Source organism: Sturnira hondurensis, unplaced genomic scaffold (assembly GCF_014824575.4).
Source record: "Sturnira hondurensis isolate 20B ecotype Veracruz unplaced genomic scaffold, ASM1482457v3 Scaffold0017436, whole genome shotgun sequence".
NCBI lineage: Eukaryota > Metazoa > Chordata > Mammalia > Chiroptera > Phyllostomidae > Sturnira > Sturnira hondurensis.
In genome coordinates, this window is record NW_028090067.1 from 5,520,398 (window position 1) to 5,664,576 (window position 144,179).

The 144,179-nt window shown below is 38.9% G+C and overlaps 1 long non-coding RNA gene across 1 annotated transcript; it reads left to right on the top strand.

Annotated features, from left to right (window-relative positions):
- The first annotated feature begins 12,501 nt into the window (after positions 1-12,501).
- Positions 12,502-114,395, top strand: LOC119002399 (uncharacterized). Its single transcript, XR_005069733.1, has 16 exons — positions 12,502-12,584; positions 14,827-15,343; positions 16,084-16,210; positions 20,350-20,558; positions 20,930-21,077; positions 23,437-23,497; positions 49,197-49,340; positions 49,871-50,012; positions 50,529-50,723; positions 51,261-51,441; positions 52,485-52,612; positions 81,278-81,485; positions 101,796-101,995; positions 110,335-110,498; positions 110,598-110,840; positions 114,162-114,395. It is a non-coding gene; the product is annotated as an uncharacterized LOC119002399 (long non-coding RNA).
- The last annotated feature ends 29,784 nt before the right edge of the window (positions 114,396-144,179 follow it).

Consider the following 144,179-nt stretch of genomic DNA (forward strand, 5'->3'; position numbering starts at 1 on the left):
GTTTATTTTCTCATAGATTCCTCATGAAGTTCTTATCTAGAAAATTCTCTGATTTCTTTACCATTTTAAACTGTTGATTTTATTTATACTTGAATAGTGTTTTGGCTAGCTATAGAATGGTGTCCAACCTTTTGACATCTCTGGACCACACTGGGAGAAGAAGAGTTGTCTCAAGCCACATATTAAATACATGGTGATGTGTAGTCATAAAAATAATCTCATAATGTTTTAAGTAAATTTACGATTTTGTTTTGGGCCGAATTCATAGCCATCCTGAGCTGCATGTGGCCTGTGGGCTGCAGGTTGGACACCCCTGCAAGGTAACACCATCTTTTCATTAAGATTTTGTAGTTTGTGTATTGCTTTGGAGAAGTTTAGGACAAACTGATTTTTAAATTTTAATAACTACAAATTACTTTACCATTTTGCCTTGAGATCCAAAGCATTCTTTGTATTCTAATAACTCCTTAGTACCATGTCATTTTTTTTTCTGGGAAAGTTGTAACTTTGTAGTAGGAAGATTAAATTCTTTTATTTTAGAGAATTTTCTTTATATATTTTAACTTTGTTCTATTTGATTACTTTGGTTTCCTTTTCCTGAGACTCCAATTATCTATATGTTGGATTTTTTTTTTTGCCTCTCTCTAACTACTCTTGACTTTTTTCTTTTCTATCCTTCCCCTTCCATGTTCTCCCTCCCCTGCCTTCCTTCCTCCCTAACTCTCTTCCGTTCTTCCTTCACACCCTTCTATTTGATTCTGCTCACTTGTTTCTGTTCTTCATATCTCTCACTGTGTTTCAGCAGTCTGCACTCTTTTATGCTCTTTCTAATCTCCCTTCATTTTTTGTTTTTTTTTTTCATTCGCATTTTCCGCAGCCCTCTTGGATCTCATGTTTCAGCTCCTGTTTCCTAACCATCTCTTCCCTGGGATCCTATATTCTAGGTTTTCTAGCTTTAGAGAGATGATCACCATAGTATTCTTGGTAGTAGTATTTAATTCACAATAAAATATTTATCAGCGTTTTCATTTGCTTCATTGAAACATATAAAAGATTTTTCCTGGTGAGTGTTCTTCCTCTATCATTATATTTGTGATTCCTTTTCTTTCTTTATTGTGATATCTCTATAAAATTTCTTTACTTGTTCTTTTTTGATACTTCATCTTGAAGTAGAATTTTTTTCCCTAAGCCCACCATTTGCAGGTGGTTTCTGTGTGTGGGTAGGGTAGACTGAAGGCCATGCTACTTTTGTTGGAATTTTCTTTTTGACCCTGGTCAATGTTATAGGTCTTTGTTTAGCCTTTAAGTCTCCCCAGCTACCAAGAACAGCCAACTGTCAGGTAGTTTAGGATGCAAGTTATCTTTCCTCCCAAGTGCCACAGGCTGCTTCTTGCAAAATTTATCTTTTCTCTGGTATTTTTCTTTGTCTGGGATTTTTTTTGCTTTGCAGGACCAAGTCAGATCTGGAGAAATGTCTGTCTTCAACTGATGCAGATCGCTCGGACAAGTACTCGGACAAGTACTCGGACAAGTAGAGCAAGTATTTAGTTCTTTATCTTGAGCTTGGGAAAAAATTGACAGCTCTTTCTGATTTCTGCAGCTGAAGGACTTCTCTTCTTCATCCTCCTGCACACGGTGCCGTATGATCTGTATCACCGCTCGGAACCACTCCATCCCTTTTCTGATTGAAGGTTTCAGTCGTAATTGAATTTCATCAGCCAATAGAGCTTAAATTTCTTATTCACCTAATTTTTTTGAGGGAGGGGCATTTCCATCTGGGAAAATACTCATTATATCACCATATTAAAACCAGAAATACTGCTACTTTGGTAATTTTGACTCAAACACTTGTTTAAAGTATTTCAACCATGTCTTTTCATTTTGGTCAGAAATAACCACATCTCGCAAAACCCAAATTGACAATGTTTTCATTGACTAAACAGTTATTCTGACCCCCTTTTCAACCACTTTTAATGATCAATACGTTCCTTGGGATTCTTTTCAGTAATGCTTGAATAAGTAAAACAAGCTTTTGCCTTATAAAGCACATATTTCAACCTATATTTCAAAAGCAAAATAGGAACTAATGGTTCCCAAGATTGGGAGGATTAAACACTAATTTTCAATTGTGTTTTTCTTCTGTTAGTAAAAGGAGAACAAATATAGTATGTTAGAATTACAATATTTGATAACCTACCTGGTTTCTGAGTCTGTTAGTCATAAAGTGTTTATGACTATATAATATGAGCATATGGTTAGATCGGCATCATCAATGCATGAAATTAACAAGTCTATCATAATGATTAATTTTATTTAGAGAGTCATGTCTAATTGAAGAGACTCTAATAAAAAATTTCTTCTAAATTACATCAATTGAAAATAAGGGGGAAAACCTGAAAGGAATTCTCAGAAAAAAATCAAATTATAATAACAAATTCATAACAGACAGTTTATCACATTCCCTCTCCCACCCACCCTGGTTCTTAAAACTATTGAATGTTTTTTTATTCCTCTTAAAATGAAAATCAAAACACTTCATAGCAAACAAACCTCCCTGTGGCTTGACTCTTACCTACCTCTCCAGCTTCCTCTTACATCATAATTCTACACTACTTTTTCTAGGGAGAAAATATTTACATCCCTCCCTCATACTTGGTATGTGCTTTCTCATCTCAGGGCCTTTGCACTTGCTCTTCCCTATCCTGGCAGAAACTTACAACTCATTTTTGCCTATTTAACCAATACTCATCCTTTAGTTCTTAGCCTAAGTGTCTTCTCTTCCAGGAAGCTTTCCCTAGCATTCCTCATTAGATGCCCTATTATATCTTCTAAAGAATCTATTCCTATACCTTTCCTTTGCAATCTTCTTTTCTTCTCCACAAGCTGGTCCATGAGCATGGCTGTTTTTGCACAGTATTTTATTCCCAGTGCTTCTCACAGTCCCTAAGACATTTCAGACACTTTATAAATACTTTTTGAAAGAATTAGTAATTATATTTAGCATTTATTGAGTGCTAACTTTATTTCAGGCATCTGTGTAATCTCATCACAAGAATAGATCTGTCTTTTAGAAAATATGAAGTGAAACAAAGGAAAAAGAAAGAGAGAGAGAGAAAGAAAGGAAGGAAGGAAAGAAGTCTAAGTGTCCTTGAGGAAGAATTTTAATCTTATAAAGCTTTGCATATTTACTGCTTACATTGGTTGAATATGAAAGGTACCCAGGAGTCTAGAATTTGCATTAAAATGATTTAAACTCTTAAGCTTATAAAAATGAGCAAGGATTCTAATGATAGGTTTTTAGAAGATATATTTTGCATTTTCTGCTTGTAATTGGATTAAAATTACAAGCAGATCAAATTTTTCCACACATTTCTTACTTCTACCCTTGATCATATAATAAATAAGAAAGCTCAAGGTAGCAAGGGAGAGGTACATTTTTAAAATGCATTGTAATTTAGGCTTGTGTCTTTGGAACCTAATGAACAGTTCCCTTGGATTTTGATTTTTAATTTCTCATATTTATTCTACTTTGTGGTGCCTACTGGTTGTGCCCCCACACAGAGCTACTTGGAGTTTCAAGAGAAGTGAAGAAATGAAGAATTACAGAATTAGAGATAGAAAAGGCTGTAGAAATGATTTCTCAATGCCTCCCATTTTACAGATGAGGAAATGGCTACCCAGAGAACACATGTGCTAGAAAAGTGGTCAGAACTCTGGTTTCCATGCTCCCCAAAGTCCATCCCCACACCTGGCCGTGGAGAAAGACTTGAACCTGACTTGTACACCGGATCTGGTTTTCTCATTGATTTGGCTTGAAAATGAAATTTTGAAAAAAATCACAACTTGAAAATACATGGGTTTTATATATAGACACCATATAATAACAAAAGTATTTCCCTTTTTGTCTCGCTATGTCATATAGGAGGTACCACTTTTCATCCATATGGTCCCTATACAGCAGAAAGAGCTCATGGAGCTTGGGCATAAACATATGTATACTCAAATCTTGGCTCCTCTACTTCGTAGCTGAAACCTTGGGCACATTACTTACCCTTGGAACTTTGGTGTCTTTATTTGTAAAATTAAAATATTACTACATGTTTCATAGGCTACTGGAAAAAATTTTGGTAACCCTGTATGCAGATACATATTCATTAAATAAATAAAATACTTCACAAATTGCTTTGAGGCATAGATAATACAACAGTGCCTGACATATAAAGGCTCTGTGATAAATCTTAATTTCCCTTTCTTCTAAAATTACTGGAGCCGCTCAGGTCAGCTTGAGTGAAATCTTGCTTTGCATCCTACAGGGGCAGGCAATTTGAGATCTCTCAGGAAGGCACCATATTTCATGTCAGTGTTACCTGACATGGAACGTGTATTGAGAATTTTTTTGCACTGAGTACTTATAAAATGACCCCTATCGTGATTGCTGCTGTAAATGACAAGAAAACATGCATGCTCTTGTGATTGAAAATTGCTGCTTGCTGGCACACCAAACTTTTGTTAATGTATTGATGGAGAGCATTTGCATATTAGGTTGAAAGTTTTGTCAGTTTAATAGATTTGACTATCAACCAGAAAATCACAGATTTTTAGTACAAACCAGCAAGTCAAATTCAGTCTGCCTTATGAAGCAGATTAAATTCCTCAAAAGACGGCAATTGCTACATGACACTTGAAGACTATGCCACTTCAAGCTGAAATATTGTTTCAAACCTGTAGATTCTGGCATTTTCTATGTAGAACCCTGCAGCCTTGGGGAAAGGCAGTAGAATTTAGTGGGATAATTAACAGTGTCTTCATCCAGTAGCCAGAACCATAAAGTAGAAACCGAACTAAACTCCAGGTACCAGAGTTTTGTTGAAAAATCACTGAACTAAAGACTCAGAATCATAGGTTTTCTCCTAGCACTATATGACATTGGACAAAACCATCTATCACCACCCATTCTCGGTTTTCTCATTAATAAAATTGTGGACCTGAAGGTGGACTCTCACTATAGGAATAAAATTCTGAGTCTGCCTTGCTTACTAGAAAGATATTTTCCCCAGCCATAGTGGTCCAGCATCTGGATCTCATTGTCCTGTAAGGTAATCTACAATACATTTATTTACACATTACACTCTTCTTTCACTTAACTCATCTTAAAGCTTTTATTTTTTATTAAATTATTTTATTTACTGATTTTAGAGAGAGAGAGAGGAAGGAGGGGAGAGACTGAAACATCAATTTGTTGTTCTACTTATTTATGCATTCACTGGTTGATTTTTATATGTGCCCTGACTGGGGATCGAACCCACAACCACCTTAAAGCTTTTAAAGACACCATTTGGTCCCCCACCCACACTCTTGTCTAGTCTAGGCCAAATATCCTTATTACTCTATATACTAATACGATTTCAAGTTATTTTCCCCAGAACGGTTGTGTCCTCTGATTAAACTGCCACTGTTCATGGTCCCCTCATCAGTGAGATTCATTGATTTGAGCATAATGCTCTTTTTAAAAAGATTTATTTATTTATTTTTAGAGCCATGGGAAAAGAATGAGAAAGAGAGGGAGAAAGGCATCAATGTGCAAGAGAAATGTCCATCCATTGCTTCTCGCATGCCTCCAGATGGGGATCTGGTTCAATCCAGGCATGTTCCCTGGCTGAGAATTAAGCCAGCAACCCTTTGGTCTGTAGGCTGGCACTCAATCCACTGAGCCATGCTAGCCAGGATAACATAATACTCTTTACAGAACTTGCCCGGGGCAGAGGATGGAGGGCAAGGTTTTCTTAGTTATAGATTTATCTCAGCTTCTCTATGTTGCCCACAAGAGGGCTTAAGACAATGATCTGTTATACTGGAAAGCTCTTACCAAATGAGAAAATGTATTTTTGTTCAGGATAACTCATTTTTTAAGAAGAATTGAGGGTGCTTCCAATTATTTTCATTGCATTTGCTAATTACTCGTAACTTATGTAGTCCATCATCTCTACCAAAATGTTCCCTAGAAATTGACATCAGACTCATTGATTTGAAAGCTCAGAAATCCAACTTCCTTCCATTTTCTTGGGTATGAGTACACTGTTTACCCATGGTCTATATTCTGGATTTTTCTCCACTCATCTATTTATAGGAAGAGGACCGATAATGGTCCTGTTCATCATTTTCCTAATTTCAATCTTTCTCAAAGTCCCTAAATGCCCTGTTAAAGGTTCTCTCTAAGTCTCTTTAAGTCAAAGGAGATTGGCTAGTCCTTCAGGGAGCCTGAATTTGAATGCCTTTGGATGGAGCATCCACTCTCCAGTGCACCCAGCCCTCACTAAGCTTTCTACATTTTTAACTTAGCATTTTCATGCAGTTATGCTGCTGGGCTGGTCCATGAAGTGTTTTGAGTTTGCAACCCCTGTTATTTCTACCCCTTTCTACTTGAAGATTATTTTCCTTAGTAGTGAAGAAGGAATCACAAAGGGAGGTGCTGCCAAAGATGTCCTACCTTTGCTCAACTGCGCTCTTGGTCTAGAATCCTTTCCTCTACTTCTCTTGACTGTTGAGAATCTTTCCAACATTATTTCATATAATAGCAGCAATAACAAGTGCTGTTTATTGTTCACCTACTATGACCTAGGCACTGTGCAGAGGACAGAGAAATGAAAAAACCTGGTCCCAATCTCAGACCCTCGAGGCAGTGTGAGGAAATGATATGTAAAGCTGCACTTGGTGTGTACAGTGGTTTTGCATATGGGCTCAGGAGCCGGAGACTGCCTAAGTTCAAACCCTCGACCCAACACCCAGGGACCATTTAACACACAAAACATTTTTAAATTGCTCTGTGCCTCAGATTACTCACCTGTGGACTGGGGACAATAGTAGTATTCCTCCTTACAGAGTTTATGTGAAGGTTAAAGTGTTAATGCGTATATTTAGAATACTATGTGCATGTATAAGATCTCAGTGTTTGCTATTATTTTTATTAAAGTATGTGCAAAGACAAAATATTATCTGTCCCCTTCCTGCCCTCTATAACCACTCCCATGTACTAGATGTTCCTTCTCTTTGCTACAGCACTCTATGCATATATTTATAACAGCCAATGCTAAATGATATAATGAAATATTCTATCTCCAAGGTACTAAGTTGAAATCTTTCTTATGATTTGTTTAAAAGAACTGTTGTCTCAAGGTCACCTTTCCACCTAGTGTTTCCACTTATTGTCTCCTTGACAACCCTAATACCATCTCTAGTATTTGGACTTTTCTTAAAATGTAACAACTAAAATGTTAATTCTTGATTTGGCAGGGAGACTCTAGGATTCCACCCCAATGCCAGTTTCCAGTCTTTCTATTTTGACTGGTGTGTGCCCCAGCTACACTGTTTAGTATAGTCACTTCACCTGTTTCATCCCCCTGTGGTTTGTGTAGAATAGGGATCCACAGTGCTTTATCCATGATTCCAAAACTAGAAAACCAACTAACTTACTTTCTTTCTTTCTTTCTTTCTTTCTTTCTTTCTTTCTTTCTTTCTTTCTTTCTTTCTTTCTTTCTTTCTTTCTTTCTTTCTTTCCTTCCTTCCTTCCTTCCTTCCTTCCTTCCTTTCTTTCCTTCCTTCCTTCCTTCCTTCCTTCCTTCCTTCCTTTCTTTCTCTCTCTCTCTCTCTCTCTCTCCCTCCCTCCCTCCCTCCCTCCCTCCCTCCCTCCCTTCCTTCCTTCCTTCCTTTTCTTTCTTTCTTTCTTTTCTCTCTCTCTCTCTCTCTCTCTCTCTCTCTCGCTTTCTTTCTTTCTTTCTCTAAACTTATACTAAAAATTTATTGGGGCATAAATCTTAAACTGAACTGATTTATGGAGTTTATCATCTTTATTTATTATTCACTTAGTATTAAACTATTATATTTTACTAGAAAACTAGTGATTAATTCACCATAATCTCTGCCTCAGATTATACTGGGGATGTTATGAAATAAAAGTGCATACACTGTCTTATATTTCTAAGTCCCAAAATTTCCGCATTGTAAAACCTATCTGGCTCTGAGAACTCTTCTGATAAGAGATTTGTGAATTTTGTAAGCTGGCATCTTGGATGAAAACCCTGCCCCTTCTATGTAAATGATGTGATATTGAACAGCTTAGTTAAGGATAAATGCTTTTTTTTTTCTTTTATATACAAGGATCGGAAAAAGTAGGTTTATAGTTAGTTGTAATACAAATGAATAATACAATTTTTGATAAATACTAACATAAGAATAAATTCTGTGTTTGACACACTCACAACTGTAAATTTACTTTTGCCCATCCTTGTATGCCTTTATCCAGTTAAGCACTTTTAAATTGTACACTGTCAAACAATATTGCTTTCTTCAACTTTTTACTGATGTTTCTTCTTCATTTTTTTTTTTGCCAGAATTGAGGTTCTAAGAATTGCTCATCATCCTTGAGACATCTTCACTTTTCCATTCTGTGTACAGCATGCAGACTCCTGTCTATATTTCCCTGAAGCACTCTGAAATCTGCATGCCTGGGTACACACTTTCTTTCTGTGGCTGCTGCAAACCACAGGAAATAGGGATGTTCTTCCAGGCTACCACCATTTTAACCCTCCCCAAAACAGTACTCTTGGCTCTTAAGGTCCACTTTTGGTTTCCAGAAAAACACATAATAACATCTCAAAACCGTTCATTTTTAAAGAGTTCTATCCTTCCTTATAGATCAGTATGAAGTTCAGGGAGTCAGGTTCAGTCATTGCTTATCCCATCCTCTGAAGGGGAAAATGTTGTAAGGATTGACTATAAATTCTTGGGTTGTTGTGTTGTGAATAGAAGGCAATTTTCTGAACAAGTTTGGGTCGTTGGAGTTAGTTGTCATCATATGCCTTCCCTCTGTCATTATTTATTTTATACATCATGTTTTCCAGAGAGAAAATCTGCAGGACACCCCAGTGGCATGGTTCTTTTCTTCCCCTCCTCTTGTGTCTTCACTTGAGTCATTTCCACCTGCAGGTGGATGCAGTTCTCTACTGGCATCCCCTTTCTTGACAATCCTGTGTTTTACTTTCACTTTCCTTAAATATATCGATTTTGAACAAAGTACACCTTTTCATTATCATAGTCTGTCATGATTGCTAACACATCAAACACCAGGAATACTTCAGAATAACACTTTCTTCCTTGGTTGAATGCTCCATTTCAATTCATTTTCCAAATATTGCTCATTGACATCTAGTTATTGGAAAGTACATTTATTTGTGATACATTTCCTGTTACTTGAGAACTTAGGTACTTCTTTCCTATTGTTCACTATTAAGCATAAATAGATTTTCTTTACAATTTTGGGGTTTTTTCCTCTTTCTGTTTAAAAAAAAATATTTATTTATTTATTTGTAGAAAGAGGAGAAGGGGTGAGAAAGAGAGAGAGAGAAACATCAATACATGGTTGCCTCTCACACTCTGCCAATTGGGGACCTGACCTGCAACCCAGGCATGTACCCTGACTGGAGATTGAACTACTCACCCTTTGAATCACAGGCCAGCACTCAATCCCACTGAGGCATACCAGCCAGGGCTTTTTTCCCTCTCTTTCTAATGTGACTTGGTCAGAAAGTGTCTGCTAATAACATTGTTTATAGAACACATTATTCTTTACCAAGAGTCCTTTATTCAGGAAATGTTTATCATGTTCCAGGAAGCCAACCTTGTTCCTTGATCTCATATACCTGTAAAGTCCTTAACTTTCTGTTGCTCACAGCCTATTCGTGCTCTCAGCTTCAGTTATGCACTCTCATGGTCATCACACTTAACCTTGATGGAGAACATCCTACCTCTGATATCTCAATTCCAAATGTCTCATTTTCAGACCTCCATCTCCCACCCTTTTATTGCAATTCTGCATTCAATCTTCAACCCTGTCAAGACACACAGTTCATGGACCCTAAGCACTCTCATTCCTGAGGAGAGAGGGAAGGCTTCTCCTCCCTCCTTCCCAAGACAGGATTCCATAATACATTAATATAACCATGGTCTAACAATTGGTCCAAATTCGTTTTATGAAATTCTCTTTGTTGTTTTTCCTGGTAAAGTCCTAGGCTGGAACCTCCACAAATCCAGAGTTAAAGTTCATCAGGAAAAAATTCAAAAGTGCATCCAGAATTTTGTTTCATTTTAAATCCAAGAACATAAACTTCCAATCTGCCTGACAGCCCTTATAATACTTACCCAGTAAGCTCACACTTCTACTCCACCGATGACAAAGACACTCTTCATGACGAAACTCAGGACAGGCTTCTCTGAGCCTTTTCGGGACTAAGTTCTGACCTTGTACTCTCTTCTTGTCTCAGTCCAGTTTGGGGAAGAACCTTGCTGAGTCAGTTTAGCAAAAATTCACCATCCTTGGTACATAATCACATTCAATATCTGATCAAATCTCTCATCCCTCCTTGCTTCATATCTTACCACCCTGGCTTGCCTTCAGCAAGGATCCTGTCAAGTTGATTTAGCCAGAATCCCCCTTACTCTTGATGTTTCTTCTTAGTAATTTTCCATCTGCTGATCACCACCCCAATAACTGGCTATAAATCCCCACTTGTCCTGCTGGATTCTGAGGTGAGCAGATATCTCTTCCCTACTGAAAACCCCTGTGTCAGCAGTCCCTCTCAAATAAAGCCTTTCTTCCTGGTTTTAAGAAGTCATAACTATTTTTGACACAAGGTGACATATTTCACACTTCCTTTTCAAACCTCCTTTTTTAAAAAATATTTTTTATTTATTTTTAGAGAGAGAGGAAGGGAAGGAGAAAGAGTGGGAGAGAAACATCAGTGTGTGGTTGCCCCTCATGTGTCCCCTACTGGGGACCTGGCCTGCAACCCAGGCCTGTGCCCTCACTGGGAACTGAACCAGTGACCCTTTGCTTCGCAGGCCTATGTCAATCCACTGAGCTACACCAGCCAGGGCCCTTTTCAAACTTCTACATCCTCTCTCCTCCCCCTGTTCTTAGCTGATCACCTTGACTCATGCTTCATTTAGAATATGTAAGCGCTCGGTCACTCAAAACTCATTCCCCTCTCACCACCCAATGGACATACGCCCCGCTTTGTCACCTATCCTTTCTTCTTCCCTGTCACAGTGGTAAAAATGTCTCTTTGCTAGAAGTCAGTCCTCCCACTGATGCTCCCAATCCCATCCCTTGTTCCGTTGTCGAAAAGTTCACTTCTTCCTCCTTCTCTCTCTCCTGAACCAATAAACCCTTCTTTCTGAGTAAATTAATCTCATCACTGTTAACACATGCTCCAGAATTTTCCATATAATAAATAAATAAATATCTCCCTTGGCTCCATGTCATCCCCCAAACTGTGGCGCCATATACTTTCTTTCATGGTCGGACTTCTTAAAGATTCGTCTAAACACGAGTTCTCCACATTCTTACCTCCCAATGGTCTCTCAGCCCATTCTAGTGTATCTTCTAATCCTAACATTCCATTAGGTCACCAGTGAACACTCAATTGTTCATACTTAATTGAATGTACTCTTTTCCATTTGTATTTCATTCTAAACAACAGTCTGCACAGTCTGCCCTTTTCTCCTTTATGAAATAACCTCTTTCCTCAGCTTCCGAGGCACCATGATCTTTTTATTTTTTGGAACTTCTTTAGTTATATTTTTCAATTTCTCTTTTTGTCATACCTTTAAATGTTGACATTGCTCAGCTCTCTAGCTTAGGACTCATTTTCTTTCTTTCCAGATTTTTCCTAGGTGACTTTCTTCTAGAAAAGAAGGAAATGTCTTTAAATACTGTCTATACACTGACAACTCACTAATTTCTGTTCCCAGTCTAAACCTTATCTCTAAGACATCCATTCGTGTTTAAAACCTGCCATGTATAGAATTTAACTCTCGCTTTTCCCATCCTGACAAGTATTTCCCTTCCTCTGTATTCCCTGTCCGTATTCCCCATTCCAACCAGAGAAATACAGGCTCCTCCTTCTGACTCACCACCCACGTGCTGATACTACTACTTCCGCTCTGTATTCACATCTTCCTCTTCTCATCCCGGCAGTGCCCCTTTCCCTCCCATTCCACACCATTGGTATCTCTTCACGAGGTCTCTACAGTAATCTCCTAACTCATTTCCTTGTTTCTTCATTTCTCTACATTCAACCTATTTTACTCATGGCATCCAGAATGATCTTAAAAAATAAAATTTAATCACATCACTTCTTGGCTCAAAACCCTACAATGACACTCCCTTATGCTTAGAAATAAATTGACCTCCAGCCACAATCTATGCCCTTTCACTCACCCCTAAGCTTTCAGCATTCTTGCTTCCCCTGCCGCACTCACTCTGGCCTTCGGTTACTCTTCAAACGGAGAATGGTCTCGCTGTGTCTGGAACGCCCCTCCCACACAGCCCGTGTCTGGCAGCTTTGTTCTTCAGGTCTGAGATCACGGATGTTTTTCTCAGAGACTTAATTATCTTCTCTAACACAATTGTATATTTTATTTGCTTACTACTTAGTTTTCCCCATCTTCTCCCCAGACTAGAAGCTCCGTGAAGACAAGGATAATGCCTTTCATGCATAATGGAGATACACCTCATACCAAAGTGGCTGGTATGGGACATGTTCAATAAGAATTTGTTCAATGACTGAATTCATAAATTTTAGCTGCTGACAAGGTCTCTCGTGCTTCGCAGAATCCCATTTTTCTCTCTGTGAAGTTTAGAAGTATGATTCTGTAAATGGGTGTGAGATTTCCAGGTTAATTATCAATTCGTGTCCTCTTATACTTAACTATGCCGTTAGCCAAGGTAAATCAAAAGAATCCTTCTTCCTTGACCTCCAAAGAACTTAGCTGAAATGATGTATTTTTATGTTTCTCCTACCTCACCATCTCTTGAATTTCTCACCGTATTAAGTCAATTTATGTTTTTCTCGTTCAAAAGCCACTTTATAGCTTGTTTTCTCTGACAGAAGTATAATGAAAAGGGGAAGAAGAAACCTTATTCTGGTACATAATTTTCTTCTCACTGAATAAAAAAAAAGAAATAGCTAACTTAGTTAGGTTATATATTCTTTGCAAATTAAGAAAAAATATAAGGCAAAATAAAATAAATACATGTGGAATAAGGTAGAACCCATTGATCTCTGTATCTCACAGAACTTTAAAGATTTTAATGTGAGATACATAATGGTATTTCTTAAGTACTTTCATGGAAATGCTTTTTCTAAAATGACAATTATTTTGATATGAACTGCCATTCGATTAATTTACAGTATATAAATAGAACATGAACTTTAGTGCTAATTGGCAGTGGTGTTATTTTCCTCAGTCTTAAAAAAAACCATTCAGAGCTAAAAGTTTACTTGTAAAAAAACAGCTACATCGAGACAAAAATTCAAAATACAGGGGCAGGGACGTAACTAGCTTTACAGTTATTTGTATGGAAAATGATACAGTAATTAATAAATCACAACACGAGAATAAACTCCGTGTTTCACATACTCACAACTCTCAACCTACGCTTGCCCCACCCTATATTTCAGAAGTAATCGGAGAGCAGACATTTCTTTCAGGATCACAGCAACCTATGACGAGGATTATTCAGGTGCTAACATTGTTAAAGGATACAAGAGTTGAAAGAAAAATCAGTATGACATTTAAAGTTCACTCAAATGCTCAATTTTAATTAGGGGAAGTACGTAAAATGGTATGGAAGGAAAGCAAGGACTGAGCCCCAACTTTGTTAAGTACTAGATAGAAATGCCTGGAGGTCTTCTATGAGCTTTTGCTATTTTGCAGTGGGCAGTCTAGATTAATTTGAAAATGCGGTACCGTTTTTCCTAACAGAAAAAAAATAATAAAAGTGAATCAAATGAGACATAAGAACAGAAGAGTAAACATTGAAATAAACATTGCAGCCGAAACTAAAGTAACTGAAGTGAAAATGATTTCATAATGAACTTTTATGTTTAACAAGCCCAGACACTTGGAACAGTGTAAGCTATATTAAACCCTTTTATGAAAGGATTATGTTTTGTATGATGAGTGTTTTAATATAAGTATGCTACACAGCGTAAAACACAACTACATTTAACTCGAAGTAATTACAAGAATTCAGGCAAAATTATTTTCTCCTGCACTATCACAGCGATACAGAAGAAAAATCCTCCTGGAACCCTTCACCAACACGCCTCTGTTTGAGTTCTTTTTGGAAGTGTGTATTGCGTCTCTGCCTCAGCCACCTTTTACATCGACAGTTGGTAGCAGAAGCCTTTTAACGTGCAAAGGGTAGCAGCTCTTCAGCCAATCTGCGATAAAAGGGAAAAAATGAAATCACTATGGAAACTGCAGGAAGGATCTAAAAGCTCTCTTTATAAAGTAAACGTCTGATGTTTGTGTCTGCAGGGGTAAAAAATTCATAAATCTGTATGATGCTATCATTTCTGATTTGTTATCACTGCAAATGCCAACTGGAAGCCGCCTGACCTTAGCTTCATTAAGTGTGATCTATTCAGAAAGAGTTAGTATTCAACAGGAGGAAGACGTGGTCTGCTGAGAGGTCGGGGGTTTCAGGGGATAGTGCGGAAGCGAGCGAAGAAACTAATTTGCTTAGAATGTTTCCTTTCTTTTCTCACTTGATTGTCTTTTTCTTTTATATTACCGTGACTTGATGGAACTGGGCACACGGCATTGTTCTGCTTTGTGTTTTATTTTGGTTTGTTTTTCATTGAGAAATGAAGCATATCTCAGACCTAAATTCAACTTAGAAAATTATGTCTGCCTTTGATTTTGAATGGAGGGGGGGAAAAGAACAAAAACTAAAATGTTAACCCTCTTTCTTCAAACAAAAAGCAAATAAATACCAGGGAGAAGTCATTCTGACTTCAGTACCCCGGACCCCCAGGAGGAGCACAGTGAAGGTGACCGGGACCCCACGAGCTCTGATGAATCTGATCAGATGGCAGATGGCCACAGACACCTGTGTCACCAAAGAAGTTTCGGGATAAATCATCTATCCTCAGAAGTTAAGTGACTTTAAAAAACAGTGCATAGTTGTTGAAATAGGGAGCTTTCTATTTGTTAATCGTTCACCTGTGGAGGAGGGGCTGTGGGATCAAGAGGACACTGCAAAATTCTCAAATGTGAAATTCTGCAAATTGGAGAACAGCCTTAATTCAGAGGAACGTGAATATTTGAGTAAGTAGACCAGTTTCCTGCTACTGCGCCTATTTCTGCAGTGTTTACGATTGAATGCAACTTCATTAGGTAGATTTTCAGGCAATGAAAACTGTGACTTTCTATTTTTTTTAAGTTTATGGCAACTTCACCACAGTTGGGTGCATCGAATTGTCAAAGATGGATGTGCATGGTAATTGATTTATATCGTCATGCTGTATTCAGACAATTATAAACATTGCTAATCTAATGTTTCAGGGTACTTATGAACAATTAGCGATTCTGCTGTAGCATCTCAAACACACTTTTGATGATAATAATATACTGAGATAGGTTTTATAAATCCTAAAAGGGCTGTTGTGTAAATGATGATTGGAAAAAGATGAGGTTTGGTTTTTTTTTCCCCAGTGAAATGATTAAGGCTTTGAAACTGAAAACACAGGTATTCTGGAAGTGAGCTTGCAAAAATTCAGCACATTTAACAGGGGCGAAGTTTTGCTTTAAAAGAAAAGCACATGACAACCTCTATACTAACTTTATTGAACTTCTACTGCTACTAAACACTAACTTGGCTATTTGTGCAGCCTTTACAGTTTCCGGCACGTTCTCTCACGTTAGAAGAGTGTTAATGGTCAGTGATGCAGAGTCATATGGAAGTGTATGTTTGGGGACATAAACATAAATACAAGCATACTTCCCTTTGGAAATATTTAAATGCCTCATACGTACTGACTTCACTGATGCTTTTGTGCATATAATAAAAACCAATTATCTGTGGAGAAAACTTGACTGGGTGGAAGGAAATTAAATTGGTTTTTAAAGACTTTCTTAAACAGCAGTAGCTAGGGAAAGCTCCAATAACAGTTTTAGCTCAGGATTGTAACGAGTCTGCTATATTAATAAATCATGCTTTATCCTGACTTGTATCAAAAGATTGGGATGGAGAAGACTGCCCATGACAGAAGGCAGAGAGAAGAGCACTTTCGGCTGCAGGTGTGTGTGGATCAGGCCACTCTCCCCGTCCCCGGGAAGCTCTGGAGACCGCTGTTGGAGAAGACAGGTAGGTCCCAGTTCACTCAAAGAATGGGGTACAGGATTATACATGTCTACTCACAAAAGTTCCTTTCAAACTGTAGTTTGTGAAGGGAATATTCATGTTCTGGAATATTCTGTGATGTTTAAAATGCTGTACAAAATAAATGTAAGGAAATCTTTACCAACTTTTCTGCCTAATTCCCTTCAGGGAGATTCCCAAAGTCCATGAAATGCTTTGAATATCAACTTTCATAAATCAGCTCCATGTTAATTTTTTTTCATTGTGCTGTAAGTCTGAGACCACTTAAGAAGACATTTATGGAAACATGGAAAACATATTGTTTCATTTATGCATGCAGCAATGCAAAAACTTTCTCTTTGTTACTGTTCAAAATATTGGCATTCTATTTGCTGTATGCATATTCTCAGAATTGACTTTCAGAGCTATTCTAGAATAAGAAAGACAGCATATCATTAACTAAAAAAAATCTGATTGCATACTAATTGGTAAGTAAAATATTTCATTGAGTTTTTCTGAAACCAAATATATATATATACACACTATATATATGTGTGTGTGCATACATATACACTATATATGCATATCTATGTGTACATATACATATATGTATGTATACATGCATACACATATACATGTGTATATGTGTATAATATATACATGTGTATATGTATATATATATAAATAGTACTACAATGAGGGGATTATTGGGGAAGATACATATTTTTTCTTTTATTAATTATAAAATGACCAAACTATGAGAAATTGCAGGGGTTTGGATGGGTAAAATAAAATAGCCCCTAATATTTTCCATCGAATTTTCACTGACTTTTCTGAACAGTGCTGTCAGAAGCAATGTTTTCACTTACTTAGTAGATTAAATAAAAACCCAAGCGGCACACCTCATTTTGGATCTTAAGTATGGAAAAACTTTTGTTTATATATTTCATGACATGTTTTCTAACTAGTGAAGTTGCATGATCAGATTTCTAAGATTTCAGGTTTGAATGCAATCATGGTAATACTCCCCTCTTACACTCAGCAGAAACCTCATCTCTCATGTCTCTCTCTTTCCAACTCTCAAGAAAGTAAAGTTCTATGGCATAAGTCACTCTTCCATAGAAAGGGAATCTCTTTGTTGGTATAAAATACACATGGTCTGACGAGGGTCTTGAAAGTAGTTCACGGTTTTGCATGATTTTCTTTCTATTAGAATTACATTGTAATACTGCCTTGAGTTTCTAATTCGCAGCCCTCAGAAATCTCCCTTCCACATGGGAAGGGAGACTTCACTCTGAACCAGAATTTACTCTCCAATCTCAAATGGCCCAACTGAGATGACACAAAAACTTTTAATTAGAATTTTAATATGTAATCCAAGCCATTTCTAGATTATGCACAGAGGTGATCTTCTCTGTGTTTAATAACTGTGTGGAGAACTTAGATAATGTTTAATTTGGTGGAGAGACTATTTTTAACTTTCCTGGAGTCGGGTTACCTGCAATGTTCCCTGAGAGTCTCTTAGAAGTTCTATCTGCGTGAAGTTTATTGTGTGAATGAGTAACTGGCTGTGTCTGCAGCAGGTCCTGGGGGGAGATTATAAACATCAGACTATTCTGCAATATTCTGTAATTTGCATTGCTTCTGGGAAACCTAATTTTGCATCTCTTAGTTTAAACTATGTGGGTGAAAAGAGATAAATACCCAGTGGAGTGCCTGGGGAACTAGTCTGCCCCTCGATACTGTTCATGAGTGGTCTCCCTAACCTCATGTGTTTATTCCTTAAAAACCCAGCCCATGAAACTGTGGGTTTTTTTTATTCAAGAAATAGTTGGTGCTTTAGGTTGGACTTATGCTTGACATGAATTATTTGGCAAATTGGGGACTGAAGTGTAACTGATAAACTTCAGGCTGTATAATAGCCTTTGGGGGGGGGGGTTCTTGGACAAAAACAACCTAGTAGGGATTCCACCAAAACACCTTATTGAGAAAAACCAATCGTTTCCCCTGCTCATGAAAAAACAAACAAAAAATGTGTACCTTGCACCAATCCCAGCACTCATTTATACGCACACACACTCACACACACACTTTGCAGGACTGTATCCTGTTTTTTATTTACATGGGCACGTGACCCTCATTAATGTTGATAACCCTGTGCACATGCCTCCAAAATTAATGGACCCCAACTGTGAGAACTGTCTGTATTCAAATGTGTTAAGAGCTGAATATTTAAAGTCTGTTTGGCACACCAAACTTGGTGGTTTTTTTTGAAGACAACAGAAGTTGGAAAGCAAGATCAAAGAACAAAAAAAGAAAGGAAAGCAAAAGCACCATAAAAAATAATGACATCTGGATGGGGCCTCGATAATGTTCTAATTAAGTGTACTTACACCTCAGTCTGGTCACGTGCTCAGGAGTGGGAGAGAAGCCCCTTTCCAACTGCGGCATTAGAGGCAGTCAGGGGAGCCCTGCCTGGAGACAGTGATGTCTGCTGTGATCCAGCTCTGTCCTCTACTTTCTTTCATTGAATGGGCTTCTGCTCTTTTGCTATTAAAGGTCATGATAAATTATGTTAACCCTATGACTTACAAAGATATGCATGTTCCTTAAAATGCGTTTGAAAAAAATCAGTTTATCCACTTAGATTAAATAGGCTACGAGATCCCTTTGTTTTGTTGCTGGCTCACAGGTTAAGATGAGTTTAGTGAGAAATCTTGTGTACATTTTTCCTGTCCAGGTAAAGTCTTTTGACATCCTTTCCCTTCAGGGTGTAATAGAAGCTGTCCCTGAGTACAAAACACTAGGTAGACTTTCGAAAGTCACCAATTCAAGCACTTTTAATTTCAAAAAGAGTTTTCAGAGCCTACCTTAAATGGACAGAGTTCTAGTTAAATTAGCATGGCCTGAATTGCCTTCAAAATGCTGGGGTTTAGGACAAGAGACAGTGTGAAAGGAGGAAGCTATATTGTCTAGGTCTTTTTTCTCATGGAGTTTTGAAAAGTCATGATGAAATCTCTTATTAGGTGTTCAAAAAAATTAAACGTACCCTAGATTTTTAGAAGATGTTGGTTAGGGAGTAGATATATACTGCCTTTCTCATTACCATTAACAGCCAGGCATGGTGAAACCTCCCACAACTGGGTCGAGCATCTTCCCTCTGGCTTTGTAAAGTGATGTCTGAGTGTCGGTTTTATAAAGAAATTTTATAACCATTTCATAGACTCTGCAACACACCTACTATTGCAGAATGCAGCATTTCTTGGGAAAATGGTAACAATTAATAAAACTGATGTTCGATCTAGAAAAAAAGGTCAACATGTTTGTGTATCAAGTCTTTCGGGGGAGTACAAGTCCATCTTGTTTTAATTCAATGAGAAGCTACTTTTTCTTTTTCCCTTTTTTATTGTTTTTCTATTCCCCGTCATCTAATAGTGCTAAACAATCAAGTGCAAGGCATTTTGCCTTCTTTCACTCCTTACAAGAAAATTATTCAATTAATACACAAAGATGAAAGTTGGAAACTCACCGTAATCTAGAAAGGTCCAGGAATTTAAAGAACAAAATGTACCTTCTGGGTCTCAGGATTCATCAGGAGAATGTAGCACAAGTTAGTTTTCTCTGAGCTTCCTTAATTTTGTTGTTTCTGCCCTGGGCATAACTTAAACACTAGTGAGGCTTGGTGGAAGTGAAATGTTTTGGGGGTGCTTGAGAAAGCAGTGGAGCTAGAGAGAGACCAAAATGACACCAGCTCCTAGAAAAATGGGGAGGGGGTAGCTTTTTGTGTGGAAAGTATTCAATGTGCCACACCCCTATGCAAAAGACTGGGACTCGTTTGGTTCAAGGAACCCCATTCATGTTTTGAAGTATATATATTTTTATCCAAGATATTTTGGAAAAAAACACAATTTCTGTCATCCTTTTATAATTGGCTAGGCTGTTCATCCTGGGTGTCAAGGCTTTCTTTTACTTGCTCAATCTTCCCCATGTAAGCTAATGCTTTATTTCTTCCCAGAAAAAAAAAATAAGATACTTGCATTAAATTTAGCATTTCAATAATAGTAGTGAAAAGTCCCTCTTTGTGAAAGATACAGGATTAGTTTCTACCATGAGCTCATCTGCATCATCTCCATTTATTTCTCCAGGGTGATGATGAGACCTTTGCATTTGACCAAAAAGCCCTAGTAAATAAGGAGTTAAATTGAAGGCAGGCTCACTGGTTTGCTGAGATCTGTCAGAGTCTGACTGGCTGGCTACATATCTGTCTCTGGAACAATAGGTACCTGTATTCTGCACGGACTGCTGGGCAGCGCTGACACTCTGGAGAAGGTCTGCCTCTGTCTGTGCTTTCCTGGTGAGAATCCCCAATGACAGCTCCACTTCTCAGTGGAGAAGAAAAAAATATCTGTCTATTCCCTTGATGAAGGACAGGGCTTTGATCATTTTTATTCAGGCTTGTCTTGGCCGGAGGTTTTAGGTTCTTAGTCTCAAGTCAGCAGTCTCTCCCTTTTACTCTCTCTCTCTCCTCTCTCTCTCTCTCTTCCCTCTCTTTCTCTCTCCTTTATCTTCTCTCTCTCATTCTCTCTGTCTCTCTTTGACACACACATCCACACATACACACATCCCCTCTCTCCCTGTCTCTCTGACACACAGAGATACACACATACACACATTCTCTCTCTCTCTCTCTCTCTCTCTCTCTCTCTCTCTCATTTGCCCTCCTAGGTTCTATGCAGGCAGATGAGTGCCACAGCTGTAACTGAGGCACAGAGCAGTAAACACAGTGGAGCCAATTTCCACGATGGCGAGAGGGGACACCGGAGGTGACAACAATGACAAGGACTCAAAGGACCGCCCTTCTGACAAGTTTTAGGTAAGAAAATCTGTCTGCCGCGATTCTTGTATTTTTGCCTCCCAGTGGCTGAGAGCGAGTCTCGGAAGGGAAATATTTTCATGAGGGTACGTCTCTGCTGCCCCTTGCCTGCAAACCTGTGTTCTCGGGGCTTTGTGTTACTAGGATCCTTGGAGGTGAGGTGTGAGCGGGGCTCGGTGAAAGGGTGAGCTGCTTTTTATGTCTGTCTGGTGACATTTATCCTGCTGTTTCAAGTCATATCTGGAAAAAATTCTGTTTGATGATAGTTAGCAATGTTTTGTGCAGTGTAGAGCATATGGCCGTGCAGAATCCAAGCGATGCTCTTTCATTCTTAATTTGTAATTATTTTTACCCTCAACTGTACTGAGGTCAGAGAGTTTTAAAAATTAATGAGCTTCCCTGTGGAGTTCAAATACTAATAATGTCTATGTGAGCTGCCACAAAAAGATAAGATTGTGCTGGTATACTTTAAAGTTAGACTTAGCTGTATTATTTTGAACATCTCCATCTGAAATATATGAGTTGTATATTAGTTTATGAAAGCCTGGGTATTTGAGAATATTAGTCCTTAAATTTTTTTAATGACCTGGAGAAATTTTGTGAACATTAGACTGTAGAAAGTGATTGTTTTGTATAGAGACATTGTTAAAACTTAACAGGCATTATTATTATAATGGAGAATACCTCATACTTTCGAGGAAATCACAAATAATGAATGAGCTCCGTGCTCAAAGATATCTGCAAATGTGCCTTCATCATAAGTAAGATAATAAAAACTCAGGAGATATTTAGGGTGAAAAATTGCTGGCACAAACAAAGAAACAAGATGCCCATAGATGAGAATTCTTTGTCACAAAAAGGAATCCAGGACACGGATTTAGGAGGTTAAGTGATTTCTACATTCTTAGTGCCCTTCAAAAGGGGTGAGTCCAGACATTTAAAAATGTGCCCCAAACTTTCATTTCCCACAATTTAAAGACATTGTTTATGTTCCTGATACAACACATTGTTTCAATGAGGGGGATTGAAAAGCAGTCTGAGTATACAGTCATCGGGGCTAAAGATGCTTTTTATCCCTGGTTCCCCATTTACAAGACCCATTCGGAGCTTCCTGTGATATATTGTCATGTAAATACTGTGCAGCCAGGGAAAGCAGTCCTATGGAGATTCAATTTACTTTGAAAGTTGTTCATTATAGAAGGGATGAATGTTATTTATTTGATGTGATTCAAAGGCTGGAAATGACTTTTTCATTGTGGCACCTTTTGTGATGGGTGCAGGGTGATCTAATCTTTTTAATTTTGGCTTTCACACCAGTGGAGATGAAAAGAGATCTGAACTCATTTGTCGGTTGCTAGGTCCTTCTGGAGACCCAAGTCCTGTTCTTGGTTGCTATGGCCAGTCTGACCTCAATCTCTATAGTTTTGGGGACTTAAGCAGTTTCTTGTTCTTCGTCGTCTTCTTCTTCTTCTTCTTTTTATTTTTATGAGGAGCATGTACCTTGATTTGTGTCCAAAATTGTGACTGAACGTCTTTGTCTGCGAGTGATAAATGGTGCCGAACAATTCAACAGTTCTTACAAGTAAACACCGCTGTCCCACTAAAAATATGTTTTGTTCTGAGTTAATGGTACGGAACAAGGCAGCCTCCACAAACAGCTATCTTTTATTGTGGAGGGGCCTCTGAAACTTGGAGCAAAGTGGAGGAAATTGGCTTTCATTTTCCCGTGCATTAGCATTTTATTTGTGATTCAGCCGACGCGGCTTTAGGTGGATCGGTGGGTCAAGGATAAGAGGGTAACCTCCCTTTGCTTTCTTTCTAGCTGGGGCTGCGTGTGCCCGGATTCTGCCGGGACTCTGAGAAGTCAGGAGGAGTTTGTGCGTTGGGGTTGGTCTTTGGTTCCCGAGTACCAAGTGCTAAGGCACAGACGGGCAGGTGCTCTGTGGCTCTGTTGCCTTCGGTCTCACGCTGATGGTTTGAGGGAAAGTTCTATCCAACTGTGGTGGCTCCCAGGAACGGTCTGCTGGTGTGCTGCTTACGCTTACGCTTACGCGTAGCAGGACGACCTTGGATTCTAGAACCTCGGTAGAAAGGAATCGTGGTGATTAAGAGGCCGTGGAGGCTACCGCCGGATTCAGCAGACGAGCCGTCATACCTTCCTCCATTCCCCTAAAAACTGCTAATTTGATGCTGCAGGGAGCACACACTCTGCTGATAAGATGATGGTGCCAGAGAAGGTGTCAGGCAAGGCATTTATTGCTTAGGAGCACCATCAGCTTCCTTCAGAGATTGTGGCTTTGTAGTGTAGTTTTTTCTTTTAATAGGACTGTGCTAATGGTTTTTATTCTAAATTGGCCAGCCCTGATCATCTTCAGGAGAAATGGGTTCCATGAGAAGTGGCATCCTCCTCGAATTGAAAGGTAAAAATTAAATGTTTTTTTTTAAGTGTTGTTTTACAAACCATTTCATGTACTTCTTGCCCGTAGCATTAAAAAACTGCTCTCTAAAGAAAACTGTTTAAAATTTAAACCATTCTATTTCACGGTAAGGTTTAAGGAAGAGACTGTCATTGGGAATTTTATTGTTAGTTATTTGCTAAAATTGCCTAGCTTTTATTGACAAATTATAATCAGGTATCTTGTTTACTTTTAGTCTTGAAAAATAAGCAGATTTTTATATTTTAGAGAAAATGATAGTTTGGGGGATCAATAAAATAATCTTTATTTGTCGTGCGTAGATTTTATTCCTAGAACTGGTAAACAAAAACCAAGATTAGATTATGTGGAAGGTCTCTTCCACCCTGAAAATTCTTGATAGAATACCAGTTTTCGGAAAGAACGCATAACGATGCTTTTATTCATAGAACCGCATGTATTCAACTTCTGTTTGGCCCTTGACTTGAGCAGCAGTAAGAAGTGCCATGCTCTATGGTACAGGTAATAATTGTGAATAGAAGTAATTTCCAAACAATTGATTTTTGAATGTTTTTTTTAATACTGCTTCTTTAACGCTTTATTAAAACCGGGGTTTGGCAAAGCTCAATTGTGTCTCCTTAACTTGGGTGTCTTCGGTTCTTCTTGAAGATAATATTTTATTGAAGTGGTTCATGTCCAAAGAAATATTTAATTCTAGGTATCCGAAGAAGACAAATATTCCCCAGTCTGTGGTATGTATCTCTATATGTATATGAATATATTTTCATATGAAATGTACACATTTAACACTGTGTTTTGCTTCGCTGTTATTTCAGAAGATTTAAGTGCATGTCGGACAGTGCTCAATTTCCTGAAATGATTAAATTCAGTCTCTGAAGAATCTGGGGGAAAGGCCTGTAATGACATTTTGATGACTTTCATTTTAAGGTGTAATAGAAATTGAGTAAAATATTTTAATAGCTGTTCTCTAATATCTCATTTCAAATACAATGTTTTTATTGCTCATTGTAGCTTACAATTTTCTGGTAATGATAATGTTGGCTGGTAATTGTTTCTTGCATAGAAGTCATTTTACCCTTATGTACAAGTTATTTCATAAAAGTCTTCATGCATTTATCTCCACTGAAGCAGTTGCATTAAACTTGAGATAAAACAGTATTTCCAGAGTCCTCCTATTTTAATTTGGTACTTCCTTACAAGAATTAGGTGTATCTTAAAAAGATGAATCTTAGATATGCTAGTTTGTGGTTTCACAAGGAAAACTAAAGTCAAGGGAAGGCTGAGAAAACAGAAGGAATAAATACTATGAGCTATTACATTGACAGTGCTTTCAGATGCCATTTACTTTTTAAAATTTAAAAATGGCCTGGGAAGTAATACATATGTATGTAAATAGCTAGCTATTATATCCATCTTTATGAAATAGGTAAGTGCAGATATATGAAGGTAACGTGATTGCAGCCAATGATACCAGGAAGATTTTTGCACCTCAGTCCTTTCAGAAGCTGTAGACACAGGAATTAATCACATAGCTTTTAAAGAATCAAATCTTTGGGGAACTGGAGTTGTGACATTAGATCAATTTATGTAAGTCAAAATGAAATCCTTAAATCAGTCTTTCTGTGCAAATTGTACAAAGCCATTAACTCACTAGCTGCGATGTTCTAAACTCGCTAATTAGAAAATATTTTATGCAATTTAACTTGATTGTAGTGAATGTTTGAAGTCAGGATATAATATTATGGCTGAATTAACCCACTATCAGGGTGTTAATCACTGATAGTGGGTTAATTCAGCAAATTTTTATTAAAGTAAAATTTCTAGTATCTGATTCTTTTCCTCTCCTAATATGTTTACTAAGTTTCCCCAAGTTCACTTTCTTTTTATAATTAATATTCCTTTCCAAATACTAGTGTGGCAGGACAATTGGTTACTCTCAATTTCTTTCTGGCTACTGTAATTTTTGGTTTTTGTCTTTTTGGTGTGCCAACATTCTCTTTCACCTAGGAAGTTGTATTGACTTTGAAGCTGTGTGTCTGACCTCTTTATCCGAGTCTGAGGGAAACCCCCAAACTTGTGTCATTAGGAATTGTGTATTAAATGCTGAAAAGTTTGAGTTGGCCTTGGGTTAATATTAGGATATAGAATTTTCTCAGTAATAGCAAGTTACTTGGCTAATTCAATCAAGTCTTGTAAGGGCCTTTGTTTATTTCACACAGAATAGTTTGCCAAGTGGCAAACTCTGGATTTATACTTCGCATCATCTAGAAAATGTAACACAGAGAAATAACTGTCAGGGGAGGGGATCCCTCTTAGATAGCTAGTGAAGACTTAGGTGTATCTTAAAAGGATGAGTAAAATATTTTAATAGCTATTCTCTAATAACTCACTTCAAATACAATGTTTGTATTGCTCATTCTAGCTTACAATTTTCTGGTGACGATACTCTAGCATGTGGTCAGGAGGCATGGCAAAGTTTTATCTACTGCTGTTTTGTGTTTTTAATCACCTCTGAGATCTGATAGCAGATTTTAATTCGCATGGCCATCAGTCTGATATTTTCATTTAAACAATGTCAGAATAACTTAAGAAAATAGAAGTTATGCTAAAGAGCTTAATTATATGCTCTAGCATTCACTAATAATTAATCGAAATAGTTAAAATATTGTTCATAATTTTAAATGTGAAAATTGTAGTTTGCTTAATGGGACTTATGATTTATTATTCTTTTAATCCAGAGATGGCATGTGTAGACTGGTGATGACCCTGAGTCCTTCTAAAGTTGCTAGACTTTATGATCTTATACCGTATAGTGAACAGAAACTTTTTACATCCTTAATAACATTAAGCCACCATTTATATTCTTAATGTTGCTTGGCATTATTTAAGCACATGTACTTGTGATTCATAAATCGTTGAATTTCCTATATTTTTCTGACAGTTGAATTCACAGTCCAACTGCAAAGACCAAAATATACCAGGAGGCTGGGAGTTTCCTTAGAGAAAGGAAGGCAAGGTAGCATACCGAGCTCAGGAGCATATGGTGTTTCAGTAGTTACCACCGTCTCAAAGGTTTTAATGCAGTTTACTTCAGGCATTATTGAAGTTTCTGGATTTTCTGGAAATATTTGAAGAATTCAATTTGCTAGCTAAATTTGAAACATAGAAATCAAATAAGTTATTATACAGATGTGCTTCCATATAGATTTAGAAAAATTCATTCATTCATTCAACAAACATGTACATTAAGTGCCTACTCTATGCTAGACGTTATTCTTGTGACTCTTAATTTAATAGTCACCATTAATTCAATATTCATTATTGTCTGATTTTGCAGATTTTAGGAATCTCATACATCATCAACGAATCACATCACAATCCATATATTTTTGGAACTTGTATTTCTCTTATTTATTGTTTCAATGGCTGTAAATATATTCTAGGAATAAACGCCTATTTAAAAAATACACTGGTAAAACAGTCAGAATGTGTTTTATGATGTTACCTTATTGATGTGTCTTTAGAAATGTCTAAATTTATCACACACTTTCCCTCACTATTCAGGCCCACAATGCAGTAGACACTAAGTTGGTCTTACTATTTTCATGCTTCCTTCCAATGCTGCTTATACTTCTTATATTTAAGGGACCTCTAATTCTAATGATTAAAGTCTAACAATTATTTCCTATATGCCAGGCAATGGGCTAAGCGCTTTACCTTCGTTTTCTAATTCAGTCTTTTCAATTACATTATGAGAGAGAGAGTACCACTATCCTTACTTGTAGAGAGAGAAACTGAGGCTTTGAGAAGTTGAGTAACTCCTTTGAGGGGAGTTACTTAAGCATCTGAACTACTAAGCATCTGAGATGACTTAATTCCCAGGCCTTTCAGGTCCTATTCATCCCTCTAGTCATTCGACAAATAGTATTGAGCCCCTATACTGTCCTAGGCCCATTCAAGGTGTTCAGAATAAAGCAGCGCTGTAACAGGAAGTCTTTACCCGTAGACTGTGAGCTCACAGCCAAACCTTGGTACTTTCTTCCTCTTTTTGCATCTATGTATTCCCCATAGCCACTAGTATAAACATTTTATGTTTGAGAACTTCATTGAACTCCTCACCATTTGGCTTTCATCTTTTCAACTGCATTATTGCTGATTTCTAAGCAGGAATTTTCTGTGCTGGAAGGCTGATCTGTTCATTGCCCTCATGAAGATTGTTCTATGTTTTCTCCTGCTTTCCCTAAAAATGCTGGAGGATGAGCTTCTCTGATCACTGCTGCCCCTGAAAACCTTTGCTGCTGCTTTCTCAAGGCCTCCCATCCTTCAGTGTCTGGGTCAATGCCCATAGCTCCTACGAAGCCCAGTTCAGAAATGAAATCCTAAAATTCTTTCATCTGCATTGATCAATTGCCCCATGACATTTGCAGCAACGGATGTGATGTCAGCATAGGTAATGTTCCACCCAGTTCCGGTGTCCCCACTGCTTCAGTGTTTGTAGACGTGCCTGACTCACATGTTGGCAAAGAGTTCAGGGAACTAACAGTAAAATAGAAGAAGAAAGTAACAAAAGTAAGACTGGAGGGTTTGGGAGCCCCACTGCCTATCACAGGGTCTGGCATAGAGTATTCAGTTAATGTACATTTGAGGCTAACAACAGGAGGAAGCTTAGCAGGGAAAAGAAAACTAATGTTCCTGAATGAATAGCCCAGGACTTTCACAGATCTTTAAATATTTATTTAGAATTGGAGATTCTATTAAGGAATAGTTAAACACAATAATCTTTACTTTCAAACATAGTTCTGTTTCTTCTGGGAATAAATTGTCATTCATCAATATTAATATATTATATGTAGAATAAACCTTCTGGTTTTCCTAAGTGCAGTTATGTTATATTTGTATATGTTCTCCGTCGCTCTTCTTGTCCATAAGGTAGCTGACTCTAATTAGTTTTATTATTTTTGCCACACACAATTATTTCTCTACCCCTTTGGACATTGTTCAGTATCATAGAAGCTACTGACCACTTTTTTTCCCAAAAAGAGCCATCTTCTAAACCATCACAAAGTTTTATTAGTTAATACTTAGTAATGGATTTCTTTCCATAAAAAGGCAATTTAACATTTAAAATCCTAGTGCAAATCTCTTCTGTTAACAAGCAGCTCCACTGGTTAATTTTACTTATGTTTTTGCTCAATGGTATGCAAAAATGTAGTCTTGAAATCTCAAGGGAAAATAGGTTTATATGGGTTCTTAAACCCAGTGCTTAAGGTAAAATTAAGGTGGTAATTTTACTTCATAGGAAAATCTAGGTGAATATTTCTTAAAGCAGCTACTACATCTGACCTCTGCTATGGAGCTATTTTATTGACTGTGAGGACCATGACTTGTATACATAGGTATAAACAGGACTTACATGAAGAAGCTACTATCAATACTTTATATATATGCAACATGCACTAGTTTTTCTGGGTGAAGTGAGCTAGAAAGTTCACACCCTAAAGCAGTGAATGTAGCCTGTGTGCACTCATTTACATGGGAGTATTCTGCGGAAGGAGCCCCATCCTGTGGGAATTTCTACTTGGTAGTTGTGATAAGTGGGGGTGAAGCTTTGGCTCAGAGGCTTGGAGCTATCTTCTGCTTTAAAGAAACAAGCCATATTTCTGCAGTCTGTATTTTAATAGTAGCAGTTGTACTGTCCATGAGAGTTCCAAAACAGAAACTGTGCCCCAAATGTGTATTGCACGCTGTGTTGATGTCAGTAAAACACGGAGGATGAGCTTGTTTCCCCTTTAACCCTAACGTTCTATGGACCTTTCGCTTTGACACTAATTTCAGGCATGAACCTCGGCACTTCGCCACAGTGTGTAATCGTTGGTGTCTCGCTGCCACCTGGGTGCACAATGGAGAACAATATTTAGCCCCGGTGATTTGCCGTAAGAACACACCACACGCAGTTGGAAAGGGAAATGTTTAATCAGCCAGTGTCTCCACACAGTTCCAATCAGTTGGGTCGGTTGAAGATTTCATTTTCTCTAGATTAACTGGTTGTTTTGTCACTGTGAAGATAAAACCTTTGGCTCTCTCTCGAATTCATATCAGCAAATTTGGGAATATTGTGTATCAATTTGAATGCAGAAACAAAAACGGTGTTTGAAAATATGCAAAGGGAATGACCCATTTTGGTCAAAAGGTTTTTTTTTTTCTTTTTTAAGTTCCTTAAGTCCTCTGCTTTGCTGGTTGGCTGTGGACTTAGTATGTAAATGGCTATAAGTGATAACATGAATAACATGTTAACATTCCATTTTTGGTATGTTGTATGATGATGCTGTTGATCTTTAGAAGAAATTCCATGTGGTGACATTTACAAAAATAGTTTCACGTGAGCAGCTTTTAATTAAAAAAAATAATGAGAATAGTATATCTTTCAAGTGACATGCAAGTCACCTAGGGGGTGTGTACTCATTGTACATAATGGGAATGTGAAATGTACCTTGCCTCCCACCAGATAGGCTTATATTCAGTTCAGAGAAATAGTTTTAAAAAGTATGAACATGGTATAAGAAGAGGATAATCTGTATAAGCAAGCAACGTATCATCTTGAAGACCAGGATCTATTTTCTTAAAGCCTGCAGCTTTCAAAGTGCTAGGAGGATTTGAATTCAGGGTTTTGTCTTCATGTTATTTTAATCCTGGTAACTCAGTGCAGTACAGTCCACTTCAATTCACCCAGTTACTCATTAGATTTCTAAGATTTATGACCATTTTATCCTCTCCCAGTCAATTATCTCTTTGATGGTATTATTTTATTTTTGATTAGGTAAACATAATAGGAAATTTGGGAACATATGGCAAAGAATGTCTAGCTTCCAAAAATTTGGAGAGTTCAGAATTTCTATGTGGTTTGGGGCATTCCAACTTGGGTAAAAATTTATATAGAATGTGATCTTTTTAACTAACGTGGTATCTATTTTAGTCAAAAATCATGATTATTATCATAACTTTGAGAATATTTTAAATCATTTATTTACTCAATTATTCAGTTGGCTTTTCTCCCTTCATCATCCTGTCTGATCGGTGTTGCCGGAGTCATTGTGGCAGATTTTATAAAAGGAGAAAATAGGATCTTTCCCTTATTGACTATGGGGTAATTGGAGAGAAAAACAACTCTAAAGAACATATTGGATACTATAATAAAATTACTCTTAGCAATCATACTTCAGTCCTGTGAAGGGAGAAGCTATTTCCTCACAGGTAGAAAGCAGTATTAACCATCAAATAGAGCTTTTTGGCTCAGAATATTGTTTCAGATTATTTGTTATGAGAACAATGATGAGAACATTCAGAAAAAAGACCAGTTCTTGAAAATGGATTTTACAATGTTCAATTGATTTCATCAGCAAAACAAAGACTTTCATTTCATGAGGACTTAAAAATAGCTGGTGCCATATGATGAGTGATTAATTCAGTGAAATTTATAAATACTTTATTGATGGTTTATAATCAAATATATGCTTGTGGGGGCTGGAGTTTACCATTGCCTTAATTGTACTTTATGATTTTTCTCCCAGCATTTTGAGACAAATGTAAATTTAAATGCTTTTTGAAATCCTTCAACTTCCTTGCTATCTTGAGGTGCTCAGCAAACACATTCTACGCAGTGGAAAACTTTTCAAAGCTGTTTTTAACAACATCCCGAGATGTGTAAAGCCCTGCCCATGGCTTCACTCTGGGCTAGAAATATCCCACCAGTCACCCATGCTGACAAAAACACTGTTCCAAATAAAACCTAACATTAAGCAAAGAGCTTTGGGATTAGTTCAAGTTTTAGTCTCTATCTCCAATGTAAAGTTTTAGGATTCTAAGGAAAAACGACTACTTGGAATGCACATTACCATTTTTAAAGCCAAAGATTTGCCAGGCAAAAAAAAAAATTTAAACTTGACTTAAAGTTTTTGTCTTTAGTTACACTGAGATTTGTGTGCTGAAAAGCCCAGTAGTCATTTCATTATTCTCTTGTTTTATCTTGTGGAGTTTATATTTTGTAGATATAGAAAGAAGAATGTTGGCCCTGTCTTGGCCATTTTCTGCCTTCTTTCCTTAGGGAAGGGAAGAATTCGATAGAAAAACCCACACTCCATTCTTACCTGTGGACTTCTCCTGTGGGCAGTATATGTCATCCACTAAGCAAGGAAGGACAGATATTCTGTTATTAAGGGGGCCAGGGAGAGGGAGTAGCAAATAACTAATTCTCCCGTGTATCCTATTAGGTGAATGGACTTATACTAGATACATCATGGGGAGAATCAGATGGAAAAATACATAATGAGTCCCACTTCAAATAGATAGCAGCATTTTCTCTAGAATATGGCAGCTCCTAATTCCTGCTATCTTTGGGGAGCAGGGCTCACTACATACCTTCTACCTGTGACTGGTGGAGGCTGTTGGTTGCCCCCAGGAAGGAACTCCTCTCACTGCTGCCTGCTTTGAGCTGCATTTCATTTCGATAGCCATTTGCTGTAGGCGCTTTGGAACTCCATGCAGTGTGAAAAAGTATGGTTGAGAAATTCTTCAATGGGATTTCTCCCTACCCCACCTTCCCACAGTGGGTGATTTAGGAGAAGACTAGAGACTTAGAGACGCGTGTCTAGCCCATTTCTAAAACTACACATGTAGGCTCACATCATTTGAAGCAAAATAGAACAAAGTAACTGCAGAAGGCCAAGGTATTCTGCATCAGAGAATATGGCAATTGGTCAAATTTACGACTCAGACAAGATAAAAGAAAATATTTAGAAGAAAAGGAATCAAGTGTTTGTTGAATGACAGCTTCACCTATTCTCAGTCTCACTTTCACTTGCTTGATCATGATGCCCATCGTCTTCTTCAGATTTAGTTTCAGTCCAGTCCTCTGACGGTAAATATGTTTTGAGTGTGGACACCCATACCTCGTGCCTTCTTTCAGGGCTTGACACACTTCTTTGGTACATCTCTAGCATGTTCATCCATAATTTAACTTTGGTATAATTTGCTCATTGTCATCCAGATCTTTCCCCCTAAGAAGTAGCCAAAATAATTTGATTAATGGTTCTTCTAATGGCAAACACAATTTCTTAATGTTTTGTCTTGAAATATTTAAACACGAAATAGAAGTTATAGGCTACATCAGTGTCCAGGAGCAGAGATCTGGGTTTTATGCCTCTATGGTAAATTCATATCTTGTCAGTAATCAATGAGTGTCAGCTTTTCAGGCTTCTGTTCATATTTTTAGATTAGATTAACTGGCCATGGTTTCAGTTAATTTTACATTTGAGTTTAATGCCCTGGTATTGGAAGGTCTTGGATGATTTTTGAAAGCCTAATATTTCAGCATACACTTTGCAGAAAGTTTATAAAATACAGACATCCTTAAGTAAGCACTGGGAAGGTGTTTGGAGAACCTTCTCAGCTGATGTCTCCTTTTCTTAGCCACTTTGGCTAAGAGTTAAGCAGCAGCCTTTGAGGCCAGAAGGGTACAGTCTATGGAATCAAACTAAATTAGATTCAAATCTCAGACCTTCTATTTACCTTGGACCAATTGTTTAGAATCTTTGAAATACAGTTTCTTCTTCTGTAAAATAAAGATTATAATACTCACATTATTCAGATTTTTGGCTATTTCCCACATTAGGCACCATACCCACATGCGCTATAAGGAAGTACTACTATTTTCCACAACTTACAAATTATCACACTGAGACTTGGAGAGGTTAAAAAAAAACACCCAGAGCACAAGTAGTTCTTAAGTAGTGAGGTTCTTGTTGGGTCTTTTCTTTCCATAGAATTTATTTTTAGAAAAAAATTATAGGATCAAGAGGTATGTATATAATACATTTAGTTAGTTTCGAAAAGGTCATTCAGTTTTAAGCCCTTGACTATGAGCAGTAGTAAAGCTATAATTTATAGTTCACCATGTTACTGTATCACAAACTGATGTTGTCTGAGACTTTGTAAGTGGGCTTGGAGAGCCATATGCTATGAGAGCTGCTTTGTGCTTTTCTTCTTGAAGATGGTGATGGTACTTTCATCTTGATGAGCACAACTCCTTTTCAGTAAAGATTCTGGATAAATGGCTGTTGCATGAAGTTCAATGCTAGTCTCCAAGGCAGTTGTTATGCTTTAGATGAAAAGTGGACACCATTTCCAGAAGAGCTTGACAGTCTCAGGGAGGAGTTTCATAGCCTTAAAGAATTTTATATTTGTGATTAGTGTGACTTTCAATAGAGGGAAAAAAACTACTTGAAAATTTTTATTCTAGTTTAGCTGCACCTTTTGCCTGTTTCCATTTGCTAATTTCAGTGTCTTCTCCTCCTTCATCCTCAGGCTCTTGAAGTCTGTCAGATGCCCAAAGCAGGTATAGAAACACTAAAATAGCACAGTCCCTTTGGTTAAGAATAACATGTCAGTTTTCTTTTCTTGCTTTTGTGTGCTCTCTGGAGCTCACCCATGCATGATGTTCCAGTTGACTTCAAAGGCAAGTCTATGGTTGGATTAGCTCCACAGGACAGGGAGCAAGGTAAGAGACAGGCTTAGTTCATTCAAGGCCCACTGGAGAGCAGATAGAGCCAAGCTCTGTGGTTACCAAGACGACTTGTTCATTTATGTCCTCATGGGAGAACGGGTAAATTTGCATAATTCCTTTTACTATATTGTCACTCTTAAAATCATTTTAAAATATGACCTTATGGCTGCAACTTGGGGAGTTTAAAGTCTAATAGAGACAATACAGATATAATGGATTTGGAGGGAGAAAATACCACTAAAGTCAGGAAGGCATAAAACATGCAAGTCATAAGATAATTTTAGGTGTTAAAACAAGGGATGGCTTAAAGAAAGTGTGTGCTTGAGAAGTTGCAGTTAGATGATCTTGCTTTCCCAATCCTTCCAGCAAAGGTAGACTTCTCACAGAAGCAAGAGTCAGGCATTGCAGAAGGAAAAAAAGGAGAAGACTGGCTGAATTAAAGACATCAGCACAGACTCAGGTTGAACTTTGGGAGAAGGCTTAGTAATGAAAGCAGAGTGGTTGGATGATGTGGGCATTGAGATGACTCAGCAGAAAGGAATATGGCAGACCGGAGAAGGTTAAGAGACAAAGCAGGCAGGGCAGAGTGAGGTGTTCCCCATGGACTGTGAAGCTAGGAGAGTCCACAATATAAAACATCACCATGGAGACCTAAGGGAGAAGTAAAAGTAATAAGTTCCATGGAAAAGCAAGGAAACACCCTTGGTAGTTCTGCTGGGTATTGACAATAGGCTTATTTATGAAGTCTGGAAGCCATATGAAGGCAGATAATGACTCTCAAGTTTTCAGCCATCAGAGGACCAAGATAAAAGAGGCCACAATAATCCAGGTGAGCAATTGTGAGATCCTGGACTGAGACAGTAGATGTGATGTTAAAGAAAGAGGGGGTGCATTTAGTAGTTGCAAGGGAAATAATCAAACAAGATAACATCAATGAAACCCAACTCCATAGAACGAGGGTTCAGAAACAGAAAAGGATAGAGAGGAATTACAAATCATTTTAAGGTTTTGCTCCTTTGAGAGAGAAATCACAGATGAAACAAGACTGAGTGAGGATATAGAGCAAATCCTAGAAAGAGAAACAAACATTTATGGCATATTTATTTTTTCTTCTGCCTCTGGACTGAAGAAGAATGAGAATAAGACTATTTATTTGCACTTTGACTTATTTCATTTCTCTCTGGGATCACAAAATGTATGCTAAAGTTATATGGTATGTAGAGCACTTTTTGGTGTCCTTGCTCCCACACACCCGAATTCTTTGAGGTCATCCCATTTGGCGCAGTCCGGAGACGTGACGGAGAGACCAGCTGTCTGTGTGGTAACCAAAGTCACAGACTTCATATTATTGAACCTCAGACTGCATCTCAACTGTGGTTATGTTGGAGTGAATAGAACAGAAACAGGAAAGAATCACTGGGCTTCAGAGATTGTCAGGCTGACTTTGCTTTTGGAGACACGGGCATATGCACTGAGGCTATAACAGTCTTGCTTTGATTTATGTCATCACAGACTTGGTACTGGACTTGGAAAAGGAAGAAAAATGTTGTGTGATTCAAATGAGCTTTTCATTTGAAAAGACAAAAGACTGTGTACAGCTATCTTTTCTTATTATTACCAGTGGGCATTTTTCTCTCAAGATAAATGCCATAATTTAATGACCTTGGAACTGCTCAACATCTATAAAACATAGTTTAAAATCATTTCCTAAATCTTAGAAATTACAACAGGACTTTCAGTCTTATTTTTCTTTTAGCTGTAAGTTGTGAAAGAGGCAACTGTCCAGAAGAAGCACCTCATTTTTTAGTTAAAATGAAGCCTGAACTTGGAGAAGGGACTTAGTTTAAGGTCACAGGTCTAGGTAGTAACAGAGCCAGGAAAATCTTAAATTTATTCGCTTATAGACCAAGCCTCTTTTAACTGTGCTGTGCTGTTTCTTCCTAGTGTAGGAGATTATAAACTATGGAAAATTAACTGCACATCTAATGGCTATCCACCAATAAATCAGATCTCATGTTTGATGTCTTATAATGTGCCTGTGCATCTATTGTAAAAGCATTATTGTAAAATAAAGTATAAGCACTCTGGTAATGACAGACAGGGCTTAAATAGGAGTTCAGAGGATTTTCAAAAGACTATTTAAGGAAAAAGTCATCTTTTTTTTCTGATTTCCACAGGAGATAGATACAACAAGAAAATTATGAATCCAAGTCTATTTTGTCCCATGTGTGCTGGCTAAAGACCCCACTATCCTGGGACAAGGACAAGTGCTCAGAAAGTTTTATATGTGTGGTAGCAGACCAGAAAGGATGAACAGGAGAGGGAAGGGGAGTGGAGCAGATGCTGAGGGAGCCATAGATGAGTTTGCTGTGGCCTGGGTTGGCACTCAGGCACAGATGGTCATCTGTCCCGGTGCATCCCCACAATTTGATCTATTGTGCATTTTGCACATTTCCTTGCCCCTGCTTTACAGTTCCATGCACCTGATACTTGTTTGCACTCCACAGCTGAATGATGGTTCTTGGATCGCTAAATCCAATGGAGTTTGGGGGCCTTCCCTGCATCTGTTTGCGCATTTGGCCCAGTGATCACTCCTCCTTTGTTCAAGTTCCGTGCTCCTGATTTCCATGGCCCCGTGTTCACCAGATCATCCTCTAATCCTTCTTCTTTGGTCCCTTTCATTGCCTTCTCTTCTTCCTCCTCCCCAGGTTCATCCTCAGCCCATTGCTCTCCTCACCCTTAGACTCTCCTTCTGCACGTTCCTCTATTGTCATGATTACAATTACTCATACATTTTATAGGTAGAACAAACCCCCTTCCTACAATTCAGACTCAACTATCCAGCTTCTTGCCATGTCCGTTGAGCACCTGTCAACCCAACATGTGTCACCGGCCTCCTCATGGCTCCCCTTCACCTGGCTTCTCCATCTGTGCCCTCCATGAGTATATTGATTTGTGAAACTGCTGTCCACTCATTCACCCAAACAAGAAACCCAAAGGTCGTCTTTGGCTCCTCTTTTCCCATTTTTGTTGTTTTCCCTATCAAACCCAATACCATACCTGCTAAATTTCCATCCCAAATACTTCTTGAAACCATCTGTAACAACCGTCATTACTACCACAGTTACAGTTCAGAGCTGCTGCCGCTGCTGTAATTTATCTCTTACTTGGGTGTCTGCACCATCAAAATGCTTTCTTTTACCAGCTGTGTCATTGTCAAATGTCAGTGTACATCCAACGCAAGGTAAACCTGCCCTGCAAGCTTAAAACCTTCTCGTGTTTCCCCATCCTGCTGGATGAAGTCTAAAATAGGCCCAACTTAAATTTTAGCCTTAAATATGCTACTTCTTGCATCTCTCTGATCTTATCTCTAACAATTCCCTGTTTTAAACTGTGCTTTCTAGCAACACATGACAGCTGGGAAATCTGCATGTAAACTACCGCTTATTTGCTTTTACATCTCCTTTTCCTCTAAGTCACTTCTCACTTCTCTTCCTTGGCCCAGTGCCAGTCTTCCTTTTGTCAGTCAACATAAGTGTGTCACCTCCAAAATCCTTTCCATTAGATGTCATGTCACTCTCCATTCTAGCTACATGGGTATCTTTATCAAGCCCTTTGCGTATTCCAGTCTTTGCATGAACCATATCATTTTCTAATTTGTATTTTTATGAGCTATACAGTCCATTGACAACTTGTTAACAACTTATTTCCTTCAATTAAATTTAGATGTCTTTGGATGAGACTTTGGTACAGAACAGAAAAAAATCTTTGTCAGTTCCACTGCTGACAATTGAGTTAGGAAATTGCTCATTTAAGGATACAGATAAATGAACAAATAAATGGATGGATGAATGGATAGATAGATTCTGATGTGTGTATATATTTTGTCTTTGACTTTAATATAATTTACCTCTAATTTCTTTCAATAGTAGCTGAATCACAAATATACAAGTATTTTATTTTACTTTCTCCCCCAACATTCATACTTTATATTTACCCCTAAAGAAGCTCAAATTCAAGAAAGACTCAGTTATTGCACAGAACATCACAATTAGTTTAGAAGTTTCATAAGAATCTCTTTGTTTTCAATCTTCTTACTATTTTATGACATTTCCTGTCTGTCTGTGATTTTATAAACACTTAAAGGTGTATTTTTATGACATATATTCAAACACATGCTAAAGCATGGATTTTCCAGGGTGGCCAGTTACCATGCTAGAGAAAAGATTTTAAATTTTATTTATCTACATTTCATATACGGGGGTGACAAAAGTAGATTTAGAGTCATGAGTATGCAAAACAGTTTATTGTTATATTATTTATTAATTATTGTCTTATCTTCCATATGAGCAACTGTAAACCTCCTTTGCCCCACCCTGTATATAGCTTTCATGCAAAAAAGTAGCAAAAGTACTATGGGTCCTATGCTTTCAGGAAGAAGAGTGAGCTTTATTTTTTGTTAATGAAAAGCCAAACAAGCCCAGCCAATTTGCCAGGCACATCTACAGTGGAGCATCTTTGCCTTGACTGGTGTGGCTCAATTGGCTGGGCATCATCCTACACAGTGAAAGGTCATTGATTCGATTCTTGGCCAGGACACAGGCCTGAGTTGCCTGTTTCGTCCCTGGATGGGGCACGTGCAAGAGGCAGTTGATCAATGTTTCTTTCTCACATAGATGCTCCTCTCCCTCTCTTTTTCCTTCCCTTCCCTTCCCTTCTCTCAAACAATAACTAAATAAAATCTTTAAATTTGAGCATCTTTGGCAGTAAGCTATGTAGTATCTCCAAATGTGCAAATATTTTCCAAAAGTTTAGCTTAAGCAATTTTTTTGGCCAGATTCTTTTCAGAATAAAGTTGGGATTTGAGAAATTGGGGCAGTTCTCACAACAGTACAAACACTTCCAAAGACTGGTTCAATAAGCTTCACTATTATTCTAATCAATCATCTCAAGTCTTTCTACTCCCACCATATCCACTAAAATTTTAACACTTGGCCCATATATGTGTGCATGCAGTGGCAAACTTCAGAGTTAAAAACACCGCTTGTAGAGTTACTCCATTTCTAATTTATATTCCCGCTACCTATGTTTTATTTGTTCACTACCACTCTTTTGTTCTTCTTTGAATCAGAGGTGAAACAAACACACATTCCCCAAGAAATCACTGTTAGACAAATAGGTTCATTCCATTTCTTAAATATAATGCCCAATTTAAATTAATATATTTTCTAGTGTGTCTAGTAACTTCTATTGTAGCTCAAAAGCATGACTATATGCAAGTGAAACTTTACACAAATAGGTGGCAGGTTGAATTTGGTCCACTCATCAGAGTTTTGTCTTCTTCATTTAACTCCTCTGTTTCAATTTTTTAAGTTGTGAACATAAAGGTCAGTGCTTCTATAAGGAGTAAAATTTTAGGTTATATCAAAGACAATGAAATCTTCAGGGTTAGGAAAGACTAATGATTTTTAAGATCTTTTCCATTTTTGAAGTTAATGCTTGTACAATTGTAAGTTTCTTGAGGGGAGTGAGCAGATCATAATTTATCTTATGCTCTCACCGCAACCAAAGTGCCTGCTTCATGGTGGAGGCATAGTTGTGAACTAATGAATGTGTGATTAGGAAATACCAACAGATAAAGTTAAGTGGATTACATTGCAGACAAAATATCAGACCCAGTTTTTAAGATTTTTTAAGTTCTCTGTGCTCTGTTATTTCAAAAGATTCCAGATTAGCCACACTGATGTTGGAATAAAGATGGGCACTGTCAATAGATACCAGGGATCTGTGTGTGCCCCCACCTGAGCCCATGTTCTGAAATGGATGCTCGTGGGGGTTTTGTATTATAAGCACATGCAGGTAGGTTTTTAATATGTAGAGTATGATTTTTTTCTCCAGTGGTTTAGATCTGTTCTGTTACAACCGAGAAGAATAGCCCTTTTAGCTGTGAATGTGAGCTGAGGAGCGGAATGGATTTACTAATGTTTTTGACTCCTCAGATTTGAGGGTATCACGGGCCTCCTGTCCTGTGTGAAGCTTTGGAAGTTCTCGTGACAGGTGGGTGGCCACATGCCAGAAAAGGTGCCGCAGCCTGTGTGACCAACATAGGTAATCACAGACTCGATGATGAAAGCCCTGTGATTACGTTCAACCGTCCTCAAGTATAGGTGCCATAACTTGTACGTCTTGTTTCTTTAAATATTAATTATGAGAGTGGTAGTAATCATGCTGAAATTTAAAAACTTCAGATTTAAAATGTTATCAGTTAACATTGAAGCAACTCCCTTCCCTCTTTCTGTGCCTCCCTCCCCACGTCTACTTTCCTTCCCATATACAACATCTGGGAACAGATTAATCTTTGTCCTTGTACACTTTTTCTATACATACATTTATCTATGTGTGTGAAACCTAACTGGGAAAATATCTGTAGATGGAAGGATAGGTGAAGATATAGACATCAGTGATATTGATAGAGATGTAGATACAGAGATCGTCCATTGCTGGAGATGTCAATCTCCCCCATTCATTTAAGGTACCACCTGTTATACAACCACTTGATGCTTTTCTTCCCTCCTCCTTTAGGCATTGTGCTGTGCTCATAGCAATACGCACTCAAGAAGTGTCTGTAGTAGTTAATGAAGGAGACAAAGACAGCTCTTCTCCTGGTGGAGAAAGTAACATTTTCTTTTATTAATCTAGTTTTACTGTTAGTTGGTTCACGAATGATTGTTGATAGCCTTGTGGAGTTTTGCCGGTGCGCAGCCAATGTATCCTTGGTTCTTACTCTGCATATTTTTGGTATTACTGTGCATTTATAATGATAAAACCATGAGGGCCCATGCCTAGAAATACACATATATGGATTTATTTCAAGGAGACCATTCAGATGCCCAAGCTCAGAGTGGAGAGCATTATGACACATACCTGCCTTTTGTGGCAATGGCATCCTAACAGATCTAGTTTTCAGATGCTGAGCTTTCAGAATATCCTTCCATTCTATAATAATTGCCACACACTCTTAGCCATATTATGAAAAAAGCATCTTTAACCTTCTATGTGCAGAAACTTTTACACCTTACTATTCAGAGATAGCTATTTTAAAAATTTCCGAATTCACTTGCAGCTCCATTCTCTGCAAGATCTACCCATCTATTCCAACTATGTCAAACTGACAAAACAGAAGAAAACAAGAATAGACTCTATATGTCACTCAGGTTGGCAGAGAGAGAAGCTGAGAAAGCAAGAACTGGAAGATGGAGGAAAAAAATGTACCATCATTTGAAAAAGAATTCTTCTCTTTCAATCTATATATAACATCCATTGCAAATTGAATAAGACTATTAATAGTAATAATTATAATAACACCTTACATTTGTCTAGTGTCTAGTGTTCCTCAAATTTGAATTCATTTCATCTTTATGACAGTTCCGTCAATTAGTCAGGACAGAGCCTATTACTTGCTCCCTACTTCCTATCTCCGCAGGTACTTCCTGCTGCTCTGTCCAAACCTGGTGATCAGATTTGGAGAAGTAAAACTCCCAGCCTTGAATATCTCTCACAAATCATTGTGTTTGGACATCATACCTGGTGATATGTTAGAACGAGAGATTTCTGCTGTGGCGAACATTCCCTCTGGGAGAATGTGAATCACTGGAAAGAGCAGGTCAGGTAACTTAGAATTACTGAGGCGATGCTACTTTCTTGGAATAGAGACATGTGACAGCATTAAAATCAGGGAGCATGGATTAATTCCTGAAATTTATTCTTAGTTATATCACAGAGTCATTTGGATTCCATTCATTTCCCTGGTAAATTAGCCACTGATAATCATAATTATGACCCTTAGGTGCAATAAGACAATGAAATGCCTCCTGAATTATTATGAAGTATTCATTTATGTCTACTCTGTATGTTAATTATATATGCAGGTGACCAATTTTCAAGAAAGGTTCATTTATGTCTACTTGTATGTTAATCATATAGAATAAGATTAAATTTTAGTAGGGGTAATATTTCTTTAGAAGAAAGCTCCTGTTCCAAGTGCCGAATAAATATGATTATATTTTACACAGATTGCCCCCCCCCCACACACATTTCTGTTTGGTGTCCATGGTCTTGACTTATTTGTTCATTACTCACAGGTCATCATTTGAAAACAGAATAATGCTGAGCATTCGTATCATGCTTTATTGTGAATCAACACTTTCATTGTCATACACATTACCCAAATTACTATATAAGCCTCCAACGGTATTGTTACCAGCATTTTATAAAATAGACCTCAGGGAGCATAAGTGGTAGGCTGGAAGCCACATGGCTGATAAGTACTGGGGAAGAAACCCAGTTCCATCTGTCCAAGTCGAGAACTTTTTCTGTCAAACCACAGCCATCTCAGAAACTCGTCCCCCAGACCTTGCATCAGGAGGTGTCAGCTGCCGTGGGCCTCTCCGCTTGGAAACCCGTCTGGCTGAGTTTCTTCCTAGTGCTGGTCAGTGGAGCGAGCATCAACCTACGTTTTGGAGATTCAGAAAATGTGTTGTAAGCCCGATTACTGGTGAGAAGGGATAATGTCCCCAGGATTAGATTGTGTTCCATCCACCTGAAGAGGTACATCGAATAATCACTTTATAGAGAGACAACTTTATTTTTTCTACAATATGACCAAGGTCGTGATAAAGCAGGACCATTTGTGACAGCTCTTTAGTGTATATGAGAAGGGTATGCTTTGGAAAGAAGTACAGGTGTGTGCATTCTCCATTCACACGGCTACAAAACAGATTTTCTGCCTTTGATGAAAAGGACAGGCGGTGCCTATTCTAAGGAGAGGATGTGAAGTAAGAGAGAGCTCTGGATGCAAGGTTTTATCATCACCCCTCATTTCTCTTTATTCCATTCTAATCAGACCCCTGTTATTAAACAAGTGGCCCTGCTATTAATAAGTAATGCAGAAAAGTCACTGCTGTGAATATGCTCATTCGAAAAAGGGCACAAGAAGGTGAGGGACATCTCTAAGGAAGAAGGGCCTTTGCCAGTAATAATTATCCATAAGGACCAAACAGTGCTCAGGAAGTCGGGCTGGACTCACAAAAGTAGAAACCCAAAACATTAGGGCAGGCCTCTGCTCTTTAATGAAATATTGCCGATTCTGAATACTAATTTCCAGCTAGAACAATGCTCTAATAAAGCCATCCTACCCTCATCCATTCTGGAATACTAAAGAGAAATGTTTTCTGTATTTATTAAGCCCCTTATAATTATTTCTGACATGTCAAATATACTGGGGATAGAGAGAATAGTAGAAAATTGGGGGAAACATTGTTTAATGTGATGTCAAGTCTTCAAAGAACTGAATGAGCGGCCCCAGAAATAACCAGGCTTTAAGCATGACATTGCCATTTAATAAACCGACAGAGAAAATATTGAAAGGGATTCTGTCAACATTCTGGGACTAGCGTAATTTTGAACAATCAGGCATAATGGCAAGATCAAGCTTGGGGTCATGCTGTAGGACTTCTGTGAAATTATAAAACTTGCGAACAACGGAGAATGAGAAATATATAATGAAGGAAAGGAGGTAGGGATGTAGGAAGCTAGACCTTCTAGTTCTGACCTCTCTGACATTACTGATGTGCAAATGGTTTCATTATGTCAAAATAGCAGAGGTGAAACCATCAAGATTTGCTAAGAATTTTTTATTCTACCCCAGAAAAAGATAAGTTTGGCATTTGGAACAGCTGAGAGTGTGTCTGAAGTGTTGTCTCATTAAAATTTATGATCAGAGTTAATTCCCATTTATTTCATCAAGGACCAAGTCACTTGAGTTGAACTGTGTGGGAGAATGGTGAAAAAAATAATGATGAGAAATGACAGCAGGTCCACAGAGTGGTCAGTGAGGACCATTCACAGATCTGATCTTTTTCTTTTCCCTTTTTTAACTTTCCATTCGGTGTTTGGGGATTCAAGGACATTGGTTGGCACATGGATATGGTATGAAATAAGTAGAAACCTTTTTAAAAACACTCAGGTTAAAGAATTAATACATGTGGCCCTGGCTGGTGTAGCTCAATGCATTGAGCCTGGGCTGTGAACCAAAGGGTTGCAGGTTCGATTCCCAGTCAGGGTACATGTCTGGGTTGTGGTCCAGATCCCCAGTGAAGGGCATGGGAGAGGCAGCCACACATTGATATTTCTCTCCTGTCTTTCTCCTTCCATTTCCCTCTCTCTAAAAATAAATAAAAATTTTAAAAAAGAATTAATACATGGAGCAATATGAAAGTATAAGACTCCCACAAGAAAATAAGGATGGTACTTGTTGAGCATAATGTTGTGCCTAGTGCGATGCTCAATTAACTTAATGATGCTCTCAGATAGAAAGCCTGCATAGAGGGTAACTTTCCCACCAAGTTGCTGAAACGGTCCATTTCTTGCGCTCTGATGGATCATCATCTTCAATACGAAATGAGATACTCTGTCTGGCTCTTGATCACCCCTGTTCTCCATGTCTTCTTGGCTGCAAAGCGCCTAGGGCAGCATCTCCTCCTGCCCCTGTCCTCTGTGTAGGTAATTCCCAGCTGAGGATGCTACCATCAGTTGCTAGTAGAAGTCTTGTGTCTTTCCTGGCCCTTCTATGTTCCTGCTAACGACTGAATTGCTAGGAGGAAGTTTGTTTCTTCTGTAGCTCTTCAACCACCTTGTTTGCTCCTGTGAGTTCTAATCCTAGAACTGCCCCTCACTGCATGACGCTTTGGGTAGGTCAGTTGGAGGCTGATTATCCCTAACACCTCATTTCAGAATAAAAGTCTGCTGGTCTGTGAGTTTATAAGTTTGTGCTGTCTGAACGTTGACAGTGGTGAGCTTTCACGGGTAAAGATGTAGGATTAAAATTAACATCTTATGTGCTTACTGTTCTTTATTCTGTCCTCTTTATATCAGATGAGGTTGCACACTGACTTTTGTGTTCAAACTACTACTAATTCTTTATTAGGGTGCTACTTTATACAGCAATACTTCCTTCCCCTTGGGATTGCCAGAGAATATGCCATCTCCAAGGTACTGGGAAGTGAGGCAAATGTTCCCCTCCTCACTGCCACCTGTTGGGGACCAGCAAGTGGTCCTTAAGTCCTGTGGCAGCTAGACCACAAGAAGGCAGGTCAGTGCATCCTGGGAATATCCAGGCAAAAAAGTGAGCTCTACCTCGAATGTCTTCTCTGTGGTTCTACTGGGCCTGCAGCCTACTCGTTCTCTTAGCTGATGGTACGTCCATTTTAGAGCTGGAAGGAAAAAAGGTTTCAGTCTTTGTTAACGCCAAGTAGCTCAGTGCAAGTGGGCATTCAGTGATCATTTCCTTCTATTACGTGCATTAATTTCTCTTTGTGATAATAATTTCTATTTCAGGTTCTAGGCAGCCATTTCTAAGTGGCCCATGTGACCTCAAAAAGGTAGAACTTAAGCATAAGCCTAAATTTTTAGAAAATAGAGAGAGGAAAGGTAAAAAGGGAAAGAAGGAAGGAAGACAAGCTGAATGCATGGACAGTTTCACTGGAGTAGAATTGCACAATTGTTAAAATTGCATCTTTGCTGTCCAGGTCAGTTTCATTTAAGTCACTCTGCAAAATATGGATTATGATATTTGAGAAATTAAGCAAATAATCCTTTTATGTTATTTAAAACCTAACCTTGTAGAGCCCTGGCTGGTGTAGCTCAGTGGATTGAGGGCGGGCCTGCAAACCACATGATTGCGGTTCAATTCCCAGTCAGGGCACATGCCTGGGTTGTGGGCCAGTTCCCAGCAGGGGACTCACAGGAGGCAACCATACATTGATACTTCTCTCCTTCCCTTCCCCTCTAAAGATAAATAAACAAAATGTTTTTAAAAATAAAAATAAAGTAAAACCTAACCTTATAGAAAAATCTACTGGCCCTTGAAGTGTCTGACAACACTGTAAGCTCCGATGAGTTTTTAAGTAGTTCTGACATATTCTGCAATTTGCCTTTATACTCACAAAATAAAGGGGAATGGACTTTTATGTGACTATATGTCATAGTGAATTTTCAAAGTTAAATTATTCCTGGGCTGAAAGGATTTCTTATGATCACAACTGATTTTCCTAAAATCTGTATTAATATTTTCATACCAAAATGGCACAACTTTTAATTGTTCGTGCTTAGTCGTAGCTGGAGGCCAGTCCTATACAAACCAAACATGATAGTGACAGTGCATATTTTTGGAGTGCCCGCTGTGTGCCATGCACCGGGGAATGTGTTTGACACGTATTGGTGTATTCATCCTCACAACCGTCAGCAGTAGTGCTATTTTGTTCCCATTGTGTAGAGGAGGAACCCAAGTCATAGAGAGAGAAAATAACTGGTCCAGGCTGTGAAAGGCGGAGTCAGGATTTGACCTCAGGAGGCCTGATTCCTTGAGGCAATAGTCAGGTACATGCTCTACTCAGAAGCCCTATTTAATCCTTTTCATTCTTGCAGTTTCTTTCTTAGTTGATATTTTCCACATTCAGTGAGCATCTTTCAGAATTTAAGCTCTAGAGGAGTAAATGTATTTTGTTTTGTGTTTTAAGAGAGAGGGGAAAGACAGGAGAAAGAGAGCAATAGAAAGACTGATGTGAAAGAGGAACACCAACCGGTTGCCTCTCACACACCCGCATGCTCCAACCAGGAATGGGATCTGCAACCCAGCCACGTGCCCTGGCTGGGAATCCAACCGGTGACCTTTTACTTTGAGATGATGCTTAACCAACTGAGTCACACTAGCCAGGGCTAGAGGAGTCAGTGGTATCTTGAAATGATGATCAGTGAGCATGAATTTCACCTCTGAGGGCATCTAACTTATTCTAAACGAAGGAGATGCTGGCTCATTGTGGAAGAAAATGCCAGTAGGTAGTAGACAAACGAGCCACGTGGCAAGAACAGTTTTGACAGTAAAATTGAGTGTCTCGCCTACTCGTTTCACTCCTATATGACAGAAGAGGCTGTGTAAAGATGCTACTTTCTAATGTGGATCTCCCTTCATCACAACGTCAGTGTAGTGGCCTTGGCGGGGCAAGGGGCAAAGAAGCAACATGAGAGGACCGACTCTGGAGCTCAACTGTCTGGATTCCAGTCCTGGCTCCACCACTCCCTAACCATGTAATCTGGGACAAGTTCCTTGCTGCCTCTGTGACTCTGTTTTTTGTTCTGTAAAAGAGAAATAATAGGACTTAGAATTCATGCAAATAAAACATTTAGAACAGCTCCTGGCACATAATAAAGACCCTAAGGGTGTCTGCGGTATCATCATCTTCATCGTGAGGTCCTTGAACACTGGGTGGCAAGGAGAGCAACAGTGGTTTTATCTTTAGACGTTGTTAAGGCTTTTATATAGAAAAAGAAAATAATAGATTAGATTTATCTTAGCCTTTGCTAAATAAATCGATCTTCAGATCACCTAGATTTATTTTGGTTTTAGAATTTGAGTGGTTATTTGTAAGTTATTCAACTAATGTGTTGCCATGACTCAGTCTGAAGGAGGAATTTTGCTCCCAGCAAAAGAAGATTTAGCATCTTAATTGAGTGATTATAAAACAGAAACAGACTGACCAGTATCCTGAAAATCTGAAGATGGGAGTGGCGAAAATGGGAGCTAATCCTGCCTGCAATGTCCAAGTGATTAGGGACACTGGGATTTGGAGTTTGACGTAGCAAATTTATTCGGGGTGATATAGCGAAGTGGGGCTCATAAAACACAGTTCTGATCGATTCCCGCACATGTAAGTCTTCACCCCTGCTTTCTTCAAATCATTGGAATGGGTGCTGTCTGACCCCCTCTGATGGCATCCGTGGGGGTGAGAGAGGCTTTCATCCTTCAAGGCAGTTTGGAGCATCTCTGCCTGCTCAGGGAGGGGGAAGCCTGGCGAAATTCCAGAGGCGATTAGTGTTGTCTCTATTATTTCACAGGGTTGAATGTGTTTGGGTGGAAGAAGGGGGAACCCTATAATTTCATAGCTGTTAGAACATTTCTGCTAACCCTCTTTTTATTCTAGAATTCTGAAAGGATCTCCGCGTTCAAGATGATTTGAGGGCATCGTACAGACTAGAATGCACCCGCAGTTACTAAATCTTAATGGTGCAAGTGGGGAGAGTGTAAATATTTCCTCCAAAATATCAATTATCAGTTAGACCCATTTTTTGTAAGATTGAAGTCCTCTTTTCAGTTATTTGAACTCTGAGAATTCTTCTCCTGTAGATATAACATCAGAGTCAGAAGCCTAACTTAGACCGATTAGAAAAAAGTACTGCACTTAAAAATTGTGCCAACACTGCTTTGTTTAGGAAAAAAATATATGGCTTGGGTTAAACCAGATTTTGAGTTATCAACTATTTCAATACTCACATTCATCCTGGCTATAAAGTTTAAGCATTATTCTTAAATTTATAGGTTCTTTGAAGTACATTCTAAATGACTGCCATGCCAAAACATTAGAGCAACAATCATGCCATGCTTTTTTGTCATCGTGGGTCATTTTCCTCCAATGCTTAGTAATTTCATTGCACTTGTACACTTAGGTGAAGACGCTCCACCCAGCATCCATGGGTCAGCTATGTGGACTCTAGCTGCCAAAGGCGCTTCTCCATCTGAACAGAGCGCTTTGCTCAGCCAGTGTAGACATGGCCTGATAAACAATGGAACTTCTCCTTTGAGAGCTGAAGGTTGGATTGATCTAAATGTGTTAATGCAAAGAAAATGTGCACAGGTTTGATGAGCAGTTAAAATGCCTTCCTTTTAGTAAAATGGGACCTTGAATTGACAGTAATGTGAAGAATAGCATAATTTATAATGAACTTGAAAGGCGGTAACACTCAGAGTTGCACAAGCTAATCAAGGGAGTATCAAATCAAAGTTTTAACCTGAGCTTAAGTATCTGTGACAGGGAGGTTGTTCCTGCAGGTTTATATCTGTCAGGTCTTAACACTACACCTGTCAGGGTGCAACATGGCCTTGTCACTTTAAACCAAGATGTCACATATATTGTGGGAAACAACCTGCTTTGTGTTTTCTTCTCTAGGATTTTACTAGGGAAGCCAGTGTCAAAGGTTTATTTTTTTTTTTAACACTACAATTTTGCTTTTCAGAGTCTCAGGCTGACGCAGTGCGTGGTGGAGTGGTTTGGCAACCGTGGTTCCTCTGCTTGTGCAGAATGGCTGCCGGCAACACAATCAGACCTGCCCAGCGGAGTCTGCCCAGGGTGAAACAGGGGCCTTTGAGGTTTAAATCAGGTGTGTGAAGAACGCTGGCGACAGAAGTTTGGGTTTTTTTTTGTTGGTGGCTTTTGTTTTCCTTTTTTTTTTTTGTTTGCATTTATACTTGTCAAGGAAAGTGGGCAGATTTGTGGCTTTGCCTGTTTACCCAACTCTTTTAATGCTATAAAATACCCACAAAAGGTTAACCTCCTCTCTCTCGTAGGATTTGATACCCATTACTTCACCAGCTTGAAAGGCATGGTTGTGGTTTTTCATAGACAAATACAGTTTTGGAGATAGCTTAACATTGAAAATTGAAGTTTGATGGCTTTCTTTACAGTTTCTCTATTTTATTAGAAAAGTAAATGCTATCGGTAATCTACGAGTTAGCTGCAAAGGAATGAACAGAACTACTTTCAAGTTGTCTTTAAAATATATGCTCACTTTATCTTTAAAAATTTTGTTAAATGGCTCAGAAAAATCAAGCTAAGGTGTCTTTTTTCAGAAAATGTAACTCACTTTACAGGATAAAATTGTACTTAATAGCCTCTTTTTAATTCATTCAGAAACTACACGATTTGTGTTGCTATATTTTGTTAGAAAGGAAGGAGAGGCTGTTTCTACAGGTGTCATAAAAAATCAATACTGAGCCACGGATTATTGGATCCCATAGAAGCATGGAGACTTGGCGCTGAAATTCTTCCAAAGGTGAGTAGGGCCATTGATTTTCCTTCTCATGCCGGAAGAAATATGACACGTGGAATAGGAGCTAAATTTAGACTTGAAATCAAATCTCATTTGAAACTATGGCTTCAAAAAATTAGTGACAATTATTTCAAAAAATTGAATGAGGAAATTGAGTGAAAATTTGAGCAATAAATTTTTGTGATAATTTCTCTTCAATGTACTTCTTTTCTTTATTATCTTGAGGATTTGGGGGGGGGCGGAATGAACTATTTGATCAACATTTTATCTGTAATTCAGATCCAGTGATTTTCTTGTGGAATACTTGTGTCATGTAATGCAAAATAGTCTCTCTCTTAAACCCACAACCAAGAGTGCAGCCGTCCTTCAGCTTCTAAGAAAAAGTGTATTACATACACGATCATGCTTGAAAATAAGAGCTCATCTCTAAGTTTCCTTGTTTAAACTGTATGTTTTGCCAGCTAATTTGTGCCAGAATATTTAGACACATACTTGCTTAATTGTTTACTTATTTTACAGTTTCTTCTAGATTTGGCAAAGTTGAAAAGCTATACCTAACGCATTGGTTATTTTACTGCATTGCTTAGTATTCCGTCCGTGCAGGCAGACGGTGTTCCTAGGTTTGGGAGGATAAATCCCAGGGGAAGTAAGCTGAAGAACATTTTATGCATCACTCATTCTATTACGAGCCCTCTGCTGTTCCATCTCTACAAGGTAAGAGATTTATTGTGTGCCGGCTTCTGGCAGTGGAAAATGATGTGTGCTAATGGCTCTTGCTTCAAAGGGTATGTTTTTGGAACTCCTAATGGGGAGTATAGACATCGTTTTATAAATAAAAGAATAATTGGGACAATTGAAGTTCCTCACACATGCTCGAGCACGTTCATCTGTCCCCAGGTAGCATTGGTCGTTCTACCCTGGGACCCACATTCTGTAGCATTGTCTTCCTCATGTTAAGTGAGGTGGTAAATTGGTCATTTTTATAATGAATTTGAACAGAGTATGTGATCAAGAAAGATAATTCAGGTCTCAATGTAGAAAATTACCAAATTACCAGTTTGCTACATCTGGAGGTAGGTATATTTGAGTTTTAGAGTTTTGTGAGATCAAAAATTGATTCTGAGAAAATTAAAATATAAAATGCTAGCAAGTTCATGGTAATATATACCATTGCCTTAATATCATTTTTTTTTCTAATTGCTAGCCAGTGGAAAGTTCTTACTTTTCTTCCCCATTATTTTAAATTTTCAGACTGGCTGAACCAACAACAACCTTACAATTTATACTCTAATTTTGGATCATCTAGTTAATACTTTAATGCTGATTATCTTGAAAGACAATGTCCTATAAAAAAGGCTGTTTGAATGCTGCTACTGTATCAGTAATAAAATAGCTGGGAGAAGGCAACATTCGGGATGTACCATCCGATGAGGTAAGATTTTATCATGTCCCACAGAGTGAGATTACATTTGATTTTATTTGTCATTATCTCAACCCCAAGAAAGTTTTCATTTATCAATTCGACATGAAAACCTGTAATACAGAGCTTCATATACATTGTCTAAACTGGGACCAGTTTGAAGCATTGAAAGCCAAGCTATTTAATGTATTTTCTTTATGTATTAATTATACTGATTTACTATTTTTCATCCTTCCCAGCTTAGAAAATCATGACTCATTAAGCATGTAACCTATTTAAATGAAAAATAAATTACATACATTATCATTGTTGTGGGAGAGAAAGGCATACTATTCTCTCACTTGGGATAAGGTTTAACTGTCGATGTATGAATTCTTAAATGCGAACAAACCCAAGACAGTGGCATACTTTAAAGTGCTCTAAAGTTAAAATGGGAAATAAAGATTTTGCAGTAAGGGGCAGCCTTGTTTTTGCTGTTGTGGTAATATAACATCTGCATGAGAGAAAAATGTACAAAAGGCAATGAAGAGACAACGAAGGAGCTGGACTTGTGGGTAGTTCCCAGTCTCTGTAGATACAGCTCAAGGATGTTAAATATCTAGCTCTCTTTACCTGGTACGCATATTCTATTCCATCAAAGTGGTCAGGTGCTCTCTTTTTACTCCAGAAAAACTAGTGTTTTCAACATCATTTATGTTTATTCCAAAATGTCCAACAATATATAAAATATATTTTATCATTGTCTGAGTAGCAGGATAGCAGCTATTTTCTCTTGGGGTTAAAACCATCACACGACTTTTCCTAAGATGTTGGAAAGATGAATGTCTACTAGATAATCTGTGGTCTGTAAACTACTGTGAATTTCTGTGGGAAAAAAATGGCAGCTCACTGAAGCGTAATTACCTTCGACGTGAAAACAGACTGGGATGCCGCCTTCGGCCAGTACGCTGTCTTGCATCCATTACCGTGTTCTTGGCTTGCTTTGTCGTCGTCCTCCAGGTTCTCTCCGGGTCCACCTCTCTTCTGTTTCCCTTTGACTCTCTGTTGTATTCCAGTTGGCGGTGGAAGAACAGAAACAGAGCAGTCAGGCTGCGTGGCTCCATCTTCCAGTGCCACCAACTGTGAGTTAAGCTGACTAACATTGTGAAAGCCCGGTCCATTTCGGTCACAGCAGGCGTGGCAGGTAAGAGCATTTCTGTATTAAAGTACGCACTTTGTTTCTTCAGGTCCTCGGTCTAATTTCTCTTGTTTGCCGGTTGGGGGGAGAAATGAAAATAGGTTGAGGACCAAATGCCTGGGGTATTTAATCAAATGCTCAGTAACTCTTGATGAGAGGATGCAGAAATTTCACTTTCAAGGATTAACTGTGGTGGATTTGGTCCACCCAAATGCGTGTCTCCTTCCACTCAGCGTGTGATCTGGCTCCTTTTTGCCACTGCCTAAGTATGATGTAGTGGAAGAATTCCAAATAGGTTTTTTTTTCCTTTTTTTTATTGTTCAAGTACAGTAGCTCTTGGGTTAGCAGAAGCTAAGCATGTGGGGTGAAAATGCCCACTAAACATAGATATTTCTGGAGTTTCTCAAACAGTGCCTTTACATGCTATTGTTTACTTCTATTAAAGCACGACATACTTTAGTTTGATGTAGTCCCATTTATTTACTTATTTTTCTTTTGTTTCCCTTGCTAAGAAGCTATATCAGATAAAATAGTGCTACAAGCAATGTCTGAGGTTTTGCCGCCTATGTTTTCTTCTAGAATTTTGATGGTTTTGAGTCTAACATTTAAGTCTTTAATCCATTTTGAAGTTATTCTCGCGTGTGGTGTAGGAAGGTTTGATTTTTCTGCACAAATCTATCCAATTTGTGATTTCACTGTGCTTTGTTAATTTGATCACTGTTTCGTAAGTGGTAAGTACAAACCTCCTTAAATAGTTTCTGAAGCTCATTTAATCAAGCAAATATCCTAAAATACATCACTATATAGACCCTTGACCTTTTGACCTGTCACCTTGCCCTGTCCTATGACTTCTTCTCATGTCCTTGTGATGAGCACTTAGGGAGCAGAAGGGGAAAGGAAAGGTGTCATGTCAGCCCTTCTCTGTGAGCAGCGCTGGGCTGTGGCCTCGTCTCCTGAGGGGGATTTCCTTGCAAGTGGTGAAGTTGGGATGAGTAATATCAGTCTGCATTCACACTATTTTTAGGAAGCTTCAGAGGACTATACAGGAGTTGCTTAGGAGGGATAAACATATTATATATTTAAGGTGGGAGAACTAAATGGCTGAAATGTGTCAGACGATAGTGATACTATCAAGCTCATTGTACAGATAAATCCGAATGTTCCTCACCTAGTTCCTCTGTGCCGTATATTAAAATAAATTTTACGGAGTCTCTTCTTCACTGGAGTTAGGGGCATTGACATTCATCTTCTTGCTCTGGAGTGTACCCTCGTTTGTTCTGTTTTACATTCTATGACCATTCTATAGATACATCTTACCAGGTTAGATCAAAAGTTAACAAGAGGGTGCCATGGGAAAAGAAAATAACTTTTTAAAAAAGTTCTAACAAGAAAGAAAAAAATAGAAATGATCAAGGGCACCATGGCTGTGCCTAGAATCTTTTCAAAAGTGTGGGGTCCCTTCTGTGTGGTAGCAGTCAGATAAATTCTTTAACCACGTTGGCCTCAAGTTGACAGAGGCTTTTTATTTATAAATGTCCCTTGGGGTCTGGGATGAATCTGTGATACTCATTTATTTTCTAAAGGAAGGTTCGGGATCAATAAGTTCAGAATATTTCAAAGTTACCGTGTACTTCTCTGCTTGACTAACTCAGCACTGCGTGGTCATACCCAGATGCTTTGGGGCACTCGGCACGGCTACCTCCACTGCACTTCGGGGCACTAATTGGCCTCCTGGCTGTCCGACGGCCTGGATCTAACCGTGGTTGAGTGGGTGCTGCCTGGTTTTCCAAACCATTTCTGCAGACTCGTGGTTTGGGACAAGAGGTGAGAGGGTGGGAGACAAGGATTATATTTTGGCATTTCTTTTTCTAAATTGTTAAATTAAACAAAAACACTGGAGAGGAAAATGTCATTCTTTTTGTTGTTGGTTTAAATAATGGCATGAAATGTGAATCACAGCATAATTGTCATGGAGAGGAGAAAGGGAGGGAGTGGATTATTCCTTAGCTACTCTGGTTCTCAGGGACCTGCTATGCTGTTAATACACTGAAAGGAAGAGTGTACAATTTCTCTCTACTATGACATTTAAAAAACCCAGTTCTTCAGAGAGAGTCAAGTTAAAATAGAAACATCAGAGGTCCATAATCCAGGATAAATATATGCATCCATGTCTTCATATGCATATGTTTATCCAAATATTTCCATTACATACTAAAAATGGAGGAGAGGAGAGAACAGGATTTCCTAAGGGTTTAGAAGTCTTTCTCTCTCTCTCTCTCTCTCTCTCCCCATCCCCCTCCCTCCTTCCTTCCCTCTCTCTCTTTCTTTCTTTCGCAGGTACCAAAGCAAGTCCAGTTTTAATGTAGAGCTTTGGATTTTAGCTTAGAATTTCACTGAGATTTTATATTCTGTTCCATTATGTGTTGTGATGACTTTATTATATAAAAGTTTTAACTTCCCTGCCTTGGAGTAAATCCGGTATTTGAAATGAGCGGGCCAGGTTTGCCCTTTAATGACCTGTTCAGAGAACGTTTATTGAGCTTGTACTATGTGCTAGGCACTAGTTCACCTTTCTCCGAGTGCCTCTCAGAGCCCAGACACTTTTCTTTCAGTCTGAAAAAGCACAGGACACAGACACACACAGTTGTGAGGTTGATGAGTTGGCAGTTGATAGGTGGATTGTAAAATGCCATAGTAACTGAAAACTGTGTACGTTTTTCTGCCCAGGAATTTTATATGACCGTTGTCAGAATTTAGCAGGAAGCCTCATCAAAGTTGTGTATTTTTGTTGAGCTGAAAGCAATTCCTTCAAGCTTTAGAAGGTTACATTTTCACTGTTTTTTACAGGTACAGAAAGGTTTTTTTTTCCATTTCTGCTTTTGACAAACGCTTTACGCTTACTGTTTGTATCCTTCTGTTTTCACTTTTCCCTTCCTTGCTTTCCAACTTTTCTGACAATTAACTGCTGTATTTTTTCTCCGCAGTCAATTTTGTGTACTTGTGTGTGGTAAACCAGGAGGTTAAAAACCAAGTGGAGAGGGGGCTCTGGCTTCTTTACTGCAGGGTCTAAATTGTGTGTGTGTGTGTGTGTGTGTGTGTGTGTGTGTGTGTTATGACAGAAACATTGCAGTTTACGTTGAGCACACAAATACAGCAGTTTAATTGGAATTGGAATGACTCGTTTCAGTTTTTACCACTTCCTGGCTGAATAAAAGATTAGTTTCTAAACCTGCTTCTTCAGTTATTAAATGGGAAAAGTAACATACCCACCCATTTGAAATACTGTAAAGATTAAATGCAGTAGTGAATGGGAAGCGCAGTGCTTGGCATGTGGTAAGAGATCCAAAAATGTTAGCAATGATGTATAGGGTGACTATGTAGTGTGTCTGCAGATACACACCTACCCCATATACACACAAGTTTTCTATATGATGCATTAGTCAAAGAACGATGGCAACTGTCGGGCAACATTGTGCAAAGGACAGATCTGCCTTCGACATTACCATCTTTCGTTGAGGAGGTGATTCTCTCCTTACTCCCTCCAAATGCTCAGCACCCTGCCTCTCATCTTCCCTCTCCTGATGAAAGCTCTTTTCAAGTAAAGACCTAAAATTTATCCACACACAGAGGTCTAGGTGAACTGAGAACATCTGAGGTGTTGCCTTTGAAAAGATCCCTGACCTCTTATCAGAGATCAAACACTGGGCTGGTGAGATGGCAGGCAGCTGGCAGCAGCTGGAGGGATGTGTTCGCCAGTGTGACCTCTCCTTGCCTTCTGGAGATGTCCCCCGCGTGGGAATGGTTAACTAGGCCAAGGGTGAGGTGAGTTCGCCTGCTGAAGGCACCTGCTGGGGCTCTCCTGGGGGTTGTCTGACATCCTCAAAGGCTGCCTCTCTCTCTAAGCCTGGGGCCATTAAGGAATGACTGTCAGCTTTTCCATTTTTCTTTTTTTTTAAATTTGTGTCTGTGGGTTTTTGAATCTAGTTATGCCCGAGACCACAAGCTGTATTTCTTTGAACAATTTTTTCTAATACTCTTCTTTATTTCTGGATATGCATCCATTTTTCTTCTACCCACTTCTCATCCATATATTCATTCTCGGTTGCCCATTGTATTTCTGTTACAAAGGCCTATATTCATGGTTTAAAATTTTTCACACATCAAACTGTTCTGCTGAGACATTCTCCTGAAATAATCTTTTTTATGTAACTCTACTTCACCTCTATTTTCTATGCACAGATTTGAGGGTTTGAAGGACCAGGTTCAAGTTGAAGGTGGCTTCGCCAGCAATACATTTTTGGAAAATTAATTTCTAAGGCTGGGTTTGTCAATGAAGTGGGAATAAAAGGGTTAGCCTTAGTGTCGTAAGAGTCAAGTCAGTGTTTTGTAAACTCAAAAGTAAGGAGATGCATTTTGGTCTTCTTTTTACTTGTCGTAATTATCCCTCAAGCAATACTTTTTAATGGGGGGCATGAAGACATGCATTGTGTTTAGTAGTTTGTGAAAGATGAGACAGGATTGTGACTCTGACACTGTCCCCCATTACCTGAAATGCCTATTGTTTGCCCTTTGATAACATTACTGTCAGCTTCTCTGCCAGCATGAGAATATCATTTAATTCGGAGACAGCCCAGAGGAGAGCATCTTCAGAAATGTCCACTGGTCAACAAGGGGTCCGCGGTGATGGGCTACATCCACAAACAGCTTCTCAAAGGATCCAGATCCTTCTGTAGAGCAGCTGTATGCCCTATGGTTAGGCTGAGATGCCCCCAGGTCACTCAGAAGTTTGGACTAGGAACATGAGGCACAATGTTTTCAGGATCCTCTACCCAAGTGGGAAACCATAAAAGCTAGTATTTTTGTAATACCTACTATATGCAAGATAGTTTCAACACTGTTGACTGTAACTTTGGGTTCCTGCCAATTACCAAATATGCACTGAGCTGCAGACTTTACCCAATTGTCTAATCCTTACAATTTTGTGACACCTGTATTACATCCATTTTCTACTTGAGGAAAATGAGACCAAAACCAGTGTTTTCTGATTTTTCTCAAAGATCCTGAAATATAGGTAACATTCTGTGTGTTTTGCAGATGAGACAACGGGGTCCTGGTGGTTTCTTTTTTTTTTTTTTAAGTTTTAGATTTTATTTATTTATTTATTTTGAGAGAGAGGGGAAGGGAAGGAGAGAGAAGAAACGAAATACTGCTATGTTATTTTCTCTCGCACTCTCCCCACCTGGGACCTGGCCTGCAACCCAGGCATGTGCCCTGACTGGGAATCAAACCAGCGACCCCTTGGTTCACAGGCCAGTGCTCAGTACACTGAGCCACACCAGCCAGGGCAAGGGACCCAGAGGGTTTAGGTAACTTGTGCCCATAGCTCCATGCAGAGGAGCTGGAATCCCACCCAAGTTGGCCTGACCCTGCGCTTGAGGCCACACTGCCATTCTGAGTGCTGTGAACCTCACAAAAGGACCTTTTCCCCCTCTTAATTTATATGTATTGTAGGTTGATATTTTCATAAAATAAAATAAAATTGATTTACTGAAAAATAGAATTAAAAGACATACAAAAACAAAAATTTAATCCTTTATTATCAGACTTAACATACAACTCCTCTGACACATTGCTGTAGACACTTTTAAACACTTTTCCCCATTTCTGCCTTATCTTAGGAGGGACCGATAATAAAACTGCTTGCACCAGCGCCGGTGCACAGGGCCTGTCTCGAGGAGCAGTGCTCTAGACCTTCGGGGTGCGAAGATAAGGCCGTTTCTCCACTCACCCACAGACGTCTTGTGGCCATAGATTTCATTTCAACATTTACCAGTAAGGCCTTGAATAATACCCTGGTTGGAGATATACTGAAACACAATTAAATATTGAAAGTCATAGCCTCTATTTTTACATTTCATTTTTAATCTCGCCCAAGTTAAAAAGAATGTCTGAACAATATACAACAGGAATTAAATTAATCCTGGATGAAATATGTCTATTATTTGAAGGCCTCTCCTCTCATAACCCACATAACCAAGAAAGGTGGACCATTGTAAATGAGCTTATTTGATAGAATAGAGATACCAATATATTGCAAGTCTACCCCTCTCTCTCCTGAGGGGCAGGCTCATTGTTGTGTTGATTAATTAATAGTCTCTCCTACTGTATCCGAGTAGGTTAAAGGAATGAAAAGGAACGTGATAACAAAGCCAGCAAAGCAGACACTTCCGGTTAGTGTCCAGTGGGTAGAGAGGGCCTGTCACTTGCTTCCTCTTGCTGGGCAGAGTGAGTTAGCTTCCTGACGGTTCCATTTTCGATATTTCTGAAAGCAGGTCTTAAAATAGAATGGCCATGAAAAATATCAAACACGTGTTTCCCAGAGGAAAACATAGTCTGTACCAGGCTGCGTCGTCCCATCCATCTGTGGAAGTGTCTGCAGGAGATAATTGAGAGGAGAGGCTTAATAAACAGAAAATGTAGAGTTGCTATTTTTGAAATTTATTGAGCAACATCATACCCAGATTTCAAGACCACACTTCGTGTCTGCCTGATTCCTGGCCCCGCCCTGCACGGGCATCCTTGCTGTTAGGAATGCTGCATTTGTATGGCTTTCGTGCCTGTTCTGGTTCATCTGAGTGGGGCTTTAACTTCAAGGGGGATGTGCTAGGTTAGAGGATCTGTTTGGACCCCTCCTTTTGTTGCGAGTGTGACGGTTGTATCAACATGGGACTTCCTTTGCACTCAGCAGAGGAAAGAACAGTGGCAGAAATGCACGAGATCCCTGTTTGTCTTTATACTGGAGCCCTGGGCTGACCGTTGCACTGGCGACCTTCACACCCGAAACTCAAATGAAGCTCCATTGTGTGCTTATGCAAAGCCCTCCCTGCCTTGGTGTCTAATCTCTTACACAAATTTCACAAGAGCATTTGTTTATGGAGGACCCACTGTGTGACGGGTCCTGTGGGAGATTGTTCGAACTTGGAGAAACAGTTGTGGCAACTTGGTCCCACCTTCAGAGAGTGTCCAGACTGGCTGGGGAGGTACAGGGGCAGAGACGCAGAGTGAGAGCGTGTTAGCACTTGCCATTATAAACAAAGGGACTCGCTGGCCTTTAAATGTGGAGCAAGCGACACACGCGGGCTGTGGAGTCAAGGAAGTGCTTCCCCAAATCGGTGACGTGCAGCCTGGACCTGGGAAAATAAATAGGCATTTTAAGTTTAGTAATGGTAAATACTTGTATGAATATTTTTGTATTCAATTTTTGTACAGTGTGACTTTCCTTGGGCTCTTTTCATTCACAACCTCTTTTTTTTTGGGGGGGGGGATGCTTTCATTCAGTCTCCCAGGGAACTGTGGTTTGTATGGAATATTCCACACTGTTTCTCTGCTTCTGCACGTCACGTTCCTCCAATAGCTAAAAGTCAGAGTGGCTAATAGCAAAATTTTGTTTGTGCTTTCCATAGCTCCATATGACTGTTTTTGCCATATTGATTGTCAGCAGCTTCCTTCTGGTTTCAAAAACTCAGCATCTGCTAATGAATTTTATTTTCTTCTTTTTCTCTGACAAAAACCCATTAGCAGTTAATAAGCTCATAACTACTAATTAGGACTTTACCTCACCCTCAAGGATGTATAGAGCACAAGGCACACTGAAGGCAGCATTTACCTTAATATAATAAGCTTATACTCACTCAATTTTTGCTCTAGCAAGCTTGACAAAATAGAGGCTTTTGTTTTAAAAAAAAGGAAATGAATAAAGAATCCATAGGGAGATTAGAGGATGTTTTTAAACATTCCCTTTTTCAGAATTCCAGGGGAGAAGCTTGGTGCTTATTAAATAAATGAGCACCTTAGAGATGAAGGCTGTCACCATGCCGTGGTAACTTACCTTTTTTTTCCTTTTTGGCCTTGCCCAGCTTGCTAAGACAATCCAGACAAGGCCAACAAGGAAAAAACACACGGCTAAAACACAGACAAGTAAAGCCCAAAAGATCCAAATAGGCCGCCTCACAACTGCTGGCTGCGAACTCGCCGCTGGGTGGAGCCACCCAGTATTTAAGGGCGACTGATGAGGCCTGCCAAAACTGCAGTAAATGTCAGCTGACGTGGGAAGGTGGCCCCTCCCTCTACGTGTCAAGAAAGTATCAAGGGCACGTCCCAGTGCCCTGTTTTGGTCCAGATACACACTCAATACCCTTCCACAACCTTGTAGTTTTATGAATAAAGCCGTCTGAACACCTGAAGAAGCTGATAGTAAGTGCGCAAAAAATGTCAGTCACGGTTTATTTGTTAAGCTAGACTGGTACACTGAAAGCGCTGTTTTAAAAAACAAAACCAAGAACTTGACATCCTGCCTTTACATGTGCCAGCACAGGTTTTCTGGGGACTGGAGACACTAGAGTGAATGGGAAACGTTCCCTTTTCTGTCCCAGACAGGGAGACACATGTCCATCGAGTGTTAAGTATGTGGCAACAGAGTTAGTAGAGGAAACGACGGGTGTAGCTAACAAGGAGATCTAGCCACGTCTCGGGGCGTCTGAGCAAATTTCCTCAGGAGTGAGATTTGGGTTGGGAACTGAAGCACCCACTGAAGCCAGCCAGGAGTGAATAGAGGCTGAGACTTGGCAGAGGTGGGCGTGCAGAGATAGGTCGGAGTGGGAGAAAGTGGGGAAGAAATGTGAGAGAGGGTCCACTGTCGCGATGGAGCGGACCTGCCGGCTAAACCCCGGAATATAAGAACTGGGGTGTATCCCCTGGGATCTCAGAGCAGCGGAAAACCCGTAGCCAACCGGGAGATAGAAGACCTAAGAGCTGCTGCCAACTCAGACGCGCTCGCCGTCACCACTTCTTTCCTCGGGTCTGCAACGTTGCGGGAGTGACCGGCGGGGGCGGGGGGGGGGGGGTGGGGGGGCGGCAAAAGTAGGTTTACCGTCATCTGTATGGAAAACCTTACAGCAATTAATAAAGAAGAATAGAAGAATAAACTGTTTGGCGTACTCACAGTTGTAAGGGGTGTGATATCCTAAAACCTCAGCTTTTATATTTGACTTTTTTTACTACCAATGATGGAAGGACCTGAGTATTGTATATTTATATTTTTAGAGACATGAAAAAAGTTATTAGAAAAACTTTCTTTTGTTAAGAGGGGTCACATTTATTTTTATGTTTATTTTCCTGTATCTTGTATATCCTAATACATATGGCTTCAGACTTCAATTTATTTTATATCCAGGATAACAGGGTTGGGGAAATGAGGGAATTTCTCTTCGCTTATTGCTGTACTGAGTTCTACTCTGAAAACATGGAAAAATGTCGCTTGGACCTCCTCTCTGTGATTACAGAAAGAAATGGTAAAGAGAGTGATATAAGAAGGATTACCTTCCTGGGGACCTTGGTCACCCCTGTTTGAGAACCTCTCATTTTGATCTTCTTGTTATGTTCACTTTTATTTCATTGTGCCGTTGAGGGCCTATCAAAGATTTTACTTGGAAAATACCAGGGTCTCATTTTCTCTCTGGGATTTATATTTTGGAATAGATGCAATGTGGTTGTCAGATGGGTGCAAATTATTTAGAGGTATCTAAGGCAAAGTCAGTGTGAACCCTGAAGGTATTTTGAAAGCAACCCCCAAATATGAATACTTAACTCCTATTATTCTGCTTACAGAATCGCAAGTGAGCATTGAACACTTCCCAGTTAAGAATATAACTTACTAATCAGGTAATAAGTGGTGAATGCAAGTCTTCTCAAGTGAATGACTGCTTGCAAAGAATGGGCTTTCCCACCGCTGACAGAGAACTTGACAGCTGCATGGGGCTGTGTTTAGATATCGTCGCTGTCGTGGGGCGGATGCTCAGGCGTGACAACAAAGCCTGAGGTTTGCAGTGAGAACTGAGAGCAACGCTTGTTGTTCTGCTGCAGCGAATACTTCAGGCTTCTCCCCGCGCATCGCAAGTGGTTTCTTTCATGAAAACCATAAATTTATAGGATGCCAATGACATGTACTACTAACTCTGTCACCCTCATCTGGGAACTGACCAGATGTGTGTAGCAACTGGTGCGTATTGATGATGCGATGGGCAATGCACGGGGGGCTCCTGTTTTATTCAGACCACTTTTACTTTTATTCTTCTGGAGTTTTGGTGTAATTAAAACATTTCAGAGCTGGGTTTAAGTTTTTGATATCACCTTGTCATGACAGGGTGTTCAAAGTGAATTTATGAGAATTTCTACTTTATAGTTCTTCTTGCAAAAATAAACCAAAATTTGGTTTGTAAATTTTCAGATAGAATGGAAAGGAAACATGGTCAGATTTAGATACCTAGAAAGCTGTTTATTTTCTTATACATTTCCAACTTTACAAATACACAACACATTTAATACATAAAGGTGTGAACCATTTAAAATATTATTGACTTCTGCATATATGAAGTCATTTAATAATGGAAAAAGCATTTATTTTAATAAAAGTAGCCACTATAGCTATTGTAAGTGCATTTAATGGTACATTTTATTCTTAATGTATACATCAGATATGTAGGCTAAAGATATAAACATACAGACAACAAAGCTTTTATATATAGTATAACAAACAGGAATATATTACTTACCAAGCTACCTTGTTAATTATCCAAATATAACTTTGTAAAATGACTTTAAGGCCCATTCCCTTTATTACTTATTTAGCTAATTTATGAAAGTGCTTTTTGTGTTGAAATGATAATCATGGTGAGTTTCTTTTCTTGGAAAGAAAAATCTGGATTGTTCCCATCATTAATCTTCAGTGATTAATATAAAATATGTATATATTAAAAATATTTATCAAATCAGTATTTACTGACTACTTTCTATATTCCAGGCACTGTGCTAGGCTCTGGAGATAGCTACAAGTGAAATAAATTCTCTGTCCTAAAGGACTTCAAGTCAAGGTGATAGAAAAAATGGATAAATTGCCACACAAAGGATTAGAGATTTGGTTAGTTTTAGTGACTCTGTGGGGTAACTGGGGGAGGTTTCTCCTGAAAAAATGACATTCGAGCTGTTTACTAAAGAATGCAGAATGAAGCCATAGGAGAATCACTCTAGGCAGAGAAAATGATGCCTGCAAAGGTACCCCACAGTCGTGGTGGGAATTTCAATGTGGTGAAGCTTTGAGTATATGTACATGTGAAGGAAAAGAGGTTGAAAAAAGAAATGGAAAGATGTGATGAAGCCAGATGACAATGAGCTTTGAAAAATGCAAAAAAAGGGGGGGAGGTAATCTGAAGTTTTGATCTTGTAGAAAATAACCAAGCAAGCTGTATGATAGCATTTTTAGACAGGTTTGTGATTTGAAATGCTTTGTTCTTCATACTGTTTTGTGATGGTTAACTCTGCCAGCCATGGGAATATATGCATACTGGCTGTAAGAAGAAACGAGGGGGAAGATAAGAAAGGGTTTATCGTCCCCTAGCTCTTCCCCCAAATGAGTTGATGACCATGACAAGAGAAGCTAAATTCAATGAACACTTCTGAGTTATAATTGATAAATGTTGGTGACTAAGTGAATGTGATGGGACAGAGAGATGGATGAGTTAAAGGTGGCACTAAATGCCCTAGTGTAGAAGACTAGTGGATGTTGACACCATTACAGAAAGTAGGATTAATACTGGAAGTAGTCCCTGGCTGGTGTGGCTCAATCGATTGAGTGCCAACCTGTGAACCAATGGGTCATGGGTTCGATCCCCAGTCAGGGCACATGCCTGGGTTGCAGGCCAGGTCCCCAGTAGGGGGAACATGAGAAACAACCACACATTGATGTTTCTCTCCCTCTCTTTCTCTCTCACTTCCCCTCTCTCTAAAAATAAATAAATAAAATCTTTAAAAACATACTGGAAGTAAGATCATTTACTGGGGATGAAGGAGATAGATAATAATTTTGAAATATTTAAAAGAAATCCTAGTAGAGATCTCCAGAGATTAGTCATGTCAGCGTGAAACTCAAAAGGGTTGTGACTGTTTCATTTCTTTGTGTACCTGTTGAGACAGATTAGTGAATATTGAATAGAAGAGGTTGTATTTATAGAAGAGTAGAACATCTTTCCTCTCAACCCCTAATCAAAGAGAATGAATGAAAGCATAGAAGAATATCAGAGATGGAGACTTGACAGATTAGCTCACATTTATAGAGTGAGCAGAACGGAAGAGTCTGTCCAAGTTGGTAGAATGAAGCAAAAGAGACTTAGGAAAGAATGGTGCCATAAAAACTAAGTCAAAGAAGGATTTGAGCATAAGGGAGTCCCATTAGTGCCAAGTTTCACTGAGTTGCCAAGTAGTGTTAAGGTCTGTCCTTCAAACATCAGCCTTTGGTTGGAAATAGGGTCGTTTATGGTCCTCTCAGAAAGACTGAATTATTGAGAACGTGAGCCATATTGCAATGAATAGAATAACAAATATAACATATGAGTCAGTAATAGTAGGCAGGTTGTATTTTCTACACATTTGGTGTTGTAGGGAAGGAGGTGAATAGAATGGCAGATACGAGCAGTGGTAGGATCAAAGGATGGCTTTTAAGAAAGTAAGAGAGTTGAGCACATTTGTAGAAAGAACGATGTTTCTTTCTAAGGAAAGAAACAGATCAATGAAGCAAGTCCTGGTGGAGGTGGAACAGGACACAGTCCTGGAAGAGAGAACTGAGAAAGAAATTTGCATATGTTTCTTCTTCAGGAGATGAAAGAAGAAACTAAGGACAATTGCCAGCTGATAAAATGAATAGATTTCGACTTCTTGGGTTCTTTTATTTGGGGGAAGAAAGGAGCAAGGTAGTCAGTGGAGAGCTGACAGGAGAGGAAGAGCAGCAAAGATCTGTAACAGCTGATCGAGGGCTAGGACAGGGCGATGAGCAGGTGCAAGTGAAGGGTTTCCTGAAGTCCCCTTTTTATGATGCCATCAACCTGGCCAGTGGCGGGAGATTGTTTAGCATCATTGAATAGCTTTGGAGCAAGGATAGGGAAAATCTACTCATTAAATTACCCAGAGTTAGGAACTGATCCAGGGGCAGGTCAGAAGGACAGCGGGGCAGCTCTAAACGTGTGAAGCAGTAAAATGTCGTTGACGTGGGGTGGCAGAAACGAAGTGATCAAGGTTTAAAACATCGCTTTCATCTTTAGTACAATCTTGGAGGTTTCAGCAGGAAGACTTAATTTATTCTAAGTCAGCTTTAAAAGAAGACAAATATTTAGACAAGAATCAGCTACTTACTAAATTCATCATTATGCAAGGTGGCATAAAAAGGGGGAAGCTAGAGTCATTGACTTAATTTCTTGAGTTTTTGTAGTAACACGAATTCTCAGAAAGTTCATCCTTTGAATAGGATTTTACCGGGAGCCCATCATTACTTTGTCTCAACAGCTATTTTTGTAATTGCTTGAGTTCTCACTTACATTCTAGCTAGTAAGATTAAAGATAGACCTTTGGGAAAGGATAGTTATAACTTTATTTATAAAGATTCCATTATAAGCGTACAGCTGATACTAGAGTTCTTCTATTCTGTTTGTGTATTAAGTCAAACCTTTAATTTAGTGTCACAGAAATTTTTTGAAGTTTGCCTTTAAGTATAAAAAGCGCTTCTATTAATATGTTCTCTCGAGTGTGACATAGTGGACTACATGCTAAACTTGCTGGTCTGGTTCTGCTCTCAACCACTTACATGCAGATATGTCACTTTACGTCTTAGGGCTTCAATGTGATTAGCATAAAAAATCTCTGTACTTCCCTCCAAAGTTCGTGCTGAGAGCCTGCCATGTAGCAGAAATAGCAGTTAAAACGAAATCCTCTTGGATGGATAATTCAGATGGTTCACCTCCTCTGTTTCCTTTCCCTTTCTTCACCACCATTTCCTGCCCCTTCTCCCCAACCCCCAATACTGAATTGAGGTCAAATATTCTGGAGAAAATATATTCACATTTCTGAGTACTGGTGACATCTATGAAATTAAACAAATCTTTGTAATGCTATTTTTCACTCCATTGTGTTGAAATTTTATACTCATGTTTGTGTCTTACCCACTAGACTATATCTACCCAGAAAAAAAGGCATGTGCCTCATTTCTTCAGATTCCCATGATGCCACATAGTGTTTGACACATAGTAGATGATCAATAAAGGTGTTTCGAGTGATTTAATTAGTGAATAGATCAGTTAACATAAGCATGTTGACATTCTAAGATTTACAATGGAGGAAACTTATTTACAGAAGTTTCAGTATAATTATCTTTCGAGATGTAGTGAGATGCCATGTTAAATACAAAGAAATGTGTGGTCTGTCCAGAAAGTACCCAGCCATGTAATACAAAAAATAGAGACATTTACTGAAGAAGATAAAAGAAGCATTGTACATAGGAAAATGACACCTCAGTCCCCTTCAAAGTGGGCACCTTGGGACCTCACACAGTTCTCTCAACTGTCATCAGCTGTCCCATTGTATTTTCCTGAACATCACTGATGGTCTGAAATCTCTTTCCTTTCAAAGGTGATTTTAGTTTTGAGGAAAGCCAGAGGTCATAGGATGCCAAATCTGGGCTGTAGGGGGCTAAGTCACTTGAGTGATTTGATGTTTTGCCAAAAACCCCTGCACAAGACACGATGCATGAGTGGGTGTGTTGTGGTGATGAAGCTGCCAATCACCAGCTGACTTCTGAATCATCCAAATAATTTCTGCAGAGGAATGGTCAAGCTTAATGCAAAATTTTAGCAGATTTGTTGCTCTACTCAAGTCATTTTGAATGCAATGGCTACACAGTACACATGCTCACTCAACAGCACCTACCACCCCCATTGACTAGTATAGCTAAGTCATCACTGTTCATGCATGCACATTCCGGTCCACTCTCCTTGGCTACCAGGTTACATTGATGCCAAGCAAACTGTTTTTGTTAAATTAACAATGGCTGGACTTTTTCCAGATAAACCTCATACATTTAATTAACTTGATTTGTTTGATGACCTCAGAAATTAAACAACTTTATAATTTTAGTGAATAACAGTTAAACTACTATCAAAAATCTTTTTAGCCAGTGCTAAAAATAGATGGAGGCATTAAGAAATCCTATTCATGAATGTCAGAAAAAGGCTGGTGAAGCCCACAGAGAAAATAAGGTCTTTGATTTTCATTGTTGTCAACTAATAACCAATTTCTATGAGTCACTTATTTACTTTGTAATTGAGCAAGTCATAACATGAATTGAACATCTACAGATTTGTTGCAAATAAAGATGAACCATCGTGTGCTTTTATTAAACAAGAAATTGAATTTTCAAGATAGTTAAAAAGATCAGTACATCGTATGGTCATAATGCCATTATTCAAACAAGTGATTATCCACTTTGTCTCAGGAGAATGTTAGTTAGCCTATTTGAGGGGAATATTTTCACTCAATTGGCAGTTGCTTTCATTCATTGGTCAAAATGAATTGTCTTGATCTTTTATCACATAAGGAGTTACTTCCAGAAACCCAGTTGCTGTTACAAACATTTGTCATGCATGTTCACTCTATGTGACACCCAGGAAATGTTCAAATAAAAAAAATTTAATTTATTTCAAGTTGATCTTGGCTCATTCCCACCAAAGGAGTAGATGTGTTGATTTATTTTTTCTCACGCAGTTTTATTTTTAGTTGAATTTAGTGGTTGGTTATCATCGTGCTAAACATGGTTTATTCACCTGGAGCTCCTGATGGGGGTCTTGTTTCTCCTCCCCTAAACTTTTAAAATTATTTTCTTCCTCAACCAGCTTCTTCTGTTACAGAAGTGAACATTCAACATTTGACATAAATGTCAAAGTTGAAATCTTTTTCAGGATTTTGATCTCTGATTGTCTGAGACTATAGAGCAGCGAAGGGAACATATTTTAAAGAGAATGGATTTCTAATGGGAATTTATGATTAAACTCTGGGCAATTGTACTTCTCTTTACCGGAGAGATACAAATTATTTCAAAATATCTCTCTTAGGTATTCCTCAACATTATTTTGCATGTTACATTGTTTTTTGCTTTTCTAAAACGAAGAGGATATATAGTGAAAAATATAACATTTAGTCCTGAAGGTACCTGAATTTATATGCTGACCTGGTATTTACCTATGGGTGTGACCCAGAGCAAGTCATTAATCTGCTGTGTCTCAGTTGTCTCATGTAGGAAATAAATGCCGTATTTGAAGAGTAAAGGAAATAGCTAATTACAGCAGGATTACCTATAGTGGAATGAATTAACCTATAGGGAGATGTTTACTTTGTAGTTGAAAACTATGGGGTGTGACAAAGTCAAAATGACTCTGAATCCATCAAGCCTCATAGGTTAACCATTGCATTACACTTGTTTCATGTATACGCATTCAGATATAGTTTGAGTTATTGCAAGCACTTGGTCTTAACCAAGGCAATAGTTAGCAGCTATGAAGCCTTATATTTAGATTTTAGAAAATCAGTACAGAAAGGGAGGGAACCGACTTGTCAACAGTGCACATATGTAAAGATCTAACCCTTTAAAACAACTGCTCTATTCTTGTAATTCATTCACTGTTTATTGAGTGCCTTCTGTGCTCTCAGCTCTGCAAATGGAGCAGTAAACGAAACACACAGGAATTCCTGCCTTCATAGAGCGTCTGTTCTAATTAATCATAAACTCAATCCAAAACAAACCCACTGAAGCTGCTGTGAGAAGTAAAGGGGATGCATGTTCATTTTGCAATTTCCAACTCTGGCACATTAAATCGGGACTCTAATGGATTTTCTGCTTATTGAACTCATTTTCTTACGTTCATTTTTGGTGATACAAATTAGAGGGGACATTGCAGTGTCTTGGGAAGATAAGACCGTGAGTTTTTGAAACCAAGTGGTGTGCCAGGAGAAATGGGCCAAAGAGCTAGATAGGTTGTATTCAGAAGAGAAAAGGGTTGGGAGACATGATAGTTGACCTCATACGTGGAAGGGGCTGATTCAGTGGAAACACAACAGACTGACTTTACTCCAAATATAGGACTAGAACCACAGAGGGGCAGGTTTTTTCAGTAGATTTCAGCTCAAGACAGGATTTTCTGTCTAGAAGAGTCACGCTGCAGACAAGAGGTTGTCAGGGGACCAGCTTCCTTTTTGCTGAAAGTAACTTGGCAGAAGATGGCAAAACAGGATCAGGGGTCCTCTCTGAGGACCGTGCCTTGGGTTATCTACCCTGTGCCACGACTTTTACTAGAGCTAACCACTGCAGTAACTTCCGACCCCCCAAAACTCAGAGCCAACGTATTTTCAGTGACAATACCCCTATACGTTTCTGACCTTTAAAGTTTTTTTTCATAATTTCATAACCCTAAATGTATCTCTCTGTCTGGTGAATTTATATGAGAAGAGAATGAAGCCTTCCTTATTTATCACCCATATTTAGGAAATTATGTTTGGTGTATGGATTTCACTTTTGTTTCTCGTAATGGTGACTCCCTTAGAAATTTGCCTTTCTAAATCCATTTTCTTGTCAGGATTGAAGATGGCAGTTTATTCCAATACCCAAATATTAATCTCTGTGGAATATCTATATACTTCATTGGCCAACCTACTGTGAATTTTCTGGATTTCGATTAGTTTGTCCTAAACCCCTGGCAAGCTAAATTTCTCTAACAGTTTTCAATTCATCGCATTAAATGCCTGTTCAGCCTTGGAAGATATATTGATTTTTTTTTCTCAGCAAAGTGCCAAATACCATTTTCATGACTATAATAGAGATTGATTATGTTTTATGGAATAGACGGAGAGAGCCAAGTTTAGTGAGACAACCTTGGGGCTTCCACAAATGAAAAAGTCATTTGAATTAATAATGAAATTAATAAATTCATCTGTTGCCGATGAAGTAGAAGTATTTTGAGGAAAAAAAAGGTCTGGTCTGCAGCTCCACGAACACTGCGAGGAGTCAAGACCAGGTTCTGTATTTTGGGGGTGCTGGCATTGGGATACCTTTTAAAAAGTTAATAGTAATTGTGTTCACCCCATAAAACTGTGGCATTGACCTCGGCACACCTGGGAATGTTGCATGATAGTATTTATATTGAATGGCATTTTTCAATCAAGTCAGGACAAAAGTAAATCATGATGAATGTCAACTAAATGTGATGTATCAGGTAGTCCCCGGGGAGCCGTCGATGTTTCTAATGTGACTTATGTAGCCTCAGTGTAAAATTGGGCTGGTTTCCTTTTCGTTCTAAGCTTTTTACAGGTAGGCCTTAACTGGAGCAAACTTTAATGTGCTTTTGTCACAGTGGCTCTGCCATATACTCTATAAGGCATTTGAAAAACAAACAAACAAAAAAGCACGCACATTTGTCATAAGCTTAATCTATGTAAAGGGTATATGCCAGGTTTTTTTTTTTTTTGAGAGCAAAAAAGAAATAAAAAACTGCCCTGGCTGGTGTAGCTCAGTGGATTGAGCACGGGCCTGTGAAGCAAAGGATCGCTGTTTGATTCCCAGTCAGGGCACATGCGTGGGTTGCAGGCCAGGTCCCCAGTAGGGGACACCACACATTGATGAGAGGCAACCACACATTGATGTTTCTCTCCCACTCTTTCTCCTTTCTGTCTCCTCTCTCTAAAAATAAATAAATAAAATATATGTAAAGAACGAAAGAGTAAGTATTTTAAGGCATTGAAATAGCTATGGTGGACCCAGAAAATGTTGCAAGGGAACATTACAGCGTTACTTTCCCTGGAAAAAAAAATCTTTAAAACAAAGAAATCCACTCATGTCTGTTTAAGGCCTGTTTCCATTTGCTCATCTTCTATCCCCATCACCTGAAATTGTACCAAATGTAGTACCTAGTGCTGGGAGGAATTCAGTAGTATTTGTTAAATGAATTAACAAGTTTTCCTGGTAGCAGAAAGAAATTAAAATGATCATAGCAAGCAATGTGGTTAAAATACTAATATGTACCATTGAATTTGACCACTTTTACCTCTAATTTTTGCAGTTCTTTTTTCTTTTTATAATTTTTGCAGTTTTTACATGGCTACAGAGTATAAATCTCAGGGTCGGGTTGGGGGAGAAAAAACAAGTTCACACTGAGGAAGCTGAAGATATTCATAGCTGGTCTGAAATGTGTGCTTACATATTTGTTATAGTTATGGAGGAAAAATGACCTTAGGCAAGGATTTGAGAAATACTAGAGAAATTACTATGGGTGTTTTGATGGCCCACTTTTCTTCTTATTATTATTCTATGATGATCCTACATATAGAAACACTATTATTTTAAAATATTTTTAATTGTTTTATAGATATATGCTTTGTTTCTAAGTATAACCAAATTAATGTTTTTTTTTTTTATCTGAAGGGTTAGAATTGAATGAGACCTTCTGAAAATAGGTACTTAAGGTAGAGTTATCAGAAGTAGAATAGTGGACTTTAAAAGGGTTTTCTTTTTTAAAGTAATAGTAGTGTCTTACCAAAGTAAGTTGAACTTCAAAGTCATTCTTAAAAACGTCATTAGAATATTGACATATGAGGAATTCCTGTGAAATTTTGATGATATTTTTGAGAAATGAAAATATTGATGTTTGCTTGGAACAAAGATAATTATTATCAGCACACACCCAGATTAAAATAAGAAATTCCGATTTGGGCGTCTTGTCCACTGTTTCTTCGGGCCTCCCATTTCTCCCTTCCAAAGTGCTTCTAACATGCTCTTTCATTCACCTCTCCCTAAATACTTCGGTTTTTCCTTGTGGCCACTAAGAGATTAAAATAGTGTCATAATTTGTGAGTTTCTTCAAAAATTCAGTTTCTTGGTTCTCACCTCTGAAAATTCTTGACTGGGCTTGGATCATCCAAGTTCTCAGTAGGAATACCAGGGAGCTTCTCCAGACTACATCTTGAGAAACTAGGGGAAAATAGTTCATGCACTTGTAAAGACTCCTCATTATTATCTTTCTTACCTTTTTAACATCGCACACGTTTCTCTGTCCTCTAGCTCTAAGGGGTGATGTGCTCTCTCTCATTTCGGACTCTTGGTTTTTCTCTCTCTGAAATAGCTTCTTCTATTCCTGTTTTCCTGGAAACCCAGTTACCTCCTCTTCCCCTCTATCAATACCTTATTCCTTATGTCTTAAATCAAACCACACCTCTTAAATGGAGACTTCTTACAATAGTCCACTTCTATAGCATTTATGTACTTCATCCATTTCAGGCTTAGGGTTTACTGTTGTTCCTTATGGTTCATGTGTAACTCTTCTCCGTGTCCCGTGTGGTGTCTTATACATAATCAATGCTGTAAAGACATGCGTGGGCTGAAGGAGTGAGAATGGAATTAGACTGCTAGGCAGCAGGTCCAAGACTACACTTCAACCCTGTGAAACCACTTCATAACGTGTCGCAACTTATTCTACCCTTCAGAGACTCCATAATTGCCTGTTTGGGTAAATAAAACCAAAGCTGATACTTACTGTATATCTGGGTCTATTAATCACATTTTTAAACCTCTGTACATGCAATGCTTGAGAAAGTCTATACAGAAGGTAAGGTTTTAAAATTTTATTTGAAATCTAATGTCACAACTCCATACGTTTTCCCCCACTCAGTTGGTCTGTGTTGCTAAAGGCTAAGCTTGCTTAGCTTTCTTAAAAGAAAATGGTTTTTATGTTTAGAATAATTTCTTATCAGTAGCTACAACATAACATTGTGGCGAGATCATTAGAATAAATGTAGCATTTGTCACAGGCACAGAACCTTAAGTGCATTTGATGCCTGTGCCGTGTTCTTGCTATATAGAACCAAATGGTATAATTTAGCATAGCAATGAGTATAACCTGGCATGGTGCTCATAATAATTGGGATATACTTCATGCCACTAAAAATGATAATTTCCCGAGAATGGAAAATGGAACCCACATGTATTTACCAGAATTATTCAAGCTTATCTCAAGAAAAACACTGTTCATTGGAAACATATTTTGATCACAAGGTGTAGGCATCTCCCTAATACTATTTCACAACACAGGAAAATTAGCACTACCTATTTTTTTCTCAATTTTGAAAAACAAGCACTTATCAGTCACCTTGGAAAGATAGAGGCGATTTATTCATTCGTCCTTTTTCCAGGCTGAAAACATCATGGCAAATAAAAAGACATCCACGGGACATAGATTCCTTTCTCTTAAAACTAGCGGTCTGGTACTCTGGCTGGCTGGTCTTCTGTAGGTTGGACTGTGGAGGAGCAGGTGCGCTCTTCCAGAGTGTCTTTACAAGAGTCTCAGTGGGGCTTTCCTCCCACGCCTCCGCGGGAGACAGCTCATCTGTTTAATCCTTATGTTTTAGTCAACCTTTCTTATTATGCAGACAGAGTTCTGAGGCTCAGCTGGATTTTGACTCTCCAAATGAATTGATAGGGCACTTTGATCTTAACTGTGTTCTGCATCTGTTTCATCCTGCCTCTTAACGCATAGTCTTCCAAACTCCCATTCTGGCCAGAACTCTTAAAATAAATGGACACTCATACATGCAAATAAAAATAGCTGCTTGAAACTCAGCTACAAACTACACTTTTCATTGTGGACTTCTCTCTCTCTCTTTTTTGCAATAGTAAACTTTCTTGAAAAAAAAAAATCCCCAAAACAATTTAATTATGTTCCTCTGTAAAGGACCACCAGATTTGAAAGTATTTAACTATATGTGTATGAATGCGTATGTGCTTTGTAGGGTCAGATTTGCATTGGAAATAAGAGTGACTGACCTTTGCAGATCAGTAAATTGTATGGTCATTTACTAACTTATTAATAGACCACATGAGAGCAAAGGCTATACAATCTACTTAAAAAAATTTACTGTAGAACTATTGGGATCCTGCTGGATATTCATCTTCTTTTTGATGGGAGTGATGGTAACTGAGTTGCAGAGAAAATCAGTTCAAATCAGAACTAATCCATATGGAGAATTCATTCTAGGTCATCAAATGCTAAAATAACATCATTTATTTTCAAGAAATCTTTAAAATTAAATGTGTAGGTTCTTGTGTGAGGTGGGATGTTCAAGGAACAGCATGTATTGTTCGCTTACCCACATTAAGCAAAGTTATGCTTAGTTCAACCGGAAAATATCAAGTTTTTATCTGAGTAACCTTTGATAGTCTAATCTGGTATTTTGGAAACTTGTATTAATTCTTTTTTATTTTTAATTCCCCATGAATCTTTGTTTATCTTGAAGTGTACCATGATCTTGTGATGATAATGTAATGTCAAAGCTGTCAGAATAATTTCAGCTGAGCAAAACACTGATGTTTCATAAGAGCCAGAAGACCTTGAGAGAGTTATGAAAAGGTCTTTATTCAAGAGGAAGAATATTGTGATATGACCTTCTAGTCTATTAAATGTGTCTCTATCTCAACATGCATGCACTAAAAATACTAATAATTATTGAAAAATCTCAGAATAAACATTTTCCTTAGAAACATTTATAGACAAAATGTATAAGGAATTTGATCCCTAAACATAACTCTAAAATATTCCTATTTTAAAAATATTTAGCTAACTTTCTTTCACTCAAAAGTATCTCTCAAGCCTACACATGGTACCCTCCTCTGAACCGGGGAGATTTGCTTCACTATTTTTGTGCTTCCCATATGGAATCTGAGAATAACTGTGCAGGAAGGTTACCCAATCCTTCCTTCCTTAGGCAGAACTACTCTGAGACCCGCCAAAGACGCTGTTACTCTCCCCCATCCAATTTGTCCTATCTGGCTACCAACTGTTTTTGGGGGGTGGGGGTGGGAGAGGCATTGTCCCTTCTATAAAATTGAAACAAAAACACCCACACTCAGTCAACAATGATTCTGTGCTGCTTGGACTTCTGAAAAGTACAGTTTTTGCCTTGCCTTCATGGAAGGGATCAACACAAACCCAAATCTCTTTTTTTCTTGTCTGTGTGTGTGTGTGTGTGTGTGAGAGAGAGAGAGAGAGAGAGAGAGAGAGAGAGAGAGAGATTTACAAGTCTTTAAAAGTCTAGTTTATGCTACAATAATGGCTGTCTGATTCACTGATGTAACAATCCCCAGGTCAATGCAGCTTACCATATTAGAATTTATTTAAAAGATACTAACTATTACCTGCACATTTTCTTGTGTTCATCAATTCTGACCCATATTCATTCTTAACTTACTTGCTTATTTCCTCCTAATGGTAATTAGATAATTCACTTGAACTCCATTATTCTATCTCAATGTGAAAGGTGAAAGGTGAAAAGTTCTTACATTATGTTCAAGAGAAGGAAAGGAAGAAAACATTTATATCGCATATCTTGGTGGAGACAGCATTCCTAACTTTAACCCTTTATGGGTTATGTCTTCTCTGGTCATGCCTTCTGGTCTATGACTGCCAAACGTGGCCTTGATTCTTGAACATCTCTTGCGCCTCTAAACTTCTGTAGAACCAGCCTCAGCTCCCAAGGCTGCCTTGATTTTAAATGACCTGTTAGCAGATCAGAAAATCAACATTAGATCATAATCTTCTGAAAGCACATGGTGGTGTATAGCCTTGGACCTTCGCTACCAGCAGCAGCAAGCCTGACATCAGAGCCTGTCAGGCATGGGGGAAGTCAGGCTGCACCCCAGACTCCCTCAATCAAAATCCGCATTTAACACGATCCCCAGATGATTTACATGATCAAGAATGCTTGAGAAGTGCTGATCTACAGGATAAGTATTCCCAGTTGCCTTATGGACTTGCTCTGGAAAAGAAAAACTAGAACGTTAAAAAAAAGGAGATTTTTCGAATCCTAGAAGTGCGATTGACCATCTAATGGACTTTAAAATGAACAGTTATGACAATGACAATGCCGCTGATGAGAGCATCCATTACCAAGTGCTCCCAAGTGTTGACCGTTGGGTCTAGTGCATTAACTAACCCCTTTAATCATCGTCTTTCCCCTTTGAGTCCAATGCTTGTTTTACAGATGAGACAATAGAAGCCACAGGTTGCCTAAGGTCGCCCCATTAAAGCCAAGCACTCTGATGCATAATATCTGTGATTGGTAGCTGCACCTTTTAAAAGACGAAAAGACTATTTGTTTCAAACATGGAGACAACGTGTCACTGGGACGATTCCTACGAAGGTATTAATCAGCATTTGTTTAGATAATGTTTATGATTAGCAATGAATTCTCAAATTTAAAAATACAAGAAGTTTAAGTTTAAGGCCCACATTAAACTTTAAGGTGATCAGTTCACAATGTTTTATACACGAGGTATACGTGCTTTGTGGTATCTTGTGCCCATTAGAAGCCATTGGCTTTGCATGTTCTGCTGGCATGTGGAGACTCAGCTTGAGAGCAGATTGGCAGAGGACAAACATTCATACATCGGGAACATGAAGAGAGGGCTCCTTACTTGAAATGACTCTAGAATTTTACAGCAGGTAGGAATGCAGTTCGCCTCCCGTGCCAAGTTAAGTCCTTTCTAAGGAAAACATCCTCTGAGAAAGGAGGTGTGGCAGGAATATCAATAGTCTGGCATTGATTGGGTGAGGAAAATTAACTCATGCAACAAGTGCTGTTGCAAATAGCACTGAAATGAGAGTTGGAAGCAGAAGGTGGTGAGGCCACGTTACGGTTCAGAACCACAGCACCGCATCCTGTGTGTCAGCTGGGCAGGCAGGAGCTGGCGAGTCGTGTCCACTAACGTGGGAAAGCAGAAGGTGTCCAGGCTTTTTTATAAAGAAACTGGAATATACTGGTTGCACGTTTAAGTAGGGGTGATGAAAATTTTAAGTGAAATTTGTTAATGTTTTTAAAGGACACGTGTATATAACAAATTCGTATCATAGCAAAGAATATAGTGTAAAGAGTAGTTTTCTCTCCACTTCTACCCCCAAGCCCATTTCCTTGCTGAAGCAACCACTGTTAGAAGTTTTGTGTGTATTTTTCAGAGATATTCTCTAAGCATAATAACGTTATGTACAAAATCTGTATTAAGCAGAATGATAGTGTATAATACACGTGGTTCTCCACCATTCTTCTTTCCCTTAAAATGTATTGTAGAAATAATTTCATACCAGTACTTCTGCATTCATTTATGGCTATGTGCCCTTCCACAGTATGGCCATACCTTGTTTAACCTTTGGTGACTTTTTCTATCATTCTCAGTCTTTCGTTATTGCAAATCGTACTGCAGTGAAGATCTTCATCCACCTGTTGTCAAACACATGACTATATGTATTCTCTGGTCTTCGCAAAGTCCTGATTTAATTGTCTTGTACAATAGTTAAGCAATGAGGAAGAAATAACCAATTAGCATAGGAAGGAGAGTAATACTCAGAGTTGCAAATGTTACTTACTATGCAGTAAATACTTGATAGTAGTCATTTAATTCTTATTACTCTGTGGGGAAGTTATTACTGTTGTTGTTGTTGTTGTTGTTAATTATTTAAGTGAAGAAGCCAGGATCTGAATCGACCCAAAAAGCTTTATTCTGGATCCCTGGCTCCTGTTGCTGGCCTGGACAGTTTCCCAGCCCTTCCATAGCTACTTTAGCAATGACAGAACATGTATTGGATACCTACGATGTGCTAAGCAATTGACATGTATTATTTAATGTTTCCAATAGCATTACAAGGCGGGGTTGTTGTTTTAAACAGAGTCTTAATGAGGTTTAATCGTTTGCCTAAAGCACCAGAGCTAGTAAGTGAGGAGCCAGGAACGGCATGGGAGCCGGATGCCTGGCTCCTGAGACTGCAACCTAAAAGAGAGGGGAGTTTAGACATTGGAGTTTCCATCCAGCAGGCTGGAAGGCAGACATGGAATGGATCTACATGCGAGACTTAATTCAACATATTCAAGTGACCATGGGGATTAAGAAGAGCTGTCGCAGGGGCCCAGGGAAGAGGGTTGGTGGCACCCCTGTGAAAGCCTTCTTAGCACAGTGGGACACGGTGGTCCGTATGGAGTCACGAGGTTCCCCACAGACCGTGTTTTCAAGTCTAGATTGCTTTGTTCTCCCTGACTGCTTCCATCTTTACAACATTCCACACCTACACGTTGTAGTCACACAATACACTTTGTGAGATGTGGCACAGGTGTGCCCTTGAGAAAGGTGGTTCTGCTCTGAGTGGGAATTCGTGCCCACGTTTTACAGATGGGGTTCTTTATTCCGACATTTATTTTGTAGATTAACGGTTATAATGGTGTTAAGTCGAGCTTTGTAAAAGAAGAAAATCCTTTCTAATCCCACACAACATATTTCCTATTGTGGCATTTTTCCTTCTAGTCTTTGTCTGAATGTACTCGGTAATCAATATATGTACAATCCTGTATTCTGCTTTTTTCATTCAGTATACTCATCAGAAGTTGGTTTTCTCAGTCATCCTCATTATCACATAATGACTGCATGCAAGTAATTGCTATAATTTCTTTAATAATTTCTCTCACTGGGGACATTAGGCTGTTTCCATTTTTTCTGATGGGTGTTACTGCAACAAAAAATGCTGTGCACGTAATGTATTTCATTCTCTTTGCATTTCCTGAGAGAAAGTCCCCTGTTAAGTCAAAGACTAAAGACCTTTTTGGCTCATCTTTAACTTTCTGAGTTTGAATTATTTTCATGGGAGGAAATAGTGAGCCTTATTGGAACAACTATTTTGTTACCTTAAAGGAAATGTTTATTTTCAACTCTTCTGTGTATGAACTGCTTTGTCAGTATTTTAAGTGGTATACTTTGAATGAACATATGGCAAGTAACATAGAGTAATCAACATAGGCTTAATGAGTGATTTTTTTGGCATTATTTAATTTTAGAAGTAGGTGAATCCACTTTTGGAAAGTAACGTTTGCTTTGAGGAGGATGGTACGTCTGACAAAAGTAGTCATTCTTCATCAAACAGGGATTTCTTGAGAAACTACTGTGTGCTGGAGCCATGATAGTCACCAAGCTTATGATGGTGAACGTGAGGGGCACAGCCCATTTCCCGACACGGCATCACAGCTGTTTTTGCCCTTGACACTGTACCACCACACAGCCTTGTCCTCTAACCTTTCTGACTCCTTTTTTCTTTTGCTTTTATGACATCTGACTCATTTCTTAATATCACTGTAAGACACAAAGGATGAAGAATAACTTATTTTCAGAGCGAGACGTACATGTGCATGATTTCTAAGAATTCCTAAAAGCATGTTTTCTCCTCCCATCTCTGTGCCAGTGAGATTTAAGAAAACAGTTTATTGTCCCGGGATGAAAGTGTTTTGCTCTGTAGTTTGGGAATATTGCATCTAAACACATTTATCTTTTTAGCACTTAAGGCTAAATAAACCAAGTACAGGGAGTTGGGACCCTCCATGAGAGAAATGTCCTAAAGTGAAAGTAAAATGCAAATTTAGGGTACATACCATGGTTTGTTAATACACTGTATTGCAATTTCCTCACATCACAATAACCAGTTTGTTCCTTTTAGGGAACCAGATATATAGAATTCCTGTATAAAATGCACTTCAGAATTGCATTTTAACCTTCTACCAAACTCTTCCATCCCAGAAAGATTTACTAATTTACTTATATTATATTTACTTATATTTACTTATATTACTCCTCCTTCAGTTCTGCAGCACACAACTGGTACTTCACTGGTGCTTAAAATTTCAATGGGGAAAATGTCGTTTAGTAAATATTACATTGCTTTCATGGCTGACTAAGCAGATAAAGCTTTTTACTGATCAATTGATGTTTTACTACCAGAAATATTGTTATATTGTTTTGTAGGAATGCTATTCATGGTACCAAATATGCATTTAAATTTCAGAAAATTGGTTATGTGTACTTGTGTGTATATTTACCTATCGATTGATGAGTAGATTTATACTTCCGTATGATTTTAGTGGACTGATGGTTTTCAAGAGAAAATTTGTATTAAGACAAGTAGAGATAGATGTCTATCTTTCAACCCAAAGTTGTTTATAAACAGTTGTTAACTGAGATGCCCAAATTACTGTCTCATATTATTCTGTATAAATGTGATTTGAACTTTTATGTGAGGATATATTCCAGAAATTAAAACTTTTAGAGTACTGTTCTTGATGAAAAAGGGGTGCGGGGAGAAAATAATATTGGAATAACACTTCCATGGGTTGACGTAAGGCTACTTAGCCACGGATGGCTCCTTTGGGTAACAATCTGCCCATCAATATTACTAGGCAGCACAAAGGTAGTTAAGGGAGTACCAAGGCATCTGAAAAATGAACTCTGATAGATTTTTTTAAATTGTCCTTACGTTTCTAATATCCCATATCCTTACCATTGGAATTGAAGTCCTCCAGTATTGCAACTTTGCACATACCCTGCTGTTTGAACTCAAACCCGAGGGACTACATGTCTGAGAGCTGAATGTATTTTTGGTCCCAAATCAATCTTGTCACTGCTCGGAAAGCAACGCAAGATAATAAGTAGTATTCACCTGATTGCTTTCCTGCTCTGAGACAGCTGGTGACGCATGTCTTCCTGATAACCAGGAGTTTCAGATCTAAGGCAAGGATAAAGGGAAGCTAGGAGCTCGCAGAATCTCAGTTTGACAGTCACCGGCTGAGGAGAGGGTCAGAAGGGACAGACTCTGTGACACGTATGAGAAAGGAACAAAATTTATCTGCTCTGGTTGCAATGATTAGATGTCTCTTTGTCTGCCTTTCTTACAGCGGTTGACTGATTGTACCCGCCAGATGGCTAATATCATAATTAACAAAGTTGCTACTGCATTTGCAAAGTTTAATCGAAAAATTTGCCTGTGATACGACAGCATCGTCACAAAGATCAGAAGGGATACGGAGCTGATGTTTGCTCAAGGTGGAGTGGCAAAGCTGTGAAGGCAAGGCGAGGAGAAATCTCGAACTTGTTCAGCCAAAGGTATGTTTCTTTTATAATTATACATCTTGGGATTCCATAGTAAGATGTTTGTTTGATTGTTGATGAGTTCTTTTTGGTTTCATGGCCAAAGTGATTCATAAAAAGATCCATATGCTTGTTGAGCATGTAGAGTATATTCTCTAAAAGCTTTGGGTTTTTTCTAAATCTGGAAATTCAGAAATATAATGAAATAGCTTTCCATATTGAGAGTTTTGCCTCTCAGTATTGTGTCTAGCTAATCTTTATCAGGTTTCAGAATTACTGTTTGGCTGCAACTATCTATTGAACATTTATATTATGTAGCATTGGAGTTATTTTGCTCAACCTCGTAAATGCCATCTCTCTGCCTCGTTCTATTGTGTCCATCTACTTGCAGGAGTGGAAAAAGAGGCCAGCATAGTTAGAGAAGACGTAGAGGTTCTATCTGAGTTTCAAGAACTGCTTAGAGCGGGGGACATAAGAGCTGAAATCTTGATTTTAACTGAACAAAGTAATTGGACTTTTGACAGCATTTAGAAAGCTCTGTATTTCTTGAATTTATGTGCTATTCCATAATGTCGGCCTGGCCATTGACTGTTACACCTGTATTTTCTTTTCACTGCGATTTGCTTTGCTTGATCGGCTGTTCAAGTTCTGGGGAGTTTCCCAGATTCTAGCCATCACGTATTGCTAACGAATGAACGTGAATATCAGTGAGAAGGGACGTGTGCCTCCGTGTACATGCCTGTGTGCTTCCTCTGAGTACAGACATGAGGGCATCTCAGCAGATACGAAGAAGGGGAAGTCTGGCTTCTTAATGCTGTGTCACGCCACTGCTGTAACACCAAGGGAATCCATTTACTAGATAACTGAAGGCATACGTTAAAGTTCTTTTATTTTCCCTGTGCGGTCACCTGGTTCACTATATCATGGCAAAAAAAAACCCCTAATAATTCATTTTTGTCCATTGCTATTTATCTTTTGTGTTACTAGCTGTGTTTAAACACCATGAAATAATTTGGGAAACAATTTATAGCAAGTATTTGTTTAACAAGTCCATTTTCAACTGTCTCATGGTTTTATTCCTAACCACGGGAGGTTAGAAAGTTTGAGTATACTCATTTTAAAATTTGACGATCAACTTTCATACTCTCATTTTTTTAAATGAATTATTCTATGGGATTATTAATTGTAAAGCCTTTAAGTGTCCAGATGATTTTTTAAAAACTGCTTAGTGAAATTTTGCTTAAAATTTGATTTACATTTTAGCGTTTTCTAAAATTGACTGGCATTAATAACACAGGCTGAAAGTGGAGGTTTAAAGCATTATTTTATTATATTCCAGACATCATTTTCAGAAGAGTATGTTATTCTCATGAAAAAAACTCTCTTTATTTTTCTTTGACTTTGCATCTCTCCCCTCCTAGTATCCAGCAATAATAGGCACACAATATATATTTATTGAGTGAATGGATTAATGAATTTAAGTCTTTCAATTGCTATTCAACTATGGTTAACATTTGCTTCTGCCAAATCAATAATAACTTTTGCACATGGTAAACATTATGGACAGAAACAAGTAGATGAATGGGATAATCACAGACAATAGGGAGGATTAAGTTCCTAAAATAATATAATGTTGTTTTAACCTGAACCTCCATAATGTTTTGTGTAATTGAGATCTGCTATTGTATAAACGCAGTTGGAGTGAGGGAGGTCTATGGGGATTAGACAGGGCTAGGAAAGTGGTTCACAGCTAATACACTCGCTCTTTTAAACAGGATTATCTCCTGAGATGTGTAGAAATGAACTCTTGTCAGAGTTTCAAAGGAATTAATATTTTTTGGTAAAATGTGCTAATGTAAAGAGTTAGAAGATTAGTGATGCGTAATGAAAGCAATGCATTCTTTTGCATGGAAAACGGAATGTAATAAATGTCCTGCAGGTGATTGGGGCTGTAGCAATTTTATTGAAGATTAAAGTTTGATTGACCTTTGTTAGGGTGATTAACCCTTCTGAAATTAAAAGCTAGAGCTGAATTATTCTGGCCAATTTAAATGCAAACATTGAACAGGTCGTATGTCATTCAAATAATAATAAGTTAACCCCCTCCTCCTATTTGCATTTTCATTTTTGCACATCTGAATGGGTGCTGTTTGGAAGGATCATAGCTCTGGCTGGAGATTCTCAGTGGCAAAGAACGTACAATAATGTATAGATAATTGGGAGCACGTGGGAAGAGTCCCGGCACCACTTCCTTCATTCAAAACATCCAAACCACCGTCCCAACAAAGGCAGAGGGCCTGAAGGCAGTCTGCACACACTGAAAATGCGTGATCTCATTAGAATATCCTGAAAAGGTTAGGCAGAAATAACATTGTAATCCAACACCAACCTCCTAAACTGCATATTATGTCCATGTTTAATCTATAGGCTGTCTCCTGAAAATGGGGGCTGTTGGTATGGCTACTTAGGAAACTATTCATAAAAATTGATGGTTTCTGATGGCTGGAATTTCATTGCCCATGATCTCTGATAGTCTATGTATATATTCAGTATTTCCATTAAGTTAAAAAATGTCAAAGGGGAAACAAGCTCTAGTTATTTACAAAGCCATTTAAATGGTTTTGGTTTTATGTTTCTTCATTAAATTTTCTTGAAGCCCTTGAAATCTTGTATATTCACATCACTTTTTAAAAAACGGTTTCCATTTTCTGTATCACATTAAATTTTTTTATTACTAAGTCAGTGGATATTTTTAGATTTTAGGTCCCACCGCACAGTGAAAGCATCTTCCTTTTATGTGTCGGTGGACTATTAAAATGATAATAAAGGCTCTCTTCATTCCGCATGTAATTTATTTCTCCCTCTTTTCATCAAAGAATTCACTCTGAATATGTCAAGGTAGAAGAGTCCAAGGTATTATAGTGTAAAAATTAAGAAGCCCGAGGCGCTACAGTTTATTTTTGCACAGGCTTTTCATGTACTTTTTAAACATCCTTTTGAAAGATAAGTTTCTACTCTAGGCCTGTCAAGAAAGTCAAAGACGAAAAACTTGTGATAGAATGACTGGGATTATTCATTTAGCAAAGTGACTCTGGCATCCTCCAGAGAGCCGGACAATACCTTGCAGCGTGGATTAATGATACGTTTAACTAAGATCTATTTGCTATACAGATAGTTTCCTAATTCTTAATCTTGGCCAGAACTTAACCGCAAATTGTAAACAGACATGTGTTTCTGTAATTTGCCTGATAAAGTATAGATTATTGCATTTAGCTTTGGTACACTGAATTGTCAAACCTTAAAAAAATCAAGCTACTTCATAGTAATAATTGTCTTCTTCTTAAAAGTAATTTTCACTAAATAGTAAACACTACCACTAAATTAAATCCCTAAAGTAAGCGCTATTCATTCTTCAGCTACAATTCAATAATCTTCTCTGATTCGGTTATTCTTGCCTTGCCTCTTTCCAGAACTAAATGAAAATAATTTTTAGCATTAAAACTTATTGTAAATACATTTTCTAAGCACAAAAAGCTAATGTTCTGGCCTACTGACAACAAAGATCCCTTTTCTAAGTTACCATTAATTATCAGCCATCTTTTCCATAAAAGAAAATCATGGTTTGAAAAGGAGAAATGCATATTGTCATAGTATAGAAAGAACTGCTGAAAGAGCAAAGACAAATAAGATTATATTTTGTTAAGTCCCAAATCCAATCATTTGTTTTGCTTTAGGGTGCTTAGAAGACATTTTTATTTCTTTATTGTCTTTGTTTCTGGCACTCTGTCCCCTCTAATCCATCCATTCCAGATGCGATGTTTTCCCTTATAGTCGTGAAATAACATTCTTTACATTAACAAGCCAAAATTTAATGTTTGATATTTTTACAACCTCCTATTTTGGAGTTCTTCTGTCTAAAAAGCAGGCTGCTTAGAAAGTGACCAGTGGTGTCATTTTTATTCACTCCATATTGTTTGTTAGTCAACAATTAATTTAATTCCACTACTAATTTAAAGTAGGCTGACAATGAGCAATTTTATCAGATGGGGCTAAAGAAAGCTAACAACTGAGAAATTCAAGAATTTTCAGTATTTTTATAATCATTAATAGTCAAAAAGGTCACCTATGAATTTTTCAAGATAGCATTCTCTTTAGCAGACAGTAATTCTAGAAAAAACTTGGGTAATTTTGGTCAAATGAATTATTTCTTGTGATTTGTTTGACAGACTACTAAAAGTACTCTGGAAACAATAAATGCTCCAATGTTACCTTTCCCAGTAATTGTGAAGGTTAGTTCCCTCCCATTAGTTTTTCAAGTGAATTGGAAACCTACCAAATGTAGTGTAGTGATGTGTGGTCTATTGATGCATTCATGCTATTTGTGTGAAGATTATCACATCACCTGTATACATTATTTTGGAATCTAGAGAACTACTTAAGAAGATAACTTTGACTAAAGTGACTTTAGCGTTAGTGTTTCTGGAACCATCACTGACTGACCTTTATTCAGCTTCAACAGGTATCATCTGTTGAGTACCTCCTATGTTCCAGGTATAAACCTCCAATCTGGTGAAGTGTCTGGGAGCCACGTTTTATGAACCGGAAACTGAGACTCAAGGTGGAGAGTGATTGACAGAAGTCAGACAGCGAGTCAGTGGAACAATCTAGGTTGGGGAAAACTGGTTCTGCGTTTTGAGATGTCCTTTGAGCTATCGGTGTGATATTTATAGAGTTCCACTTTGCTAAAACTTGGTGACTGTGAGCACAGGATTTTTAGGTGAATTACAAGCCTTTCTCTAGACAAAGGAATTTACTGAAATGAATTACTTCTCTCCTGAGTGATTTCTAAGGAAGGCAGAGAGGAGTGATTTAGAGTGCCGAAGATTATTTACTGGCACCTTCATCCAGGGAACTTGACTTAGTTGGTTCATTTCGTGGAGACCAGAAACTGTACTCTCCAAATATGTATCATTAGAGTTTCTTAAAAATTGTCTTTAAAATTTATAAAGAATTGTGTTTGTGTTTACCTACCTTTCATTAAAATTTATAAAGAATTCTGTTAAACGGGGTCAAAGTCAGAGGTACCATTGTCCCACCTCATAGACTTTCATTGGCTGAGTGAGTAGTTTGACAAGCCATTGATAGATGTGCCTTCATGTTTTATAATTTCCGCTTTTGAAACTGGGTATGAGCACAGAGTCTGTTAGGTCTCTGTTCCATAGGGAATTTTTTACATTAAATGTGTTTAAAGGAATATGTGGGGGAAATGTTTTCAATAAATATAAAAAATAAACACACAAGTTGTACAGAATTACTGCAATATGTAAAAAAGACATTCTGCTACCTGATAAAATAATTTGGTTCTCATTTCTTGATTTTTATAAGAACAAAACAATCAACCAATAGCCAATTGGTAAACTGCAAAATTAGTAACTGCAAATTGGTAAACCAATTGGTAAATTGGTTAAACTGCAAATTGGTAAACCAATTTTAGTAAACTGCAAAATTAGCTTAAGGGGTTCCAAAAGTTTGGGATTGACAAATTTTCACTTGGATACCAAGTTCATCTTCTGAAAGTTGATTCTTTTGGCCTGAAAACTCTCTGAGCTTGGTCCAGAGAAGTGTTATAGGCCCAAATCCATCTCTGTATTTACTCACAGGGCCTAGAAGAGTGCCTCATATATGATGAGTACTAAGAAAGTGTTTGCTAAACTATATTTAAAGGGATTATTATCATTAAAATTAACCTATGGACACTAGATTCTTTTTTTTGTTTTTTTTATTTAACTTTTGTTCAAGTACAGTTTTCTTTCTTGTATTCCCAGTGGACACTAGATTCTATTCTTCATTATAGAGGCCTGGTATTGACCCTAAGAAATAATAAATCTAAGTTTCAAAGTCCAAAAAGCTAAAAAAAATGAGTTCTATACACATATTGATAAGTAGGTAGGTACAGATATAGATACGGGTATAGCTAGAGGTATAAATGTATTTCCATATATACTTCAGAGTGCTTTTTAAAATGGTTCAATTTTTTCTTTTACTTAGCTTTAACTCTGGGCCTATCAGTCTCATCTCATCCATAATTATTAGTCACTAGTTAATCACTTATAATTTACCAACACTTAAACTAGTTTTCATGACTTGATTAGAATTGATTAGAATATTTATTTATTTTTAGTTAGATAGAAGGGAAGGGAGGTAGAAAGAGACGGGGAGAAACATCTACATGAGAGAGAAACAATTATTGGTTGACTTTGGTACTTTCCCTGACCAAGGACTGAACCTGCAGCCCAAGCATGTGCCCTGACCAGGAATTAAACAAGCAAGCTTTGACTTTGCAGGACGACACTCCAACCAGCAGAGCCACACTGGCCAGGGCTTGACTAAATATTTAATGAAAATAATCACACTGGTGTATGTTTGGAAAAAAAACAGGAAAAATAATTCACAGTGTTCATTCTGAAATAAATTTAAAAAATAATAAAAGGGCATGGTGTAGAATCAGAGAAGTTTAAGAGTATTGCAGGAAAATAAGAAATTACTATTTTGAGTCTGCAGATGAGCACTTTGCAGCAAAGAAAGTAAAGTGTGCAACACAACAAGACATGCTGCGAGCATCTTCCGTAAGAGACGCTAGGCCAGATGGAAGAGCAAGTTTGACCAACATCTCTTCTGATGATATAGATACTTGAGAATTCATTAACCATTTGAGTCCTGCTTGATGATGCTGATTAAACCATTAGGCAGATGTGAATCAACTTTACTATGTGGAAACATTGAGGAAAACATTTATGAAAAATACGATCCAATTTCTGAAAATACAGGCCAATTAAAGTTTGAGATTTAATTTAGGAATTTTCACTCTGTCTGCATGATGTATATATTAATGGTAATTTCTCTCCCCTCATTCTTCGTCTTCATAAGCAAAAGGAGATTTTTACTTATTGACATATTACTGAAAAATCTAGCTTTTCTCCAAAATTACACATTTTTTTGCATAAATGTGCCTAATTACCTGAATTCAGTTTTGATTAGCAGTGTTAATTGATGCAGCTGTGGATGGTATCTGTTTACCTAAATTACCATGTGCAAACAGCAATATGTCTGGAAGTGAATATGCTGAACTGAAAATACTAATTAGCTAAGACGGATTGTTATTCAAGTCACATTGTGGAGCTTTCTAATGAAAGCCTGGATGTGTCAGGGTTTTATGATATTCAGACAGAAATGTCTATATTACATATAATTTCTAAATTTAATTCATAAGAACAGATGGGATGTCAGCCAGGGGTTCTTCTGCCTTATTCCAGTATTAATGTGACTATTTTACTCATCTGGAGATAGAGTCATATGTTTTTTGTAAGAAACTCATCACGCTCTTTCATAATGCACCAACCCTGCACATTCAGACTGGTCTACTTCTTGACCAATATATATCCCAGATTATATCTAGCTATTGTTCGAAGAGAAAGATAAACTGCCTTGCAAGTTTAATTACACCAACTGAGCTAACTTAATGAAGTCTAATGGCAGGAAGGTTAAACAGACAGTTTACACTCAGTAGTATTTTATGGATGTTTTCTTCTTGTATCCCAAATTAATAATAATAATAAAGTTTGGTCATAGGATTCTTGGGAATCAATGAGCAACTCACAGGGCTGAAAGGTGAGTTCTCATTACCTTCGGTTTGTTTGATCTTTAATCATTTAAAAGTACATAGCAAAGTAATGCTTATTTTAAAGTACCAGTTTTAAAAGCTTTACAGGTCTCCCCTGTGTCTGTGGTTCCCATTAGCTTTGTCCTAAAGTGTGACCTGCTTTGCTTAAGGTTTCTCTCCAAAGAAAGCATTAATCTTTTACCATCTGCTCTGGCACTCAGCACTCATTAATGGCAGTGTGACTTAGAGGTATCCAAAGATTATAGTACGAATCTTTCCCAAGATACAGTGAGGAAATAATGGACCCATTTTTCCTTTCCCGAGAGGAAGGGAAAACTATGCTTAATGCGTAAGGAGTCTCTTCCTCCCAAAGGCTGTGAAAATAAGGCCTCTTGACTCAAACTTAAGAGTTTAAGATCCCTTATTAGATATTTTAAGATGCCACGAGCAAAATGGGGATAATTTTCATGATGTAAATTTGAACATAATTATAGTTTAGCATATTTAATTTAGGTTTAAGTGAGGATTATAATTACCGAAAATCGAATTATATCAATCATGCTAATTTCTGTCCCCAAAGTTTTGTGTAATTTGGGTTCCCTAAGATAGGTTTAAATCCAGCAAAACTACAATAGAATGTAATACTAAAAATTAAAAAAAAATTGTGAAAATGACTTTTGACATCTTAGCTGCAAAAATGTTCAAGTACTCTTAACTGGCCCAGGAAAACATGAAGTGCTTGAAATAGCTTAAATCCGAGTGGATAAATGAGACATTAAGTCCTCCTTGGGCCATTTATGTTCTATTTTCTGTATCAGTACCAATTATAGCACATCGTTGCTATTTGCTGTCTAATCAATGAAGTTCATCCCAGTATTTTTAAGATAAAATTAGTGTGTGTTATAGTGATGATTACTTAATAATATGCTCTGAAAAGTCACCTGAATTGTCTTGTCTCCATTATCTTTTTAGCCTTAGTTCTTTCAAAGATGCTTAATGTAAAATTCCTTTGTTCTTGTAATTTCTTTATTCTTGAAAATTTGGAAGGGATTATTTTCCAGTGGCTATAGGTAGCTTGCTGACTGTTCTGTGGACAGTCTATGTGAATTCACTATTATAGACACAAAATGTGTGTGTGTCAACACGAGCATTCATAAAATCACCTGAGCAAAGAGTTGAATGTAAACACTAGAGTTGGCCAACCAGTCTGATTACTAGGTGTGTTTACTTTCTGTGCTGCTGTGTTCACTGAAACAACTGCTGAGTAAGTAAATGTAAGTCTGTGTTCAGACCATGGATACAAGAAGGAAAAATCTCCGCCGTAAAGTTCAGCCATCTATCTGTTCTATTCAGAGTCATGCTTGGGACACTTCTCTTACCATGAAATTCTCTAAATATTTTAGTGAATTTTCTTTGCCCTCATGTGTGGATGTTAACTTGTTTTCTGTCAGAGTTTTAAAAATCATCTTTCTTGACACATGAGCATTTTCTGCACAGCAAACTTTAAAATGGGAAAAGAGGCCAGTGATGCAAAATGAGAAATGGAGTTAAGGATTTTTATCAGAACTTCCAATGAAGTGTCTTTAGGCAAATCACTTAACTTCAGTGTGCAAATTAGTTAATTTTAAGAATAAATATAGCTATCTTTCTGCTTTATAAAGGATTTATCGCTGTGCCCAAGGTTCAACAGATCTGTAAATGAAGTGTATGAATCTTTTCTTTGAACTCTAATTGGCATGTGGGAGAAGCAGGTCAGACTAAGTTAAAGGCTGAGGGACTTAATCCTTCGGAAAAAATTTTGATTTAGTTTTATTACTTCTAAGTACTGCTAATGTATTCTAAGATTAATTTGACTCTTTGCTTCCTGTATGCTGATTTCTTTCGAAAGGATAGATCATAGGCTCCCCAAAGGGTATCTTTCATTTTTTTAGTAGTTTATTTTTTATTGTATTTTTTCATGTCAAACCTTCCCCTCTGCCTTCACAGAGTTCCTCCATGAGAAGCAGCATGCACACAGTAGGAGCTCCTAAGACAATCCCTGGTTAATGATCATGGCCATGAATCCCATCTGTAACTCTCAGTAGCCTAGATTATGGGATACTGTGCTGTCACTGATGCAGGGGCTGTAAATCCTCTGAAGACATTTTTTTTAAAATGCAAACCTCCTGGTTATTTTGAAAAAGTTGCACATTTTAATCAGTTTATGTTCTGGTCAAAAGAACCCTAATATTTCACAAGGGATAGGACTTACTTGAACTTGCTGGCAAAACCATGTAACATATGCTACTGTTGAATTAGTGCAGATTTCAAATGAATATGATTTGAATTGGTGAGCAAAGCTTTGTAGACAGGCAGACTTAAATGCATATTTCGCCTCTGATAATTTGCCAGCAGTGGGACCTTGGGACATTTTCTTAACTCTTTTGGGCCTTAGTTTACCCATTTGCAAAAGGGAATTAAGAATATCTATGTAGAGTATGTTGGAATGAGCAAACTACATAATGCAGATGAACACCTTAACCCAGCGCTTACCATCAAGTTGACACAATATCGAATAGATAACATATAATTACTGTGTAAAACACAGTGGCTCTGCATCAAAAGCCAACATGGGCAGTTAGATAATTCATTTTAATGTGGCATTTATTAACTCAAAGTTTTATATAATAAAGTCCCTGGAATTTACTACCAGTATATATACAAGCTCATTTTGTCCCAGTTAAATATGTGTGCATGCATGTAAACATATCATTTACATAAGAACAAAGTTAAACACCTGGTTTTTCGAGGTATGTGGTACATAAACTCCTGGCCTTTTTCTTTTCTAATAATTTCTTACAGCTATATAACACTTCATAGCCCAAAAGTGATGCTTCACACAGTATCATATGTGATCTTCACAGTAACAAGATAGGACAAGTGACATTGCATTTTCTTTGCAAATGGGGTTTGCAGAGATGTTAAGTGGCTTACCTAATGGACAGGGAAGAAATCAAGGCAGGAGAGTACACTTGGAATCTTTTTCTAGATTGTTTAGAAAAAAGAAGCTGATAATGCTGTTTTTCCATGCAGTGCTGGTCCACAGTAATGTGCCGAGTGAATATGATATTTACCTATAGGGCCCAGTAATGAATGTATTATGAAATCCAGGACGTTCTCCAGGTTTTCACAGCGAGAGCAGAATTTGTTTGTCCTCAACAAACATTAAGATACTCTGACTCATTGCATTCTTCTCAATAGTTTCGTTTTTACTGGAATTACTAAGGCTTGTGTGGAAATGGGGTGGGCCACATTCAGAAAAGCTGGAACTAGGAACTTGGGTCCCTTTCAGGTCTGGACAAAGGCCCTGAGGTCTAAACAGGGGCAGAAATCTGGGGATTTCTTAAGAAATTAGCACCTGAAGCCAGATTCCAGAAAAGTCTATTCTTTCATACAAGGAGCTAGTCACAGGAGAGGGAAAATGACCCTTTTTGCATCTATTTATGATTTATTATATTGGGGAAATAGTTCAGTGATTCAACAGATCTCTTACAGTTACCTTGTGTTTGCAAGATACTACAAAAAGTGCTGTAGGAATATAGAAAGTGCAAGACCCAGCACCTGAAAGTATTTTAAATAGCTATCCTTAATAAAAAACATTTCATTATATACCTTTTCTGGCAGCAACACTGTAGTGTAAGTGGCAAATTCTTCCTTGTTTAATTTTAAAGATATTAAGTAATATGTTTATTCATTCCACAAACATTCCTTCCTCCCTGCCCTGGGTAGTGGAATTCAAATGGGGCCTTTGCAAGCAGATGATCTGGGTGTAGCTCACTGGTGGTCCACTAATTAAAGGTGGGGCAAATTATTCGGATCTTCAGCATGCTTATCTGAAAAGTAGGGTTGATCATAGTAAGATTGGCTTGGGGATTTACAATATTTATAAGGCATTCCCCCGCTGTGTGGGGCACACACAAGTGCTAATTATTTCATGAAAATCAGTGGTCCTCCACGGCAGGGACGTAAACATGGTTGGAATGGAGACACACATACCTAGAGTGGCTACTGTGGGATGTGAGTAAGTACAGTCTAACATGGTCCAGACCCCATGGGTGCTGACAGAAGTTTGAAATGGGAAAAGCCTCTTAGAGAAAGGGAAAACAGTAGCAAAAATACTTTCCAAGCAGTGTGGTGTCTACATTCCAGCCATGTGTTCAGGATATAGGGCCAGATGAGCATCTCCCTGGAGACCACTGCTAATTTGGGAACCTACAACATCTATACAATTTAAATAGGACCAGGGCCCAAACTCAGCAAACACGTTGAACATGATTTCCTGTTCAGCATGGTTGAATAGGACACCATCCATCCCTGGACGGTGGACCTAATAAACACCGGGTTGTTGCCTTTTCGGATAGCACGCCTGGTAGAGTTTGGGTGTATTTGGACTTGTTCGGGGTTCTTATGTCCAGAAATTCCAAACTAGATTTTCGTCGTTAGCTTGTCAAGCTGGTAGTAAGCCCACTTAATGAGGTCTGCCGGTGGAATGTCTTTGATGTTCTGTGGCCTTTTTGCTTAGTCTCAGCTACTCTCAGCTGTGGCTGAGAGCTTAATGAAGTTACCACAGTGCTCGCTTGTCTGCGGCTTTGGAAAACACACCTCGTGTGTGTTTGGGTATTTAAATTCTGTTTTCTAGCTTTTAGGGTTTATATCCTCGTGGTGCACTCAAGTGCTATGGAAATAAGACCAGATGGATGTGACAACCAGCCATTCGGGAAATTACATACACATTACATTTCAGAAAACCAGTGTACATATGTCTAACTGGATGCGCTCATATGCTGGATTATTTTTGTTGCATCCAAATGGTTGGGATTTCAGTGAAGCCATTACCTCGAATGTCAGCTGGAGAATTCCTTTTAGAGGAAAAGCACAGGCCTGCAGTGAGCCATTCTGCTGAGCGCAGCTGACCGTGGGGGCCGAGGAAAGGTCACTGCCATTTTCAACCTTCCTTTAGTTTGCTCCACCATACTCATCACTGCAGCCAATTATTAATTGGTTCAGTGTCCATCATCCCCCTAGAATATAAACTCTATAAGGACAGATGATTTTTCTGCCTTGTTTAATACTGTGTAGTGGTTGGCACGTAGTAAGCATGCTATATGTCATAGTGAATAAATTGGCTATGATGAGGCCCTGGCCAGGTAGCTCAGTTGGTTAGAGCATTGTCTAGATAGGCCAAGGTTGGGGGTTCAATCTCTCTCTCCTTTCCTCTCTCTCTTTCTAAAATCAATTTTAAATTTTCTTGTAAAAATTAGCTCTGAATGGATAACACAATGGCGTTTAACTCCCCTTGGTGCTACAGCCAGCATAGCACGGTCTTGTTTTGTCTTTCAAATAATGGACATGTGAATAATAATGATGATGAGCATCATGCCTAGTCTTTCCAGAGCATAATGTTGTCTATGTTCCAGGCACTGTCCTAAGGACTCTCAAAAACCTCCGGTGTGGGGGTGTTATTCTCCCTGTTTTGTGGATGGGGGAGGGGAAGCACAGACACTGGGACATGACAGAACCAAAATTCAGAGTCATCTGCTTGCTCTTCTATATCTCACGGGTTGTTTTAAAATGTGGCTTCCGAGATTGGAAAATCAGTTATTTCAGGAAGTTGTCCGCCCTTTCAATGAACAAAAATCATCTATGAGTTTGGAGGTATATTCTTTTTTATTGAATTTGTTGGGGTGAGTTTATTAACAAAATTATGTGGGTCTCAGGTGTATGATTCTATAATACATCATCTGTATATTGTACTTTGCATTCACTGCCCTAAGTCAAGTCTCCTTCTGTCCCCCAATAGCCCTCATTTACCCTCTCCTACCTCCCCCTACTCCCCACCATGTTCACCACACTCTCGTCTGTGTTTATGAGGTGGTTTTTTTCTTGCTTAATCTCTTCACCTTCTTCACCCAGCCTTGCATCGCACATCCGCTCTGAGACAGCTGTCAGTTCTGTTCGCTACGAATCCATTCTCTATCTATGAATCCGTTTCTATTTTGTTAGTTTATTTTGTTCACCAGATTCCACATATGAGTGAAATTATATGACACTTGTCTTTCTCTGACTGGCTCATTAAATATGCTATTCAGTTCAACCCGGTAGTGCAATGGCGATTGCTCCTATTTAACTCTGAGAAGTAGGAATCTAAAGAGGCAATCACTTTTACTATTTTCTGTTACTCTCTTCATTGAATTGCCTGCCTACTTGATCTTCTGTGCAAAATGGAAAAGAAGACAGACTAGATGATAAATGCTAGCTAAAAATGTGTTAATAAGCCCACAGAATACTGTCAAGCTGGATGGAAACATTGGTACTGGGGACTCCACCTTGCCTTACCCATGGTTCCTCCAGTTTCACTCTTACTGACACACAGAAGTGGCCACAGAAGGTTCAAATTTAGATTTGAAGTCAAAACATATTATACAACTTTTTAGCAACAAATATGCCTGCCTGATTGGGTTTGGTTAAGCTGATACTAAAGATTGGTTTCTGTACCTGAGCACAGACCTCCCATTGCGGTGCAGGCTTTGTCCCAGGTGTGTCCCAGAAGAAATAGAGAAGCCAAAACAGAATCGTAAATCACCTGCAAATTGTTGAAAATCACCTCCAGATAGAGAGGTAGTCAGGGAGCAGAGTGTGTGGAGAGTGTTACCACTGGCACATAAATCTTCAGGAGAATGGCGCGGTTTCCAGGGGTTCGTTTGTGTGCTGAGGAACAGTGTGCCGTAGCCAGAAGAACTGTGTCTTCACTAGGACGAAGAATTATGTTCATTACCCATCTTCCTGGAACCTTTCCTATTGTCCAACCGGACAACAGTATCATTTTACCAGTTCATTCCGGTGACGCCTCCTTCAGTCAGTTCAGGAGCCCACATCTATCTTCCTACATCTTTTCTTCTCCTTAATTTATCAGTTCCATGGAATTCCATTCAAAAATGAAATAGCTGGAGAGTGAGGGAGAGTGAGAGGGTGGAAAAAATGAAATTGCTTTATTGGGAGTTCACATAATTTTATTGATTCCTTTTATATAATATGTATTTATATGCTATACAATCTTGATAGTACCTAATATGCTAGTATGGCACTTCCTGCCCCTACTAACTGAATGAGATAATTCATGCAAAATGCTTAGCAATACTAGCACATGGTAAAAAAAATGCTCAATAAAGAGCATCTATTATTAGGCATCAATTGCCTATAAATATATTTTTATACATTGGGAGAAAGTTAGAGAAATCAAATTTTTACAAGACCTTTTGGATAAGACCATGATTATTCCCATTTAGGGTCAGTTAAACAAAATGATATGTTTATATTATTTTCTTGGACTTTGTAATCATATCGTCTCTAGTCTGCTTCCTCATAACTTCCTTTTTGTATACTATGAAATCAACTGGTCTTCATCGAACAGTTATTACCATCATCGTTGTCATCACCATGATAAGAGTATCTCCAAAAAACATTCTATATTTACAGACTATGTTGTAGCTTTTAAGGCACTTCCCTTATGTTTTCTCCTTCCCACAGCACTTCAGAGTTGACATTGGAAGTAGAGAGGACACGAATCATGTTGCCTGTGTGGGAGAGATCTGGGATTAAGAGTCCTATTCTCAGATGGTACATCACAATGATAAATGGGAGATTTGTGCAATTACTCAGCAGAGAATTTTTAATAACACCCGCAGGCATGCCCCACCTTCAGAGCCCAAATTTTGGAGAAGCTTTTTTGAAATAATGAGTTATTGAACTTGACCTTAACGAAAGTAGTAGACATTCTCCCCTATGTCTCTTCCCCTCTACCCTCTAGTTACTGACTTTGGAAAGGGTTCACAGACACTGACATCCAACTCTTCAAGCAGACAGAAAGGCAAGGAGGTAAACCAGGGTGCGAGGCTGGGAGTAATTGCTTTTGCATCAGGATTTTAATATTCCAAGGCCAGAAGTAGGGTGGGTTATGACCTTTTTTACAGCAGCTTTAGATTTCTAACAAAATTGAGAGGAAGGTAGAGATTTTCCCATACACCCCCCTGCCCTCACACGTACATAGCCATCCCCATTATCAGCATCACTCACCATAATGGCACATTTGTTACAAAGGATGCACCTAGACGGCCACATCATGATCACCCATAGTCAATGATTCACTGGAGGTTTCACTCTTGCTGTTGTACATCCTGTGGGTTTGGACACATGTACGACATATATCCACCATTCGAATGGCACACAGAACCGTTTACTGCCCTAAAAATTCTTGTGCTCTGCCTATTCATCCCTCCCTGCCAGCCACCGCCAGCAAGCACTGCGTCTTTTTTCCTGTGTCCATAGTTTTGCCTTTTCCAGAATGTCATATAGTTGGAATTGAACAGTGTGGAGCCTTTTCAGATTAGCTTCTTTCACTTAGGAGGGTCTCTTTGAGATTCCCCTGTGTCTTTCATGGCTTGATAGCTCATTTCTTTTTAACACTGAATAATATTCCACCATCTAGATGTACCATAGTTTATTCCTTCATTTACCTAATGAAGGACATCTTGGTTACTCAGATCATAGAATGAGATGAGGAAAAAAAATTGTCAGGATGAGCCGCCTTCTGCTCATTAATGGTTCTAGTACTGCAACGTTACTATGATTTCACAGAAGTGCTCACATGTCTTGACAGTTTTAGAGCTGAAGAAGAGATGGGTGGGTTTTACAAATTATTTGTGTCATTGGATAGGATGAGAAATGGGAATATGCCAGTTTCTTATTTAAACAACGTCACCAGGTGACAAAACATTCCAGATAACAGGAAAGATTGATCTGTGGGTGAGATGCTGAGTGCTTACTCATTGCAGGCACAAGGGGAAGTGGGAGGTGGAAGAGGATGATATATGTAAAACTAAAGAGATGTGCCTCCGTCATTATTATCAATTAGCTGTTGTTACTTTTCCATTTTTGGAGGGTCAAAAAATAACTTTCTTGCCACCTTGCTAAGTGTTTCTGGCTGAGCTAATAATCTTATCAGCAGGAGAAAGATAACAGGAGAAAACACACAAAATTTACTACGAATGTACACGCTGGGTGCCATAAGAGGTGAGACCAGAAGACACATTGGGCAGTTGAGATTTATATGCCATTCTGGGTAAAGGAGAGGGAGGTAAGGGTGGGATTTCAAAAGGAAAACAGGCGATTCACAGGTAGATGAGAAAGTGCAAACAGGTGGTGAAGGAATTCTTGCTGGGCCCCCCAGAAACAATGGGACACAGAGGGGAGTGCAATAGCCTTGCCTGGATTTCTTCCTGTCTGCCACATTCAGTTTATATGTTGAGGCAAAGGTGATGCTCCCTTCCTTTAAGGAGGTTTTTCTAACTGAAGTCTTCAGGCAGGTAAGGAGGGAAGGTTTTAAGATTCTTTTTGCTTCTTTTGTTTCTTAATAACCAGTTTAAAGTCGATATCTCAAAAGGCAGATTTTGGGATGGTAAAACTTCAGTCTACATCACATTATAGATCCCAGATTGGAATCTCATCTTCATCTTCATCCTTGAAGAGCTTATATCTTAGGTAGGTGAACATGACTGTTTTTGCTAGCTTGTTTTCTTAATCGTTGAGAATACATGAAAAATGTATGTGTGTGTGTGTTAAGAAGATTTACTGTCTCATGTCTGTTTTTAATCAAGGTAATGTTAGTGTAAAAGTAAATTTTTGTGACTTTGACTATTTTGTGGCAGTAGAAGTAAAGAAAAGTGTATTTTGACCATATATAAAACAAATGAACAAAAATTCTATCACCTGCCCTGGCTGGTGAGGCTCAGTGGATTGAGTGGCAGCCTGCAAACCAAGGGGTCACTGGTTTGATTCCCAGTCAGGGCATGTGCCTGGGTTGTGGGCAAGGTCCCCAGTGGAGGGTGTGCAAGAGGCAACCACACATTGGTGTTTCTCTCCTTCTCTTACTCCATCCCTTCCCCTCTCTCTAAAAATAAATAACATGTTTTTTCTTTTTAAAAAAAGCCTCAATGAAGTAGTACTGTTATTAGCCTTATTTAAAAAAAAATTCTACTCAAATTTTAAAAATAAGCAATGGAGGTTGACCTAAATTGTTTATTTTTATCAAGCTCTAACAGACTTCAAGATCTGAAAGCAGAAACTTTGGGAAGAATGATTGCAAACATCAATAAAACAGAAAAAATATTTTAGAGATCGCAGGAAGACAGGCTGCCTGGGATGCCTGGCTATTCATCTGAAATAATTTTAAACTCTGAAAACATCTGACCATCATTAGCATTAGAAGGAGAACCTGTAAGAAGTCAGGCTATCCTTATGGGAACGAATTATTAGAGCCTTGAATCCTTTTTGGATTGCAGAAGAGAACATGTGTCACCTTATCTATCATGTCACCAGTAGAGCTTTGTATACGCGTAGCTTTTCTGCACATGTGTACAGGGCCCGGGAAAAGTAGCGCCTGCTCGAGTGTGGTTGGTAGGATAATAACATGGGTGTGGTTCATTTATAGTTTTAATTTGAACATGTCACCTGAAATGTCATAAGGTGTGCTTGGGTGTGATATTGTTATGCTACAGAATTACATGATTATGATTTTGTAATAAAAAGGAGGCTTTTTTTGGTGCCAGACCCTGCATTTATTTGATTTGTGAGACTAGCCCTTTCCTGGCATAACCAGAAGGAACCGCTCTCAGAAGGCATGCAGGCAATCAAAATACTTTCAAATCCCACAAGCCAAAGAAACCCAGCTTTGATTCTTATTTACTGGTGTGTATCTTTCTAAACTTAAAAAAAAAAACAAAACAGAACAAAACTGGCCTCTAGTTCAAATGTGTAATGAACTAGAGCCCTATTAGTCCTAGCAGAGAAAACAGATAAGGATCAAAGGACATTGAGCAGGAAGGATGTGCGAATGATGTCTGTCTCAAGACCTACAGTTACTGATTTAAGTTTTAACAGAAAAGGGGAAACATTAGATGAATATTTTGTATTAATGCAAAGCAGCCAAAACTTTCTCAGTAACATGCTCATTGCAAACTCAGTTAAGTAGCATATTTGTTCAGAGAACGTACGTTTCAGGGTTTTTCTTTCTTAGTCCCCACTCTAATCCAATCTCATAACTCTGTCAGCAGTATGCTAGGTACTGATGAGGCAATATAAACATTCCAGAAATTGATGGGTATTATTTGCCAGCCATGTAATTGTTGACATAAAAGTAGGTATTATATGCTAAAGGACAGGTTTGAGGCCTGTGCTCCACAGAAAGAGTATGAGGTCATAAACCAAAACACACAATGTTTGCTAAGGAACTAATTAGCACCCAACAAAAGTTCGAAGTTGAAAACAACTTGAGAAAACCAGGTGGTATCATTGCCAAAGAACTCAATCTTAGTGTTTTAAATGCTGTATTGACAGCCAGTAAAAATAACTAAATATTAAAAGATCTAAAATAATCTAGATGGTGTCTAGGTATCGAGACACTGACTGTGTTTTGGCATTTTAACATTGGGCTCGTTCAGGGAATTCACTGTGTCAGCTAATTTAAGGTGTGTTTGGCAAATCCTTACTTCCTTAGAACCGCATAAAATATTCATGGGTTTCTGTCTGTGGCCCCAGATTTAAAATTAAACCCCTGCCCTTGGTGTCATGAGACAAAATATTTCCATAAGGAACTTTATATATTTTTTACTTTATTATTTCCAGTACAATTTATATTACCACCTTCATAATCTCATACCACCATGGAGCCAGACGAAAACATCGTATTTCGTGGTATCTGTTGTTAATAAATGTCTCTGGGCATGCATTCACCACATAAGTAGGGTACAAAGTAGGCTTACCAAATCCCAGAATCACCTTTACTGAGCACCCACCATATTGCAGGTGGTTTATATCTATAACCTCTAATTGTCATGACAACCCGGAAAAGTAGACCACACTGTCACTGTTTTGTAGAAGAGAAAAATGGAACTGTGTGTCGTGAACTTTGCCAGGGTGACCCAGAGCAGATTTTTAAATGAGGCTCGACTCCAAAGACCTTATTCTTCCGATCACACCACCACGTGCCAGCTCGCTCCCATGAGAGGCGGCACCAATGTGAAATATGAAAAGAATCAGTGCTGTTCAGGGTCCATTGTTACCAAACACTAAGCCCACTTTTCAACTGAGATTCCTCCATCCTCTTGGTAACTGAATGACCAAGCCCAGCACTTCTCTTGCTACCCAGGGAAAGACAGAAAGTTAGCTAAAGGAAGGAAAAGAAAAAGAAAAAGAGGATATTAGATCCATTTATTTGGTGTTGGCTTTTAGAGAAGTTAAAAGGAAAACACTTGCTTGTCTTTGGACTTTTTCTGTTTAAAAGAGAACAGGATGGCGGGGGGTAAAGGGCGAACAGAGAATGTTGATCTTGAGGTACGGAGCAACAGAGAGTTGGTTTGGGGGTCATCTTTCCATCCCCCGGGTCATTCCACCCCTCACTAAAGGAGAATATTCTGCTTGGCTTTCAGGCCAGGGAGAAGTGAACGTTAATTTTATATTTTCTCATAACTTTCTTTTGGGGATAAAAGCATTTTGGTTTTCTGCTGTTTATTATTTCAAAGGCATCTATATGCTAATATGGTTATGCTAATTATTTTCATGTTTCCCCTTAGGTTATGCATCATATCACCCACCAGGGAGGATCATCTCTCATGAAAACTTTTAAATTTGATTTTGAAAATTATACAGAAAAATTTAAGCCACACTCTCTTCCCATGTAAGAAAGAATATGCTCTGGAGATTCCTATAATTCAAGGAAAATGGATGAGGGTAGCGTTTGGGTTCTTGTGCTACCCCAAATCCTCTTAAGCAGGTACACAAAGCATTTAACATTGTGACCCTGAAATGTTGGAAGAATAATTAAAATAATAATCTAATAATAGGTTTTTAGAAATTGCTCAATTTCAATGTTGGATCCAGAGAGGAGAAAGGGAAGGCTATGTTCATTCCCCGCAGCTTCTGAGGTGTGTTAATTGCTTCTATTGCTATAAATACTGTTTTAATTGTATGTCATTGTTTCTTAGCATCATTTCTAGAAACTTAATTCTAATAATATTAATGCCTAAAGCTGAGTCTCTGCTTACCGAAAAAAATCAGGTAAAGAAAAAAAGAAAAAGAACTTCATTAATGAGTTTGCTTGATGTCTTCTTCCAGCTTTTTTATTACAGAGAAAAATTTTTATGAGGTGGTAATTTGTTTTGAGAGCAGATTGCAATTTAAAAAAGAAAAAAATGTAGAACTTAGGCAATGAACCTGCCTTAAAAATACTTTTTTCAGCCATCTTCTTTTGAAGATAACCAAGACTGGAGATAACGGAAAATGGATTCCTTGACACAAGATAGCAGAACTTAGACCACTTGGAAAGTTTTTTTACATTTCCCACTTGGTTAAACATTGGACTCCTTTTGTTCCCACACATTTCAGGGGTGCAGAGAAAAGGCCCCTATTTCTCACTCCCCCGTATTGTTCTTTGTCCTGCTTAAGAAAATCAAGGAATCAGAAGCCGTGGGGGGTTCACATTCCAGACTTAAGTGCATTGTGGGTTCTGCCCTCCTCCTTACCGATTCCTCTCTCCACCTTTTAGTGGCTGCACCTAATTCCGTTCCTATTTTTGAAGTGCTCCCACTTTTAGACCTCAACAGTGCTTCACTCCGCAAGGAGTACAGCCCAGCTGCTGCTATTTCCCCTCTTATTGCATTTTAATGCCTCTTGAGCTCCAAGGGAGCTTCGACATTAGGAGAGTTCGCATTCGGGGCTGGAAGAACGGTCTTCTGAAAGGGGGCCTGGCAAGTAAACTACCCCCCGTGCAGACAGGTTCCTGGACAACGTGTGCTGGAGCTGGTGACCAGCAGCGTTTCAACACTGTCCGGCATCGCCTCTCTTCAGAGAGGGAGCATCTTCGCCAGGGGTACATTGGGTAAATTAGTTAGAACACAGGATTGTCACCTAAGCGGAAAATAACATTTTGCTGAAACCTGGCTATGTTTGGTATATGCTCTGGAAATAAAAGATCTGTAACAGTGTATGGGTTGTGACCCAACATTGTTTTCTTTCCATTCGACTTACTTGCCTGTGACAATAACAAAATAGCTACATATTTTCCCTTTTAAAGTTGTGTTTGGAGGATTCACTGAATGTTGAGCAGCCAATCTTAAGGCAGTCCCAGCTAAGAAGAAACTTTCTCTTCTTGCTCTTCTCTGAACATAATTTAAAGATAATTCAAATAGAAAAGCAATTTGCGTACAATTAGATCCAAATTTATTAGGTGTAGGTGAACCATGCAATCTGATTAACGAGGCTGCTATGAATATATTATTGTCTTCATGAACTAAATTCCACGAGGACAGGAAATACTATCTAGAAAGCGCTGTTAGCCCACAGCTCCAGAGGTGGCTGGGTTTTGTGGATGACCAGCAAACACTGGGTGCGCAGGACTCGGGCTGTGTGAGTAGTGAAATTTCCTTCAACACGACTCCAGAAATGCTGCGTACTTTGAGAGGAGTAGCACTCCCGGGCCTTGCACTGACCATGAACTTTGTTAAAGGCACATGGCTTTAAAATAATAGGGACTAGATTCAGAGAAGCTGGGATTTGTGTCTCACGTAACTACCTAACAGTTTTCTGACCTAGATGAGTTTCTTGGCCTCCTTGTCATTATGGGAACCACAAAATTCCATTTGCTTCATTTAACTTGGCTGTGAGGATTAAATGATGTGCTACATCTGCATGGTGCCCACACCTAGTAAATGCTCAACTAATGGCCACTGGTTCCGTTATCATTATTTTTACTCATAATAGTACTTCTAGGGTTATCATCGTTATTAACAACATTAATGGTTCAAATTGAAAGGCTCAAATTGTTTTTTCCTGCAGAGAACTTAGAAATCAAAAAGTAACACATCGGGTACTCTTTCTGCTAGTAACACAGGGCCATGAAATAAAAATGCCAAAAAGCATGGGTTTTCAGTGTGGTTCACTGAAGCTTCTGTACCATCACAAAGATATTAAACACCTTTTTCTGTTCTTTTAAATATAAGCTGCTATACACAATGAAAAATGTTAAAACCCACCAGGTTTTACTTGTATCTAATCAATACCAAATATTTAAGACAGACAAAAGTCACCTACAAGCTAGCTATTTTTACCCTCACTTTCAAGAATTCAGATGTCTATCTAATGAGCTGGCTTTTTCACTTGTCTTTTGGATACCCAATATTATCAAAGCTATTTTGTAATTAGCTATTATGTTGCCTCGTGGTGGCCTTGTTAATTACAGGGTGCAATTTGAAAGTCCTGTATTTCATGAAGTGTGGGATTGCTTAGAAATTAGGTTTGCTATAGAAAAAAGCCATCTTGCTGGTTGAAAAGCCCTAGTAAACGGCCAGGCCATCTTGATGAAGTCAGAACATCTCATAAGAGCCTACAGTTGGATCTCAAGGCCATTAAAAAGTTTCAGCCTTGCTGTTAAACAAGAGAAGAATAAATAGGCTTGTGTTTGCCTCCAAAACTCCTGGCTCCTCAAAGACAGAAAAGCCAGGTGTTAATTAAACCTTTGCAGGGTTAGAATGGGTCATGCCATTCTGTATAGAAAAGTCGGCTTTGACTCTTAATTGCATGCCAAAAAAAAAGATCCACAAATGTAACAAAGGTTCTTACTATGTACAAGTCACAGTGAAAAGAAAAAAAAAATGTTGTATTTGGAATGGTTCTAATCATAATAGAGCTTTCACTAAGACACTATCTTGAGTATATCATTATGTTTTATTTAATTTTTATCCTTTCCTGTGGGTTTTCTCTCTGTTATGAAGCCATCCCTTGGAGGAAATGCTGACGATACCTATAAATGAATACCTATACCCAGATGTATTTGACGGTGTTTCACTTTAAATAGTCACACTCAGGTTAAGGTGTAGCATCATTTACCTTTCACAAGGTCTAGCATATAGTTAAGGCTAAATTAATAGCAATTAAGAGGAAACAGCAGTGTTAGCATTAGAGCTTCCCTGTGTTTTGTTTCTGTTCTGTCATTCTTCAGTGAAGTTGCTGTAGCTTCCCCTCCAATGGGCCAGACTTGGGATTTTTCACGGTCACAAGTGAAAAAGAGAACAAAAATAAGAGAGATTTTCGTTTATAAGATTGCCTTTCTCTTATCTACTGGTCTTGCCTCCCAGACTGTCTGTCTGTCTCTGGAAAGCAAAGTCAATAAAAATGATTAGAGCTGGCATCTCACAAATGTGCACCCTTAAACCATGAAGCAGTAATGCTGTGCAGGAAATATTTTTCTGACCTTTTCAAATTGCATCCAACTGTCTCGGGAATTTCTCAGTGACTAGAGGTAATAAGGTTCAATCCGTTTTACTGGCTGGCTTCAAATTTAGTTCCTCCAAATCTCAAGCTTATCTATTCTTTGCATCTTGGCTCTGGCATCCATTCAGCACAGAAATCCATACATCTAATCTCTTTCCTTTCTCCTTAGGATTCACTAAAGGATTGTACTGTGGAATCTACAACCCCTTACCATTGTCCCGTCTAAAACAAAATATTAGCATAGGAAGGTCAGTGGGCATATTCTCTTTGGAGCGCCCTTATTGAATTTAATTAGCTTTTAGATTGCACCTCCTTCTTACATCCTAGTTTTTACCTATGTGATTTATGCCTCAATAGTCTTCATTATATAAAACTCTTTCAACTTAACTATACCATGGGCACTTTGGAGAATGTTAAAGAAGCAAAAATAGGTGAATTTATTTCGTGTTAAATTGATTTGGGTTTTTCCTTCTGTGAGTCTCAAATGCAATGGACCCACTCCCCCAGTGAGGATGGGAGTCAGCCAAGTGTGGCGTGCTAACAGGCTCCATTCTTCACCATGCTCTCTGAAGGGGAACAGAAAACAGAAGCCGAGGACACATTTCTTGACCTCACAACGTGCTGGACGTCGGGAAGCCTTGGCGAGGAGCTAAAAAGCTTTTCTTGCTTTTCATATTTCGAGCATCCCCACGCTGAATGTGATTCGGGGAAGATATGTGTGTTTCCTCATTTGTAGGACACACCACATTCAACACACTGTTCTGTGGCTCCCATTCATTGCCTTTGTGCTGTGTCCCGCAGCAGTGATTAGATTCTTGGCTGGAAGTTCCTGTGGTCAGTGGAGCTTGGAACCTCTTTCCAGGGCCTCTCCCTTCCCGGGCAAACAGCTACCGGGAGGAGGAAATCTTTTTTGAAGTTGCCCTTCTGAGAGTTTGTATGTGCCCGGACAATCCTTGGCAAGCTTGATCATCCTAGATATTTGGCTTTGTAAAAGTGAGATAGTTTCAAACAACCCAATTCAGAAAATAAGTTTAGAAGGAAAAACATGAAAAGCAGACTTTTAAAATTTTACAGCAGTGTGTTTTTTTCCTTAAAAAAGCCGCACCATTGGTCCTCCATACCCACAGTTCCTCCTCCATGAATTTGACAAACCACATTATCAAAAATATTTGGAAGAAAAGGTTATGTCGTTGCTGACCTGTATTATGTATTTAGGCTTACGATGGTTGCATCTGTACTGAAGACATGCAGACTTTTTTTTTCCTTGTCATTATTCCCTAAACAATACACTATAACAACTACTTATACAGTAGTATTTGCATTTTATCAGGTAATGTAAGTAATAAAGGCAAATAGGAGGATGTGCCTAAGTTACATGCAAATATTATGCTGTTTAATATAAGGGTCTTGAACATCGTGGGTTTTGGTATTCGTGTGTGTGTGTGTGTGTGTGTGTGTGTTGGGGGAGGGGTTCTGGAACCAATTCTTTATGGATATTGAGGATGGCTGTGTACTTATGCTGAAAAATATATTGATAACACAGTTTATCTTTTTTGTTTTTAAAAACAAAACAATGGGAGTTCAAAGGAGGCACAGAAAGTATGTTTATGGATATGAGTGTTTCTTGAAGTTGCTATTTTTCAGGATTGAAAATTCAGTTCCTCTTAAACATAGAGCCACAGCACCAATGAGGTCTTCTGAGAACCTGGGTATGGTTAGCTGACATTCTTTCTTTTTTCCAGTACGGACTAGGCATTGGTGCATCATCAGATCTCCCCAATATTTGCAATGCAGAATAATGCTTTTTCTCACCTGCCTGGTTTTCCTCAAATGGAGCAACAGTACACCTGATAGGTTGTTAGGGCAGGTATGCGTATGTCCACATGAAGGTTCCTTCTTGGGTACAATTGCTGTGTACCAGGGTATCGTAGAAAACTCACAGTAGCCTGACTTAATCGTCATGGAATCCTGTTAAGACAGGCGCAGTCTCCTTCAGAGTGAGGCTTTTAGAGTGGTTAAAACTGAGTTTGCTTGTAAGTGGCAGGGATACGATGTGGAGAGAATTATTTTCACATGGAAAGGAAGAAAATGACTTGTTTGTTGTACTCGGTGGGTCTTCGACACCTCCTCCTCCATCACCTCCTCTTTTCTTCTTACACTGCTTCTCCTTCTTTGAAGGAGAGAATGAATTGAGGCCAAGTTGTCGAAGCACTGTCCCGCTGTGTGTTTAGTGGGAGGACACTCTTCTCTGTCACCTCAGAGATGCTTTCCATAGAGTGACTTATTTAATTACTTTCAAAATTTAATAAGGGCCAAGAGTTTTGGTTGGTAGCTTACCTTACCACTACAGAGGTGAGTAAATGTAGGTTTACAGTGGTTAGTAGGGAAAATAATGAGTAAACAATAATACAAGAACAAACAATGTGTGTTGCCTACTCACAACTATAAACCTACTTTCGCCCACCACTGTATACAAGGTAACTTTTATTACTGTAAAATAACAGTACAGGTGGCGGAAGATTCTACGGTGGCTTTTGTCTGTTAATGATTTACCAGGGTGAAAGATGGACTGAGGAAAGCCGAGGCCAATAAAACCTATCTCTTTTTTTATTTTAATGCACTTTATTAGGGTGACATTGGTTGCTAAAATTATATAGGTTTCAGGTGTACAGTTCTGTAACACAGCATCTGTAGATTGTATTGTGTATTTACCACCCCAGATCGAGTCTCCTTCCATCACCATTTATCCCCCCGTACTCTCTTCTACCTCCCCCACCCCCTTTTGCTCTGGTAATCATCATAGTGTTGTCTATCTCTAGGAGAGTTTTTTTTTCCCTTAACCCTTCACCTTTTTCACCCAGCCCCACAAGCCCCCTCTGCTCTGACAGCTGTCAGTCTGTTCTCAGTAAATCGGGACATCTAGGAAATTAAATTCCTTTGAATACACACCTAAAATATTTTTCTTCTGTTTGCCTCCCATATCAATATTACAGAAACAAACATTCCTCATTGCCAAAGCAGGCTTGTTATTGAGGCCTTAGCTCAATGGAGAGATCGATGCGTAAGGATTCCATTTTCGCTCTTCTAGTGATGCTTAATTCACTTCAATGTGTTTCTCCGTGAAGGGCTTGTTGTTTATTGAAGGTGAACTGGGCTTCTTGTGTTGTTGCTACAGCATCACTTAGTCTCTGATGCCGAGCCCAGCAACCTGATGGGGCCTCGTTTGGTCCCAGGCATATCAGAGGACAGAAAATGGATTCAAATCTAAGCAGTGGTAGAATCTCCAAAGCTCTGTCACCACCATTCACTGTGGAGGTATCTCTTCCTAGAGCGGGTGTTCAGAAAATCTGGAAGCATCTCACTTGTAATAAATATTCTCCTTTTAAACACTTCAAACAGATCTGCAGGAAAGGCTTTAGGTGGAAACATGCCAAACTCTCTCTCCCTTGAATGTATATGCATTTAATCTCAGTATGGAGTTCTTTATGTTTGCACAAGGCCCCTTTGATTCCCACTGGTCTGCCTAATTGGAAATAAAGTAATATAAACAAATGAAAAGAATCACTTTGAAACTCTCTGCCACACAAGTTCATCTTCAACGCTTTGCTTTCCACTGCAGCTGAGGGAAGGGAATGACAGCCTGGGCTTTCAATCCGTAGATTTAGGGGTGGGCAACTGCCTGTGCTGCCGTGATATACTGACAATCTCCACCTATTGTCAGGGTTGCGGCAGCATTTATTTTCCCTTAATTGGAACCCTGCTGACCCCCTGTGGGATTTCCTCCCCTTGACAAGGCAATACATCCATATGGACATGGTGCATCGCCACCGGGTTCTATTGTAATGGTATAGTCAGAAGTATCAACAATGGGATCAAAATTAAACCAATGCCTAGACTAGTGGAGTCTCTACACTGCCTTTTGGTGTTATTAGGAACTCACCATTTTGCTTAGTGTTTGTCTTTGGCATTCAAGTGATGTGAGCAGAAATTCAGACCGAATACTCTTCCTCACGGTGTTTCCTCTTCTGTTGTGCTTCTTCACGGCATTGCTTGCAGACGTGAGGGGCCACTGGTAAGATTGCCAGCTCTCACCCATAACGGACAAAGTGAACAGGCGCAAGGGGTTCGGGCACTCTTTTTTGAACTGTTATGGTTTTATTGTGCTTTTTTTCTTGTTCAGCTGAGTAAACAGAATAAGATCAACTTTGTGAAAATGCCTGGAAAACTTTCATTTTATTAAAAGGAGATTAACAAGTAAATTCTCCCCCATCTTAACTTTTTGTGTCAAAACAGGATTCATTGCTTTGGACACCGGAGGTCACCTCACTGTCTGTGTTTGTGGCTACAGCATTTGTATTTGCTTCTTCCTTGTGCTATTTTTATTTTTGTTACTGGAGTTCATGAAGACTTAATCATCGGCCCTCTAATTTTCCATGAGAAAAAAATGATGATTTATTGAACTGGCTGCAGAAAAAGAAGGAAAAGAAGAAGATCAATCTGACATTGTAGCTTAATAGTAGGGAACAAAACACATTCATAATTAGAAGAGAAAAGGACTTTCCTTGTTCATTCCAGTTTATAATAAAAAAGCCTTTCGCCAAAATGTCTTAGAAAATAATGCATTCAGACTGAGTCGAATTACCGCCTAGCAGATTCTATTTATCTGTAGCTTAAAAAGCAGCTGCGTTTTTGTAAAAAGCAATGAATGTGGCAGTCCTACTTAAAGGTAGAAGAAAAAGAACACCCCTTGTTTTGTAATAAGGGGATTTTCAATTTAAAAGAGAGAGCGAGCCTGTTGTGTGAAGTGCGGTTATTACATTCACTGTATTCTATCTCACCCACCAGGAGGCTAATAATGAAGGGGCCAGGGAAGGAGGCCAGTGCTACCAGGGTTATCTCACAGCCTCAGATGCTGGATAAGTCGAAGGAGGCAGAATCGCTTTTGGATGACATTCAGAAAGGCCGGAGTGATTATTTGGAAGAGAAAAGCCTGCCTATTCTTTTCCAAGGTAAACAGTTCATTTCATCTGTCAGCTGCATGTTTCAATGTAAAAATACGTTTATATAAAGATATCTATAAAGGTTGCATTTTTTAAAAATCATTGTAGGTGTGTGAATATTCCTCTGGCCTGCCGGTCCACCAGTGAATTACTGGCAACCTGCTGTAGACAAAGGGTGCTCTCGGAACCCCACCACACCTAAAGCCACGCTTTGAAGGATCTGCCAAGCTCACTTTTAATCATGAGAAAGAAATTACTCACATGGAGTCAGCAGAAAATGAGAAAGTGGAGCTCGTGCTACGAATAATTCCAGCAAGTGCCAAGGGGCTAGTTGAGGAATGGCTTCATGAGGTGAATATCTTTAGCTTGTACGTAGGGTTTGGCTAGCATATAATCACTTTTTTTCTTTTAGGAATGATGACTATCCTAAGTGTGTTTCCTAACTAAAGAGTGCTCAGAGCATCTGTCAGGGTGTTGACAGATTTAATGTCAGTCTCGTCCTTGTTGTTATGTACCATGACTAATTTTACATTTGCAAAGATGCAAACATCAGTTGAGGCGAAGAAGAGGCTGTCTGAGCCAATGACTGTTAAAAGCTGTACGCATTTGTGTGCTTCACTGTGAGTGCCTGTCCAGTGATTCCCGTCTCTGTGTATGTATGTGTCCTCGTTCTTGTCTTCTCTCTGTTGTGCACGTCGGTCGGGAGGATTGGCCTGCCAATGGGTTCTCAGATGTGGTCCCAGGCTTTCATTTGATTTTTTTGGACCAGGAAAAAAAGAATGTGTCGTGTCATGATGAATGGTCAATCTGAATTTTCAATTCGTGCGAGAGGCGAAAGGGGTGGAGGATATAAGCCCAGTGATGAGACTAACCTTTTCCCTTTGGGAAGAATATAATTCAAATTAAACATCACCTGCAGTGTGAAATTAGTTTGAAGGCCTCTTTTTTTGTTTGGGGTGGGGGGGTGCCCGGTTTAACTCCTTGATGGCTGTTCTTACAGAGAGAACCCCTTCCGTCCTGCCTCTGTGTCCCAGCCTTTGTTTTATTGTTCTAGAAGTCAGGTCCAAGAAACCAAGAAAAGAATGTTGAAGGTTTTTTACTCTCTTTAAAGTTTCATTATTCGAGAGATAAAATTCTTCCAAGAACATGTTATTTGCTCGTGTCCCACACTAATGATGCCAATACATGAGGAAGAAAAGAAAGCTTATTTTAAGTATCATTTGTCAGGGAGGAGGGAGAGGAAAGCAAGGTGATCTTTGGAAAGACCTTTTGGGTGCCCTCTGCTCTAGGCTAGTTTCTGCTAGCAGAGTGTGCCACAGAAGAACAGCAACCGAAACCCCAAGTTTTCTCTCCATTCTCTGGTTTCCCAAGTAACGGAGTCACAGGGTTGCCATGCCAACCTGCAGCGACTTTGGCTCCGAGCAAGCAGGTGCCAGGACGTTTTGAAACTGCCCTTCAGTACTTACTGGCCAAAGGACTCAGGCCCAAGCTTGTAGAAAGAATGCCTTTGCATGGAAATGCTGGCCAGTGGGCCCACGTGCACACATCCTGGACACCACAGTTAGGCATTGTCGGGGTTTGACTTGCAACCTATTCTCTTTCTGGAGCTTGGTCCTTCTGGGGAAAGGGAAAGTATTAAAAAGGCTAAGTAAGGGACAAGGTTATTTTCCCACTGTATTTGCCAAAGGAAAATGTTAGGGCTCTTTAGTTCTTTCCCTAGAGGATGGAGAGGTGTGGTGGGGGAGGTGAGCCAGCTGGGAATGGAGGTGGAGTGGGGGAGGTGGAATATAGGGGCAGATGAGCAGCTGTGTTTATTTTAATACATATCATTTAACCCTCACCTAAAAACAAATTGGAGAGGTTTGGGAGTGCATTAATCTGGACCCAATTAACATGTCTTTCTCCTTCAAAAGTGCAACCTGAGATTAATGAATATAAACTAGAGTTTCAGATGTAGTGCTTAAATCATTTGCATGTTTCATGCATGATAATTGAATTTATGTATGCACTTCCTTTCATTTAACTGTTTCCAGTCTCCTCCCTGTGGTTCACATAAACCAAGGTTTCATTATAGTAACTTCTAGACGGAAATTGTTTGCTTAGACCTTACTCCTAATGAGAAACTCAAGCCCTTGTGTCTTTTATTTGAATTTTCATAATACAATGTTTTTTAAAAAAGCAAAGAGTGGAGCTCAATAGTCTGGGACCCTGTTTCAACAGTTGGTAATTAGGCACTCCAAGTTTATTTCTGAAAGGCCAGAAATCCATGGGAATCTGCGGCGTTGAGTTTTCAGAGGTCCTGAAGAAGTGGGTTTTGGTATGGCCACTTACAAGTGTATGGATAACCCCACAAGCAAGGTCACTTTAACTCGGCATAAAGAATGTTCTTGAGCTCTGGACCCGAGTTATTTAGATCATTGAGGGGTTTAGTGCACAGTGTCGTTTCTGGCAAAGTTAGATATTTTCTTCCATATATGGGGGTGGGGGATGGTGTCAGCCTCTGTGAAGGTCTGTAGGTGAGTAGTTAGTGCTTGTGGTCTCTTAGGATGCTGTAGAGTTTTCTCTCTGTCTTTTTTCTTTCTTTTTTGTTATTTAGGTGTAGAAGTCTTAATGCTGGCTTAGTGCAAGTGCTAAGTTCCCCTCTCCCCACCTGCTCCAAAATGAAAAATCTGGCTGTGGGCATGTAAGAAAGCTTCCTGGGGAAGAAGTTGAAACAAGAGGCTTGAAATAAATCCCCTGGTTTCAGTGATTTGTCTGTCTTCTGTCTTTCCTCGTGTGTTTCCAAGTTCAATGTCAAAGTGATGAGCTTTTCTCCAGGAATTCTCCCCAGTGTCCTTTGTTTTTGGTCAATTCGATGGTTGAGTGTTGCTGAGTGTCTCCTGGTCTTGTTTCCTGGTCCTTGTAGCTAAGAATGTTGTTGAAGGATGAAATCTTGTTAATTTGTGATGTCAAAACGTAAGTGTGCTTCCTGTCACTTATGTGTAGTTTAAAATGTTCCGTAATGTAGCATGAAATGATTGGTTAGCTTTGAAATGGTTGTGAAGTCATGTGAAGAAAATAAGTTTTGCATCCAACCAAGATAAATTCACTCTAGTGCTTTATGGCTTTTTATTCCTATGTGATAGTAATAAAGTCTCATGTAGGGATGGAAGCCATGAAATACATTGTGAAAAATCATCAACTAAGAAGGGGCCATCAGTATAGAAAACATTAGCCTGTGGAGCTGTGCACGTGATGGAGAACTGATTTAGTGTATAGCTTTGCTACATGCTTGGTGTTTCTTTGAGTTTCTTTATCCCTAGGTTTTGACAGCTAAGGAATCTAGGTTACAAGAGTTGATTCATCTTTGTAATCATTGATTTACATGCACATTTGGGTTTGCACATTTCTCTTTATCATACATTGTTTCTCTGTTTTCTATTAACGAACATGCTCTAGAAAAACTTAATAGCCTACCGATCTGGTGGGCAGCATTAAGTCCTCCTCTGCCTACTTTCTCCTGTTGTGGTCTTTCTTCTGAAACAGAGAAGGAGTTGTCTAATGAGACTTGCCCTCTTGGAAATGTGGTCCAGATTGCTCTACTCCCAAGCTCAGGAAAGGTATACACTGGATGTGCTAAATCAGTACCTCCTGGGGCCCATAAATCCACTGAGCGTTGTTTTCCACCTACAGGAATAGTGTGGTCTGGAAACACCTGCCCTCCGAGGAAAGGAGGAAGGCTTTAGAGTGGAGGTGGGTTCTAATCTCTCTGCCACTCCCAACCTCCTGACCTGGGCAAGTCATTTAAACTCCGCTGGCCTCCTTATCTTTAAATTGGGTAGGAGTGATACACTTTGCAAAGTTGTTTTAAGGAATAAATGAAATAATGCAAACAGTGCCTAACAAATTATTTAGCGTGTTTTTTTTTTTTAAAGAAAACTCATGAAATACTGGTTCTCTCCCTTGCTCTCTCTTTTTCCTCTCCATTCCCTTCTTTCCCTCTCTCCTGCCCTCCCCTGCCTTCTGAGGTTAGTCTCACAACGGCATCTTTCAGAAAGAAAAGAATGTCTAGTTGCAAGTTCTTTCTATATGTGTCTTAAATATCTCAGTTGGATTAATAATTTAATTTTTTTAACTTGAACTGTTTTCATGTTGACGATTTGCCGGTGAATACCTTTACTGTTTTCTGTATGTGTGGTTTTCCTTGAACTCTTTTAATATTCACTTTTGATCTATGCTCATTTCCACTGGTTTTCTAAATTGTTTTTCAGTGAGAATTCTAATAAAAATTATTTCTGTTATCTTTTGCCTCTTCATTTCCTCCACATAATGGGATTATAGTCTGCGTTCTGAAAATGTGTGGGCTGCCCCAGGAAGATAAATGATGCCTTCTCCTTAAACACTGCCCACTGGCAGTGCTAAGAGAACTATAGTCTCCCTACATTTACATGTCAATATGAGTGCTGAAATTTGTCAGTTTAGTTGTAACTTTGCTGTCAGTTTGACTTATAAACACATAGAGAATATAATTTGACTTTATCACTAAAGTCTGTAGAATAGCTGTGAATAAGGAAAAGGATTAGGAAGTACAAATGCTAAAACTTAAAAAACTTACGAAATCTGTTGCTATAAAAAATAGAATACAGTGAACATTAGTGATACCATACAAGGGGGTACCCTCTAAAAAATGAAATTACCTTCTGGAGGGTGGGCTTCTTGCAGTGCAGGCTTCTCCCGGTAGGTGAGTGTTCAGAAACCCATCTGTACCAGTGTACCAGCTGACGTTGTTGTGAGAGGTTGCATTCAGCTTCAGTGAATTTTTTTTTGAAGACTCGTTCAATGTGTTTGCTCATTTCATGATGGGTGATTTACAAGCACACCTGTCTGCACTGCACTGAGTCCTCAGCAGTTTTTGACCAAAAACAGCATGACCCTCTATGCCCCACCCTCCCTATTCACCCAGTCTCACCCATGTGACTCTTTTTTGTTTCCCTGGGAGAAAAAAGTCCTCAAAGGGAAAAATTTTGCTCATGTGGAAGAGGTGCAACAAAAAAATAGCACAAGCACTAAAAGGTATCAAATTAATGAGTTCAAAAACTGTTTTTGAGCAGTGGAGAAAATGCCTCGATAGGTGTTTTGCATCAAATGGAGAGGACTTTGAAGGTGATTAAAGTTTAAACGTGTAAGAATAAATATACAATTTTTTATAAATAAATTCTGGAATTTTTTGGTCCCCCCTCATATTTGTATCCAGAGATATTTTATTGTAATTATATTTGTTTTTAAACCCCATGTTTACCCCTCCCTATATATCCAGGTCCTAGTAATGTCTCTGATACTTAGTAGGCATTCAAGTATTTGTGAATAAATGTAAGGGAAAGATGGAGGAAGGAAATAAAGAAGTACAAGGATGTATCACCGTAAGAAATGTGTGGTTAGGGTAGCAGGGCAAACACACATGCACAGGTAAAGGTCTACTGTAAGAGTGAGGAGAGTTAGTTCTGTTTTAAGCCACTCAAGATAAAATGTGATGAGTGGCTTATACAAATTGTTGTAAGAACCCAGAGCAAGGAAATGTCCCTAGAATCAGGGAAAGATCTGAGTCAGAATTTAGAACATCTGCCAAATTTCCATACAAAAGGGCCAAGGAGTTAAAATTCATTGATCCAGGAATTTATATAAAGCTCAAGTGAGTGAGCGGTTCTCACAAATTTTTCTTACAAAGTATTCTACCCAGGAGAACATATTTACTTCTAAATATCTTCTCAAGTACCATTAGAAGCAGATAGTAGATTTTAATGGACACACTTACTTAGGTTAATTAATTACTGCTGAGTCTCAGTGGGCTGCAATTAGCTATTACCCATATGAGATAGGATGAGTCTGAGCTGCCAGCATGCCCGTCATTTCAAGGATGTTCACGTATTCGCCCAGTTTCCCCCCTCCTTTATCCTTGCATGGTTATATTTAAACCCCAATCCTTGCTGGAGCTGTGAGGCAACTTGTGCAAAAGTAGTTGCTTTCAAGAAGGGTTCAGCCTCTCCCAACAGCTCTGGATATTTGAATGTCTCACTAGACACTGTTCTTTTCAGTGTTGTGGGCAGTGACTCTCACACCCCTATGTAAAGTGCATATAAATGTGTTGGCCAGGGGAACAAATTGTTGCGACAAACAGTGATTTCAGCACATGGATGAGTAAAATCTCTGTCTCACCAGTGGTCGTGGCAAAAGCAGGAAACAGCTTCAAAGGAGAGTAGGAGTGGGAATATATGGCAAAACCTTCCTTCCCACTTTGTTTCTCTCCCATGTCCTTATCAGAACCTTCACTTCAGTGGAGGTGCCACCCACAACATTACCTTAATCAGTGGAGGATACCATGATGGGGTCTGGGCTTGAGCATATTAAGAAAACTCACACATCATCCTACACATTCAAACCCAAAATGACACTACAGAATAACTCTTAAAAAAAGTGAAATGAAAAGTTCAGAATTTTTCTCTCATTTATCGGATGGTCCCAGGCACTCTGAATCCATGGCTCAAATAGCAAAGCCTAATATTTTAGTCACTATTGGGACCTCAACAAGTAGGCATGTACTCTGAGTTGACTTTGCCCAGGTGGTGGCAATGGGCTCAGGCTGGCCTACACTGTCACTTGGGCACCTTTGTCATTAAAGTCACTCCCATCTACATATAAAGCATGACTGGGGGGGAGGTTCACCCAGCAGCTCCAGATCAGAGTGGGGTCTCCACATGACAGCAGAGCCCAGAACCTCAGTGAGCGCCAAACAGCCTGACCCTCTTGGTCATGAGCTTCAGGTTTTCCATCTCTAAACTAATTCTTGGCATCAGATCTGCCCCAGACCCTGTTCTTGTAGTTTAGACTACCCTTGAATCTGAAATGCTGATGATGGTCAGAGGGTTAGTAGCATGCGGTTTGAGAAAAATCTCTCATAATTCTACTAGATGGCTCTTCCCTTGACCTTCCATAACAGAGGCTCCGAGATGCGTGACAATCCAGAGATGGAGGTCATGAACGCCAGGCCCCCTTACACTTCTTTTCACGGTTAGCTCTTATCAAGACAATATAAAATATATTAGTTTGTTCGAAGTAATGATATTAGCCCTCATGGTTTGTTCATTCATTCGATTAGCTTTTTACTCTTTTGTGTATTTAATTAAATACTAAGGAAAAAAAAACCTTTCTAGCCAAGAGATAGAAAAGTATTCTGGGAGTTTGTTTTAGCAAGAAATAATATAAACTGCCTATTCGTCTTCCAATATTAGGTTTCACAAGGAGGGCTCAATAAAGATTGATGAGTTAATTTCTGGTTTAATTAAGTTCAGAGTCCTTAGAGTGACCCACAGGGCCCCACAGAGCCTGCATTCACTCCATCTGTTCAAACTCATCTCCTGCCCTAGTTCACCCAGGCTGGACTCACTGACTGCCGTGTTCCGTGAATATACCAAATGTTCTTCTATTTCAGAGCCCCTAAAATTGCTCTGAAATTTCAGAGCCCTCTACCTAGAATCTGGATATCTACAGGGTGGGGCCAAAGTAGGTTTACAGTTGTGAATTTGTAAAACATGGAGTTCATTCTTGTATTATTATTTATTAATTATTGCATTATTTTCTATACGAACAACTGCAAATCTACTTTTGTCCCACCCTGTACATGTCTCACCCTCTCATTGCCTCAGGTCTCTACTGAAAGACTCCTTATCAGTGAGAACTGCTGTGGCTGTCCTCTACAAAATAAGTCCCCTTCTCCAGATTCCCACCACCTTACTGTGATTAATTTTTCTCCATACATAACACTTCTCATACTCTGATATAGTCCACATTTACCTGCTTTTAAAAAACTGGTTGGTCAATTGCCTTTCCTCAGTAGAACATAAGCTTCAGGAGGCCAGAGGATGGATCTGTCTCTTATTTACAACTTCAATCCTCAGAGCCTGGAATTGTCTGCATATAGAAAACACTCACATATTTTCTGAGTAAAGTAATACCTCTCTGCCACTTCCTGGCACCTATGTGTCAAGATCCTGGAGTGATTTATGATGACATCAAAGAATCACTCTATTTCTCACTATTTGAATTAACCATACTTTAAGCATCATCTTCCTCTAACACATAGAATTTTGCTGTTTCTTTTTCCCCCTCTTACGAAAATACTGTGATGAGCATCTTTGACAACTTTTATCCCAAGTGATCCTCAGGATAAATTCTGAGGATGTGGAATTCTAAATTCTTAGGTGTGGAATTACTAAATCAGAAGTTAATGGGCATTTTTATGGCCTCTCATATAAATTACCAAATTGCTATCCAGGCATGTTGTATCCACACTTGTATCAGGAAGTAAATATCAGAAATTTTTTGCTTGACCTTTCTTTGAAATCAGTATTACCCTGTTTATACCAAGTTAACCAGATTCTCTTTCACTCTTGGTTCTTTATTTAAAAATTTTATTGTTGTTCAAGTACAGTTGTCTGCCTTTTCCCCTCATCTCTCCCCCCCCCCGCCACTCCAGCCATCTCTACCTCCCTCCCGATTCCACACCTGTGCTTGGTTTTGTCCATGTGTCCTTTATAGTTGTTCTTGTCATTCTTTGTTCTTTTGCTTTATTCATCCTGAGGGTATCAAGTAGTGATATCTTTATTCGCTTTGTCAAATTTGATTCTACATTTCTAACATAAAAATTATTTTGGAAATGAGAGAAAGTCAGAAATCACATTTTATAGTTCACCTGTTCTGCATATAAGGAATTGAAATTCGGAGGTCATACTACTGTTTTCCAGTAAGTGTAGGCCTGAGGACTCAGGACTGCTGACTCTCGGACTGGTACCTGGAAATATATAAAAACCATGAGTCATCCAATAGGTATCAGAGTACCCCATGCTAATTCAACTCTCAGTGTCTACCTGTTCCTCATTAAAATTAACATCAAAATGTGCACACATCTCCTGATGCTGAGAGATTAGATATATTTATGGTGGGAAGGATGTAACTTTTAAGCTGAACTACCTGTTCCATTTGCTGCGGTAACTTGTTCTAGAATCTGTTGTTTATCTCAGCCTCTCTTGCACAATCTGGGCTCCTTCNTCCTTATCAGTGAGAACTGCTGTGGCTGTCCTCTACAAAATAAGTCCCCTTCTCCAGATTCCCACCACCTTACTGTGATTAATTTTTCTCCATACATAACACTTCTCATACTCTGATATAGTCCACATTTACCTCCTTTTAAAAAACTGATTGGTCAATTGCCTTTCCTCAGTAGAACATAAGCTTCAGGAGGCCAGGGGATGGATCTGTCTCTTATTTACAGCTTCAATCCTCAGAGCCTGGAATTGTCTGCACATAGAAAACACTCAAATATTTTCTGAGTAAAGTAATACTTCTCTGCCACTTCCTAGCACCTATGTGTCAAGATCCTGGAGTGATTTATGATGACATCAAAGAATCACTCTATTTCTCACTATTTGAATTAACCATACTTTAAGCATCATCTTCCTCTAACACAAAGAGTTTTGCTGTTTCTTTTCCCCCCTCTTACAAAAATACTGTGATGAGCATCTTTGACAACTTTTATCCAAAGTGATCCTCAGGATAAATTCTGAGGATGTGGAATTCTAAATTCTTAGGTGTGGAATTACTGAATCAGAAGTTAATGGGCATTTTTATGGCCTCTCATATAAATTACCAAATTGCTATTCAGGCATGTTGTATCAGTACCAATCCACACTTGTATCAGGAAGTAAATATCAGAAATTTCTTGCTTGATCTTTCTTTAAAATCAGTATTACCCTGTTTCTACCAAGTTAACCAAATTCTCTTTCACTCTTGGTTCTTTTTTAAAAAATTTTATTGTTGTTCAAGTACAGTTGCCTGCCTTTTCCCCTCATCTCTCCCCCCGCCCCACCCCAGCCATCTCTACCTCCCTCCCGATTCCACACCCGTGCTTGGTTTTGTCCATGTGTCCTTTATAGTTGTTGTTGTCATTCTTTGTTCTTTTGCTTTATTCATCCTGAGGGTATCAAGTAGTGATATCTTTATTCACTTTGTCAAATTTGATTCTACATTTCTAACATAAAAATTATTTTGGAAATGGGAGAAAGTCAGAAATCACATTTTATAGTTCACCTGGTCTGCATATAAGGAATTGAAATTCGGAGGTCATACTACTGTTTTCCAGCAAGTGTAGGCTTGAGGACTCAGGACTGCTGACTCTCAGACTGGTGGTACCTGGAAATATATAAAAACCATGAGTCATCCAATAGGTATCAGAGTACCCCATGCTAATTCAACTCTCAGTGTCTACCTGTTCCTCATTAAAATTAACATCAAAATGTGCACACATCTCCTGATGCTGAAAGATTAGATATATTTATGGTGGGAAGGATGTAACTTTTCAGCTGAACTACCTGTTCCATTTGCTGCGGTAACTTGTTCTAGAATCTGTTGTTTATCTCAGCCTCTCTTGCACAATCTGGCTCCTTCATATTTATCTTCTCTCTGAACTTTACAAAATTGCAAGACAACTGAGAAACTGGGGGCAGTTGTTGCTTTTTTAAAATACAAATAAGACAATTAGCTAGCTAGCTGGTCTTTTAACCAAAGAAGAAGGTCTTATGTGTCTCTGGAGCTAACACAAATTGCCATTTGAAGACTTTGTGGGGATGGCTATTCAAACCAACACATGCATTTATAAAAAGCTATACATCCCTTTGACAATATCTACCTTCGTGGGCAAACACATAATCTTCCATGTCTCTGAAGAGAAACGGACATTAATGAAAAACTTGAAATTACATTTTGCCTTTCCTTTGAAATCCTCAGAAGGAGTCTTATATTTTTTCTCATATATATATTCCTTTCTAAGATAACTTTTAAAAAATATCTTATTTATTTCTTTTTAGAGAGGGTAAGAAGAGAAAGAGAGAGGGAGAGAAACATCAATGCGTGGTTGCCTCTGACGTGACCCCCACTAAGGGCCAGAACTGGCTCGAAACCCAGGCATGTGCCGCAACCAGGAATCAAACTGGCAACCCTTTGGTTCCCAGGCTGGTGCTCAATTCACTGAGCCACACTAGCCAGGGCACTAAAATTTCTTTACATAGAAGGCATTATTTCCTTATTTATGAATTGAATTGTTCCTAGAATGCCATAGCTGAAGTCCAACAATGATTAAAAAAGAAAGAACAATCAATAGAGAGCTCTGTTGATTTCCAGATCTTGAGGGGTGAATCCATTGAGAGCATAAATAGGACACAGCATCCTTGTAAAAACCATTAGTATATGAATACAGGTCTTATACTGGGTATCTAATCTAAATGCAGAAAGTCTGGAATTCTGAACAATTCCAAAGTATGAAAAACACACTCATTTACTGATAGGCATTAATGTCCCTAAAGACAGTGTAAGAGCCCAGGTTAAATAAACCAGTAACTCCAATTGACAGGAAACCTCCAAAGGGAACCAGAATGGTTGAATTTAGTAGTTGCTCACCATAGTTGTATGGGGTAGATATGTACATGTGGATGTGCCTGTTTGATTCAGGGCCACAAATTTATTTTAAATGCAAGGGCAGAAAATTGTGAGGCCTACCTGAAAGAAACCAGGCTTTGCACAAATGATACACAGAATATTGCATTTTTTTTCTACTTTAAATTTGTATTTCTTGGTGATGGCCTTTTTTTACATAGACTATAGAAAATAATTTTAGTAAACATTTTCCTCAGTTTTGTCAAATCCAAACCTTTAAAGCCAGCTGGGCCTGCACCTCTGTCAGCAGCTAAACCATCCAAAGTCTAGAAAATAACCTTCTCTTAAAATATTCATGGCCTCATCTTCTTTTACTCTATTTCTGCACTGTCTTCCCCCAGCTCCTCACCATGGTACATAGGAACCCCCAAAGCTATAAGCCAGCAACAACCTGTTTTAGGCCTTGGCTTTTACAAACATCGTGATGCATCTGCTCAACAATCTCACCAGGAAGTTATTGTCCACATATTTTTTTTTTCAGATTCAAACAGGGTCTGAGAGATTGTGACTCACCAAGCCACTTTTCACAGTATTCTCATCATATCCCTCAAGTCAGTCCTCAACCCCAGGGCATGACTCATGTTAGATATGTTGGTTATTAAGATAATATCTCTCAGCTCCCAATTCACCTTCCGAGTTTTATATGTAGTGATACCGGAGGATCCCTTCACTCTTACTTATCCACAGAATTCTGAGGTCTGAGTGAATTCCCAACACCACCCCTCCACACACACCCCTTTTTTGTTACCTCTAGTGGTTGAACCTGCTCAGGAAAGGGAGAACTAGTGACCCCCAGTCACTGCTCTCTCTCTCCCACCCCAGTTGCTTTTTTCTGTGCATTGTTGTTAACCTCTCCCCACCGTTCTTGCTAAAGGCCAGAAAGATCCTAGAAAATGCAGAGACGGCCCTATCAGAGCAAAAAGTCTTCTAAGTATCTGAGCAGTGAGCTTCCTGCCTCCCCTGAGGGAAGCAAAGTGTTAAGGGTCTCCAGGCCCCGATGGGAGGCATGCTAAACCTTCTTCACTTCTATGGGTAGACAGTACAGTTGAGGACGGTCTGCATCCTAATTCTACTAGGGCAGGTGACATCTCCTGATGAAGATGAATGAGGGAGTAGATACTTCAGAGGGACTCAGCCACCCTTTGCAATCCACAGAAGCTTTGATAACAGAACACAGCGCATTGCCTAACGTCGGCTGGTGAACATGGCAGTAGTATTCCGGTCTGAGGGCCCAGCTCTGCTCCAGGCTGGATGTGGGGCCATGAGAAGGTTCCTTTGGGAGATCAGAGAAGGCCTCCTGGAGAAGTGACATTTAATTCTGGTTTCAGAGGTGGGCTGCTACAACTCCCTGCATGTCCTAAAACTGGAGAGCTGATACTCTCCCATTCTCTCTGATTGCCACGCCTTAAGTCAAAATTCAAAGTCATTCCTTCAACTCTCACACAGATGTAAAAATGAGATTTAAAGGACGTCATAGGCAAAAAACTATAACCTTTCACATAGAGCATTTTCCATTGGGATGCATCTTGGCTAGGTGGGCAGGGCTCAGCCTCTCCTGAACCATGATTGGGAGAAGCAATTGCACTCTTCCTGTTAGAAATGAAACAGGACCCATAGCTCCACATTTTTGGTGATAAAAATACATTTCCTATTACTGCATAAAAAGACCAAGGGCTTCTCTCTAAAAATTAAGAACACGTCAATCCCTCCAGCAACTTTCCTAAATCAATCTCTCCTCTCCTTCACGTACAGAATTTTTTCGGAGAATTGTCATGTGTGACCTTTGACAAATTATTTAACCTCTCTATGGAGGGAGAATAAAATGACAGGGTGTTTCCTATGAGGCTGTGGTAAGGGTTAAATCAGTTGTGACTTAAAGTAGTGCCTGGAACACAGTAAATGCTGTATACGAGGGTAAGCGGATATTATTATAACTCTAACCAGCATCTTGTTCTTAGCTTCTACTTACTCTCAATTCAGTTCAATTTGCTTATAACCCATGACTCATTCCATAAACAGTTCTGGTTAAGGTCACCACTAACCTCCATGTACCTGAATCTAAGGGGCTATTTCAGTTCTCATTACTGACTTCTCCATAGCAATTCATTTTTTTGTTTATCAGCGCCTTTAAAATATATGTACTCTCTTCTGTTGACATCTATGACACGACAATTTCCTGTTTTTCCTTTTTATCTCCCTGGTTATGACTCCATTTTTTTACTGGCTTTTCCATCTCTGACAAATATTTAATATAAGTTACTCAAGATTGGGCCTGGGTATTTTTCTCTTCTCACCCTGCGTAAGCCTTTTGAGGACCATGGCTTCAGTAACTTTTTCTCCAATCTCTTTTCTGGGTTCCAAATCCACATACCCCTACACATCTCCACTAGGATGTTTCACTTTCAACACGTTCAAAACAAATTCGTTATGTTCTGTCCTAGATATAGGCCTTCTCCAAGATTTCCTACCTCAGCAAATCATGTCCATTGCATAAAGTAGAAATCCAAGAATGATCCTTGGTGCAGTTTTTACCTCCTTTATAATCTAATGTGTGTATGTATTGAACCCATCCGATTCTGTCTCCACTGCCACTACCCAAGGTCAATGTGCCAGAACAACTGCAACAGCCTAGAGCTTGGCATTTCCAGTTTTTCCCTGTACCTCTTTGGGCCTCCGGTCTCGCAGTTCAGCCAGATAGAGCTTTTTTTTTAAAGATTTTATTTATTTATTTATTTTTAGAGGGGAAGGAGAGAGGGAGAGAAACATCAATATATGGTTGCCTTTCATGCATCCCCCGCCGGGAGTTGGCCTCCAGGGAACCTGCCTGCAACCCAGGCATGTGCCCTGACTGGGGATTGAACCGCGATCCTCTGGTTCGCAGGCCTGTGCTCAATCCGTTGAGCTACACCAGCCAGGGCCCAGATATAGCTTTTTAATTCAAGTCTGACATGTCAACTTTCTTACTTTCTGAAAACCTTGTAAGAGTTTTCTAGTGCTGTTAGAACAAAAGCCAAAGTCAGCACCATGCCCTTCAAGGTCCTAAAGGATCTGGATCCTGTCTACTTTTCCCAGCTCTCTGTCCCCATTGCTCTGTGTCTTCCATCCAATTGAGTGTCCTGCAGTCCTTCAAACACGTTGGTTCTTTCCCACCTGTTCACACTCATGGCTGCCTCCATCTGGAAGGCTCCCCAAGACCACCACTCCACCTCCCCCTTTCTAAGGATGGACGTCTGTTCGGCCTTCAGACTTTCCTTCTCCTGTACACCAGCTGCCCAATTTAGATCAGGTTCAGCTTCCACATATTCCCACCAAAGCGGGTTTCTTTTTTTCCACGAAGTTTGACTCAGTTTGTAACTAACAACTCATTATGTGATTAATTGATGTTCTTGTTCCAAAATATAACTTAGTCTCCTTGAAAGAAAGGACTGTTTCTGGTCTTGCCCCTATTTTTCTCCAGCACTTACCAGAGGGCTTATTATACCCACAGATGCCACTCAACCTTAATTGAATGACCGAATGAATGATTTTCCTATTCTGGATTATGTTATCAGAATATTTCGTGTTCCTTTCAAACCCCTCAAATCCTCTCCAAAGCTTGGCCTTACTGCATCCCAAGAAAGATTTGAAGATTATAATTGAATTTTTTGCTAAAATAGAGCCAGAGCACCATTCTACAAGATGCAGTTTCCCTATAAAAATGACATTCATTAAAGCAGAAGTTGAAAGGATTTGTGTAAACATTCTCACATCAAGTATGCAAGATTCAAACAGGAGTGCAGCTGCAATTAATTTGAAACCTAAATTGTATTTCTACATCAACAAAGTTATAGGGAAAAATGAGTCATTAAGTAATTGCTATTGTGACATAGTTCATGCTATAGTTGAAGTACTTTGCACAGCTGTAATCTTAAACTACCTTGAGGTTTGACACATTCTTTAATTTTCTGATTGATTAAATGCATTATTTGACATTTTGGCAGATCACAGAAATTGTTGAATAGTAGATTCCTTTCATTCCTCATTATTTGCTCTCTTTGTGCTTAATGCAAATTCTTTAGAAACAAAGGTGTGATATTTCCTTTTCTACAATTTTACTTTAGTGATATATTTTTACTGATAATAGTAGCAGTTTCTACACACACAAAAATCCACATTATTAACTTAGATAACATTCTCTCTAATTAAAATGCAATGCATAATGAGATAGGAACTTCATATCACATTCTGACTTTCATATTCTTGTCATTTGTACAGAAGATTACATACTTTTATATTCTTGTCAGTAGAACAAAGGATTAAAAAAATGCTCAGTGATAATAGAAAATGTCTTCAGTTTTGGTTGCTTGTGCATGCATCCTTTGGGAGACTGGGTATTTCCATGTGGCCAGTTAAATGACGTTTTGGACAGTGTTTACATTGATTAGACTGGCCAGAGGAGGACTTTTTGGTTCCAGGTTCATTTTCCATAGTCTATTCAGTTAGTGACGATTATATAAACATTGTTCCTCATCCGCTGGGACACCCACAGTCCTTTGTTTACAACCTTCATCCAACTTCTGACTGACGGGAAGTTCCTTATCCTAGCCTCTCTAATCAGATTCTCCTGTCTCCTCAAATGGAGAGGTCGTTTTTTATGGGCTGATTGCCTAGAAACTCTACCCCTGCAAACAGTCACCAAGTTTCTTTTAAGTGATAGGACCTGAACGAGGCATTAGAAATAGACACTGAAACGACTTTGATTTCTCTTTAGCCCAATATACTCAGACTCAATTGGGGGAAATTATTATGATGTAGTAAAATAACTGCTATATTGGAAGATTTCATCATCCTCTGCCTGGACTTAGCAAGCAAGGAAGGCTTGTTAAGGAAGTAAAATCTGAGCTAATTTGAAGAACAAGGAGGAAATCCAGGGCAGGGGGGCGGAGGGGGAATGCAGGATTCAGAATGAATCATCCACCAGGATAAGCTTCACAATATGCAATCAATTTAGTATGTCCAAGCCCAGGCTATAAAAGGGGTGGCTAAAAAGAGAATTCCAGTAGAGACCTGAAGGGTGTGTCCAACCAGGAGCTCTCTTTTATCTCTGTATGTAGTAGATAGCCACTTAAGATTCAGAGACAAGGAAGATTATCATCAGCTTTGCTGCTCAGGGTGATCTCTCTTGTTGTAGTTTGGGAAGGAAAAGATAAGATGGAGGTAGGGAGACCCATTAGGAGGCTGAAGCAGTAATCCAGGAGAGAATTTATTGGGACCCAAACTACTGTGGTAGCCATGGAGATGGAGACCACAGGGGACAGATCAGAAAGTTATGCAGGAGGTATATCAGGGAGGAATTTGCAAACATTGAAGGCAGGCAGGGGAGGAGAAGCTGAGTTGATGGCCATGCTTAGGCTTCCTTGGTGTCCTGGGTGGATGGTATCATGTTAGATAACATGCTTCCTATTGGCAGTGCTAATTAAAAATAGCTGGGCATACTCTTGGGCCCTGAACACTTTAATTAGAAGGGATCCATAACACTTCTTTAGCTGGAAACTTTTCACTCTGTGCAAGAGGTTTGAGATTGTGACCTTTGTTTCTCTATAGAGACTCTTTGGTTAAGTGGCCCTTTATGTTCTCATACCATCCTCCTTCCTGGATTTATCTCTCTTACAAGCTATCAGACTGTGCTGCAATTGTCTCCTTGCTTAACTTTTTTCCTCCCCAGACTATGAGCACCTTTTGAGCAGGAACTGTGTCTTACGAATCGTTACTCAGACATTCATGTACTCAACACACTCAACATTCATAGCGTCTACCATGTCAGGCACTAATTCAGTGCATGCTCAGGACCTTGCCTAGTGCCCAGCATGTAAGAGACCCTCCATGAATAATGGGTTGAATTCAGCATATGATTTAATTGGCTACTACGAACAGATTTTCACTTTAATGCAAGTAACTCTCAGAGTGTAAGTCCTTTGCAGACAGGTTGTCTAGACCAGAGGTGGCAAACACAAACCCAGGGGCCAAATCCAGGCTTCCGCCTTGGCCCGACACCTTGTTTCTACCTGACGACAGCACCAAGCTCCTTGCTCCTAGTTAAGAAGTAGTTACATTTACACAGTCCTAAAATTACATTTGGCCCTTTGAAGGCAACCTCGAGGTTGATGTGGTCCCCCGTGAAAATGAGTTTGACACCCCTGGTAGACTAACCCTTTCTACTCATGTGATCTGAGAATCAATAACATTAGCAACACCTGGGAGCTTGTTAGACATACAGAATCTGAGGTTCCAACCCAACCTAGACCTAGTGAAGGAGCATCTGTGTCATTATGTGAGCCCTGGAGATTTGCGTTCGTGGTGAGGTTGGAGGAGTCTGGCTCGGAGAGTCGGTCTGAATCGCTATAGCACACAGATGACTAGTGTACCAGTGGTGACCCCCACTTTTCCTTGATCATACCTCCATGTGCTCAACTCCAAGCTAAACTTCCGTCTCACTGCCATTGCTCAACTGCAGTCCCAGGGACACATTTTTCTCCTGTCTTGTTTTATCAGTCCCTCGCCCTTCTGGCCAGGATGCACTGCAGTAATACCCATTATGGAGAATAATAATGTCTGGTATTTTTTTCTGGATAGTAGCAATGAACCATTCGTACTTTCCAATCAGTTAAATCTGTGTTGAAAACCTGACTCTATCACTGATTAGTGGGATAGCACAGTTACTTTATCTCATTTTGCTTAGCACCTGTTTTCTCATCAGTGAAATGAGCATAAGAGTATACACATCATAGGATGGTGGTGAGGAATAAATGAGGTACTGAGTGCCTAACTCAGAAATTGACACAGAACTTACTAAGTTTATCTACAATTCCACTTAGGAAAATCCTTTTCAAGTCTCAGCATTAATGTTATAACACTATTGAATATCTATGATGTGTAAAGTCCTGTAGCCTGGAGGATGCAAAGATCCTTAAGTCTAGCATGGCAGACAAAGTAACAGGGAGATAAATTATTGCACTAAATGGGAGCATCCCCTAAGCACCCCACCTCTAGTCAGTGATTCCCAATATGGCCTTTATAAAATGTTGATGCCAGATCCTACCCTCAGATATTTTGATTCAATTGGCCTGGGCATCTGGTATTTTTAAGTACACCCAGATGGTTTCGTGTGCAGCAGGTTTCAGGCGGACATAAGAAGTCTAATAAGGAAGAAACTATTTATGGATGAAATTCCTGGAAAAAAAAGCTCTATAAAAAGGGTAGTATTGAGAAAGAAATATAATATTTTTTAACCTTACTTAAGCAATGAATTTTTATTATAAACATTTTAAATAGTAAAGACTGTTTTGAAAAGTAAGTGAACCATACCAAATCCCATAATTCCTTTATTTCTGTACAATTTTCTCCCTCCTTTTGTCAATATACAAATATATGTCATACAGAGCTATTCAATAGACATATGATGTGAGCCACAAATGCAAGCTAGACATGTAATGTGAAGTTTCCCAAAATCCACATTATAAAAATTAAAATGATACAAGTAGAACTAATTTTAATGATGCATTTCATTTAACCTAATATATATTATTTTAATTCTAACATGCAATCAATGTAAAATTAATGAGTATAATACACTCTTTTTACATACTAAGTCTTCAAAATTCAGTGTGTAGTTGACAACTAACGAAAATCTTTAGCCTATTTCAAGTGCTCAGTAGCCACATGTGGCCGGTGGCTGTGATGCTGTGCAACATGGTTCTGGAAGGTATGATCTATGTAAGTCACAGAAGAAATTCAGGAGTAGCAAATATATTTTAGTTGTTATTAATGTTGTCTTTGTTGTTGTTGATTTGGAGATCTGGTACACAACAAATTCCACAGAGTTACAGACCACAGGGGGAACTGAATCAATTACTAGATCAACGAATTCAAGTTTTATTTAATGGCCATGAGAAAGCACTGGTGATTTTGAGTAAGAATATTAATTTAGCTGGGAGATGTTAGATGAACTGGAAGAAAGGGCAGTTGGAGGTGAGAAGACCAATTAGAAGTCCAGGGGAGAGGTAATTACGGTGTGGACTTCAGCCAAGTCAGGAAAAATGGGAAGAAAGAAACAAATGGATTAAAATTCACAAACACATGGTGACTGATCTCATTGGAGATCGAAGAAACAGTAATAGTCAAAGATGACTTGTTGGAGATGGCCAACTCGAGGGGAAGGCTTTGTTTGCCTAGGCAGTATGGGGGGTGATTCTGTTTAGTTTTAGTCACGTGGAGTCTGAGGTCTAAGATAGGTGACTTCCTGAATGTCTAGCTGGGATGATTAGAATGTATGCTTGGAGTTTGTGTAAAGTGAGAGATGGAACCAAAAAAAGAGTAGATGACACAACAGAGGAGATCGGTAGGGGAGTACCATAACTGTCTTTAAATACCTAAAAAACTGGTATTTGAGAATATGGACTCAATTTACCAGTGCAGGTCTGCAAAACAAAAGTAGCATGCATTAGGAAAGTTATAGAGAGGCAGAGTTCAACTTCAGGTGTAAATATATGATCTAACACTTAGATAATCATCCATACATAGAATAGGTGACCTCAGAAGATAGTAAACTCCTCAGGCCTCTTTTAGAGCAAACATTTAGAAATGAAAGCACATGGACATACAAATCAGACAACTTCCTTTCTAAGTAGCTTTGCATAATTTCTAAAGAGCTTATTTAAACTCTAATTTTTAACACACAACCTTAGTAGACTGTTAGCTTTTACTAAACTTTCAGCCTAAGTTTCTGGGCTTGTGTTAGACCCACTCATAGCTGAACCATCAGCAGGCAGGTCCGATTAGCCTCGGATCGATCCCTCCATCCTGTCTTGTTGACGGTCTTCTCCCAGGACGTGGCTCCTCTGTCCTCCAGCTCGTTCCATCTTCCTTTGGTTTCTTCCCTCTATTGTACAAAAAGTAACTGTTAAGGGGGCATTCTATGGAGAGTTTATACTCCTTTGACTCCTCCTTCCTCTCCTTAGATTGAATCATAATCAATAAAAAGACCATTTAGTCCTTTCTAGGGCTAAGTTGTGGTGGATTGGTACGAAGTTAAAGAAGTAAAATGAGGCTGCATGCGCTCTCTCCCCCCGCTCTCTGCCCACTTCCTTCCTCTTTGTCTCCTTTCTTTCATCTCTCTCTTCTTTCCTTCTTCCTCCTTTTCTGTTGGAGCTTTTGCTTATTTTGGTTTAACACTGGAAATACTAGTTATCAGAAAGAGGCCTCGGTCTTTCTCCCACTGGTATAAGAAGATTTTCACCTCCTCCCTCATCGTTTTAGAAAATAAACTGGATTCTGGGAAGATTTGGGTCATGCCAAGTAGCACTGTTGTGTTTTCTCTTTTTGTGTTAGACCCAAATCCTGGAAGCAAAGAAGTTTTGTGGGTCCACATGGCCCAGGTCATTAACAACGACTTGCTTTTTTAGAGAGAGGTACAATGTAGCAGATAAAAGCAGGGACTCAGCAGCCAGCTGCCCAGCCAGGCTCAGCTCTGCCACATACCTGTTGCATGTCCTGGGCCACCTGGCTTAACACTTGTGTTTCTCCCATTTTCTAACCAATAGAGATGACTTAATTGTACAGTTTTGTGACTGGCCCTGAGGACAAAGCAGTAATAAAACAAATAACATCCATATTCATGCAGGGCCTACATTCTAGCAAAGAAGACAAAACCAAACCAATAAATATATGATTTGCTGAGTGGTTAGAGCAAAGAATAAAAACAGTACAAGGTAAAGGGATAGAGAATGATGGAAGGGGTACTCACTTTTTTATGGGAGAATCGGGTAAAGCCTTTGTGAGGAGTGATGTTTCAGCAGAGATCTTGTATATATACCAGGGTGAAGCATAACCAAAGTGAGGAACAGCAGGGGTAAGGCCCCAATGAGGGAAGCTTCTTTGGGTGTTCAAGAAACAGCAAGGAGGCCAGCATAACAGGAGAAAAGTGAGGAAAGAGAATAATGGAGAATGAGAACAGATCACTTATGGCCACTAGGCAATAGTACAGAGGTTGGATGGTATTCTGAGTGAAATGAAAAAACATTGGAGGTCTTGGCCAGGTAGCTCAGTTGGTTAGAGCATCGTTCCCATATGCCAAGGCTGTGGGTTCCATCCGCGTCAAGACACATACAGGAATCAACCAATGAAGGCATAAATAAGTGGAACAACAAGTCATTGTTTCTTTCTCTTCCTTTCTTTCTCTCTCTTTCTCTCTTGCCATCTCCTTCTATCTATGCCTCTATCTGTCTGTCAGTCTCTCTCTCTCAGCCTTCCTCTCTCTAAAATCAACAAATAAAGGACACATGGACAAAGCCAAAGGGAGATAGGATCAAGGGTGGGAGGTGGGGATGACTGGAGTGGAAGGGAGTAGTGGGGGAAATGGAGAAAACTGTACTTGAACTACAATAAAAATACATACATTTTTAAAAAATTTAAAAAATTAAAATAAAAAAAGTTTAAAAAGAAATGAAAAAATATCAGGAGAAGTCAGATATGACTGCAAAGTACTTTGCCGGTGCAATTAGAATTCTGTATGAAGTTGTCATTTACATAGATGAGGGAAGACTGAGAGGAGAGCAAAATGGGAAATCAAGAGTTTATAACCAGATGCATTACATTGGAGATGCCTATTAAATTTTTAATGGGAAAAGTCAAGTAGACATTTTAGTGCAGTCTGTATGTTTGGAGTGAAAATGCTGCTGTGAGTTCATAAGAGATGAGAACTGAGAATTGACCATCGAATTTGTTAACAAAAAGGTCATTAATGACCTGGACAGGGAGATTTCAATATTTTAATATTTCAATATTTCAACAGGAGAATGAAAGCCTGACAGCAGGGAGGTAAGAGAGGGAATGGAAAGATTCTGCTTCTGGCTCTGATAATTGAGCTTGTATCAAACTAACTTCTTGCTAAAATAGCTAGAAAATGTGGATTTAAAAAAATCTCTTTGAAGATATCTGACATATACTAAGACTGAAGTACTTGAAGCCAAGCCACAGATAGGAGGTACACGGAGGGAAGCCCCGTATTTGATGCTGATTTTTTCCACTTAAGAAATTTACCTATTCATAAGTGATACAAGAAACAGGCTGGGAGACCAAGCAGAAAGTGATAGCCCAATAGTTAGGAAGCTGAGCAGACGTGTGGACAGTCTAGAGGAGTCATAGAGAAAAACATTTAGAAGTAGGAAGGCCCTGGTTGGTGTAGCTCAGTGGATTGAGCGTGGGCCTGCGAACCAAAGGATCACAGTTCCATCTCTAGTCAGGGCACATGCCTGGGTTGCAGGCCAGTTCCCAGCAGGGGATGCATGAGAGGCAACCATACATTGATATTTCTCTCCCTTTTTCCTTCCCTTCCCCTCTAAAGATAAATAAATAAAATCTTGAAAAAAGTAGGAGGGCTGGAGAATAACTCAGCATTTCATTTGGAAACCCTGAAGGTCTTCCAACCTTCCCATAGAGTAAAGAAAAGAAAGGCCTGCTTCTACCCACCCAAGTTGCAGACTGAAGTAACCGTCTTCCAGAAGCGAAAAATTAATCCTCTGGAGCAGAGGTGTTCAGGAGAACTTTCTGTGATTATGGAAATGTCTTATATCTTTGCTTTGTAATAAAGGAGACACTGTCCACATGTGGCTCTTGAACACTTGAAATGTTACTACCATGACCAAGAAAATAATGTTTAACTCAATTTTAATTTTATTTAATTTGATTTTAAATAACCACACATGCCTAGTTGCTATTACACTGGATAGTATAGCTCTAGAGGAAGAGAAGATCATGCAGAACCTCAAATTATCTTTATAATTTATATATATATATATATATATATATATATATATATACTTTCAATCAAAAATCATCAGGTATGTCAGAATATAATAGCAAATGACCAAAAGGAAAGAAAAATTATTAAGAAAGAATCATAGATGACCCAAACATATTAACTGTGATTAATATATATATTTTTAAATGTAATGAAAAGGTGGTAAATTTCAGCAGAACACTGGTACTATAAAAATAGATAGAAATGGAAATTTTAGAGAAGGAAATATAAAAATTCAGTAGATGAGTTTAATCATAGATTAAAAACAACTGATGAGAAGATCAGTGAACTGGAACATGAGTCATGGAAAAAGTCTGGATTGAAGTACAGAGAAAGAAGAACAGGAAATATTGAAAAGCACCTATAAAGCATATGAAACATACATGCTATTAAAGCACCAGAAGTAGATGGGAGAGAATGTGTATAAACAATCTCAAGACATAAGAATTTTCAAAACCAATGAAAGGCTTCAATTCACCACATTCAGAAAGGGTGAGCTATCACAGTATATATTTCAGGGTCCTGGACTCAAACCAGTTCTATAATTCCCTTTCATTTAGCCTAGATTAGTCAAAGCACTGACCCAATAGAAGCTGGCATAACTCTGTATAATGCTAGACCAGTTATCAGGTTACTCCTATAAACCTAATTAGTTGACCTTATTAGAACAACCACAGTTAGAAAAACTAAACACAACAGAACAATGCATTGAAGAGAACATAATGAAGGCAAACAATTATTTTGTGTTGAACACCTGCCTGCCCTTCTAACCAGACTGGAAATTGCTGGCATAAAAAGGATGTGCTAATTCTAATTAGTTTATTCGCCTTCGTTTTATTTAAGACAATGGACTGTGGACCATATAGTTAAAAGAAATCTACTCCTTTCCATATTAATCAGAAGTACTCCACTTTTCTGAATCTTGTTTTCGGAGGTGGAGGTAAATAATGACAATATTGACAGTGGATTAGACACATGAAATAGAAAACTTACAAAGAAGTAAAATAAAGGAACTAGAAAAGATCTAAAGGTAATGTAGTCCAGGGAGTTCTGGAAATATGGAAGAGGGGTGGGTCTAGGTTGAGGCGGCCAAAGGTTGGGCTCTTCTGATTTCCTCCTTCAGCCACAACTGTCCTGAGTGCTCAATTATTATTTTAGTTGAAGGAATGTTTTCTCTGATTATACAAAGGAGGCAAAAATCCACTTTACTAGTGAGATGGTAGGTTGCTGATCTAGTCCAACCTACTCAATAAGGAAACTGACGCACAGAAAATAACAGCAAACTTTATATCACAATTTGGTGCAGCTTGAAAGGCAGTTTTGTAGTTTGTATTTTTTCTTTGCTGCAAAAACCCCCCAAAACAAAGAAACACACAGTCTTTATCTAGTAAGAGTGCTCATGTGTGAAAACTTACATTAGTCAGGTTGAGAAAATTACCTGGTTAATTTTACTGGCAAAGAACTCAGTAATCTGAAATGATTTAGCATGGGACTGATGACACTTTATATCATTTTAAGAACAGTTAAACTTCTTAATTACAGACACTCTAGGGACTTGGAAAAATGGCTAAATAATGGCATGTCATTAATTCTAAGAAAACAGCTTCCTGGGTAACACCTGCTAGGCATGTGCAATTGCCAGGTTAATATGGACTATTAGAAATTAATACGTTCCTTGTCCTTAAACCATAGAACTGAGATCTCTACCTGATTGCACTGCTGTCCACAGCAATTCATCTGAGTATTCTATGCTTACATTTCCCAGCCTACAGAGGTTGGGAAAATTCAGTGCACGTACTGACTCTTGGACACAGACTAAGTAGAAGCTGACTCCTCGAAGCTGCACATTCTAAAAATAAATCTTTTAAGGAAAGTGATATGCACTCAGTGCAAAATTATAGAAGAGAAAATAAAATATAGCACTTCCCATATAACTTTTGCTTTCAACTAGAAAACTTAAGGAAACAGTAACACGCTTGGTTTTATAACTTCCTCTGTGTCTGATGGGCCAGGAAACAAATTTATGTTTATTTTCTTTAGCCTTGATCAAATTACCCTTCAGCTTTAGCTATGAAAGCCTTCAGATGTTTTGGTTCTTAGAATTCCGACAGAATTTTGCCTTCACGTACCACAAGTACTACACAACTGTGAGAAGGTAATTGCAGCCACATAAAACATCCATGTTTTTAAATCTCAGGATGTTTTTAATAGCAGTTAGCATTGAGTACCAATGACATGCCTGGTCATGTGCTTTACATGCATTATTTCAATATCACCAATCCAACAACCCAATAGATGCAGTAATTATACGTTTTATAAATTTAGAAATGTAGATTCAGGAAAAAGAAAAAGAAATTGCCCAATGCCACTGAATTCATAGAGGCTAAATGGGGCCTGAAACTTACCTTCCTACTCCAAAAAGCATGCCTGAAAGACTATGATATTTAACTGCTCACGATACTGTGGCCAGGAAAAGTATCTCACGTTTGAATAATAATGCTTTGTATTTACAAAGTCCTTTGTATCACTTGTTCGTATTTGACCACAAAGCTTTCTAGTGGGGCAAGAAGGAGGGGAACCCAAGACAGAAAGAAATAGCCATGTACACAATATCCTATCCATTTTTTTACTGCAAAGCCCACATCCTTCCCATTTAATCACACTTCTTCCCCCTGCAGTACAAACACTTAGTACTGATAATAAAATAACGTAAACACGTGTTGAATGCATACCATGTGCCAAGCAGCTTTTCTCCTCTCTGTCATTATTCTGTGTATGAAAATCATAACATTTTTAACATCATTATTTCTGCAGTAATGTTAATGGGTTCACAATTGTCACAGCTGTCTCCCTGGATTTATCTTCTTATGTGTACTTTCCTAAACATCTACACCCACTCTTTCAGGAGCCCTGTAGATCATTCTTTTATATATGTCTTGCTATTCCTAATACCATAACTTAGTACATGGTCTCTTCATTTCACACCTGAATTACTATACCTTCCCAGTTGATATTTTTAAGAGCTTTTTTTCTTTTTAGAGCAACTGTAGGCCTACGAAACAATTGAGAGGAAGGTGCAGAGATTTCCCATATATCACCAGCCCCCAGAACTTGCAAATGCCTCCCCTATTACCAACATAACTCACCAGAGTGGTACATTTTATGATTTTACCAAAGAATAACTACATCAACACATTATCATTTCCTTTAATGTGTTTATAGTTTACTTTAGGGTTCACTCTCAGTGTTGTGCATTCTATGGGTTTAAACAAATGTATAATGAATATATTTATCATTACAATATCATAGAGTTTTTTAGTGCCCTAAACTCTTGTGTTCTCTACCTATTTATCTCCTACTGGTCCTTTTACTCCATAGTTTTACCTTGTCCAGGATGTCATAAAAGTTGAAATCATAGCATGTCGCCTTTTCAGATTGGCTTCTTTTACTTAGCAATAGATATTTATGTTTTTTCAACTCTTTTTATGGCCTTATAGCTTTTTGTTTTTAGTGGTGTATAATATTTTATTGTGTGGATTACCACAGATTACTTATCCATGCACCTACAATAAGGCATCAGGGTTGCTGCCAAGTTTTGATAATTATACATGATGCCACTATTAACATGTGCAGACTTCCAGCCAAGATGGAGGTGCAGGTAGACATAGTATGCCTCCTCACACAACCAAAAGAAGGACAACAAATTTAAAAACAAGAAACAACCAGAACTCACAGAAAATCTAACTATGGAAGTCTGACAACCAAAGAGTTGAAGAAGAAACATTCATCCAGACTGGTAAGAGGGGTGGAGATGGGCAGCTGTGTGGAGCGGACTCATGGCAAGGCTGCAGCTGCCGGACTCGGGCAGGCAAGGCGGTGGCTGGTGGACCAGGCGAGGTGGCAGCTGGCAGACAAGGTGATCCCGCGTATGTGTGCAGACCAACTTGGAGGAACAATTGGGGAGCGATACAGACTGCACAACCCAGGGTTCCAATGCAGGGAAATAAAGCTTCAAAACCTCTGAATGAAAAAACCTGTGAGGGTTGTGGCGGTGGAGAAACTCCCAGCCTCACAGGAGAGTTTGTTGGAGAAATCCACAAGGTCCTACAATGTACACAAAAACACGGGTGGCCCCACCCTGGTGAATACCTAAGGCTCCATCACAATTATGTAAAAGGTGTGCCAAGACAGAAAAAAAAAATGGCCCAAATGAAAGAACAGATCGAAGCTCCAGAAAAAAACAAACAAACTAAGCGATGAAGATATAGCCAACCAATCAAATGCACAGTTCAAAGCACTGGCAATCAGGATGCTCACAGAATTGAGTATGGTCACAAAATAGAGGAAAAAGTGAAGGCTATGAAAAGTGAAATAAAGGAAAATGTACAGGGAACCAACAGTGACAGGAAAGAAACAGGGACTCAAATCAATGGTTTGGACCAGAAGGAAGAATGAAACAGTCAACCAGAACAGAATGAAGAAACAAGAATTCAAAAAACAAAATGAGGAGAAGCTTAGGAACCTCCAGGACAACTTTAAACGTTTCAACATCCAAATCATAGAGGTGATAGAAGGAGAAGAGGAAGAGCAGAAGAGGAAGAGCAAGAAATTGAAAACTAGTTTGACAACATCATGAAGGAGAACTTCCCCAGTCTGGCAAGGGAAATAGACTTCCAGGAAGTCCAGGAAGCTCAGAGAGTCCCAAAGAGGTTGGACCCAAGGAAGCACACACCAAGGCACATCATAATTACATTAGCCAAGATTAAAATGAAGGAGAGAATCTTGAAAGCAGCAACAGAAAGGAAGAGAGTTACCTACAGAGGAGTTCCCATTAGACCAGGGGTGTCAAACTCATTTTCACCAGGGGCCACATCAGCCTCCAGGTTGCCTTCAAAAGCCCAAATGTAATGTTAGGACTGTATAAATGTAACTACTCCTTAACAGCTAAGAGAGAGCTCAGTGCTGCCAGTGGGTAGAAACAAGGTGCCAGGCCAGATAAAACAAGACTGAGGGCTGGATTCAGCCTGCGGGACTTGTGTTTGCCACCTGTGCATTAGGCTATCAGCTGATTCCTCAAAGAAACCTTAGAGGCCAGAAGGGGCTGGAAAGAAGTATTCAAAGTCATAGAAGGCAAGGACCTATGTCCAAGATTACTGTATTCAGCAAATCAATCATTTAGAATCATTTAGAAGGGCAGATAAAGTGCTTCCCAGATAAAATCAAATTAAAGGAATTCATCATCACCAAGCTCTTATTATATGAAATGGTAAAGGGACTTATCTAAGAAAAAGAAGATCAAAACCATGAACAGCAAAATGACAACAAACTAACAACTATCAACAACCAAACCTAAAAAACAAAAACAAACTAAGCAAACAACTAAAACAGGAACAGAATCACAGAAATGGAGAACATAAGAGGGTTATCAGTGGGGAAGGGAGGGGGAGAAAGACAGGAAAGGTACAGGGAATAAGAAGCATAAATGGTAGGTACAAAATAGATAGGGGAAGGTTAAGACTAGTATAGAAATTCTAGAAGCCAAAGACTCATATGTACTACCCATGGACATGAACCGAAAGGGTGGGAATGCAGGTGAGAGGTGGTGTGCAGGGCAGAGGGGAATAAAGGGGGGAAATGAGACAACTGCAATAGCGAAATCAATAAAATATATTGTTAAAAAAGACATGTGCAGGTTTTTGTGTGAACCTTTTGACTCCTTTGAATAAACACCAAGAACTGTGGTTGCTGGATCGTATGGTAAGAGTATGTTTACTTTTGTAAGAAGCCACTGATGCAGACACTGGCCCGCAGTGTCTGCGGCGTTATGGATGAGATATGAGACAAATTCACACAGGCTACTGAGTCCTGTGGAGGAAAAGGGACAGCACTGCCGCTTTCTCAAGGGGAGAGCACCTCCGAGTGGCCTAGCCATTCACTCAAGGGGAGAGCGTGCCAACCCTTGCCTTGACAGGTTTTAATGGGTTTTAATTTGCACAGGAATACAGGTAAAGTTCATTAATTATTGTCAGGCAGTAAGGATCAAACAATAGATAGCATACAAAGAACTACGAGGGCTTATTCTGAGTCAGGGTCTGTTAGCTAAAGGGCTACAGAATTTTGGGAAACAAACTCATTTCCTGCGAGGGCCTTTATCATTCTTAGAGCATTCTTAGCAAAGCAGGTTTCACAGGATTTTATGTATTCTTTCTTAGGCCTGATCAACCGGGGAGCCTGCCCTTTCCAGCACAGGGCTGCACCACCCTCTGTCATTGTTTCAGACTTAAGTCGGGCAGAAGAACTAAGGCAGCCAAGAGATTAGGAGACTTCTCACAGACAGAATGAGCACTCAGGCTTTGTCAAAGCCGAGGGGACAGTGTCCATCACCCCCTTTTGCTGTAGCCCCCCAAGTCCTTACCTGGGGCTTCCACGTGATCATGCCTGTCATAGGTCGTTCCCCATTTGGGGAATCTTACCCGTCATTGGCTAACTGAGCAAGCATTGGGGGCCATTGGGGGAAAAGGAGCAGAAGTGTCACTCCTACCATGGAGATAAGCTTTGTTCCCTTAGTGGATTATGGTCTGACGGTCACTCACTCAGCCTTAGCTATGGGGGGTTTACAGCTCCTGAAACCAGGCAGGGAGGTTCCCAACAAGCCACCAAACAATGTATGAGGAGTCCTGTTGCTCTATATCCTCTCCAGTATTTAGCGTTGTCAATATTCCATATTTTGGCCATACTAATAGGTATGTAGTGGTACCTCATTATTGTGTTAACTTGGATTTCCTTGATGGCATAAGATGTGGAACATTTGTTCATATGCTTATTTGCTGTTTGTATGTATTCATTGGCTGGGGTTCTGTTAAGTTCTTTGACTCATTTTTAAAATCAAGCTGTTTTCTTATTGTTGAGTTTGAAAAGTTTTAGTCCATTATAGATAATAGTCCTTTATCAAATGTGCCTTTTGTAAATATTTTATCCCAGGCTCTGACTAGTATTCTCATTCTTTTGACATTATCTCTTGCAGAGAAGAATTTTTTAATTTTAATGAAGTTTATCTAGTCAATTATTTTTTAATTGATCATGTTTTTGGTGGCATGTCTGAAACAGAATGCCCATACTAGAGTATCTAGCTTTTCTAATATATTATTTTTTAGGAGTTTTATAGTTTTGTATTTTATATGTAGGTGCATGTCTGATCATTTTGAGTCAATTTTTGTGAAGCCTGCAGGATCTGTGTCTAGATTCACTATTTTTGCATGTGAATATCCAGTTGTTCCATCTGCACTGATTGAAGACTCTATATCTACTTGGTTGTGTTGCCTTTGCTCCTTTGTCAAAAATCACCTGGCCATGTTTATCAAAGTCTACTTCTGGCTACTCTGTGCTGCTTTATTGATCTATTTGTCTATTCTTTCACTAGTACTACACTGTCTTGATTACTGCGGCTTTAGAGCAAGTCTTTTTTTTAAATATATTGTATTGATTATGTCATTACAGTTTTCCTATTTCCCCCTCTTCATTCCCCTCCACCCTGCACACCCTCTCCCCCATTATTCGCCCCCCCACACCTTTAGTTTATGTCCACATGTCACAAGTTCTTTAGGTTCTATATTTCCCATACTATTCTTGCCCTCCCTCTATTTTCTACCTACTGTCTATGCTACTTATTCTCTGTACCTTATTCCCTCTTCTCCTCCTTCCACTCCCCTGTTGCTAACCCTGCAATGTGATGTCCATTTTTATGGTTCAGCTCCTGGTCTACATGTCCTCTTAGTTTGCTTTTGTTTTAGGTGTTGTTGTTAATAACTGTGACTTTGCTGTCCTTTCACTGTTCATATTTTTTAATCTTCTTTTTCTTAGATAAGTCCCTTTAACGTTTCATATAGTAAGGGTTTGGGTGATGATAAACTCCTTGAAGCTTATCTTATCTGAGAAGCACTTTATCTGCCCTTCCATTCTAAATGAAAGCTTTGCTGGAGAGAGTACTCTTGGTTATAGGTTTTTGGATTTCATGACTTGGAATACTTCTTTCCAGCCCCTTCTTGCCTGTAAGGTCTCTTTTGAGAAATCAGCTGACAGTCTGATGGGCACTCCTTTGTAGGTGACTGTTCCCTTATCTCTTGCTGCTTCTAGGATTCTCTCCTTCATTTTAATCTTGGCTAATGTAATTATGATGTACTGTGGTGTGTTCCTTCTTGGATTCAACTTCTTTGGGACTCTCTGAGCTTCCTGGACTTCCTGGAAGTCTATTTCCTTTGCTAGATTGGGGAAGTTCTCTTTTATTATTTGTTCAAATAAGGTTTCCACTTGTTGCTCTTCCTCTTCCCTTTCTGGTACCCCTATAATTCGGATGTTGGAACGTTTAAAGATGTTCTGGAAGTTCCTAAGCCACTCCTCATTTTTTAAAATTCTTGTTTCTTCATTCTTTTCGGTTTGGTCATTTCTACCCTCCTTCTGGTCCACTCCCTTGAGTTGAGTCCCAGTTTCCTTTCTATCCCTATTGGTTTCCTCTGCATTTCCTTTCATTTCATTTAGTTTATCCTTCATTTATTCCTCTAATTTGTGACTAAAATCAACCAGTTCTGTGAGCATCCTGGTCACCAGTATTTTGAACCCGTTTGATAGTTTGGCTATTTCTTGGTCACTTAGAATTATTGGCTCTGGGGCTTTGAGTTGTTCTTGAGCCAAACTGTTTCGGTCTGTTTGCGCCTGTTATGTATGAGGGGCGGAGCCTTAGGTGTTCACCAGGGCAGGGTGACCCAGTCACTGGGTTATGATGCTGTATGTGGGCGCAGGGTCAGAGAGGGGCAATGGCGGTCCCCTCTGCTGGTTCCTGCAAGCCGCTGGGGGCTGCATGGTCCGTCTTACTGCTCACTCCTTCACCTGGTTTATCTACGCAGGAATGTGTGACCGTGGTCAGCCTGCTGCCTTGTGCCCTGACTGTGTCTGCCCGTTGCCACTCCGCGCCTGGGATCTGTCAACCTCTGCCTGCACACCTGGGTCAGTCTGGCCAATTTTTTCAGCGCAACCATGTTCCACCAGCCGCTGGCTCTGCCTCTCTTACCAGTCTGGCTGAACTGTTCGTTGTTGTAGGACTTCTGTACAATTCAACTTTCTGTGTTTTGGTTGTGTTTTTGTTACTAAAACTTTGTTGTCTTTAAACTTGGTTGTTCAAGGAGGCACAGTGTTTTCACCTATGCCTCCATCTTCACTGGAAGTCTAGAGCAAGTCTTAAAGTTGGGTATTATCAGTCTTCCAACACTGTTTTTCTCCAATATTTTAGGCCTTCCATTAAATCATCTTGCCTTTTCTAATTTTATTTGCCATCTTGCTTCTATAGGTGCTTTCCCTTAGCTATAAGCTCTTGAGGAGACTAATTGATCTTACATCTTCTGCATTTCCCCGGGTAATTAAAGTGTAGACAAAAAGCCAAAATTTACTAAAATTCTGATATTTACTGACCGCTGAAACATTCTTTTAATAAGATCACATCCCTGTTTAACCTCCCATGGCTCCTCCTTACCTACATTATAAACTCCAAAAATATTTGCTGCTTTTAAACTTAAGAAAATGCTCTTCTAAAATTGTATCCCATTTTTCCCTAGTCTTGTATCCCTTTGTTTTAATCATTATTTACTTCATGAATGCCAAGTTGGTGCCAGGCTGTATACCATGTTCTCCTTTCATCATTTTTCTCAGTAAACCTGTTAACCTTCCCCAAAGGGAACTCCAAGATTCCACTACAAATAGAAAAGTACAATCCGAGATAACAAAATAAATACGCTTAAAATATTTGAAGAGGTAAAAAAAGGGACAGAATCAATTATAGAAAAATAGGGTCTTATGAAATATAATAAGAGGAAGATTTTAAAAAGAACCAAATAAAATTTCTATAATGACAAATTAAATGAACAAATTGAAGCATAGACTAAAGGTAGCTAAAAAGATAACCAATGAACTGGATGATTAATTGGTAGAAACCATCCAGAATACAAAACAGAGATGAAGTAGTAGAAATGTTAAAGAGTATTTATAAAAACTAGCATGATACATTCCAACAATACTTCTCATAACGGTTTTAAGGAGTGAGGAGAGATGAGAAAGTAATTTCAAAAAGTAATGGCTAAATTTTTTTCTAAAGAACACATAAACCCATACATTAAAGAAACACTGAAATCTCCTACATAGATCCTAGTTAAATTTCAGAATGTAAAAGACAAATAGAATAAGTGATGTGAAATAAGACAAAAATATAGCTTACCTTTATCTTTAATCTGACAAGCTAAAAATCTGTACCCTTCTAAATTCTCCCACAAAAATAAAATTGAAGTATG